The 126,530-nt window shown below is 42.6% G+C and overlaps 2 protein-coding genes across 2 annotated transcripts; both read right to left on the bottom strand.

The window, feature by feature from the left end:
* Nucleotides 1-7,051: 7,051 nt before the first annotated feature.
* LOC143765208 (protein 4.2-like) lies at nucleotides 7,052-35,098 on the bottom strand. Its single transcript, XM_077251647.1, has 17 exons — nucleotides 34,984-35,098; nucleotides 31,187-31,369; nucleotides 30,858-31,091; nucleotides 30,383-30,501; nucleotides 29,543-29,671; nucleotides 29,304-29,466; nucleotides 25,633-25,771; nucleotides 24,447-24,550; nucleotides 20,148-20,393; nucleotides 18,773-19,063; nucleotides 18,388-18,554; nucleotides 16,847-16,980; nucleotides 16,557-16,717; nucleotides 13,093-13,365; nucleotides 9,344-9,498; nucleotides 9,128-9,261; nucleotides 7,052-7,825 (listed from the first exon to the last, which is right to left on the bottom strand). Exons 1-17 carry the CDS (start codon nucleotides 34,991-34,993, stop codon nucleotides 7,651-7,653), a joined length of 2,817 nt encoding a protein of 938 aa, XP_077107762.1. The 5' UTR covers nucleotides 34,994-35,098; the 3' UTR covers nucleotides 7,052-7,650.
* Nucleotides 35,099-47,051: 11,953 nt separating this feature from the next.
* Nucleotides 47,052-117,799, bottom strand: LOC143765207 (protein-glutamine gamma-glutamyltransferase 5-like). The gene is made up of 13 exons (XM_077251646.1): nucleotides 117,631-117,799; nucleotides 92,601-92,780; nucleotides 92,180-92,422; nucleotides 91,784-91,902; nucleotides 79,490-79,618; nucleotides 77,443-77,620; nucleotides 64,196-64,334; nucleotides 60,419-60,522; nucleotides 60,108-60,347; nucleotides 53,616-53,993; nucleotides 50,078-50,238; nucleotides 49,096-49,229; nucleotides 47,052-47,599 (listed from the first exon to the last, which is right to left on the bottom strand). Exons 1-13 carry the CDS (start codon nucleotides 117,638-117,640, stop codon nucleotides 47,452-47,454), a joined length of 2,163 nt encoding a protein of 720 aa, XP_077107761.1. The 5' UTR covers nucleotides 117,641-117,799; the 3' UTR covers nucleotides 47,052-47,451.
* Nucleotides 117,800-126,530: the final 8,731 nt, after the last annotated feature.

Genomic DNA, 126,530 nt, shown 5'->3' with positions numbered 1-126,530 from the left:
ACATTAATTCTTGATGGTGCATGCAATTAAGCCTTGAAGTTCTTGGGGCATGTCCATGCACTCACTAATGAAACTAGTGGGCACAGGCTGCCTTGTAGGTGGAGAAAAAGTTTTGCTTGTCTGAGAAGAGTTTTGTATCTTGCTTCAGTCAGTCAGCTTAGCTAAAATCTGTGTCCTTGGTTTGGTCTTGTTTCAAGATTTTTCAACTTTTTCACTACCATTTTCGCACATCTGACCAGACTTTCCAAACGTTCTCAATAAAAACCAAACAAAACTGTTCCTATTACAGATGGTGGTAATTTTCTTGATAAAAATGACTGCTTTCAATTCCTATGTTATTTACAAAAAGGCCTAAGGCTATGTGCACACGTTGCGGAATTTCTGCGGATCCGCAGCATTTTTTTCCGTGCAGAAAAGCTGCAGGACAGCAAGTGATTTACAATACAATGTAAATCAATGGGAAAAAAAAATGCTGTGCTAATGGTGTGGAAAATTCTGCACGGAAAAGCTGCGGATTAAAAGAAGTAGCATGATACTACTTTTGTGCGGATCTGCAGCATTTTTGTACCCATTCCATTATAGAAATCCGCAGGGGTAACACCGCAAGAAATCTTCACAAAATCTGCAGTAAATCTGCAGCAAATCCGCACAAAATCTGCATAAAAATGCATCAAATCTTCACCTGCGTTTTCTGCCAAGAGATACAGAATCCGCACAAAAAATTCCAGAGGCTAATCCGCAACGTGGGCACATAGCCTAAGTCATCACATTTTTGGAGGTACAAGAAGTAATTGAAGAACCTCGTATTTTTTGAAGAAGAAGGGGAAATGTGACTTTGTGAGTTAGAAGATAACAAAAGACTAAAGCTGTCACTCTCTGCATCTTGTCCTTTCCACTGTAAGACAGATGGGTTTGTCTAAAACATATCTGAAGAAAAGCTACACATTATTTCTTTTTGCCTCTTCTGCTCTTCAAAACCAGGACTTTTACTGTGGCTAATTATTGAAATAACATGCACATTTGGGGAGGGCGAAAAGTCATTTAGGGAATAACTTATAACAACTTACCGTATATACTCGAGTATAAGCCGAGAATTTCAGCCCTTTTTTTAGGCTGAAATTGCCCCTCTTGGCTTATACTTGAGTCATTCCCAGGGGAGGGGGAGCTGCTGCTGTCTAATCATACTCACCTGCTCCTGGCGCGATCCCTGCAGGTCCCTGGTTCTCCAGGCGCCTGCAGCTTCTTCCTGTATTGAGCGGTCACATGGTACCACTCATTACAGTAATGAATATGGACCTGACTCCACTCCCATAGGGGTGGAGCCGCATATTCATTACTGTAATGAGCGGTATCTGTGATCGCTCAATACAGGAAGAAGCTGCAGGCGCCTGGAGAACCAGGGACGTGCAGGGACCGCGCCAGGAGCAGGTGAGTATAACGGGGCATATTTACCTGTCCCCCGTTCAACCGTCGGCGCTGCTCCGTCTTCCGCATCATCTGCAGTGACGCTCAGGTCAGAGGGCGCGATGACGCGATTAGTGTGTGCGCCGCCCTCTGCCTGAACACTCAGTGCATAGGAAGATGGAGCAGCGCCCAGCGGTGGACTATAGCAAGTGCCGGGGGCCTGAGCGACGAGAGGTGAGTATGTGATTTTTTTTTTTTTTTTTTTTTTTTTTTTCAACAGCATATGGGGTAAATGTCTCTATGGAGCATCTTATGGGGCCATAATCCGCATTTGTGCAGCATTATATGGGGCATATTTTAATATGGAGCATCTTATGGGGTCCATCATAAACTGTATGGAGCATTATATGGGCATATTTTGTATGGAGCATTATATGGGGCCCATCATGAACTGTATGGAGCATTATATGGGGCTCCTGATTCAATATGGATATTCAAAAACACTTAACCTACTGATGTCTCAATCAATTTTACTTTTATTGGTATCTATTTTTATTTTTGACATTAACCGGTAGCTGCTGCATTTTCCACCCTAGGCTTATACTCGAGTCATTAAGTTTTCCCAGTTTTTTTGTGGCAAAATTAGGGGTCTCGGCTTATACTCGGGTCGGCTTATACTTGAGTATATACGGGTATATTATTTTTGAAATTATGATTTTTAATTTAGAGAGAGGGATTCTTAATATTAAAGAGAACTTGTCAGAAGATTTGTTTTCTTAACCATACCTAATGTGAAAACCGATAGGCTCTCTTTACACTGACCTATATCTTACTTGGAATTTCTGCATATGCTTAGGGCAGCATCATTTTTTTTTTTTTTTTTTTTTTTAGGGGGTTTGCTCTTTAAAACCCCTGAGAAATCACTAGAATGGCTTTGTGTATTCATTAATTTTGTAAAACCAATTTGCTGTTCATATATTCATTATGTTGAACGTTTTTTTTTCTTTCCGCTTCAGGATTTGAAAATTTACTGGTGAGAAAAAAAAAAGTACACAGAATGTGAAGCAGTTCTTGATAGAATCAACATGATTCAGGGAAAAAAAAAACTGTTCCAAAATTTTTCAGGAAGCAAAATTAAAAAACAAAAACAAACAACTCCCTAAGGGTATGTGTCCACGTTCAGGATTGCATCAGGATTTTACGTCAGTATTTGTAGGCCAAAACCAGGAGTGGTTGATAAATGCAGAATTGGTGACGTGTTTCTATTATACTTTTCCTCTAATTCTTCCACTCCTGGTTTTGGCTTACAAATACTGATGGAAAATCCTGATCAAATCCTGATGCAATCCTGAACGTGGACACATACCCTAAGGGTATGTGTCCACGTTCAGGAAACGCTGCGTTTTTGACGCAGCGTTGAGCAGCATGCATAAAAAACGCAGCGTCCAGATGTTACAGCATAGTGGAGGGGATTTCGTGAAATCCGGTCTCCACTATGCAGTAAAAGACTCATGCGGCACACCCGAGAAAACTCGCATGCGGTGCGTCTTTTAAGAACGCAGCATGTCCTCACATAGCAGAAAAAACTCAAGGACAATGCAGGTGACCTGCCAGTGACCTCACGTGCAGATTTGGTCAGGATTTTACCTGCATAAAATCCTGACCAAATCCTGAAGCAATCCTGAACGTGGACACATACCCTAAGGCTACGTGCACACGTTCAGGAATTCTTGCAGAAAATTCCTGAGGAAACCCTGAAATTTTCTGCATGAAATCTGCAAGAAAACCGCATGTGTTTTTTTGCGCGTTTTTCCCGCGGTTTTGACGCGTTTTTGATGCGTTTTTTTCCGGACATTTCCCAATGCATTTTAAGTGGGAAATCCGCCAAAAAAACACAAAATTAATGAACATGCTGCGTTTTTTACCGCGATGCGTTTTTAACGCGGAAAAAAACGCATCATGTGTACAAAAAGTGCAGAATTCATTAAAAATGATAGGATGCATAATATAAGCAGATTATTGCGGATTTATAGCGTTTTTATAGGGAAAAACCACGAAAAAACCGCGAATAATCTGCAACGTGTGAACACAGCCTAAGAGGTTTGCACTTGAAAAACTTTGGAGGCTGTTTTTGACCACCTTGTAAAACTGCATCTGCATGTAGCCTATGGTTGCGTTTATATTAAATGATGTTGCAGTATAAGAGTATGTGTCCACGTTCAGGATTGCATCAGGATTTGGTCAGGATTTTTCATCAGTTTTTGTAAGCCAAAACCCGGAGTGGAACAATTAGAGGAAAAGTATAATAGAAACATGAGCACCACTTCTGCATTTATCACCCACTCCTGGTTTTGGCTTACAAATACTGATGAAAAATCCTGACCAAATCCTGATGCAATCCTGAACGTGGACACATACCCTTAGCCCATCGGCTATTGCTTCATTGCCTGCTTAAACAGGCGGGCTCCGCTTCAGCTTTGCACTGAACGATCAGTAGATCAGTAAGGCCGGAGTCACACTACAGCGAGATACGGCCGAGTCTCGCAGGTTAAAACCAAGCTCTGGCACCGGCACTCCGGAGCGGAGCGTGCGGCTCCATGTATTGCTGTGCGGCCGCACGCTCCGCTCTGGAGTGCTGGTGCCAGAGCTTGGTTTTAACCTGCGAGACTCGGCCGTATCTCGCTGTAGTGTGACTCCGGCCTTATAAATGGTTCAGTGTGCATAGGCTGCTGTGTGTCTTGGTAGCGTAGGTTCTGTTTACACAGGACAATTAGTTTCCGAGGTTGATGGTCTCATGAGCTAACCGAAAATTAAATTCAACCGACAAATGAGTTTGCGTTTTCGGCGGGTGATCGGCAATATGTTTACACTGTGTTATTGGGAAACAAGTGTTTTTATCAACAGTAAAACACCAAGGTTAGTCAGCTCACCTGACCGGATGTGGAGCATGGAGTTCCTGGCACTAATGAAGCCAGAGCCGCTGCAGCATGAACATTAGAAAGGAGGAATTCAGCCAGGAAACATTGAAATATTTTTAACCCCTTAGTGACCGGGCCAAATTTTTGAAATCTGACCAGTGTCACTTTATATGGTAATAACTCTGGAACGCTTCAACAAAAAATACTGATATTTTTTATAAATTAGCACAAAACATGCCAGAAAAATTGACAGAAAAGTAAAAATTAGCAGTTTTCAAACTTTGAATAATTATCCCTTTAATCCAGATAATCATATAATAGAAAAACATTAATAAATAGACAACTTGCTGTGCATATGTTCAGTCCTTCTGAACTTCTTTTAACCACTTCATGCTTCCAAAGATGCAGAGTGGTTAAAACAAAAATGACTTGACGATTGATCTTGGTGGCTTCCAAGCTTGGAAGCCGCTCAATCTTAAAATATACAATTTGAAAACTTGAGGCATCTTTTCCAGGAAAAACTTAGCGGACATTCTGGTCCTTAATGACCAAAGCAAAGTGTACAATTTTGCTATTCTTAACATGTATTTCCATGGATTTGATATTGATTTTTTCAGAAAAAACATGGCTTTGTTAGGCTACTTTCACACTAGCGTCGTGCACTGCACGTCGCTATGCGTCGTTTTGTTGAAAAAACGCATCCTGCAAAAGTGCTTGCAGGATGCGTTTTTTCTCCATAGACTTGCATTAGCAACGCAGTGCGACGCATTGCCACACGTCGCCATATTTTATTTTCCGAGAACCTGTGGTATAAAATCATAAAACGATGACTAAAATTACTGTCTAGAAAAGTATAACCTCGGGAGTTGCAGTACTGCAAATTTATAAGCCCCCTGTAAAGCGCTTTAGCTGGGTTGTCTTCACTCTAAGGGTTAAAACGTTGTCTGGATGCTTATATTATCAAAAGTGAGGTGTACGAGATTTCTGGAGGGAGATGGGTCAATATCCAGAGATTCATTCTTATTGTGATATATTATGTCGGAATGCAATTTACCCCCTAAATTAATTTTTGTCTGTCACACACCTCAAGGTACTCGTTGAGGGAACCAGTGCACAACCGCAATGCCGTTCTGCGTTTTATTATTAAGTGGCTGCTCACATGTCCAAGAGAAGAGGAGTAGCACTTAATGCACTGGATGGCTTCAACGTGGACCCCTAATACTGGAAGGATCGTGGTCTCCTTACCTTCCTACAAAAGTGAGCTGATGGGTAGAGGTGACATGCATACAGTGGGGAAAATAAGGATTTCATACACTGCCAATTTTGCAAGTTTTCCCACCTACAAAGAATGGAGAGGTCTGAAAATTTTATTTAGCTATACTGTAACAAACAGAATCTTTAAAAAAAAAATCCAGTCGAGACAATGATTAAGATACTCCGTCGAAATGCGTATGTCTTTGACCTCCTTTTTGTACTGTCTAATGGTCTACTGGTTCTTAAATGGAGCTTTTTATATGGCTTAATTAAAAGCTAAGTTTTAACCCCTTAATGACTGCCAATACATCTTTTTACTGACCTGAGATATAAGATAATTGTGCCCCCCCATACAGGTGACAATCCAGCAGCTGTTGGCTGTACACTATAGCTGACAACTTGCTGCATTATTGGCCATGATTAGTATTGGCACTGATCATAACTGTTTAACCCCTTAGATCCTGCTGTCAATAGTGACTACATCGTTTAAATGGTTAATAGAGTGTGGGGACTTCTCTATGCCTATCAGCATCCTGGGATCATGATTGTGTAGTCCTGATGTTTGCCATGGCAATTCATGACTAAATAGCGGCCTCAGAGTCTGATATAATTACCTATTTATAAGATAGAAACATTTAGGTGGTAAAAAAATTTTTTAAATTCTTGTTATGCCACTTTGCATTAATTCCTGAAAATCACCTGAAGGGTTAATAAACTACCTGACAGCAGTTTTCAATATGTCGAAGGGTGCAGTTTTTAAAATGGTATCACTTTTGGGGGTTCCAATATATAGGACCCCCAAAGTCACCTCAAACCTGGATAGGTCCCTAAAAAAAAATTAATTTTGTAAATTTCCTTGAAAAATTGCTGCTACATTTTGAAACTTCCTAAAATGCTAACAAAATAAAAGAACATTTTACAAATGGTTCTGATTAGTGATGAGCGAGTATACTCGTTGCTTGGGTTATCCAGAGCACATTCGGGTGGTCTCCGAGTATTTGTGACTGCTCGGAGATTGTTTTTGTTGACTCAGCTGCATGATTTACGGCTGCTAGCCAGCCTGAGTACATGTGGGAGTTGCCTGGTTGCTAAGGAATCCCCACATGTAATCAAGCTGTCTAGTAGCCGCAAATCATGCAGCTGCGGCAAGGAAAACGAAATCTCCAAGCACTAAAAAATACTCGGAGACCACCCGAGCGTGCTCCGGAAAACCCAAGCAACGAGTATACTCGCTCATCACTAGTGCTGATGTAAAGCCGACATGTGGGAAATGTTATTTATTAGTGATGAGTGAGTGTGCTCATTACTTGAGATTTCCGAGCATGCTCGGGTGTTCTCTTGAGTGTTTTGGGCGTGCTCGGAGATACAGTTTGTGTCGCCACAGCTGCATGATTTGCGGCTGCTAGACAGCCTGAATACACGTGGGGGTTGCCAGTTTGTTAGGAAATCCCCACATGTATTCAGGCTGTCTAACAGCCGCAAATCATGCAGCTGCGGCAACACAAACTAAATCTCCGAGCACGCCAAAGATACTCGGGAGAACACCCGAGCATGCTCGGAAATCTCAAGTAAAGGGCATACTCGCTTATCACTATTTTACTTTGTTGTGTATATGATCCTACTTTTGGCTTCTCTTTAGCACTTTATCAGGCGGGTCCCAGGCGGAATCTGCCTGGAAGAGATGTGTGTACATACCCTAAGGTTCAGATGATGTGGCTGGCCGCATTTGGCCAAAACAACAGCCATCGAGATTGCCACACAGTTTTGTTTCAAACCATGCAGCGACTTGTTGGTGCTTTGTTCATGCCATCACTGCACTGTCTGGCCGTACCCTAAAAACCATATTTTTTTTGCCGCGATTTTGTAAAATGAATAAATAATATGCAGTTTTACTGAGATTTCTACACACAAAATTAAATGCCACTAAACTATTAGTTTACCATTGAATATCTAAATATCGAGAGGTCAGGTGCTTCAGTGCCATGGATGTACATTAGAAGGTACATACAGAAGCTTAGGTCCAGGGATATATTGTAAAAACTCATATAAAATATTCCCTGTACTTGGGTCCTTTTCATCCTCTCTTGAAGGACAGAATATTCGCTCGGAGAACATCTATACCATGGCTGCTTATCACATCACGGAACTGTCTGCACCCAAATTTGACATGTAGTTTTCGGGCACCACTTTGGCTTGGTGAAAAATAGATGGTGTAGCGACCAGTGGTGTTTGGGTCAATAGTTTCACATCTAAATAAGAACAGACAAAAAAAATTGTAGGAAATGTTAAGAGGATATTGTCAGACAAAGAAAGCTGTTAGAAAATAGAACATGGTAAATGAGAATCACAATAACGATGCATGTAGGTGACACCAAGTATGAAACTGTGGTCGCAACGAAGGCTGTAGTGGTGTGGACCTGCCTACTGTTTTTTTTTTTTTTTTTAAAAGTCAGTGAAATATTTTACCTCACAAAATGAATCCACTGTGATCCCCTGCTGTAATGTCAGTATTGTCTTTTGCTTCCTCCCCTGCCCAGGAGATGTGGTATGCTCCGTACACGGTCAGACACAGTCAATTTTTAAAATGAACTTACATTTGTTGGAAAACCCCTTTAATGTGACCGACTTCCTCTGCCTGTAGACACGCACGCATCTGCCGCCGGGATCAGCCGAATGATTCACTGCTATTGTGCGGAATAAATCAGACCGCTGCCATCTTTGTGCAGACAGATAGCGGCGGTCACATTAAAACTGCGCATGCGCTCCTCTTGTACAAAGATGGAGGCAGTCAGTGACTCATTCGACTGATCCCGGAGGCGGTATGTTCACGGCGGTTTTTCACTGGTGGTATCACGCAAGAAGCTGTGAGTGAGTGTGTGATATAGCGAGTGTGTGTGTGGTGCGACGGTGTTCCGCTGGTGGTACCGCGCAATAGGTTGGTACCAGCAGCAGTTTCCATATTGAGACACTCATCACTTGTGTGTCCCAATATGGCGGTCGGTGAACTTCCTCGGCTTGGAATTCTGGTTTACGATGACATCTTGACAGAACAGGAAATGAAAACATTACAAGGCAATTATATAAATAGATTTCAGATGTACTCACCTGTTCTTTTTGATTTCCACTTTATGGGTGGCATTTAGCAATTTCAGATGTTTTCACCTGATTCACCAATTGCAACTTTTTCACCAGTCCCACCTGGTGTATTTTCAAGTATGTCAAACATTTGATGCAAAAGCAAAGACCACAAAATTGTCAATTTTTTACTTTGCTCCAAATTCATGAATTGCATGTGCTGTTTTGATTAATTTCGAGATTATACCACGAGACAAAAAAGGCCTGCAAATGATGAATCTGGGCCTTAAATATATCAAAAGAGAAACCCTGGTGTGTTAAGTTGCCCCTTTCACCCTAATGGCTGATAAGCTACAAATGAAAAATGGAAACCTGTGAATTGAGCAAAACAGGATACTAAGCTTCAGCTTTGCAAGAAATTCAGTTTTAATATATTTTCCTTGTGATCCCTTTAGAAAATGGCCAGATCCACTTACCTGTATGCTCTTTCTTTGTGTATAAGGCCCTCTCCAGATACTGTTATAAAGCAGTCCTCTAGATTCTCCTCTAGTGGGTTTGTGATACTTACAGTGACTGTGACGAGACAGTACTGTATCGCCTCCTCTGCCATCTGAAAAATTGTGGAGGATTTAATATCTGAGATGTCCACATTCTGAAGTGTTATATTGGTATTCCCAACATCTGTTTCATACCTGGACCACAACCTTTGGTTTGCTTATTATGAACATCTTGCTTATACAACGTAAGCCGATCACGTCCTTAACAAGGCCTATGAGTCTGACCACATTGGTTTCTGATGGAGAGACTGCGTAGTCCAGAGGATGAATCTGAGCGCTCATTGTGTTATCTGACGGCAGACAATTGTAGTTGTGGATAGAAAGTTAATACATAGAGAAATAGTAAATTCATTTGTTTATAATGAAAAATGGTAAATTATGTAATTTGGTAGGCTTGGGAGCTGTCCATCTACATAAGTTACTGTATTAAAACTTGTGATCATATGTATTACTTACTTATATAGATATAGCAATGGACTACATGGTGACTTTCAGACAAGCCGCATGACCAAAAATATCTGTCTGTCTTGTCAGTGTCTTACTTACAAGTCTCAGTCACATTCCGCATTACGGTTTATGACGGCAAAGTCATGTGAAACCCTTGACCAACAACCAAGGATCCAACAGGTTTGGATTTTTTGAAACTGACATGGTGGTCGTGTTCGGTAAGGCTACTTTCACACTAGCGTCGGGAACAACCCGTCGCCGTGCGTCGGGCCGACGTTCCCGACGCTAGCGTGGTCTCCGCCGCACAACGGGGGCAGCGGATGCATTTTTCCCACGCATCCGCTGCCCCATTGTGAGGTGCGGGGAGGTGGGGGCGGAGTTCCGGCCGCGCATGCGCGGTCGGAAAAAGCGGACCGTCGGGAGCAAAAAACGTTACATGTAACGTTTTTTTCTCCCGACGGTCCGCTACCACACGCCCAAGCGTCGCAAAACGGACGCGACGTTTGGCAATGCGTCGCAAATGCGTCGCTAATGTTAGTCTATGATGAAAAAACGTATCCAGCAAGAACTTTTGCTGGATGCGTAGTTTCGGCAAAACGACGCATTTGCGACGTATTGCAGTTAACGCTAGTGTGAAAGTAGCCTTAGGCGTCACAGTGACATCCCATTGGCATTCAATAGATATGAAGTCACAATGTAACACTGTGAAATGTATGTATCCCTACTCTAACTTTATGATAATATCTAGGAGGGTCAGGCCATAGGAAGCCCCAGTGGAGCAGGAGCCTGATATTAGTATCTGAAGCCAAAATGTCTGAGAAATGCTCAGACATGGCAGATAATAAATGCTTTATGCAGCAACTTAACACTTTTAAGTTCACACAAGCATCTAAAAAATTTTTGGGACAGTTACATCCAGAGAAGTTGGACAATATTTTTCATGTTTCTCATCCATATGTAATCCGTTTTTATACAGCAGCAGTTATTGAACATTTACAAGACTAAATACAGTTTCCAATGTTAAAGAATTTCATTGTATTTGTAATAATAGGATTTCATACTGTGGATGCGTATGGGATCCGATTTATTTTTTGCGCACCCATAGACTTAAATGAGTGAGTCTCATCTGACACATGGAATAAACTTGTGCATACTGAGATTTTTTTCTTGGCCAGATCTGATCTGTGGAAAAAAAAACACTCATCTGCACTGCCAGATTGAATTACATTGTTCTGAGTGCTGTCTCTTTTTTCACCAAGGACCCCTGGACCAAAAATATGGTAGTTGGCCTTAGACGGGCTGTTACCACATTTTCTTCTATCAACTCTGATGGCCTTTAACCCTATTTGATGGCAATCTGTCACTAGATCATGAATAAAATGGAAGGTTGCCTGAAAAACCCCACAACGATACATACACTCCCTGACAGAAGTTATGTCGCTTATCCATGTTATGTAAATAAAAGCTTATAACCTGATGTTAAATTCATCCATTGGTTGCATAAATTATTCTTTTGAAAGCTGAAACCCTCCGAAATGTGATTTAGGTTAAGAAAGTAAATTGCCATCAATGCAGAAATATTGATCAGTTAATGGACACCGTATGGTCAGATTTTGGCAAGACAAAAGTTTTGTTGCCTGGTCATATAATGCACCCAATCCTAGTTTACATCCTCACCTGTGCTCAGTAAATGATCGTTTAATTAGTGTGTGTGTATAAAAAGAAACCCAGCACCCCAGACCTTCACTTGAACTGCAACTTGAGCTCTGACAACATGCCAAAAATCCACCCTACATACAAAGCCTGGATTATCAAGAGGATGAAGACCAGATCCACTGCAGAGGTGGCTGGCACCTTTAATGTGTCTCAGCGTCAAGTACAAAGAATTAAAAAAAGATTTGAAGAGACTGGAGATGTGTTTGACAAGCCCAGGTCAGGCAGACCCCGCCTGACAACTGCTCAGGAGGAACGTTTGTTGGTTAGAAAATCCAAAGCAAGCCCCTCTTCCACTGCAGCAGAGCTCCAACAGGCCTGGTCATCTCAAGTCCCTGTGTCAACTAGAACAGTTTGTCGGATTCTGTCTTGAAATGGCCTCCATGCTCGAATCGGTGCCCAGAAGCCAGCACTAAAAAGGCAAATAAAAAACCGTGTGGCATTTGCAAAGTCCCACAGCCTGCTAAACAGATGGATGCTGGAACAGTGGCAGAAGGTGGATTTCTCTGATGAATCTTCAGTAGAATTACACCACAGCAGCCGCAAATACTGCAGGAGACCTACTGGACCCGTATGGATCCAAAATACACCCAGAAAACAGTTACATTTGGTGGTGGAAAGATCATGGTCTGGGGTTACATTCAGTATGGGGGTGTGCAAAACATTTGCAAGGTGGAAGGCAATATCAATAGTCTAAAATATCAAGAAGTATTAGCTACCTCTTATATTGCAAATCATAAAAGGGGTCAAATTCTGCAGCAGGATGGCTGCTCCATCTCATACATCCATCTCTACAACAAGGTTCCTCCAGGCAAAAACGATCAAGGTGCTCAAGTACTGGCCAGCCCAGTCACCAGACATGAACATCATTGAGCATTTTTGGGGTAGGATAAAAGAGGAAGCTTGGAAGACAAAACCAAAGAATCTAGATGAACTCCTGGAGGCATGTAAGACTGCATTCTTTGCTATTCCTTATGACTTCATTAATAAATTGTATGAATCATTGTTGAACCGCATAGATGCAGTGCTTGAAGCTCATGGAAGTCACACAAATTAAATTAAATATTTATTTAAATATGACTCTAATAGCACCACAACTTCATTCACCAATGTTATGCAACATATATTTGTATTTTAAGTTAATTTTTTGTTTGAATATCACATTACTTTCTGTGTGTGACAAAACTTTTGTCTTGCCAAAATCTGACCATTCTGTGTCCATTAACTGATCAATATTTCTGCATTGATGACAATTTATTTTCTTAACCTAAACCACATTTCGGGGGGTATGAGCTTTCAAAAGAATAATTTATACAACCAATGGATGAATTTAACGTCCGGTTATAAGCTTTTATTTACATAACATGGATAAGCGACATAACTTCTGTCAGGGAGTGTAGTATTAGCTTCCTTTTAATTTGAATGGTTAATGCTCAAAAATTATCATGCAGAAATCGGCACTATTTGCATTTTTCCATTGAATTTACTTGAAAGCTTATTCAAAGAGAATTTAAAGCAGTTTTAATGTGGATATTGGACCATAATCCACTCCACAATCCATGTAAAACAGCTGTGTGTGAACATACCCTTAGGGTATGATGACAGAACTAGTCCTTGAATTTTCAGGGCTCGAGAAGTAGCGTCTGCACATATGTTTGACAATGGCATGCACGTGTCACAAGGTCTTACCACAAGTACATTTCTACATCCTGTTGAGTAGTTACCTTCTTTTGCCTGTAGAGACAATTCAGACTGTTCTTTCCAGAAGTAAGGGCAGCCAATCCCATTGTCATCTAGATACTGAGCATAGAGAAACATACACACTTTCTTATTTAATTGGCTGTGGTTTGACACTCTCATTGTAATAGGTATGTCTTGCCCAAATAAGACTGTATCCGATGTTTGGATGCTGAGAGATAGACAGGTATCCTCATAAGCTTGATGTCTGGAGTTGTCTTCTGCACATTTATGGAATTCCTCCCAGTGGTGACTGGACCCTGCCAACATAGACATCTCTTTACTATTAGTCTGGAAATAGGGGTGTAGTTCTGCATTTAATGGCGGACATATACTCTGTACTGCAATGAATAACCTTTAATCACCCAGACTGATCTGAACTGATTACATTGCCAATGTCCTCCACCCTACTGTTATCCACTTCTCTGTGGCTGTGTAGATACATCTCACTATTCACCCATCAATCACCATCTCCTTTCTGTCACTTAATTTTTACTTTTTCTCAAATTAAAACATTTCTAACTTTTTATGGTAAAGACACAATCAATTATACAATACCAGTCTTGATACCTTTACCATATGGGTTATGAACTTGTTTAGTCCTTCAGTTGTAGTGGACCTAATCCATCCCACTTATATTAAATTACAGTAGAAGCTTTCTGTCCAACCTTCAGAGATTTGCAAGCTTAAACTATGGAATAAAGTTACAGGACAATCCTTCCTACATTTTGTACCAAAATTTACCTTTTAGCTTCCATAAAAATCCAAAATAAAATTTCCGTTGGAGTATAGGAGTGCTTTAGTAATGGCTTGGATGAGTTCTGGGAATTTTGTATTCATTGCACATGGACAGAAATTAGAAAATACCAATATCCAGAGTTGTTCTACTCAACCTGTACGTTAAATTTAATTGGTATTATTAATTAAACTGTTTTTGAAAATTTAATCTGCAGCTCTCTTAAGTGTGAACATATCAAATACGTGCCACTTAGCAACCATTACTGCTCGTCAATTATTTTTTTAAGAGGATTGTCTCAGCATAGACATTGGTGAAGTATTGCTAAGGAAGGCCTTCAACATACAATCAATGTGAGTCTGACTGCTATGTCTACTCTGAGACATCTCCTTTAAATATAATCTGTTAATATGTAGAATTTAATATTCTGATGAATTGTGGCACATTAGGGCCTATGCATTGGACTTTTGTTTCCTTCCCTCACCCCCAGTGTTTTACCCCATAGTGTCTCACTTAGCCATACTCTTCTCTACACTGATGAAGAGCAATCACCCTGATACATCTGTCTGTAGATTAGTTTCTAGCTTGGCATTTAGACCTTGTCCTGTTGGAAGGCTTCTTAAAGGGTCAAACATTGTCTTCTAGAGAATCTGCCTGTCCTAGATCTAGGTGGTATTATCAGATAGTTTCTTTAGCTCTGTAAAAGAGCTCATTCACATAATTTCTTCCTCTTCCATGGAGCTCTGCAAATAGGCCTCTATTCCGAGCTGGTTTCTTTAGGAAGAACTAGAACTTTCTGAAGATACCTGCGTTTCTCTACGCATCAGATTACATATTAATTTATTCACCCGCATAATCATAAGGGCATTTTGAGACAAAAGTGATACACTGGAGGATGAAAAATGAAGGGGGGGGGGAGTCTTAAAGGGGTTTCACCAGCTGGTTAAAGGGAATCTGTCCACAGGTTTTTGTTTTGTAATCTGAAGACAACTGGAGATAGAGGCTGAAACACAGAATTCGGGGATGTGTTACTTGTCAAAGTGTGTGCTATTGTTAACTAAAGGTACCTTCACACTAAACGATATCGCTAGCGATCCGTGACGTTGCAGCGTCCTGGATAGCGATATCGTTGTGTTTGACAGGCAGCAGCGATCAGGATCCTGCTGTGATATCGCTGGTCGTTGATTAAAGTTCAGAACTTTATTTGGTCGTCAGATCGCCGTGTATCGTTGTGTTTGACAGCAAAAGCAACGATACCAGCGATGTTTTACAATGGTAACCAGGGTAAATATCGGGTTACTAAGCGCAGGGCCGCTGGTTACCAGTGTAAAATGTAAAAAAACAAACAGTACATACTCACCTTCGCGTCCCCCGGCGTCCGCTTCCTGCACTGACTGAGCGCCAGCCGTAAAGTGAAAGCACAGCACAGCGGTGACGTCACCGCTCTGCTGTTAGGGCCGGCACTCAGTCAGTGCAGGGAAGCGGATGCCGGGGGACGCGAAGGTGAGTATGTACTGTTTGTTTTTTTACATTTTACACTGGTAACCAGGGTAAACATCAGGTTACTAAGCGCGGCCCTGAGCTTAGCAACCCGATGTTTACCCTGGTTACCCGGGGACTTCGGCATCGTTGGTCGCTGGAGAGCGGTCTGTGTGACAGCTCTCCAGCGTCCAAACAGCGACGCTGCAGCGATCGGCATCGTTGTCTGTATCGCTGCAGCGTCCCTTAGTGTGAAGGTACCTTAACTGTGAAGGATTTATTATTAAGAGATTAACATTGCTGGAATAGTCCGGTAACGCCCCCTCCTGTGATAAGCAGCTCACTGTCTATGGACTTTGTACATGGACAGCCTGGTTCAGTCTAAATCTAAAAAGCTCTGATTGTGTCAGAAGGGATGTACCCAGTAATCTAAGTGATACATCATTGGATTCAGCTTCTCTTTGCCTACATCATGCAGCTCTCAGATGAGGTAGCAAAAATCTGCTGACAGATTCCGTTCAAGCTTTGGTAAGTTGAAGTGGGTATTATCAGAAAGCAATTCATACAGAGAGATGAATTGATGAACTCAGTGAAAACTATTTAATAATACCCACTTAGATCTAAAACAGTTAGCTCACTAGGTGCCAAATAAATTGATTGCTAATACCTCCTCAACAGGGAGGTAAAATAAAAAAAAATAAAAAATAAAAAAACGTATACTACTCTGCAGCCATTATTACATCGTGTATCCAGTTTAACATGAAATATTTGGTGAAAGGCCCTCTTTATGATGACATGTGCACATACCCATACTCTGCTGCTTGGTGTAGATTTAATAATCATCTGCTGATAAAACAGTGATTTTTTCACTAGAGGATGACTAACCTTGCTGCCATATTGTCCTCCATATTCATGAGCTCTGTGTAGCCTGGCTCCACCACTGACTGGCAGCTTTCTGCCTATGCACAGTGTACTCAGAAAGCTGCCAATCAGTGGTGTGGGTGGGGTTATACAGAGCTTGGCATTCAAAGAACTGGTCGATCTGCAGCAAATAAAACAGGGATTAAATCCAAACTGCAGCAAGCAGCCCAGTAAGTGACACATTGCTAGAATCAAGGTCTCTGCTCCTAAATCAGGCTGCTTTCAGATGGGGTAGCAAAATCCTGTTGACAGATTCCCTTTAAATTTGTCTTGTTACTTTTTTATTATATTTCTTTGCAGAAAACTGTTACTCACATTCTTGAATATCACTGGATAAAACTTCCAGGCCTTGGAATCCATTGATGACACCAAGCTTGTCACTCTGAAGCTGCACGTAAAGCCTCCGCTCTCCGACTTGGGTTGGAATGAACGTTAATGGGTAGATAATGGTGTCTCCCGGTAACACATCTTTGCATCTATGAAATAGTTGAGGTTTACGTAGCTACCGTGTTTGCATATATCATTATCATAGGATCGGCTATATAAAATAATACATTACTTGTGTCTGGTTTGGAAAGGCTGGAGACTGAATTCTTGCTAATTACCTGTAAGTCTTCTCTCCATGCAGCAGTCCTTTACCTAATGTTCCCATTACACATTCATTCAGCGTCTCATTCAAAGGGTTGAATAAAGCCACCATTGCTGTAATTGGCTGAAACTGCACCGCTACTTTGGGCATCTGTCATGGAATAGCAAAGACTTAGGAAAAAAATCATGGGTTTTCCATGTAATTTTAAAGTTTATTTGCAGCTAATATTTTGAAAGAAATAAAGAAAGCATACTTACTGTGGGAACTCACTCTTTCCTCAATCACTCACTCTTTCATTCTTTCCTCAATCACTACAGCTAGAGCGGAAGGAATGTCACCTCGACTACTAGTCAACTGACCCCGCAGTTAATCAGTAGCCACAATGGTCAGGTCACTGGCTGCTGTGTCCATTCAAGTAGCAGTGTTGGAGCTCATTGACTACTATGAGAGCTGTGTAATGCTTCATTTCCCTGTGGTGGTGGTGGTGCTGCTGCAGGGTAATAACTTAAAAATTTCAGCTGAATGATAGGGGTATCATCACTGGGACACCCTGTCACCAATCCAACATCCATTTCAACTCTTTTCATTTTTATGCCTGCCTCCTGCTTGTTTAGGGCCACTGCAGACTTGTAAGTAAGAGTTGGCTTAATGCTTTCCTAAAATAAGGGGATTGTCTTATTAAAGAAGCACGCATCCCATCAAAGTTTATATCCTCTTAATATATTGCAATCATATTATATTGCACTGTGTACTTACAATTGCTCATTTTGCCTTTCTACCCAGCTAATTCTTCTCTTTTCTCTGCTCTATGTAGAAACAGGAAGTCTCTTGTCCCTGCATTTATCATTCCCTTCTTCAACTCTTGACCCAGCTGCTCCCTCTTCCCCCTGTCAGGGACTTTTTCAGTGATGACTCATGCAGGGGAAAACTGACCTCCTGTTTCTACATAGAGCTTAGAAGGATTCAGGTAGTCAGTTATTAATTACGCGATGTCATAGACCTAATGGAAAAGAGAAGAATTAGCTGGGTAGAAGGGGAAAATGATCAATTGTAAGTGCACAGTGCTATATAATATGGTGATTGCAATTTATTAAGAGGATACAATTATTGATGGGAGCAGTGATTCTTTACGAGTACCCTTGTCCATATGCCCAATTTGGTTATATGGACGACTTTAAAGGGCAGGGTTGTCTCTCTATAAGGGCATCTTCAGTTCTCGCAGATCAGGTTTGTCCATGCTTTCATTGACTGCCAGTGAACACAACTTTGTACATTTAGATGTACACGGCTTTCAATAATAACATAGTTGAGGTTTAGATAAGACAGACCACTAGTGGCTTCAATCCAATACAGGATTTTCTCCATTGACTGACCATTTCTTATAGTTGAATGCATCTTTTGCTCCTTGCGGTAAGGGGAGATGCAGTAACCCTTCAAACTCCTTCATAAGATATAGCGATTATAGAGAAATGTGATGTGTGATTTACTCATTGACTTCAAGTCCTATATGTTCCACAATAGTCACTGGCCCTGGTGTTTGCTAAAATGTGGACGTACCTGAATGACCATGGATGGTTTACAGATGGTCACATCTTGATCTGCCAGGGCATAGCAGCCATCGTCACGTTTTGGTTCTTTCACTAGAGCAGTAATTCTCATCAGGTTATTGTCCAGCAGTTCTTTCTTGTATGCAGAATAATTTATCCTTCCAGAGACACTTCGTTCTGCAATATTATAGAAGTAGTAACATTTTTACCTTTCCTTTTTTGTTTTATTGCACTGTTACTCGGAAGAAGTAATTGAAGTTGAGTTTTGGATTTGTAGATTACATTTTTTAAATAAAATGTTGGTTTAATTTCCTATAGGTTGCAATTCCAATTGTTACCAATTGCAACATGAGGCTATAATACCTGACATTCATATATCTACATTTCCAAGTTACCTTCTCCTGAAGACAGATGGAAGTGAAACTTCTCACTCCAGAACTGTGTCCTTGTGATGCCATAGTCGTGCACAGACTGAGCACCAAGCACAAGCTCAAGATCTTTCTCCTCTCCGCCCACATTGCAGACTGTCACACTGAGGCCAATGTCCTCTCCATACAGCTGGTCATTCTTGGATGTGATAGACACTACAACTGGACTGATGAACATGATGTTATAATCCGGGTCCTGCTGGTTTTGGAGCATTAGCTGCTTGGCTCTGGCTACAGCTTCATGTTCTTCTTTAGAGCCTGTTATGTTTAAGGTTAAATATTATTTTAGAAATTACTTAAATATCAAGAAGGAATAATTTTCTCAGAAAAAGGTGGTCTCAAATTAAGGAGGTTCTCCCACTTAAGACAATTGAAACGACTCTTACACACTTCTATGAAGAAAGGAGCAGATACTTCTTTGAATCACTCCATTCAAGTGAAAGAGATTGAGCTGTAATACAGATGTCACCCATGGACAAGACTGGAGCTGTTTTTTTTTTGCAAGAAATGTTGTGGATAGGTGATAAATGTTGATGATACTCCTTAAAAGAGGATCTGTCACTTGCCAAAAATGTGCAATGTCTGCTTGGTATAAAAGTCCTTGTTTTAAATTTGGCACTGTTTTTTTTTTTGTTCCTATGTCGCTTAGTTTCTAAAATATGGTCCCTTCTTCCCTGTATAAAATATTGCACAGGGTGGGCCATTTATATGGATACACCTGGGTGGGCCATTTATAAAGATGCAATCCAAAATGGCCGCCATGGTCACCACCCATCTTGAAAGGGTTTCCCCCTCCCATATGCTAATGTGCCACAAACAGGAAGTTGATATCACCAGCCATTCCCATTTTATTTAGGTGTATCCATATACATGGCCCACACAGGTGTATCCATATACATGGCCTACACAGGTGTATCCACATAAATATCCTACCCTGTATTTTTCTTAACCATTTGAGTGTGGTCTTCAAGAAGATGCCCACAACGATGAGCTGATGACCATATTTTAAAAATGGAGAGATGCAGGAACAAAAGAAAAACAACACACGACCTAGGAGATTACAGACATTTACATCAGGTAAATAAATATACATATTTATGGCGAATAACAGGTCCTCTTTAGCTAGATTTCATAGACATTTCAGGAGATCCTGATATTCTGTGGATAATACATGTTGACTCTAGGAAATAAAACCTTTTTACTGGACTTGTCTAGCATTTCCGAAGTTCCTGATTTCGTTTTGCACAATTACGTACCTTGCATCCCTGTTCAACAATTTGACAGTCTATAATTATTAAAGATGACAAGCTCAGACTTTTTAATAGAGAGAAATAGCACACACCTTTTGGATGCTTGTAGTTAACGGTAACGTCATCTTGGGCATCGGTTCCAACACTCTTTGTGCTGATCCCATCTCCAACATGCCTGATCTTGCTATATGCCTTTCTAAAATGTCCTTTAGAATCTCGTACCAAGACTTTAGTTTCTGTATAGATCTTAGAGAAAATAAGTTTGGAGTCATAACTCAGCTCCACATGACCATCCTTGATGGCTTTGACTGGGGCAGGACCACTACAACACAGCTCACCTGTTAATAAAGAATAGATATTTATGCAGTAGGAACTTACCATGAGATACTGATAGCAGATTCACTGTATTATTACATATGTACTGTATATTAGATTAGTATAATTGAAGGTGTCAGATGTACAGTAGTTACAGGGAATCTGTCAGCAGGTTTTTTGCTACCTCATCTGAGAGCAGTGTAATGTAGGCAATGAGAAGCTGAATCCAATGATGTATCACTTAGATTATGAAATATGAATAGCAATACTACTTCTTGATGCTAGGAAAAAATGAGACGCTTAGCATATAATTTGGCCAATTCATGCTTGCCCAGCAACCAACGACAAGGTTGTGTCAAAACTGCTGGGTCCTAACGTGTCTAGTGTGAATACCTCTCTAATAATGAAGTCTGAATTCCTGGGTAGATGTGAATACTTCTCTTCAAAGTCAGATTTTATGGGTAGGTGTAGGACTCTGTTGCAATTAAAATCCACCACATGCTGAAGGGCAGAGTGTTCGATTAGAGAGCTAGTATGCAGAAGCAGTATTACTATTCATATTTCATGTATTCCACATTGACATGCTTTAGCACTACAGAGTGCAACTTTTTTTGTTTATTGTATATGGTGGTAGCAGCTCCTAGTTTGCACCTGTTCACAGTAGCTTAGAAGTGCCAGTCAGTTTTTTTTATCATTGCATATTAGCTCTCTGACCAAGCTCTCTGTCCTCCAGCATGTGGTGGATTTTAATTGCAACAGGATCCTACCTACCCATAAAATCAGACTTGGAAGAGAGGTTTTTACATCTACCCAGGACTTCAAACTTCAGTCTAATGCCAAAGGCACACATTCAGTATTTGGTGAGTTTTTATTACCCTAGTATTTGTAAGCCAAAACCAGGAGTGGGTTATAAATGCAGAAGGGGTGCAAATGTTTCTGTTATGCTTTTCCTCTGACCGTTGCACTCCTGGTTTTGGCTTAAAAATACTGGGGTACAAAACTCACCAAATACTCAATGTGTGCACATGGCTTTAGAGAGGTATTCAAACTAGACACGTTAGGACCCAGCAGTTTAGAGATCACCTTGTCGTTGGTTGCTGGGCAGGCATGAATTGGCCAAATTATTTGGTAAGCGTCTCATTTTTTCCTAGTATTTAGAAGCAGTATTGCTATTCATATTTCATTTTTTTCCTATTGACATGCTTTAGTACTACAAAGTGCAACTTTTTTTGTTTATTGTATATGCAGTTAGCTTCTCCTAGTTTGCACCTGTTCACATTAGCTTAGAAGTGCCAGTCAGTTATTTTGCCATTGTAAATGTCCCTTGCTGCCATCTATTGGCCAATGTGTATATAAAAGTTAAGTGATTATACTCCTCACAACAAACTGCCAAAAAATGGCTGGAAGGAGCATCCCAGCTCAGGGCTCTCACACTTCCTGAGGTAACTTTCAGGTCTGGGCGTTTCAAGCTGCATGAGGAAGCAAAAACTACTGCTCCCAGCATAATTTTCCATGTGAGTCCACATCTTTCTCCACATAATCTCCTCCACAAAGGAGTGAAGCCTCTTCCAGTCAGGAGAGATAACGCTGTACAAATGCTCTCCTGCATGCTGGTTATTCTGCTTGCTTCTAGCCAGGATCAGATCCACGTGGCTGCCTCGCCACTGACTTTGTTCAACCTACCCCCTTCGAAAGGGATTGGTAGGCTTGAAACTGTGAGTACTTCTGCACTTTAGTGTGTTTCCACAGAGAGCTAATCTGTGAAGGTCCCTCCATCAGTGTAATATTTTATGGACTGTGCATAGTACTTCACCTAATACCAAGTGAACAGAACTCATAACCTCGCATGTCTCATGAGGAGAGAACCGTTACTTTCGTATGTACAGCATACTCTAAACTTTGCCTTTAAGAGATAGACTGTACCCCGTTACCTCTTTCGGTAAGATTGTTATGGCCATAACTTCACCTGCGTGTGTGGCTGCTTGAGATTGCACAAAAACCATGGGCACTCCAAAACCTGCACCCAGACACCACCGCTACAGGAGTGCCCCTGGGGGGTCCTATGCCATCCACAAGTGTCACCTCCCGCTATTGACAATTGTTGTAGACACAAGGGAAGTGTTGAGGGGTCCAGCGACCCACTTAAGCTACCGTGACATCATTATCTGCTGCCAGTGGGACTACATGCCCCAGCTGACCCTTCTGCAACATCTGGCGCCTCCCCAGTGGCCCACCGCAAGTGACATATTCCAGAATTCTGTGTTTCAGTCCCTAGCTCTTGCTGTCTTCAGCAAAAACCTGCTGACAGATTCCTTTTGCGCCCTCCGTTGGTGGGACTGAGCACTATACAGGTGCCCCAACAAGATGCCACACCAAATAGTTATTTATCCTCCAGGAGATAAAGTTTGCTCTCTAGTGTACTCCTGTCCTTGAGATGCCCTGCACAATCAATCTCATTTAGTATGACACAGGCCTGGTCAAGCCACAAAGCCAACCCTCCATTGGACTCTCCGGGCTTCCTCTGAAACTTTATTCTCAGCAATGTAGTATCATAAAGGATGCACCTCCTTGGATCTTCTTCTGAGGGTGCAATGTGAGTATCTCCCCAACTGTTCCTTTTGCTTCTCTACCTTCACTCTATATTTGTGGCACTCCACCACCCTCAGCATCTGCAGTATCTAAGTGGCCTTTCTCTCTATCTTTTGTGGCTACATCTCACTCTCCGGCCCCACATGGTTCCAGGCAAATTTACTACTGCATCCAAACTAACCTATAATTACCTCTTGTTCATTGGAGGTTGCTCTTCACAGACTGCTGGTCTTTTTAACCTGAGTCATACAAGACAAGCGCTCCCTCTGCCACCATTGTAGCCAAAGTGGCACCTTGTACCTTTAGGTGTTCCATTCCCCAGGCTATAAATGATATCCTATACAGACAACTGAATTTCTACCTGCTTTGATGCCCTCTGTGACTGGCCCTAAATGGCTGGAGAACCTGACATAATTATAACTGGCAGTCTTTCATGCCGTATACAAACATGACACATTTCTCATGCATGATTCACAGCTGTTAGACAGAAGCAACACAGGTGGGGATTGCCTAACAAACACAATGCCTTGAGGCTGTCTAACAGCCACGAATCATGCAGCGCGGGGACTCGAACATATTACCTGAGCACGCCGAAGACACCCAACCATGTTCGAATAAAACGATATCAGAGCATGCTTGCTCATCACTAGTATTTATACATATTGCAAGAACCTGTGCAATTTGCCCAACAAATTGGTGCAAAATGACATGACATTGGAAATAATCCACAGCATTAGTGAGGGCAGTCTGGCTCAACAACTTGGCAATACAACACAGCAAGGAAGGTGTTCACTTCTTCAACCCTCTTATATTATGACTGTAATGATAGAAATGAACCATAAGATAAGATTAAACAGTGTATGTGCCGTTTTATGAAAAGGAAACGTAATAGGTCTATTATTAGTGATGAGTGATTATACTCGTTACTCGAGATTTCCCGAGCATGCTCGGGGGTCCTCCGAGTATTTGTAAGTGCTCGGAGATTTAGTTTTCCTTGCAGCAGCTGATTTACAGCTACTAGCCTGCTTGATTACATGTGGGGATTCCCTAGCAACCAGGCAACCCCCACATGTACTTATTCTGGTTAACAGATGTAAATCATTCAGCTGTGGGGAAGAAAACTAAATCTCCGAGCACTAAAAAATACTCGGAGGACACCCGAGCGTGCTCGAGAAATCTCGAGTAACGAGTATATTCGCTCATCACTATCTATTATAAGTCAATGGCATCCAAACTACATAATAGACATTTAATCTGTCATGGCTCCTGTTATAAAGCTATGACTAATACTAATATAATCCATTTATCTAAACAAGCTGTCCAGCCGTTGCCAAGTGGGGCACTCACACTGTGTACCAAAACCTAGCTCCTGGAAATTTGGATGCTTTACCATGCAAACGTATGGAATTTTTTCAAGATCTGCATGGAAATAATACGTATACATATAGGAAATTATTACATTAAATTGTGCATATTTATATTGATACCATTGTATTTCAGCTGTGCAGTTGCATCAAGAACTTGCCATCCACTGTATTCTTTATGGAGGTCTCTTCTTTCCACCCAACATTCATTCCATACATGGAAATGCCTAAAAGATTACATGGCATTACATATTCACCTAATACATGCAATCTCACCATCTACCATAATTTATGGAGATATTTTATTCATTTGCAAAAAGAGTCTGGGTTTATGGGATACTTGTGACTGATGTTTGCTTCCCTTAAGCCTCACTATAGGATGGTCAAAACGAGCAATAGTTTTCCATAGACCTAGATCAATTTGTCTATCAGTCACTGCTGGAACCGGGCCAGCCTATATAGTATTAGGCCCCTGGATACTAGGCTGCATCAGGCTGAATTTAGGAATCCGTGCTGTCATCAGTTCCTGATATTAGTGCAGATTGGACTTTAATACATTTCTTCTGTTATCTTTCGTTCATGTCCAAAAAAGCTAATAAAGGATTTTGCAATTTCTTAATAAAATTTATGTTGGCAACCATTACTAGCATTTTGTTTTAGGATAACAGCTTTATAGTTTCATTATAAACTCCAGTTTTACTCAGGCAATTTGTACTAGTTGTCACATTCCTGTCTGACTATCATGTTGTCTTATTATCCACTTCTATGTTAATGAAGCATTCCTCCTCCTCCCATCAAAGTTTTTATCCTGATAATATATTGCAATTGTCATACTATAAAGCACTGTGTACTTACAATTGCTCATTTTGCCTTTCTACCCAGTAAATTCTTTTCTTTTCTGTGCGCTATGTAGAATCAGGAAGTCTCTTTCCCATGCATGAGTCATCCCCCTTTTCAACTCCTGACCCAACTGCTCCGCTCCTCCTCCTACTATAGACCTTTGCAGTGACTCATGAGTCATGCAGGGAAAGTTGACCTCCTGTTTCTACATAGAGCTTAGACGGATTCAGCTAGTCAGTTATTAATCATGGGATGTCATAGTTCTAATGGAAAATGGAAGAATTAACTGGGTAGAAAGGAAAAATGAGCAATATATAAGTACACAATGCTATATAATACGATGACTGCAAAATATTAAGAGGATAAACATTTTGATTGGAGGATGAGGAGTGCTTCTTTAACAGATGACAGAAGAGTTAACTTTTTGCTGGGCTGAAAAGAAGGAGCATGCAAATCTTAAAATCATTACCAGACACTGTCATTTCGTGATCTGTGAACACGGGCTCCATTCTTATCATAATATATATCTTTCTGCAGGGTCCGGTCAGTGTCATAGGCTGAATTGTAATTTGTGACAACTCGAGTTGGAATTCCCAGACAGCGTAACACTGGAAAAAGCCAGAATAAGCCTTTATTATGTTATGAATACAACTTGATAAGCTAAACAACTAAGTACATCATGCTTATAACATTGTTATAAGCTATGAATTAATACCTAAGATACTGTAGGTCATTCATTTATGATCAATAGGGTTAACACCTCTGGAACCACCATGATCAGTGGAGCATAGAGGAAGAGCCCTTTCCTGGAATGGAGTGACCCCATTTTTAAGTTTCTGATACACTAACCTCTATACACGTAGAGTGGCTCAAGTACTGGATTAAAGAGGCAGGGATTCCTCTCTAACTACTGTAACTCGGCCAATTTTGTAGCTAAATTAAAGGGTTGTCCAATGAAAATTAGTTATCACCTATTTACAGTATAGGTGATAACTTATTGATAGGTGAAAATATGACTTTTGAGACCCGCACCAATTGTGAGAATGGGGAGTTTTTATCAGGTTGGATGCCCAACTGCCACTCCATTCATTGTCTATGAGGCTGCTGGAAAAAGCTGAGTGGAACGCTAGTGTCACGATGTGACACGTCTTAACGATGAGCTCGGTCAGCAGACGGGGCAACACACACAACAGGATGGAAATGGGGAGAGGAAGGCCTTACTGATAGGGAAATTAGGGATGGTCACCAACTGAGCTCAAACCTCAGCCTGTCCCTGCACTCCTGTAATGCCCTAAATGGGTCTTTCCCCCCACCGCCATCAGGAACCTTGTCCCTCACTGTCACCTAGCACTGCCCTGCCTAGTGCACTGGACGGCCAGGGGTGCAAGCCTCACCACTGCAGATAGTACCACGCAGGGGACAGTGACAAGCACGAAAGGGACAAGGAATAAACGCAACACTTAGCTTCTAGACACCACTGCCAAGCTCCACATCGCTGATGACACAGAAACAGGACTCCAAACACCAGAAGTAGCTGACACCAGAGAGCTGCTACTGCATGGCTGGTCTCCATCGTGAAACTCTATCACCAACAGTCAGCTGATGCATCAGGTGACCATTTTAAAGATGGTGGGAGTGGTCACCACCCACATCAGCTGACCCAGCAACTTTGAAACTGCAGTAGATTGCCAGCGAGGGAAAAACTGACATTAATCCCCGCTGGTTCTGAAAGGAAAAAAGCTACATTTGAAACAGAGTGAAACAGGAGCTGTCATGAATCCAAAAATGAATCTTGACAGTTAGACAGCCCCATAGGGAATGAGTGGAGTGGTGATGGAGTATGCACTAACACTCCATTCTATAATGGGATCGAAAGTTCCCTGTTCCGCTTATTGGTGCAAGTCCCAGTGGTCAGACTCCCACCAATCTGAGCTGTCCGAGGAAATTAAGTTATCCCTTATTCACTAGATTAGTGTCCGACTGCTGGGATCCGCACTGATCAGCAGAACAGTAAACTTTTTATCACTATTAAACAATGGAGAAGTGGTGTGGATGATTAATCATTGCTTCATTCACTACCAATACAGCTGTTGAGTGCTGCGCTTGTTTTTTCTGTAGAGAATGAATGGCACTCCATTTTTTGATGGGATAAAAGTTCCTTGTTCTGCTAATCGGTGTGAAACCCATTGGTCGGACTCCCACTGATTAAGTACTACAGTAAAGGGGCTATGATGCCCCTTCTTATTCTGCAGATCAGTGGCAATTTGTTTGTACATTAGCTGTCTGTTTTAGATCCAAGAATATATTACAGGATGCATCATAATGGGTATATTTTCTGTGCAAATGTAATCCCATGTTAATGTTAGTAAAAAAAATATAACAATGGTAAAGGGACCTAACTTAACGAGGACCTTTCACCAGTTTTAGCATATCAACCCTTTCATCTCCTTGGGTTTTTCTGTTTTAGCGTTCTGTTTTTTGCTCCCCTTCTTCCCAAAGCCATAGCTTTTTTTTATTTTCCCATCAATGTGGCCATGTGAGGGCTTGTTTTTTGTGTGACGACGAGTTGTACGTTTGAAAGACATAATTAGTTTTGCCATATAATGTACTGGAAAACGGGGAAAAAAATTTAAAGTGCAGTGAAATTGCAAAAAAAGTGCAATTCCACAATAGTTTTTTGTTTTGCTTTTTTATCATGTTCATTAATACTAAAACTGACCTGCAATTATGATTCTCCAGGTCATTATGAGTTCACAGAAACTAAACATGTATACATTCCTTTTTATTAAAGTGGTGAAAAAAAATCTAAATTTCTTTAAAAAATAATTTAAAAAAGTCGCCATTTTCCAAGACTCATAGCGCCGCCATTTTTCGTGATCTGGGGCTAAGTGAAGACTCATTTTTTGCGCCCCAAGTTGACGTTTTTATTGATACAATTTTGGTGTAGATGCGATCTTTTGATCTCCCAATAGTGCATTTTAATACAATGTCGCGGAGACCAAAAAAATTTAAATCTGGCGGTTTGATTTTTTCTTTTGTTATGGTGAAGCATAACATCAACTAGAAGCTGCAGTCATCCGACTGCTTGTGCTACACAGAGCACGGCTTCAGCCCTGCTCTGTGTAGCAGAAATGCTCACTTTCCATGAGCTCCAACCGCTGAGCGGCGATCTTAGCAATCCGGCAATGACAACCATAGAGGTTTGCTGCTGACCCCAGGTTGTCATACCAAACCATCGATGACCCTCGGTCATGTGACACAGGCGCCGATAGGCAGAATTAGTGATGCGCTTCCAGGGCAAATGTGTTAAATGCCGCTGTCAGAGATTGACAGCGGCATTTACAATGTTAACAGCTACGGGTGTATCGTGATTCCACCCTCAGCTTTTAAGGGCACATGTCAGCTGATGAAATCAGCTGACATGTGCCAGAAAAGTTGTGGGCTCATCGCCAGAGCCCGCAGCTAACAAGGGGAGGCCACCTTAGACGTATTTATACATTTAAGGTGGTAAAGGGGTTAAGTTGGGCACATCATTGTGGGCTGCAGAGTAGAGTAAAACATTTTTTATTTTTTTTATTTCTCTTTGCTGCGATGTATTAGCATGTAAAGTTTAGGTTATATCTTGTGTTAATTACAACAACTACACGTTACCAGCACTTTGTTTCTGGGGGTGTGTACTTCTATTCCTGAATGAGGTTAGCCAATCATAAGCAGGCAGCAGCAAACAGCGGAAATAAGACATGCCCTCCTAACCTGACTGATCTCTGTGGTCACTGTGTAGATATCCAGCAGAGCCGAATTACAGTATATATCATTACAAACGCTTCAAGATCTCATCTCACATAAGCTAGTGTGGGGAGGGTGAGAGCTGAGAGCACTGTGAGATGAGATCTGAATGTGTTTGTAATGATACAGTAGTTAACTTTACAAGCTCATGTCACTGCAACAAAGGTAAGAAATAAAAAAATATGTTTAACTCAGTTCTGCAGCTATTATTCCATCATGTATCCAGTTTACCATGCTCAAACTGGTGAAAGGTCCTTTTAAAAAATAGCTTTGCTACTTTTGCCTTATATTAAATGTTCATTGGTTAAGGGGCCATAGTTTCAGACATAGTTTATGAAGGTTTTTAAACCTTACCTGTGCAGAATACAGCTGCAAAAACCCAGTGATGTCCATAAGCGGACTGAGTTTCGCCTCGGAACCAAACACGTAGAATGGGGACACTGCTCACCAATGTATAGGACAGTCTTCGGTTCTCACACATGAAATCCACCCTGTCTTTCTCATCCCACCTGCCAATCTGCACACAAAAAAAGAGCATGTGTAAAATTTAGGTTTCCTGGGCTAAAGGGAAAAATTTGACTCTTTATTCCTACCATATCACCAATCTCTCGAATTATATAAACGGGGTTATTTCTCTGCAGGTAGTGATTTTCTGGCTCCTGCTGATATCGCGGGCTCATATTAAGTAACTTCTGGCAAATTTCGGGAATTCCTTCTTCAAACTGTGGAATATAGTATTCATGCCCATGTAAGCATTCATAAAGTAATACATTTCCAAAAGCTTTAACTCAAATAATTCATAACCACACATATCCTACAGAGGGCTATAATTGTCTGCAGGAGGGTAATTGCAGATTAAAATCAGTTTCCAGCCAAAAGCTAAAAATTTTGTTTACGATGGAAATTAGACAACATAACTTCCAACTAATGTCAGAACCATCGTCAGTTTTGTTTTGCTCACGAATTTCATGAAAGGGGCATAACTGGTCATACAAGTTAATCAGTGTTCACACTATTAGTGAGGTCTAAAATATTTTTATGCAGCCTGCCAAGTAAATTGTTGGCATCCAACTGAAAAACGTAAGTTGGGATAGTTAATCTTTATGCAGTATTAGTGCTTGGAAAGAAAGATTAATGTTGGGAATAGTTGGGGGGTTGAGCTTCAATCCATTCCAAAAATGAGTTTATATTTTGTGTTCTTATATTAATATGGAGTCGTAAAGATTTTTTACAATGCTGTATTTACAGTTAGTTCGCTAGCATGCCATCTACTGACTGACCACTATTTTAGAGTTTGAGATATATTTGGGATAGAATTTTCACACACTTTGTCATTTGCTTTGTATCAGCTTATTTTACTCACAGGGATCCCCAGAATAACAATTATTAAGCAAAATGGTAAGCTTAGTGTGCAAGCTAATTGGTAAACTTACTTGCCCAAAGTGCCAGGGATGGGATTGAGCAGAATTCTCTGTGCCCAAGTAGATTATCCCGTCCTCACTGAGAACAAACTCTTGTCTTTCTGCTTCATTATAGAGGTACACCTGATCATCTGTAAAACAAGCCAAATGACCATAAACTATAAAAGATTTACATAAATCATAATTATGGACTTTACAGTGAATGTCCTCAATCCCTCCTTTCCAGGAGGGTCTACTGAAAATAAGATAATCACAGGTTGTTTTTCTGATGGGACTGTTGCAGTTCAGCTGTAATAGGTGGAGGGAGGAGTGGACACATCATTGGTAAAGCCTGTGCAGCCCCTCAGACACCCAAGTGATAAGGGGGCCTACTTTCTGGAGAAAGTCAAGCTTTGTAAGCATTTTATAGCTTGTCCTTAAGAATTATACTTTTGACCTACACATCATTCTTAACCTCACTGCTCTGTATCTCAGAAAGCAACTTTACCTTCACACCAAGGATTAAAGAGCATCATGAATTCCCCAATGCCTTCAACTATCCCATTGTTGAATTTCAGTAAAATTGAGTAATATCCAATAATGGCATCAGCCGGGGACGTGATTGATACTTTCCATGTGCCCTGGACACAGTCATCAACTCTAGCACTCCATGTTTTTCGGTCACCAAGGCTGGTTATTTTAAACTTGTTCTTAGTCCCGTTTAGTTTAGAAGGATTTGGACCTAAAAATATGTACATGCAAAGGAGTATTAGTTATTTAATTTGGTGAAAGGTTTACATATATAGAAGTGACGTTGGATTACCAGCCATATAATACCTGTTATCGTAATGAGAGTAAATTTGGCCAGGTCCTCCTGGCTTAGGGTTTGGTCTTGGAATTTCAAACTGATGGTGAATTTTTGCCCTCGTCTGAGGAAAAGGCATGTCTCCTTACTCAGGGCAATGGTCCGATGGTCACTATTGTTTCTAAACACTTGAAGATCACATCTTACATTTGGATCTAATAAAAAGAGCAGGACATCATATATATTTAACAGATCCCATCAGTAATGAAGATGCAGATAAGATGCAGGTCGCCTCCGAAAGACCTTTCTGAATCAGGGCTACCATCCAAGAACAATTGAAAACCAAATTACAAGAGCCACCAGAATATCAAGGAATCATCTCCTACATTGCAAAGCTAAAGAAGCAAATAACCAGGTGCCCCTAGTAGTCACCTACAATCCAAATCTGGAGATGCTAAGGGGAGCTGCACGGAAATTACAACCTTTACTACAAAAAGATGCTCACTTGCAATCCATTTTTCCAGACCCCCCACTACTGTGTTTTAGGCAGCCTTCAAATCTAAGAAGTATCATTCCATTTATAATGACCACGGACAAAATAAAGATCCCCAATTTACATCAGGACTACAAGATTCCAGGTACTTTCAGGTGCATTGCAACTAATGTGGTGTACTTAATTATTTGTACTAAATGTCCAACTGGGGGTCTGTATGTAGGGGAGACAGGGCAAAAGCTTAGAAAATGAATGAATTCTCACCGCCACACAATAAAAGAAAAAAGAATAGATCGACCTGTGGCAAAACATTTTTGCATCCCAGATCACAGCACCATGGATATGAAATTACTTGTATTAAAAGGTAACTTCAAATCTCAGAGAGACAGAAGAGTCTGGGAGTATAAACTGATTGCAACCTTTTACACACTCAGTACAGGAATGAATGTGCTGCATGGATTTATGTCTTTTTACATCAATTAAGGAATTTGCTTCTCGGACCTTGTGGGGGCATCACAACACAGAACCAGACCCCAATCAGAGGACAATAAAACATTCACACTCCTTATCTATGAACTGTTCCAATATTTATGGCCACAACTCTCCCATAATGATAGTTCTGCTTCACGTCACTTGTCTTATCTATTGCATTATTTCTTTCTGTACTGTGTTGTGCATAAATATGTGATTCTTCAGATTTTGTGTTATTCTATGCCTGACAAAGAGACATGAGTAGTCTCGAAACCTTGCAATTTGTTACCATCTTTTCAGTTAGCCATTAAAAGGTTTCAACCGCTGAGGACTTTCAATTCTAAATATTTTTCTATCTACTGGCTAACGTGGTACAAAGATATAAATCTTTCCTGATGCAGATAAGAAACATCAAGAAACTATTGAGTTTTGAGACGATATAGGGCCAACTCTTAGGGTACTGTCACACTCTGCAACTTTCCAACGATCACGACCAGCGATACGACCTGGCCGTGATCGTTGGAAAGTCGTTGTGTGGTCGCCGGAGAGCTGTCAGGGCCGCGCTTAGTAACCCGATGTTTACCTTGGTTACCAGCGTAAAAGTAAAAAAAAAAAAACCGTACATACTCACATTCCGGTGTCCGCCAGGTCCCTCGCAGTCTGCTTCCCGCTCTGACTGAGTGCCGCCGTAAAGTGAAAGCAGATCACAACGGCGACGTCACCGCTGTGCTCTGCTCTCACTTTCCGGACGGCAGTCAGTCAGAGCGGGAAGCAGACTGCGAGGGACCTGATGGACACCGGAATGTGAGTATGTACTGTTTTTTTTTTTTTACTTTTACGCTGGTAACCAGAGTAAACATCGGGTTACTAAGCGCGGCCCTGCGCTTAGTAACCCGATGTTTACCCTGGTTACAAGCGAACGCATCGCTGGATCGCTGTCACACACAACGATCCAGCGATGACAGCGGGAGATCCAGCGACGAAATAAAGTTCCAAACGATCTGCTACGACGTACGATTCTCAGCAGGGTCCCTGATCGCTGCTGCGTGTCAGACACAGCGATATCGTATGGATATCGCTGGAACGTCACGGATCGTACCGTCATAGCGACCAAAGTGCCACTGTGTGACAGTACCCTTAGGCTGTTCCTACCTCTGTCTAAAGGACTGTATATTTGATGTGGAAACAGAATGTCCCTCTCTAAGGTACTTTACACATGCATTTCCTGGTCAACAGTTGAAGATATTCTGATTCTTTCCTGGTCATGTTACATCCAAAATCATATGAATGAATTCCCCCAAAATATAAGAAGGATCATTAGAACATTTTCTACACGCAGTTGAAGGCCTATCTGGCTGGCAACGTCTACACTACAGTTGTGCTCAAAAGTTTACATACTCCGGCAGAATTTTTGCTTTCTTGGCCTTTTTTTCAGAGAATATGAATGATAACACAAAACTTTTTCTCCACTCATGGTCAGTGGTTGGGTGAAGCCATTTATTGTCAAACTACTGTATCTTGTGTTTGATTGTGTCCATGTAATGCAACACAAAAGGTCAGTGGTGTGTCCCCTGACTGATTTTAAAGCCAAAGGTCAGAGTGCCCATTACTGACAATATCAAAATTGGGTAGATTGAGTCTTACTCCCCTATTTTATATACTGCTGGCTTCGTGAAATAACAATTTGGGCATGACTGTAAATTTAATTGTAACATCCCCATACACCTTAGATGGCTGTCAGCCAATCAACTGTTCGTCCAATCGTTCAGCCAGCAGCAGCTATCTTGCCGGATTCTTCCCATTACCAGGAGCGGTTGCTTGGCTGAGCACTCCGGTATTCTTTGTGAAAGAACCACTCTCAGACATTTATCTCTAGAAAACAAAAGGATTGGCAGTCCAAAATTGGATTTGCTGACTCCTTTTCTTCTCGGACAGTCAACTGTTGGGGGCCATTATACACGTTAGATTGTAAGTCGAAACCATCAATGGCGCTGGATTCAGCCAACGTTAGCCTAACTTTTGGCAAATAATTTACTCTGTTTCAGCATATAATAAATCATTTCAGCATTTATTAATAGAAAATGATAATATTTTAGCTTCTTTTTTCCACCAAGTCTAGGGTAAGGAAGGAAGGTTGTGTGGATCCTCTGCACAGTATTTTTTTTAGAACCAGTTTAGAATATTGAGCTCTGGAGAACTTGAATTCTGAAAACCTCACCCACAAAAATATATTTATATGATAGGGTATATTAAAAGACTGACAATGAAATAATGAAATGTGATGCTAACAATATTTAAAAATGTTTAGAGCTTTAAGTAGGTAACTTAAGTAATCCGATACATAAATAAAGTGGATGGGATAGTCTACTTTATTCAATTCACATGAAATCAATGGCCAGTCTGCATCTTATATGGTTACTGTATACTCTGCCCTTCAGAGCAAAATACGCCCTTTGTATTGGCTTGTATTGGCTATCTTCTCTATTGGATTAGGGATCTGTATGTGGGACTAGATACAAAATTGGGTGTTTAATTTTTGCTTTTTTTTTCTAATTTAGACAACCTCTTCAACAACAAGGTGGAATATCTGACATAAAAAAGAGTAGAGTGGATGTATCTTTTGGTCTTTTTTTGCATTCAGAATTCAATGTATGTACATATTGCCTATTTGCTATATTTCATTTCTAATGTATTGTGGCTTGAAAATTGCTTGAAATTTCTGCATACAAGTGACGCTGCTTCTTTCTTTGAAAGATTATCTACTGTCAGAATTTTGATATATTTTGAAAAAATGTGTTTTATGTATGTCCTGTTCAATAGTATTTGGAGAGGTAATTATCTCCACCCCATTCATTTCCCACTTACCTTGCTTCATTTTACCTTCCGGGCCCAGGACGCAGTAGTACCTGCAGCTCAGCAGATGGCTGCTTGTGTTCTGTCAGTTTTTAGTGGTTGGAGGTATATTCTTATCTGCCGTTCACACCATGTTATCAGTTAATACAGAAACTTTTCGTCTTGTGTGATGACAGCTGTGAAGATGTCTGGGTGGAGCTGTGCTCATAGATGCATCATAGGGGATTCTCTTGAAAACATGACACATTTGAAAGTGAGAATGACATGTCTTTCATCTGCCATACATTGATATTTTGACCAGTTTTTACTGATGTGTGAACAAGCAACAAAATTCCATTGAGATAACGTGTTTTGAAAAATTGGATACGAGTAAGACTCCCAGCAATCAACTATCATATGTTGGTGAAAAATTCTGCTACTCCCCTGAATAAGGGACCCACATTTATTAACGTTACATTTTTAACAAGGTGATGTAAATGGATTTTTTATATCAAACAATCCTGATATGTATAGGAACTGTCCTATGCTGCTTGTCAAGTGACAGAGGTAAACTCTCTTAAAAGGATTGTCCAGTGCCTGGACCACCCCTTTTTAAAACAACAATAATAATAATAATTTTTTATTGAGCGCAAACATATTTCACAGCACTTTACAATTGAGCGGAAAGTCAGATAATAAAGACATTGCAAAGTTTGTTGTTTTTAAATAAATTTGTAAAACAGGGTGTATTTTTTATTATAGACGCATATCCATTACTAACTGCTGGGCTTGATGTCACCAGACAATACAAAGTGACAACTGCTGCTGTTTTTAGGCTGGAGGGCCATATACATGGCCCCTTACCAGCCTAAGACTACCAGCCCCCAACTGACTGCTTTAGCTTGGCTAGTTGTCAAAAATGGGGGGGAACCAAAGCCATTTTTTAAAATGATTTACTTAAAAGAAAAAAGGCGCGGGGATGCCTCACTTCTTGATAACCAGCCATGATAAAGCTGTCAGCTTGGGGTTGCAGCCCATAGCTGTCATCACCATGCTGGTGATGAAAAATAGAAAGACCCCACATAATTTTTTAAAATTTATTTATTTATAGCTCAGGCATCGGCTGATGGATGCTTGGTGTTATTAACGGCAGCCATCAGCCGATGCCTCTGTGACCAGTGGTAAACTTTTTACCGCTGGTCACAGCTGCTGGCACTCTGACTGGCAGTAATAATCTTACCATCTATCAGAGCCACTGGTGTTTCTCATGCTGTCATGCAGATGACAGTTTGGGAACACCAAATGTTCAGGGAGCCTGAATAGTAACGCGGACTTCCTGGATTGGTCCATGTTCTTGGTTCATGCCCAAACTGTAGGTGTTCAGTATGGACATCAAACTTTACTGTTCAGGTTCGCCCATCACTAGTTATGACGGCATGTTTAAATGAGGAGGGAAAGATACCGGAAAAAAGAGAGTAAACTGCATGCATTTCCGGCACAGTACTAATCCCTGTGCTCTGCCCTATCCTCATGTCAGGCCGCTGCCAGGATTGCCAACCATCCAAAAATTCCAGGGCAATCCGTAAAAAAGGCACTTTTTCCCTCAGTCCATTAAAAACAACTTAAAGCTTTTTTTATTTTTTTGAGGCTGAATAAACTTATACAGGTTATTTTGACTGTAATTTTCATAATTTTACATTGAATGCAGCTGATTTATTCATATCAGAATTATGGCATGCAGACATTCATCACTTATATTCATAATGATTTATTGTGGTTTTACAATGTATTCGTAAAAATTAGTGTCAATCCTTGTTTTTTTTGATAAGCCATCCAGAAAAAATAAAAAAGTCAAATTTTGCAACCCTGGTTTTGCTGACTACTCAGGCAGCACTTCCAACTCTGCTGCATATCCCTGATGTCTCCACAATTTCTTAGAGGGCGCTTTCAAATCCTACAGAAATGTAACCCTGCTGTGTCCTGCAGGGTTTAGATTCCCCAGCCAATCAATAACAAACAGGTGCTATATTAGGCAGTGCCAACCTCCACACCTTGCCTGAGCTTAGGTTCTAGAGTATTTTGTCTTCAGCTTCCTGCTAAGGTGTGTACCTCTGTTTAGTTGTTATTGACCTGGCTAGTCTACTCGTCTGTTCTGATCTCTCTGTTCTTGACCCCGGCTTTGTTTGTGAACCTGTACTGCCTGCCGCTGACCCTGGACCATGTTACTCCTCTTCAGTCTCACCTCTCTGTACCTCACATACCTGCTCTTACCTGTGAGTTACCTGCTGCAGGTCCAAACACTGCCCTGGAGTGGCACCTGGTGGCTATCCTGTTGCCAAGTCTATCCTCACCATCAGAGTCACTAGTGAAGACCAGGTAGCCATTTAGTCACGCCCCTCCAGGGTAAGCTTGGCCAATGGCTGTTACGCCGCCACCGCCACCCGCTTCCTCCTGCTATACTTACCTGTCCTCAGCGTCCCGGCGCAGCTCTGCTGCTGCGGCGTCCCTCCTCCAGCGCTCGCTCCCGGCGTCAGCTGATCGTCGGGTGCGCGCACACGCCGGCTTTCGTTCTGCACGTGCGCACCTCTAGTCTCCTTCTTACGCTGTCTGCCCTGTCCACTATATGATCTTGGAGGACCCTCTCCACCCGGAAGTAAGCTCAAGCGCTACTATTTCTTCCTGTCTGCTCCTTGCCTCTGTGCCTGATGATCACTTGTGCTTCGCAAGTGCTCCTGGTCGCACGTACTCTCTGTGCATCTTTTTGTGCTCTGATCTTGTGCTCTGTTATTTGTTTCTTCCCACAGTTCCTGCGTCAGTCCTTGGCCTCGGCTCCTGAAGTTCCAGTCTCGTCGCTGTTCTTGTGTCTCCAGCTCTCCTTGTGTCTCTAGCGGTACCGTGTTCCTTCTAGTTCCCCGTCTCCCTGTGGTCCTCCTGTGTCCTTCCCTCTACCCCCGGGTCCTGGCTCTCTTCTCCAGTCCTTCTTCTCGTTTTCCGTTTTTCTCTTCCTCCTTGGTCCTCCAGCTTCCGTGATGATAGTCCCTCACGCTCCTGCCCCTAACACTCCCTGTATAGGGGGTGGTCCACCTGGTCAGCTCGTCCGGTCTCAGAGGGTCCACCTATTTTTCCTGAGATTTCTCACAGTATCATCAGGCCATGGACCCCGCTGTTGTTTCGGCCACCCAGAAGGAATTACTTTTTCTGTGTGAAAATCAGACCAGGATCATGTCTTTGCTTAAGAACATGGAGTCTCATTTAGCAGCCTTACAGTCGTCCGATCCTGGTAACACCACACAGCTGGCCGCCCTTCAGCAGGAGCTTGGTCAACAACGGGATACTCAGTCCCATATCTTGAATTTTATGGCCTCTGTGGATGATCGGCTTCGCTCTCTCCAAAATGTCGCCTCTGCTCCTGTCCAGGCCTCTGCTCCCCAACCGTCGCCCCGTTTAGCCAGGCCTCCTCGGTATGGAGGGGAACCTAAACTATGCCACAGATTTCTTAATCAGCGTCAACTGCACTTTGAATTATCTCCGCTACTCTATCCCACCGACCGTGCTAAAATAGCTTTTATTGTTTCTCATTTGGAGGGTGAGGAGCTGGCATGGGTTAATCCCCTCTGGGAACGAGTTGATCCGTTAGTCACTCAACTCGCACCGTTCCTTGATACCTTTCGTAAAGTCTTTGACAAACCTGGTCGCCTGTTCTCTACTACTGAGTCTCTTTTCAACCTTCTTTAGGGTCCTCTTTCTGTAGCCCAGTACGCCATCCATTTTCGAACTCTGTCCTCTGACCTAGGTTGGAACAATGAGGCTTTGGTTGGTGCATTCTGGCGTGGTTTGTCCTCTCGGATTAAGGATGAGTTGGCAGGATGAGATACTCCCACCTCCCTGGATGATCTAATCTCTTTGGCTATACGCATTGATTTGTGTTTTCAGGAGCGTTCTCGCGAGCTTGTCAGAGAGAAGAAACCCCTCCGTCTGTCTACATCTTCTCGAGGGTCTTCTCTTCCTCTAGTCACTTCAGCTGCTTCCACTTCCTCTCCTGAACCCATGCAGGTAGATCGCCTCAAGCCTGCCGAGCAACATCGCAAGGAGAGACTCGCACAGGGTCTTTGTTTTTATTGCGGCAGTGCCTCTCATCTCCTACGTTCCTGTCCTCTGAAGCCGGGAAACGCCTCCGCCTAAGACAGGTAAGAGAGGTCTCCCTAGGCAGCTTTGATTCCTCTCCCCCCCGATTCTGTCCGTTATTTTACATTTGGGTTCCCGTCGTTTTTCTCTTGATTCTATGTTGATTCTGGTGCTGCAGGTAAGTTTGTTCAACTTGAGGTAGTAAATAGACTTGGGATACCTGTAAGACCTTTGGAGACTCCTAGACATATAGCTTCTGTTGATGGTCATCTTTTGCGGGAGACCGTCAATTTGGTTACGGAGGAGGTTGAACTTCAGATCGGAGCCCTACACAGTGAGAAATTGTTTTTGGGGGTTTTACCGTCTCTGTCTCATTCTTTTCTTTTAGGGCTTCCCTGGTTAAGAACTCATGAGCCCACTCTGGATTGGCGCTCGGGGGATATTTTACGTTGGGGTCAGTCTTGTCAGAATAGATGCCTACTCTCCGTCACGCCAACTGGTTCCTCTCGAGCCTCTCGGGAATCTGTGCATATCCCTTCGGCCTATCACTCTTTTTCGGATGTGTTTAACAAGAAAGAGGCGGAGATCCTACCACCGCATCGCTCTTATGACTGTCCAATTGATCTGGTTCCTGGTTCTACTCCTCCTAGAGGCCGTATTTATCCTCTATCGCCTGCTGAGACTCAAGCCATGTCTGATTACGTCCAAGAAAATCTGGCCAGAGGCTTCATTCGGAAGTCTTTTTCACCTGCTGGAGCTGGCTTTTTCTTCGTAAAGAAGAAAGATGGGTCCCTTCGGCCATGCATAGACTACCGGGGCCTCAATGCCATCACGATTAAGAACAAGTACCCACTCCCTCTTATTCCCGAACTTTTTGATCGTCTGCGAGGAGCACGCATCTTCACCAAGTTGGACCTCCGAGGGGCCTATAATTTGGTCTGTATCCGTTCAGGTGACGAGTGGAAGACTGCGTTTAACACCAGGGATGGTCATTACGAGTACCTAGTCATGCCCTTCGGGTTATGCAACGCACCCGCAGTCTTCCAGGAACTGGTAAATGACTTTTTCGGGATCTTCTTTACACCTGTGTGGTAGTGTACTTGGACGATATTCTCGTTTTTTCTCCAGATCTGCCTTCCCATAGGAGAGATGTTCGGCAAGTGCTTCAGCGTTTGAGAGAGAACCGGCTTTACGCAAAACTGGAGAAATGCGTTTTTGAACAATCATCTCTACCTTTTTTGGGTTTCATTATTTCCGATGCTGGTCTGTGCATGGATCCAGGAAAGGTTTCTGCTGTTCTCAACTGGCCACGTCCGCTTGTTGTTAAAGCAATTCAGCGATTTCTTGCATTTGCCAACTTCTATCGGCAGTTTATCCCTCACTTTTCCTCTCTGTCGGCTCCCATCTCCTCCATGATTTGTAGGGGTGCTGTTATGAGCTGGTGGTTTAGGAGCAACATGGGACGAGCTCTGGAGGAGGTGGTACCTGTACTAACCGCAGTTCCTGAGCTAAACACAACACTAGAAGTAGCCGTGGGATGTTCCTGTCACTCCCTAGACACCTCGTCACAGCCGGAGGACTAACTACCCCTAAAGATGGAAACAGGAAGAAAGCTATCTTGCCTCAGAGAAAATTCCCAAAGGATAGGCAGCCCCCCACAAATATTGACTGTGAGTGGAGAGGGAAATGACATACGCAGAATGAAACCAGGATGTAGCAAAGGAGGCCACTCTAGCTAGATAGATAGAACAGGACAGAATACTGTGCGGTCAGTATTAAAAACTAGAAAAATCTACCACAGAGTTTACAAAAATCTCCACACCTGACTAAAGGTGTGGAGGGTAAATCTGCTTCCCAGAGCTTCCAGCTTAACTGAATAAATCCATAGTGACAAGCTGGACAAGAAAAAACATAGAATGTGCTGAACGATTAAGTCCACAATATGTGGACAGCAAAAGAACAAGCAAGGACTTATCTTTGCTGAACTGGTCAGAATATCAGGGAAATCCAAGCAGAGATGTGAATCCAACCAGGAACCATTGACAATTGGCACTGGCTGAAGGATAGAGCCAGGCTATATAGCCGAGCCAGAATAGACGATCAGTGGAAGCAGCTGCTGACTGCTAAATCCAAGGAGCAGCCGTACCACTTAAAACCACCGGAGGGAGCCCAAGAGCAGAACTCACAAAAGTGCCACTTACAACCACCGGAGGGAGCCCAAGAGCGGAATTCACAACAGGGTGCCAACCATCACCAATGGACTTCTGAGGCCAAGGAGGCCTGTCATTCTCTTAAACAAGCCTTTGCATCTGCGCCAATACTTCAATGTCTTGTAGCCAGCAAACCTTTCGTCCTAGAGGTCGATGCCTCTGCTGTCGGTGCTGGAGCCGTACTCTCCCAAAGGTCTTCTTCTGGTCGTCTTCTGCCCTGTGGTTTTTTTTCCAAGACCTTCTCTTCTTCCGAGAAGAATTATTCCATCGGAGATAAAGAACTATTGGCTAACAGATTGGCACTGGAGGAATGGCGGTATCTGCTAGAGGGAGCCTTACATCGTTTTGTGATTTACACGGATCACAAGAATCTGGCTTACATCCATTCTGCACATAGACTGAATCCACGACAGGCCAGGTGGGCCTTGTTCTTCCTCAGGTTCGATTTTGAGCTTCGTTTCCTGCCTGGAAGTAAAAACTACAAAGCTGACGCTTTGTCTAGGTCATTTCAGTTGGTGGATATTGAGGAGGGGCCTGCACACATCATTGATCCTGCCAGAGTTATCACAGTTGCTCCGGTCTCTTTCTCTTCTTTGCCTCCGGGTAAAACCTTCGTCGCGGAGAACAGAAGACGTGTCTTACTTTGGGGCCATGCCTCCAAATTAGCCGGGCATGTCGGGTTCAAAAAGACCTTTCGTTTGATCTCCCACTATTACTGGTGCTCTACTCTGTCTAAAGATGTCTGAAGTTTCGTCGCCTCCTGCCCTTCCTGTGCCAGGAATAAAATTCCCAGGTGATTACCTTCTGGTCGTCTCCATCCTCTACCGGTGCCTTTTTCTCCGTGGCAACATTTGTCTATGGATTTCATTACTAACTTGCCTCGTTCCTCTGGCTGCTCCGTTATTTTTGTGGTCATGGACCGTTTTTCTAAAATGGCCCATTTTATCGCCCTTCCTGGTTTACCTTCTGCACCTGAATTGGCGAAGGTTTTTGTTCATCATGTTTTTCGTGTTCATGGACTTCCCCAAAATATTGTTTCTGATCATGGAGCCCAGTTCATCGCTCGATTCTGGAGATCCCTCTGTAAGTCTATGAACATCTCGCTTGATTTCTCTTCAGCTTACCATCTTCAAACCAACAGCCAAGTGGAACACACTAATCAGACGTTAGTAACTTATCTTCGTCATTTCACTAATGCCCATCAAAATGACTGGTTTGATTTGTTACCCTGGGCCGAATTTTCCTACAACAACCATCCCAGCGAAGCGTCCAGCAAATCTCCATTTTTGATGAAAAGACATGCCAATAAAAGACGTCTTGATTCCCCTATTTTCCATCCCGGGGATAAGGTCTGGGTATCCTCTAAGTTTATTCGTCTTAAGGTTCCTTCTCATAAGCTGGGGCCCCATTATATCGGTCCGTTCGAGGTTTTGACTCGCATTAATGATGTTGCTTATAAGCTTAAGTTACCCGCCTCTCTTCCTATTTCTAATTCTTTTCATGTTTCTCTCCTTAAGCCGGCAGTGTTTAATCACTTTCATGCCTCTTCCCTTTGTTCTCCATCGCCTGTTTCGGCTGATGATGTCTTTGAGGTTAGGGATATCCTTGCTATGAAAAAATTCAGGGGAAAGACTTTATTCTTGGTTGACTGGAAGGGTTTTGGTCCTGAGGAGAGGTCCTGGGAGCCTCGGGAGAACATTCTGGCTCCTCAAATTTTGTCTAGGTTTCTTTCTAAATTAAGAAAGAGGGGGAGTAAAGACGGGGGGAACTGTTACCACCCGCTTCCTCCTGCTATACTTACCTGTCCTCGGCGTCCCGGCGCAGCTCTGCTGCTGTGACGTCCCTCCTCCAGCGCTCGCTCCCGGTGTCAGCTGATCGTCGGGTGTGCGCACACGCCGGCTTTCGTTCTGCGCGTGCGCACCTCTAGTCTCCTTCTTACGCTGTCTGCCCTGTCCACTCTATGATCTTGGAGGACCCTCTCCACCCGGAAGTAAGCTCAAGCGCTACTATTTCTTACTGTCTGCTCCTTGCCTCTGTGCCTGATGATCACTTGTGCTTCGCAAGTGCTCCTGGTCGCACCTACTCTCTGTGCATCTTTTTGTGCTCTGATCTTGTGCTCTGTTATTTGTTTCGTCCCGCAGTTCCTGCGTCAGTCCTTGGCCTCGGCTCCTGAAGTTCCAGTCTCGTCGCTGTTCCTGTGTCTCCAGCTCTCCTTTTGTCTCTAGCGGTACCATGTTCCTTCTAGTTCTCCGTCTCCCTGCGGTCCTCCTGTGTCCTTCCCTCTACCCCCATGTCCTGGCTCTCTTCTCCAGTCCTTCTTCTCGTTTTCCGTTTTTCTCTTCCTCCTTGGTCCTCCAGCTTCCGTGACGATAGTCCCTCATGCTCCTGCCCCTAACACTCCCTGTACAGGGGGTGGTCCACCTGGTCAGCTCGTCCGTGAGGGGATCGTCGTCACGGTTTCAGAGGGTCCACCTATTTTTCCTGAGATTTATCACAATGGCCCAGTTGGTCCACACTCACCAGCATTACAGTGAGACGTTAAATATTTTAATTAGGATTAGTGATTACCAGGGAGAGAGACTGAAGAATATGTTAGGAAATAGGGTCATGTTGGAGGGAGGGAAGAAGCGAGGAGCTTGGTAGCTTCTTCTTCTGTGACAGGTACAGTGTTGGAAAGAGAACTTGAGGTATGGGATGAAAGTGAATTCAAGCTGTGAGGGGATTGCGAACATGTCCTGACAGATATGGTTGATTTTTTCTTGTAAGTAAGTGGACAGATCATAAACGCTGAGGTTGGTGATGGTGAAACGTTTCGAAGAGTTGGGTGGAAAGTTTTGAAGAGTTGTTCTGGATTGTCAGATAGTGATGTGATGAGGGTGGCGAAGTAGGCTTGTTTGGTCTAAAGAAGAAAAGACGGTTATGCTCATAGAGCGGGAGAGAGAACTTATCGATGCACTAAGCAGAGCCAGGAAAAAGCCCCCCCCCACACCTTGCAAAATGAAAATAACAGATGCTCATTTCCTTCACTGATGCTGTTCCAGCTATGTCATTGCCTCGTCTTCCAGAGCTTGGGTGACATTGTTATGACATATGAGCCATGCAGCCATTTAGCGTTCACTATTAGGCTACTTTGCAGTCACTTCCCTGAGAAAGACCTCTGACAAGTGGAAGTAATGAGAGAGCAGAGCAGCAGCCAATTAATGTCTGCTAGTTGGCTGCAAGGCTCATTTTGCATAGCAATGTCACACAAAACCCGAGAGACCGGGAGCCGATATCGCTGGAACAGCACCAGTGCAGGAGGCGAGTATTCATTATTTATATTTTACGATGAAAGTATGTTATTTAAAATGGGATGACTCAGGTAGTGAACAATTGCTTTAAGTTCGGTTTACAGTTTGTAATCTGCAGTGTTAAATGATCACCACCAGTTGGTGCATAGTTGGCAATCAACAGTTGTTTCAAGGGCTTGTTTCGTGACAACCCGAGGATAGCTTGTAAGTTCTTTTAACCAGACAACCCCTTTAATAGCGTATTTAAAGACACAGATGCATAATAATATGCACACAGAGCATATTAAATTGTTCTGTGCACACAGACTGCTATTAAACTTGGAAGCACAGGTTTTGTTTTCACAGGACGAAATGCTGCCGAAAATTATCATCTATTGGGCAAAGCACTTGATGAACAAATGTTTTGTCTCTGTGGTTTGTTATAAAAAAATATAAGTTTTTGAAAGCACTAACTGTTCATTGCTGAGACCATGGTAGAATCATGATAATAGGTCTGGACTGAATGCTACATGTGCACATAATAGATAAGATACTGAACACTTACTGTATGTTAGCCCTCACATAGCAACTCCTGCAGTTCGTCTGTAGTACTTTTTAAATTTCTAAGGAGCCACTTCATTCACAGCACTATGCAGTACGGTGCCAATATTAAAAAATTGGACAAAATCTGAGCCTGAAATTTATAGGCCGGTAAGTTTAACTTTATACATAAAATTAGAGTAATGGGACTGAGGATAAATATGTGTAACTAAGTTAACAACTGGCTCTGTGATGGGAAACAGAGGGTGGTTGTTAATGGAACACCCTCAAATTGGGTCACAGTTGACAATTGGGCACATCAGGGGTCAGTAATGGGTCCTCTTTTAATGTATTTATTAATGACCTTGTAGAGGCTATACAGAGTAGACTTTCAATATTTGCAGATAATACTAAACTCTGCAGGGTAACACAGAGCAGGACAATTTAATGTTACAGATGGACTTATGTGAGCTGGAGGCTTTGGCTGACAAATAGCAATTGAACTTTAATGTAGATAAATGTAAGGCTTGGGCAGAGGAAATAAAATGTATAAATATGTTTCAAATGGTAAAACAATAAATAAAACTATCAATGAAAAAGACTTTGGTATATGGGTCAAGAACAAACTAAACTTTAGTGATCAGTGCCAGGCAGCTGCTGTCAAGGCAAATCAAATTGTGGGATGCATTAAAAGAGGCAGAGATGCTCAAGAAAAGAAGATAGATTTGCCTCTATTCAAGTCACTAGAGCAGCCACACTAATAATATTGTGTATAATTTTGGTCTCCAGTGTATAAGAGAACATAACTGTGCTTGAGCAGGTGCAAAGCAGAGCAACTAAGGTTATTAAGAGAGGGGGGCTGCAATAGCAACACAGGTTAATCAGTTTTCAAAAACAATGATCTTATTACAATGTATATCTATATGAAGGGACGGTACAAAGATCTTTCTTATGATCTTTTTACCCTTAGACCTGCCATGGTGACAAGGGGGCATCCTCTATGTCTAGAGGACCAAAGGTTTAATCATTCATTATAGGAGCAGTGACCTCTCTGCCACATGATGTAATGATTGATTCACTGCAAAAGTACAAGGAGGGCCTGACTGCTTTTCTTGAAAAATATTATATTACAGATTATGGGTACTAGATTGTGTGATGGGACATTGATCCAGGGAACTGGTGTGATTGCTATATGTAGAGTTATAAAGGAATTTTTCCCTTAATATGGAGCTATTAGCATCTACCTCTTGGGGATTTTGCCTTTCTCTGGAACAACATGTTAGGCTACAGATTGAACGTATGTCTAGCTTCAACCTCAAAAACTATGAAGCTAACTATGAAAAAAATGACAGAAGAGACACCTAAAAAGACACTTCAGGAAGAATACCTTTGGTGTCTCCTTGAAGCATCTCTTGCTTGAAAAACTCAATGGGTACGTTGGCATCTAAAAGACATCATGTGCACACCCCCTTAGGCCATGTTCTCAAGTAGCGTAAATATTGCAGTTTTTCTGCTGCGTTTTTTGTGCAGAAAATCTGCATTTAACTGTGCAAGCAAAGTAGATGTGAAATCATGAAGATCTAAAATTCAATACCTCCCAGTAGATGGGCTTTCAGTTTGGCAGCAGGGCAGCTTTTGAACACTTAACCTGCTGATTAACCCCACATCTGCAGGTTAATAGTGTCTGGGGACATGACAGCTTCCCTTTACGTTCCCGTGGTATGAAGATTTCAGGTGTTCTTCTGGCCATCTTTCTCAAGATCCTGACATCTTATCTTCACAAATTATGGAGATTATCTTGTCATTGTTAGAGGTTCTTCTCACCAGGAAGACTTGTGATTATAGCCAGATCATAGGACAATAGCATGTCAAATTGCTCTTTGCTATATCAGATCCTATTGAGTCATGACCAGTGAATGCAAAGTGCATATGCAGACATTAAATATTTCAGTTATGCTTTTTTATTCCACATATTTTTATTTATCTAATTTAAATTTCATTATTACAATTATTACATCCGTGCAGTAAAAACATGACAACTAAGCCCTGCATAAAGTCCATTTTATATTAAGATAGAAAAATCTAAACATTTGTTCATGAATGATCTCATCTGAGTGGCTTTAGATATAAAAAGTGACAGATGACATTTCATTCGTTCATTGGTGCTTCATTAGGAAATTGGTGCAAATTTTGTCTCACGTGCCATCCAAACATCCCCATCAGTGCATTGAGGGATGATCAATAGGGCTTCTCCCACAGTCTTCATTGCCACTTTCGCTGAACAAGTGATTGCTCAAACTTCCATGTCAGTGATACCAGCTAAGTCCAATCCTCACACCAGGTTATGATGAGGGACATCAGTTGTTAACTACAATGGTCCTGTAGCCTTTGATAACTTGGAACTTGTTGCTGCTGAAGTTCACTTGAAGTTGTTTCAGGCCGATTTTGTATGGAACCAACTCAAACTCCAGGATCGATCTTTCATTCGCCTTCATGGTGCCAACACTAAAAAGATAGGAGAATTAGGCTTTGCTATTATCGAGCGATTACAATATGGAAAGTAAAATACAGGGTGGGCCATTTACATGGATACACCACATTATGGGTGTCAGGTCCGAGTATTCCTACATGATCAGTTTCCTGGAAAGTGGATTGGTTGTCATGGGCCAGTTGAATGGCCACCAAGGGCTCCCGATCTGACCCCCTTAGGATTTTATCTTTGGGGTCATCTGAAGGCAATTATCTATGCTGTGAAGATAGAGATGTGCAGCATCTCAAACAACAGATACTGGAAGCCTGTGCTAGCATTTCTTCTGTGTTGCTATCAGTGTGTCAAGAGTGGGAGAAGAGGGTTGCATTGACAATCCAACACAATGGGCAGCACTTTGAACACATTTTTTAAGTGGTCATAAACTTGTAAATAACTCATGAAATAATAAAGTTACACTAAAACCAAAGCACATGATTGTTTTTCTTGTGAAATTCTAAACACGTTTGATGTGTCACATGACCCTCTTCCCATTGGAAAAAATAAAGTTGGATCCAAAATGGCCGACTTCAAAATAGCCGCCATGGTCACCACCCATCTCAAAAAGCTTCACCCCTCCCATACACTAATGTGCCACAAAAAGGAAGTTGATATCACCAACCATTCCCATTTTATTTACGTGTATCCATATAAATGGCCCACCCTGTACAAATATGGAATAACATGGAAGGTCAACTCCAATCATTTCAGGTTGCTTGTTTTCATTGCTTATTAAGCTTCAATATTGCGCATTTTACCTTTCTCCAGATATCATGGTCGCACAGATCCATGTTGTATGACTGTATAAAGACAGTTATGGGCCAATAAAATAATTTCTTAGGTGTCTGACTATTTTTAAAAGTGTCATAGCAATGCCAAAACAGTGGCACAAGCAATCCATACAGTTCAATTATACAGTGTGGTAGAGGCACTATATGTTTGCATGCAGGCTTTTAGCACATGGCATTCCTATGTATTTGGGGTCTTAAGATTAAGACATTTGACATTAAAAAGAGTTTAAACTTAGCTTGGTCTCCCTGGATCATCACATTCTTATCTGCTTAAAGTAATACAACTCCTGTATCAGGGCCAGTTTCAGACTATGCTACACACACAGTATGGATTTTGTGACTTTTCAATACCAAAATTCACAATTCCTTTTAAAAGGTCACAAAAAAGTGCCAAATTGAAAACCCCAGAAATCTTAGTCCAGGGGAGAAAATGGAGTGAGATATGTCCCAAAAATTGGTAAAATTTGCATCCATGAATTTGTCTAAAACATTAAGACAAACAAAGTTATTAAGGAAAAAAATATAAAAAGAAATACAACTTAACAAAGTGGCACAAAATGTACAGAGAATAAGGCGCAAAGACAAAGGCCACTAAAAAGGAGCAGATTATTCCAGAAAAGTGGAGAAACAGCAATGTTGATTCGGGGCATACGTATTCATTTTTTTAGTCTTTGTTCACTTACAGTATTTTCATCTGCTTCTGTAGAAGTCCACTGCCCTCAATCACCAGCAGGCAGTTGCTTACATCTTCAGAAAGCGGATTGGAGAATGTGAGTTGTACTCTGCATGGTTGGTTTACTCTTGCAGATCCCAAAGGCTGCCGAACATGGAAGAAAGAAGGTTATAGTAATAACTTATAGTAACACCCTGCCCAACCATTATACTATATACAGCTCTGGCAAAAATTAAGAGACCACTGCAAATGTTCAGTTTGTCTGATTTTTCTCTTTATAGGTATAATTTTGAGTAAAATGAAATTGTTCTTTTATTCTATAAACTTCTGACAACATGTCTCCGAATTTCCAAGCAATACATTTTCTATTTTTTTCTGAAAAGGAGAAGTGGTCAAAATTAAAAAACAACACATAGTGCTTTCAGACCTCAAATAATGCAAAGGAAACAAGTTCATAATCATTTAGAAACAACAATACTAATGTTTTAACTCAGGAAGAGTTCAGAAATCAGTATTTTGTGGAATAACCATGATTTATAATCTCAGCTTTCATGCGTCTTGGCATCCTTTCCACCAGTCTTTCACACTGCTTCTGGGGCAAAAGTTTAAGCAGTTCTTCATTGTTTGATGGCTTGTGACTATCCATCATCCTCTTGATTACATTCCAGAGGTTTTCAATGGGGTTCAGGTCTGGAGATTAGGCTGCCCATGGCAGGGTTTTGATGTGGTGGTCTCTTAATTTTTACCAGAGTTGTATTTGATAAATGAACTGTATACACACACTTTCTTATATTACTGTTATATCGTTAGCAGCCTGTAATAGAAAAATGATGCAGTGCTGAAAATGAATTGCATTTGAAATGTTTGTTGATTCTTCAAGATCTTTTCCACCGAATGGATCATATGGACGTTACTACACATACTGTTGTATACACCGGACACATGCACGGTTTACAGACTACAGATCGTAACTTCTAATGTAGATTTCTTACTTTCATGATGATCTGTGGCATTGCTAGGTTGATGTCTTTTGCCACTAGAACTTTCTCCCAGGTAATATTCTGTTCTCCTACTGCAGCCACTCTTATCAAGTTGTCATCTTCTAGGTGCTTTCCATACTGTGAATATGGAATTTGTATCAGGAGCCATTTTTCTGGGGAAGGTATAGACCGAGCCATTAATATTAGTTCAGACATATTACAAATTATTAGAATTTATTTTTTAGCATGATTTTGTGCACATTCTTGCGCCTTGTTCTTAGAGGGTAGGCTTGGTGGGATGGGACACACACCAATTGTTATCTGTTCTCTTGAAATCAGGGTTAGGTTGGAATGGGCAAGGAGAAAATGGGGAATATTAAACATTAGGAGTTCTGAACTATCATGACATTGATTACCCTTTTTTGGATTGGTCATCAATATCAAATTGGTGGGAGGGAGGGCAAAATCACTTAATCAAGTCCAGCAGCATATGGATGGGGACCCTGCGATGGAGTAGAACTCTATCACGTGGCTTTGTGGCCGCTCCTGAGCACTACAGAACAGCTTCATTCATTTGAATAAGGACTATGCCTGCAGTACCAGAGAGCAGCTACTTAAAGGGACACTGTCACCTGAATTTGGAGGGAACAATTTTCAGCCATAGGGGCGGGGTTTTTGGGTGTTTGATTCACCCTTTCCTTACCCGCTGGCTGCATGCTGGCTGCAATAGTGGATTGAAGTTAATTCTCTGTCCTCCATAGTACACGCCTGAGTAAGGCAAGATTGCCTTGTGCAGGCATGTACTATGGAGGACAGAGAATGAACTTCAATCCAATATTGCAGCCAGCATGAAGCCAGCGGGTAAGGAAAGGGTGAATCAAACAGCCGAAAACCCCGCCCCTATGGCTGAAAATTGTTCCCTCCAAATTCAGGTGACAGTGTCCCTTTAACAGTGTGATGGAACGGCTGTGTTTCATTCTGTCACACTTTTCACATTCGCCTGCTGATAGGTGCTGATGATTGTTTGGGGTGCTTGATATTGGACTCCCACTGATCTCATATTGATAAATATCCTAGTGATATCCTATGGATAGATCATCAATATCAGTGTTGTAGAAAACTCTTTTAATAAGGATTTCAAAAATTGGAGCCAGGCCAGAATATAGATGAAACATTGTCACCGTGACAGCTATCATTCAGAACTTCGGGACCCTTGGTCTGTCACCAGATTTCACAATCTAAACTGCATACATAATTAATTAGATCATTAGACCTGATGAGGCTACCTTTTCTTGACAAGCCGTGGCATAATGACTATGTAATCCTTTATGAAAATGTATCTCAAGCTTCATTAACCCAGTCTGATTGACAACTCCTCAGTGTACCTCCTGCTGTCAAAATCTCACACTGCTCAGTACAAGTCGCAACTGTTAATCAGACTGTGTGGGCGCAGACTGAATGCACTTTCACTCATCTGTTCTCTATTCATTACCTGGATTCATAAATTGCTTGTTTTAATACCAGGATTATACAGCCATCCTGACATGGATTCTAAAAGTAAGTCCACCAGCCTTATCCGGTCTAAAAAATGTATCTAACAATGTATGTGATTTTCTATTGTGAATTCTGGCAACAGATCCGCTTCAACTGTTTGCTTATATAGTCTCATCATTTCACATCTTGTGGTTTGCACTCTACTGTACATTTACTGTGTCCTGTTAGATTATGTATGCCTTATGACAATCATATGATTTAGTGCTAGTCTAATCTTTGCTATATTCAGCATGTCTTTTGGATGAGAATAACTATTTTAAAGCACATCTCAATCATAATAAAAACCATACATGTGTTAATAAATATTATTTTACTACAACCTTGTTTTTTTTTTAAATATATAGTCCCAGATTTTTATCATGAATTTTTAAAATTTGAATTCCAAGTTAAGGAAGATTTGCTCCACCCCTCTGTTTTTGAAAACTCCCCAAACTTCATAGAAATGCAGTTGAAAGTAGATGAAATTAGAAGACTTTTCTCAAACATTTCAGATGATTTTCTTCAGTATTACAGGTATGATTTATTTGGGAGATACCCATGGTGAGTGGGGAGCTGATTCTATACAGTATCTGAATTTTAGAGCTTTATGCCCAGATCTGTAAAGATTTAATTATTGTACATTCTTTTGTCTCTATAATTGGAGAGCTTGTTCGTCTATTTTACTCAAAAAATCGGCAAAGGTGAAGTACAAATATGATGATTTCCTCAGTGTATTACAATAAGCAGTGAATCAATGAAATGCAAATCACACAAAATGTTTTCAATTATCTCTATGAGCTTGAATTTTTCTCAGCCATTTAATAGGATGTCCCTGTCTATTATACAGACCAGATAAGGAAGTCTTACACATTTGTCAAACTAGTGAGACAGTGGAGAGACCCACTTCTGCTTACTTTTAGAGGATCGGAACTTTAATTACTAAATTAAAGGGAACCTGCCACCCCCCCAGGCGTTTGTAACTAAAAGAGCCACCTTGTGCAGCACTAATGCTGCATTCTGACAAGGTGGCTCTTTTAGTTATGATGCCTGCACACGCTGAAATAAACGTTTATAAAATGTGCCCCCTCATACCCTGAAACCGTCCTGGAGGCGGGTGTTTCCTTCCTAATCAGACGCAGCACAGCCGTCACTCCGGGCCTGTGCGCGCCGGGCGCCGCCTCCTCTTGCTTCATTATTGTCCCCGACGCCTGCGCATTAAGCTTTTTTTTCGGGCATGTGCAGTTGCGCTGCCCTTCGTACTTACAGCGCAGGCGCCGGGGACAATAACGCAGCAAGAGGAGGCGGTGCCCGGCGCGCACAGGCCCGGAGTGACGGCTGTGCTGCGTCTGATTAGGAAGGAAACACCCGCCTCCAGGACGGTTTCAGGGTATGAGGGGGCACATTTTATAAACGTTTATTTCAGCATGTGCAGGCATCATAACTAAGAGAGCCACCTTGTCAGAATGCAGCATTAGTGCTGCACAAGATGGCTCTTTTTAGTTACAAACGCCTGAGGGGGGTGACAGGTTCCCTTTAAGCAGGAAATACCTTACTTTTAGTAATCAGATATGTTTGAGAATAGTTTTCCAGTTTGGTCTCTGTTAATATTTATGAAGTTTTCAAGGAGATGATAAGTCCTCTTTAATAATAGAATAGGCACAATCTGCATTCTGTCCTCCCTGTATTCCATTTCCTCTGTCCAATTATTCAGTTATATGTATGTCTCTTATAGTCATGGCTTTAGTTTAACACGGGGGGTAATGTACTCCTGTATTGTGGTTAAAACATCCATATGATAGCTCACAGTGAGATAAAAATGCAACTATGATACTGTATGTGACATACTGTTGTATACATCTGTCATTTGAAAAATGGTTTATACACAAGTCTAACAAACTTCTTAAGCACAACCTTACAATGACTTTGGCTTAACTGTGCTTAACGTATAAAAGACCCTAGAGATTTTTATACCATCCATGATTGTTTTATTTGAATATGTAGTATAAATTTTCTTTACCTTCTTTTGGCCCAAGGTCAATGTACTTGGAATCCTTCCAGAATTGGACACCTGGTTTACCTCGATGCTTCAAGGATTGTGCACTAAAGCTAAGCTTTAATGTCTTGGCAACAGAGAGAAAATTAACAGCCAATAAAGCTAAATTGATGGTTTGTCCAAGTTGTGGGGACTCCGTCAGCTTAAATTTGAGCAATAATTTAGCATCTGTTAGTGGACGATTTGGTTGTTCATTATCAGGGACTTGTCCATGTTCCGGAGATACACCATTAGCAGAAAATCCATTGGCGATGTTACGGTGTGGTACACTATTTGAAGGCATGTTCAGTCTACTCAATCTTTGCAGAGCTTTCTCAAAAGACTTCCTTTCTTCAATAGTTCCTTATTAACATTGTAAAAGAAAAATGCTTAGGCAATAAAACTGCATTTTCTTACACACCTAAACTTTTCTGGGGTTGTAAGGAACTACTTGTATTCTGAACATCATGAAATTCAAGTTGTGTAGATTGTTGGATCATCTAAAATTAGTATTAGCTTTAATTCTATGAATTGATACCTTCAGTTCATCATTAAGAAGGAGCGGTGTAGGACACAGCCGCGTCACTGGTGATGTTGCCATTTCACAATATAATTATGGTCATGTAGTGGTCATGATGATGATGTAATCATAAGCTATACATATGAGGTGTATCAAAGCTAGTCATGCAATCGTCCCACATCCTGCTGATGCCACAAAAGCAGTGAAACATGTTTAAGGGATATCTGGAACCTGTGTTTGTGTTTTAATAAACCCACAGTATTGCTACACAGCAGTGGAAATGACAGCATGCCAAACTGCTGTCAATGCTGCTCATTGAATTTAGATCCACATTATGATAATGTATAAAGGTGATCAACAACTTAACTACTGTGGGGGAAAGTACAAAATACAAATTGAAGATGATAACTTTTCAACATGTAACCAATAAAGTTTAAAGGGGTATTCTCAAGTTTGGTAGTTATCCCCTATCCATAACTTCAAGATCATTGGGGATCCGACCACTGGGACCTCCACCGTTTCTCTGAAGAACCTCGTGTGAATGGAGCAGTGGTTGATCATGTGCACTTCCACCCCATTCTTAATTGGTATGTTGGAGACAGCTGAGTGCTCCATTTGTCTGGTCTTTGGCACTCCCATTAAGATTGAAAGGAACAGCAGCGGGCATGAATGACCACCGCTCAAATCACATGGGACTCTTTATAGCCTCAGTTCTCGGAATCGGTGGGAGTCCCAGCAGTTGGACCTCAACGATTGGGAAGGTATCTCCCATCTCAGAAATAGGAGATAAGGTCCAAACTTGAAAATACTCCTTTACGTTAAACTGAATTGTCTGTGTAAGGCTGTCCAGTTAGTGGGACTAGGTGTACCCTTTTAGTATTTGTTTTGTTATTTTGAATCAATTCCTTTCCCAAGCCTTAATAGGCTTTCAGTATACACTGAAGAGCAAAACGTTAAAAATGTTTTGAACTTTTGACTTTCAGGCTCCATATCTCACCATCCATGCCTGCTTCAATTGTGAGACTACCATAATTTTATAGACAATCATCTTGGCTATCTCATACATAAATCTTACATGCAACTATTTTGCATATGATTAGTTATATAGATTCTTATCATGTCGCTGCATTGTTAATGTTTTCCTCCTAAAAATCGATATTAAAATTTGTATTATTTTGTTAGTATTTTTTAAACCCACTTCACAACACTGCCTGAATCCTTCTGGCCATGCTCATCATCAGATTCAAACATGTCTCTACCAAAATATGATCCCAGGTCTCTTCTATGCGTTCCCAAAAGTTGGTGCATACTGGTTGACTCACTTGGGTATGTATCCATTTTTTTCTTCAACTCTACCCACAAGTGTTCAATTGGTTTGAGGTCTGGGGACTTTGGAGACTAATCCGGCACTTCTTCTTCATTGTCATTGAACCATTTCTTTGCCAATGTCGATGTAGGCTTTAGGTCATTGTTCTGCTGGAACACTATATTGTCCTTTTCATACTCATAGTACTTGAGTGTTTGAAGTAACTCACCTTGTAGGATGCTCACATATACAGTGGGGCAAAAAAGTATTTAGTCATTCAGCAATAGTGCAAGTTCCACCACTTAAAAAGATGAGAGGCGTCTGTAATTTACATCATAGGTAGACCTCAACTATGGGAGACAAACTGAGAAAAAAAAATCCAGAAAATCACATTGTCTGTTTTTTTATCATTTTATTTGCATATTATGGTGGAAAATAAGTATTTGGTCAGAAACAAACAATCAAGATTTCTGGCTCTCACAGACCTGTAACTTCTTCTTTAAGAGTCTCCTCTTTCCTCCACTCATTACCAGTAGTAATGGCACCTGTTTAAACTTGTTATCAGTATAAAAAGACACCTGTGCACACCCTCAAACAGTCTGACTCCAAACTCCACTATGGTGAAGACCAAAGAGCTGTCAAAGGACACCAGAAACAAAATTGTAGCCCTGCACCAGGCTGGGAAGACTGAATCTGCAATAGCCAACCTGCTTGGAGTGAAGAAATCAACAGTGGGAGCAATAATTAGAAAATGGAAGACATTCAAGACCACTGATAATCTCCCTCGATCTGGGGCTCCACGCAAAATCCCACCCCGTGGGGTCAGAATGATCACAAGAACGGTGAGCAAAAATCCCAGAACCACGCGGGGGGACCTAGTGAATGAACTGCAGAGAGCTGGGACCAATGTAACAAGGCCTACCATAAGTAACACACTACGCCACCATGGACTCAGATCCTGCAGTGCCAGACGTGTCCCACTGCTAAGCCAGTACATGTCCGGGCCCATCTGAAGTTTGCTAGAGAGCATTTGGATGATCCAGAGGAGTTTTGGGAGAATGTCCTATGGTCTTATGAAACCAAACTGGAACTGTTTGGTAGAAACACAACTTGTCGTGTTTGGAGGAAAAAGAATACCGAGTTGCATCCATCAAACACCATACCTACTGTAAAGCATGGTGGTGGAAACATCATGCTTTGGGGCTGTTTCTCTGCAAAGGGGCCAGGACGACTGATCCGGGTACATGAAAGAATGAATGGGGCCATGTATCGTGAGATTTTGAGTGCAAACCTCCTTCCATCAGCAAGGGCATTGAAGATGAAACGTGGCTGGGTCTTTCAACATGACAATGATCCAAAGCACACTGCCAGGGCAACGAAGGAGTGGCTTCGTAAGAAGCATTTCAAGGTCCTGGAGTGGCCTAGCCAGTCTCCAGATCTCAACCCTATAGAAAACCTTTGGAGGGAGTTGAAAGTCCGTGTTGCCAAGCGAAAAGCCAAAAACATCACTGCTCTAGAGGAGATCTGCATGGAGGAATGGGCCAACATACCAACAACAGTGTGTGGCAACCTTGTGAAGACTTACAGAAAACGTTTGACCTCTGTCATTGCCAACAAAGGATATATTACAAAGTATTGAGATGAAATTTTGTTTCTGACCAAATACTTATTTTCCACCATAATATGCAAATAAAATGATAAAAAAAACAGACAATGTGATTTTCTGGATTTTTTTTTCTCAGTTTGTCTCCCATAGTTGAGGTCTACCTATGATGTAAATTACAGACGCCTCTCATCTTTTTAAGTGGTGGAACTTGCACTATTGCTGAATGACTAAATACTTTTTTGCCCCACTGTAGCTCAGCATTCAGACCACCATCAATCCCGATGAAGTAACCAATACCTTTAGCTATGAAACAACCCCATATCATCAGGCTTCTTCCTCTAAACTTGACAATTCTTTCAATTTCTAGATCCATTAGCTCCTTTTTCCCTTCTTTCTTCCAGACCCATTTGCACCCATCAGAGCCTAGTCTATTGACTTTCATCTCATCACTCCAAATCACCTGTTTACAATCTTCTATTGTCCACTATCATAATTTTTTGCAAACCAGAGCTGACGCTTCTTATGATGATATTGAAGTCAAGGCTTGTTCATCTTTTTTTCGGGCCACCATTCCAGATGTGTGTAATGCATGGACGTCTGTGATCTCACTATTATGAAGCATACGTATGAGCCACCTTCACTGCCTTGTTTGTTGTGCCAGAACTGATATACAGTTGTGCTCAAAAGTTTACATACCCTGGCAGAATTTTTGTTTTCTTGGCATTTTTTTCAGAGACTATGAATGATAACACCAAAACATTATCTTCATTCATAGTTGCTGGTTGGGTGAATCCATTTATTGTCAAACTACTGTGTTTTATCTTTTAACATCATAATGACAATCCAAAACATCCAAATGACCCTGATCAAAAGTTCACATTCCCTTGTGATTTTGGCCTGATAACATGCACAGACGTTGACACAAATGGGTTTGAATGGCTGCTAAAGGTAACATCCCCCCATGAACTGTTTGCTTGTAATCAGTGTGTATGCATAAAAGTTGGGTGAGTTTCTGGGATCCAGACAGACTTTTATATCTTTCATCCAGTCACTGAGGTTTCTGGATTGTGACTCATGGGGAAAGCAAAAGAATTGTCAGCGGATCTACAGGAAAAGGTAGTTGAACTGTATAAAACAGGAAAGGGATACAAAAAGATATCCAAGGAATTGATAATGCCAGTCAGCAGCATTCAAGCTGTGATTAACAAATAGAAAATCAGGGGCTCTGTAAAAACAAAACCACGGTCAGGTAAACAAGCAAAAATTTTGTCCACAACTGGCAGGAAAATTGTCCGGGATGCAAAGAAAAACCGACAAATAACATCAGCTGAAATACAGCATTCTCTGAAAACTAGTGGTGTGGCTGTTTCAAGATGCACAATAAGGAGGCACTTGAAGAAATATGGGCTGCATGGTCGAGTCGCCAGAAGAAAACCATTACTGCGCAAATGCCACAAAGTATCTTGCCTACAAAACGCAAAACAGCACAGAGACAAGCCTCAAAAATTCTGGAACAAGGTAATTTGGAGTGAAGAGACCAAAGTTGAACTTTTTGGCCACAACCATAAACGTTACATTTGGAGAGAGGTCAACAAGGCCTATAATGAAAGGAACACCATTCCTACTGTAAAGCACGGAGGTGGATCGCTGATGTTTTGGGGATGTGTGAGCTATAAATTCTCAGGAAACTTGGTCAAAGTTGAAGGAAAGACGAATGCAGTACGTTATCAGCAAATACTGGAGGCAAATTTGCAATCATCAGCCCAGAAGGTGCACATGGGACGTACTTGGACATTCCAACATGACAATGATCCAAAACACAAGGCTAAGTCAACTGTCATTGGCTACAGCAGAACAAAGTGAAGGTTCTGGAGTGGCCATCTAAGTCTCCTGACCTCAATATCATTGAGACACTATGGGAAGATCTCAAACGCGCAGTTCATGCTAGACAGCCCAGAAATTGACAGGAACTGGAGGCTTTTTTGCCAAGAAGACTGGGCAGCTTTACCATCTGAGAAAATAAAGAACCTCATCCACAACTACCACAAAAGACTTCAAGCTGTCATTGGTGTTCGAGGGGGCAGTACAAGGTATTAAGAAATGGGACATGTGAACTTTTGATCAGGGTCATTTGGATGTTTTGGATTGGCATTATGATTTAAAAATAGAAAACACAGTAGTTTGACAATAAATTGCTTCACCCAACCACTAGCTACGAGTGGAGATAAAGTTTTGGTGTTATCATTCATATTCTCTGAAAAAAGGCCAAGAAAGCAAAAATTCTGCTGGGGTATGTAAACTCTTGAGCAAAACTGTACCTTGTGATTAGCCAACTTGTTGACTCCAATATTTTGCTTGGATGTCCACTTCTTAGCTTTTGAATGGAGAGACGGACTGTCATTTCATATTCTTTCAACTGTGAAGGCACTGACATGATGCAGTTTGGCAATTTTCTTGGCCGAGAGACCGCTATCGATGAGTTGGATAATGCCGTTTCTCTTTTCTTGTGAAATTTTCTTCATTGCTGCCCCTCAATTCCAACCAATGAGCTCTCACTTGAGAATCAACCTAATAATACACTGAGCTATTAGGAAATGTGAGAACTGGTTGTATTTTGTAGAATGCAGGAAGAAAAAAGATTTTTCCACCACCTGGAGCAAAACAGTAACAATGCAGCGACATGACAATAATCTGCATAACTAATCATATGCTTAATAGTTGCAATTCAAATTTATGTATGAGACAGCCAAGATGATTATCTATAAAATGATGGAAGGCTCTCATTCAAAGCAGTAGTGATGGAGAGATATGGACCTTGAAAGTCAAAAGTTCAAAACAATGTACCGTAATCCTTTTGCCTGTCAATATAGTTGTGTTTTTTCCTCATTGAATGGTTCAAAGGCAAATAATTATTTAGAATTATAATTCATAAGGATAGCTTATAATACATGTGATTAATGTCCTACCATAAATATTAAGTTGAAGGTACAGTATATGTGGTAATATGTTAATGTATTTTAATAGGTTTCTTAATGTGCCACATACCTTCATCATACTTATAGGTGTGTGTGATATCGTCACGTTCATCTGTCCCCACACATTTTGTACTGATGCGATAGCCAACCAAATGTGGGTCACAGAAATGTTTTTCTTTCTTTGTGCCATATACCGTCCATTTCACACAGTCTGCATTGACCATGGAAAAAACAAAAGGCCCATCGTAGGTAAGCTGCACTTCGCCTTCTTTTATGGCATTTACAGAGGTAGGGCCGCAGCAAAATATTCCTATTCAGAGACAAACAAGTTAGCACAGATGTCTTCCTTTAGTAAAGATTTATAGGTTGTCAAGCTCCTACCATTGCTTGTTTCCTGGGGTGTTGGATCTAGGACTTGCCACCCTCCATACCCAGGTGGTAAGTCTCTTCTTGCCATCCAGCATTCACACCATACATGAAAATTCCTAGTGGAATAACGCATAATTTTAGCAGAACTGATGTTTCCACATGACGCAGCAGTAATATAAAGCGAACACATTTACTAAAAAACTGTATATAAGTCATGTACAGGCACTCCTCACAAAAATTATCATCAACATTAACAGAAATAAAGACGTGAAATAGATGACTCTGTTTTTAATGAGTCTATACAATATATGAGTTTCACTACTTGCATTAAAGAACTGCAATAAATTAACTTTTTGATGATATTCTAATTTTGTGAGAAGCACCTGTATATTAAGGGTTCAGTGTGCATGGGATTGGGCCCTTCTCCTTGATTAAACATTTGTTCCCATGGAGCAAAACTGTTCGGTTCTAATAGCTTTTTCATCAGAAGATTTGGCACTCTAATGTTACTGTTTTATGTTACTACTAGCTGTTTCCAGCCAGCTAACGCTCGGCACGCTCATTGCTATCTAACTAACGCTGCTGGTGATTAAACCCTTGTGTGGTAATGTGTGTGGATGGAGCCTCGTGTGGTAATGTGTGGGGACGGAGCCTCGTGTGTTAATGTGGGGGGACGGAGCCTCCTGTGGTAATGTGTGGGGACGAAGCCTTGTGTGGTAATGTGTGGAGACAGAGCCTCATGTGGTAATGTGTGGGGACGGAGCCTCTTGTGGTAACATGTGGGGACAGAGCCTTGTGTGGTAATATGGGGGGCGGGATTATGTGGTAATGTGGTGGGGGGCGGGATTATGTGTCGTAATGTGGTGAGGGGGCGGGATTATCTTTGGCAATGTGGTGGGGGGGCGGGATTATGTGTGGTGATGTGGTGGGGGGGATTATGTGTGGTAATGTGGTGGGGGGCGGGATTATGTGTGGTAATGTGGTGGAGGCCGGGATTATGTGTGGTAATGTGGTGGGGGGGCAGGATTATCTGTGGTAATGTGGTGGGGGGCAGGATTATGTGTGGTAATGTGGTGGGGGGCAGGATTATCTGTGGTAATGTGGTGGGGGTGGGCTTATCTGTGGTAATGTGGTGGGGGGCGGGATTATGTGTGGCAATGTGGGGGGGATTATGTGTGGTAATGTGGTGGGGGCGGGATTATGTGTGGTAATGTGGTGGGGGGCGGGATTATGTGTGGTGATGTGGTGGGGCAGGATTTTGTGTGGTGATGTGGTGGGGGCGGAGGTTATGTGTGGTGATGTGGTGGGGGCGGGATTATGTGTGGTGGGGGGCAGTATTATGTGTGGTAATAGCGTGGGGGAGCAGGATTATGTGTGGTGATGTGTTGGGGTGGCGGGATTATGTGTGGTGGTGGGGGGATTATGTGTGGTAATGTGGTGGGGGTGGGATTATGTTTGGTGATGTGGGGGGTGGGATTATGTGTGGTGATGTGGTGGGGGTGGGATTATGTGTGGTGGAGGGCGGGATTATGTGTGGTGATGTGGTGGGGGCGGAGCTACTGAGCAGGGGGCGGGATTAGCGAGTAATCATGATGCCTCTTATTTATATTGATATTGCCTCTCTCTGTCTTTCTGTATATTGCAGTTTGAGTAACACATCTGTGTGATGTTCTTACAGTTTCAGAAGTGATATTAAAGCACCACTTCAGCATTTTTTTTCTTTCAGCACTAGAGTGGTGCTAGAAATCTAAGTTTCCTGACCCTAGTATTATACTCACCAGCTGCCGTCTTCATCTGTCATCAGCACTGCTCCTGTCCTGATCTACCATCTTGTGACCGCAACTTACGACTGACCAGAAGTCAGAGGTAATGGTCACAAGCTCTCATTGTAAGTCTCTTTAAGCCTCGTTTTGGTCTTGTTCTGGCTATCATAGACTTACATTGAGTTATGACTTCTGGGTCACTCAGCTAACACTGGAAAGATATGGCAGGTGACAACCTGCAGAAGACTGAATGGAGTGGATCTGATAAAAGATGAAGACGGTGGCCTGTAAGTATAAGACTGGGGGCAGAGTGCTTAGATTACTAGCACCAATCCAGCGCTGCAATAATAAAAAAAAAAACTGGAGCAGTGCTTTAAAGGGAACCTGTCACCCCCAAAATGGAAGATGAGCTAAGCCCACCGGCATCAGGGGCTTATCTACAGCATTCTGTAAGGCTGTAGATAAGCCCCCGATGTATCCTGAAAGATGAGAAAAAGAGGTTAGATTCTACTTACCCAGGGGCAGTCCTGGTTCTGTTCTGGTCCGATGGGCATGGCGGTCCGGTCCGGGGCCTCCCATCTTCTTACGATGACGTCCTCTTCTTGTCTTCACGCTGTGGTTCCGGCACAGGGCAGACAAAGTACGCCTGTACGGCGCAGGCGTACTTTGTCTGCCCTGTGCCGGAACCACAGCGTGAATACAAGAAGAGGACGTCATCGTAAGAAGATATGAGGCCCCGGACCGAACCGCGACGCCCATCGGACCTGACCGCATCGGGACCACCCCTGGGTGAGTATAATCTAACCTCTTTTTCTCATCTTTCAGGATACATCGGGGGCTTACAGTATTTACAGCATTCCAGAATGCTGTAGATATGCCCCTGATGCCGGTGGGCTTAGTTCATCTTCCATTTTGGGGGTGACAGGTTCCCTTTAAAGTCAGTAGTCATCTATGAAGGGCTTTGGTCAAACTGAGTTGCAATCTCTACTTGTTCAGTGTCTGTGCACAGATTCTTGTGAAAATCTATATTATGAGTAAGTACAATCTTTAGTAACCATTGTCTATTGATGTTTATTAATCATGAGATCATTAGTACTAGCCAAGATATGGGAAGAAATTAGCTTTATTCCCCTTTCAGTCATAGGGTGCGGTCGGAGCTGCTCAGTGCGTGGTCGGCTGCAACCATATGTCTGAAAGGCGGAAACTGTTGGGAGGGATAAAGATCATTTCCTTTTGGCAATGGAGCTCTCAGTGCGAGCTCTGGGGAGCTTTAGAACGCCATTAACCTGCAGATTAATCCCTTTAAATAGGGAACAAAAAAATCTAAAGGGACTGAACAATTGTTAGTATGATTATCGGATCAGCCCGTGTAAATTGGTTTTTACTCTTCCTGAATGTAGTATGTGTATTTGTAATCTTACAGCAGATTATGGTAGTTCCATGGATTCCCATAATTACTTTGAAGGGAAATGCATTTGTGTGGAGTCCTTTTCAAAATGAGCAATAGGCATACACACACACACACACACACACACACACACACATATACGGTATATATATATATATATATATATATATATATATATATATATATATATATATATATATATATATATATATATATATATATATATATATATATATATATATGCCCAAATACTAGTACAAGTACAATATTTGTAATGTTGAATTAACTCTTTGCTAGTGATGAGCGAATATTCTCGTTACTCGAGATTTCATGAGCATGTTCGGGGGTCCTCCGAGTATTTTTTAGTGCTCGGAGATTTAGTTTTTCTTGCCGCAGCAGAGTGATTTACATCTGTTAGCCAGCATACGTACATGTAGGGATTCCCTAGCAACCAGGCAACCCCCACATGTACTTATGCTGGTTAACAGATGTAAATCATTCAGCTGCGGCAAGAAAAACTAAATCTCCGAGCACTAAAAAATACTCGGAGGACCCCCGAACATGCTCATGAAATCTCAAGTAACGAGTATATTCGCTCATCACTACTCTTTGCCTTACCAGATGCTGTCGTTGCTTTCTTTAGCAAGTTTCTTTCCAGTTGTGTCATAATACTCATCAACGATCAGATTGCTACTAGTATCGTGCGCAGAATTAAAGTTTGTGACGACACGTGTTGGGATACCTAAGTTTCTCATCACTGGAGAAAAGGAGTCAAAAAGAACCATTCAATCTACTTATATACAGTATGTCTGTTTTCATCAACAGAAAATACAATTAAAAACACTTTTTTTTAACATTAATTGACACAGAATCAAATTTGCCCTGACTGCCATATTAACCCATTACTGTTGCCTATTACTAAGTGGGAAGCAACAGTTAATCAACTCAATTCCCACCCTACTTTTTCAAGCTCTGCAGCTCTTGACTGTAGGTGCAAAGCAAAGCAAAGGTGTCTCAGTTGCCCGCTCATTCTGATGCCTGCCTGGTCTGGATAATGCCATAGAGCTCTGTGCAATCTCTGTAATAGTATACATTAGGTTATTGCTTTAGTGATTACTTATTAATTTAATTAGTAATTTAGTTATTAATTTGTGTTAGTTAGACAGTAAGAAAATAAGCAGGTTCGCAACTGACTTGCTTTTTCTATATTATCATTCTCAAGACTTTATTCTTCATAGTGTACAGCTGGTTTCCATGGAGCTTGTCCACTAGTTCCTGTCCAGACCCTTGCAGAGTGTGCACTGTAGTAATATTTCAGGAGAGGGATTAGCACCTAAAATACCAGTCACCTCTCTCCTGCCAACTGATTTCTATATAACAGTGTGCTGCTCATCTTCCTCCCCTCCTTCTTAGCTCCTACCAAGCTGCTGTTAGAAATTTTGGCAAAATCACCAGTCCCCAGTGTTAGCTACATTCAGACCAGTTCTCTTAAAGGGAACCTATCAGCTGATACATGCTGCTTAAACTGTGGGCAGCATGTATCACCCACTGGCTGTACAATCACATCCATGTATGTTTGTCTCTGAAATGCTGTGGGCAAACCAAGGGCAGCATGTATCAGCTGACAGGTTCCCGTTAGTCATGGCTCTCACTGTCTGAAGCTGTGTGTTTGTTCAAATGCACTGTTATATATAGGTTACTATTAATCAACACTCTCACTGTTCGAAGCTGTGTGCTTGTTAAAATGCCCTGTTACAACTATATGTGAAGATATAATGATAGCAGTGTATATTTAGAAGAAACCACTCATAGTTGACTGTCCTACCAGAAACCAGGAAGTGAAAGAGACTGGAAAGATGTTTACTGCTCAACAGACAACTTGAAAATAACCATTTAATGGGCAATTCATGGCAAATTTGTATTTCTTAAATAACACTTTGAATAAAAGACCCAGCCATGACCGATTATAGCCACCTAAAGGGAACCTATCACTAGGTTTTTCCCATAAAAAGTATGGCCATCACCATTAGGCCTTTTTATAGCATACTGGAATACTGTAAAAAAGTCCCCCAATCCTCTCTGAAAATAAGAAAAAGAGCTTTCATTATGCCCACATACTGTGCAGTCTGGTCTGATGGGTGTCTCTGGTCTTGATCTGGTGCTTCCTCTCTTCTTACAATCGTCCTCCTTCCATGCTTCATGTGCATGACGCATGCTATGTCATCCATACAGTGTACCATTGTGCCCCTGCGCAATCGCACCTCTCTCTCCTGCCAAGGACAAAGCTAAGGACTATAGTGCGAATGCACTGGGAAAGGCCAAAGAGCATCGATGATCTGAAAGTAAAGCCAGAGCATGCGCACCACAGTACTTTTCTCTGCCATCAGCAAGGCAGAAATGAGGGCACCTGTACAGGAGCGCAATTGGGAACATCATGTGGATGACGTAGGACACATCATCAACATGAAACCGGGAAGGAGGATGACGATTTTAAGAAGAGAGGAGGCGACAGTTCAATACCAGAGGGATTATTTCTACAGCATTCCAGTATCCTGTAAAAAGTCCCTAATGGTGGTGGCCGTCCTTTATTTCGGGAAAATCTGGTGACACGCTCCTTTAAACTATTGAGTGCTAATTATGAAGGATTTCCATCTTTATAGGAATTGCTACATTTGCAAAACTGGTTTTGGAGAATGGACACATGGCGCAAGAGAGAGAGGGAACATTAGCTATAGCCCCTTCTATACTAATTGAAAGAACCCAGTATCAATTTTCTGATGAATGCCTACAAAATGATCTAACATGTTCCATTGTGTACATTGTAAGAGTCATGTCGGCCTGGTAGTCGGGGGCAGGTATATCTCGCCCAGGTATTTGTCCTATGTGAATTAGGCCGCTCAGTATCTTCAGGATACCGAGGGGTTAATAACTGCAGGAATAAAGGCTGACCAGCTGGAGGTTTCAGGTGTCAGCCTGGGGCACACAGAATGCCTGTCTGTGTGAGACAATGTGAGTAAGAGCTGTGCTCATGACCTGTGTTATGTTTGCTGGGTGGGAGTAGCCCCCCCAGTTGTTAGATAGGAACGTGTTTGTTTAGTAAGTGCCGGACAGGCAAGGGTTTATTTTTATGATTTGTTTTCTGTATTTGCTTTCACTTTAATAAACCTGACCTGAGGTCAGTTTACCTGGAAACCTGCTGTCGCCTCAGAGTTTAATGCACAAACCACGTGACCTTTGACCCCAGCAAAGGCGATCCCGGAGTGTTTTGTTACATTGTGGTGGAGAACGCGGGCACTCCGTGGCACAGGCGACAGTATGGAAGACGTGGTGAAAGCACTAGTGCAGGCCACTGCCGCACAGCAGGAAGCTAACCGCTTGATGGCCGCACAGCTGAAGGAGTTACTGGACATGACGGCTGCAGACCGCCAGCTTCTCCAACAGGTGGCGCAGCGCTTGGTGAGCATGCCTGAGGCTAACCCGGAAGCAGAGTCCAGGAGAATCCATGTGAGTCGGTACTGGCAAAAGCTGACTGCAGAAGATGACGTCGAGGCGTACCTGACAACGTTTGAGCGGACAGCGTTGAGAGAGAAGTGGCCGAAGGAACGATGGGCCGATCTAATTGCTCCGTTTCTCTCCGGTGAGGCCCAAAAAGCTTACCATGACTTGGACCCGGAAGTCGCTCAGGACTTTGAGAGGCTGAAAGCTGAGGTCCTGGCCCGGCTGGGTGTGATGACGGCTGTCCGTGCACAGAGGGTACATCAGTGGACCTATCAGCCAGATAAACCGCCGCGGTCGCAGATGTTCGACCTGATCTACTTGATAAAGAAATGGCTGCAACCCGAGGTACTGACAACTCCGGAGATAATCCAGCGGATCGTTCTGGACAAGTACCTGAGAGGACTACCACCGGCGCTGAAAAAGTGGGTGAGCCAAGGAAATCCCGCGACAGCGGATCAATTGGTGGACTTGGTGGAGCGTTATTCCGTGGCGGAAGGACTACCTGATGACACCGCTACTACCCGAACTGTGCCTCCTCCTCGTGGAACCGGTAAGACTGTTCCAGGGACTGCGGGGGAAGGAAAATTGCCCAAAACTGTGGGGGAGGAACACTGGACTGCTCGCACCCCGAGATCAAGGGTGTCGGACTCTGGTCTCAGTAGGGGGCCTGTTAGGTGTTTCCGTTGCCATGAGAAGGGCCATGTTTCTGCGAACTGTCCTGTTACCACTGAACCCATGCAGTGCGACGTTACGGACTCTAAGAAACGCATGTCTTTGGTTACACGGCTAGTAAGTGTGAATGCGGGTCAAAATGATACAGCGAAACACCTGCGTGAATTGTCTGTAGATGGGAAAAATGTTGTGGCATTGCTAGACTCTGGAAGTGTGGTGACTCTGGTGAAAGCCAGTCTGGTGGCACTTCCATCTGGTCCGTCTGATAAATTCTCTGTAACGTGTGTGCATGGTGACACCTGCTCATATCCTACAGCGGTCATATGTATCTCCACTCCCTATGGGTCTGTGCAACACAAAGTGGGACTCGTTCCCGCATTGTTACATGATATAATCCTGGGCAGGGATTTTCCTAATTTCTGGCAGTTGTGGGAGAATCAGTTGCTCCTTCACGGTAGCTGTAACCGTGAATCTTCCCCCATGCCATCTGGAGGTCCCGAGTTCCTAGACGAGACCCCACAGGAAGATGTTGCTGGGGAGGTTATTGAATCTAACCTTCAGTTCCCCTTCTCAGTTATGGCGGGGGAAACTGAGGAAACTGAGGAAACTCAGCGAGAGGCGGAGGCAGACAGTCATCCAGCACCCTGCCTACCCGATTTGGGAGTTCAGTTGGATGACTTCCACAGCGAACAAATGAAAGATCCTACCCTGACTCAGGCTAGGAAAAATGTAAAAGTGATAGATAGCGTACCCGTGGAACCTGACACTAGGCTAGCGTACCCGTACATGGTTCTTGAGAATGATTTACTCTACCAGGTAGAGAAAAAAGGGGAAGACACTGTGCAACAGTTAGTGGTACCCAAACCTTATCGGCGGAAGGTACTGGACCTGGCCCACGGACATATAATGGGGGGACACCTGGGGGTACAAAAAACCATAGAAAGGATATTGCATTGTTTTGTGTGGCCCGGAATACACAATGATGTGCGTAACTATTGTGAGTCCTGTCCAGAGTGCCAAATCTCGGCACCTAAACCTCGGTTCCGTAGCCCTTTGGTACCCCTCCCTGTTATTGGGGTCCCGTTTGAGAGAATTGGGATGGATTTGGTTGGGCCCCTTCCCCGGTCCGCACGTGGGCATCAACATATCCTCGTCATCATGGACTATGCCACTCGTTATCCCGAAGCCATCCCTTTGCGTAACACTGCTACCAAAACGATCGCCAAAGAGTTGGTACACGTGTTTAGTCGGGTGGGAATTCCAAAACAGATACTCACCGACCAGGGGACTCCCTTTATGTCAAGGGTGATGAAGGAGCTCTGCAGGCTCTTACAAATAGACCAGTTGCGTACGTCTGTCTATCACCCTCAAACAGATGGCCTGGTTGAGCGGTTCAATAAAACCTTAAAACAGATGCTCCGGAAGGCGATAGACAAAGATGGGGAGAACTGGGATTACTTGTTACCCTATTTGCTGTTTGCCATTAGGGAAGTTCCCCAGTCTTCCACAGGATTCTCGCCTTTCGAGCTATTATATGCCCGTCGTCCCCGTGGACTGTTGGACGTCGCAAAAGAAACCTGGGAAGGTCAAGTCACTCCCTTTAAAACGATAATAGACCATGTAACGCAAATGCAGGACCGGATTGCTGCTCTCATGCCCCTTGTTAGGGAACATATGTTACAGGCCCAGGGAGCCCAGAGGCAAAGTTATGATAGAGACGCCAAGGTCCGTACGTTTGCACCCGGGGATAGGGTGTTGGTCCTAATCCCTACGGTGGATAGTAAATTTCTGGCAAAATGGCAGGGCCCCTTTGAGGTCATGGAACGAGTTGGGGAAGTGAACTATAAAGTGCACCAGCCTGGTAAGAGAAAACCAGAGCAGATTTATCATGTGAATCTGATAAAACCCTGGAAAGACCGCGCTGCCCTAACAGCGGATCTGCCCCGTCCGGTTTGCTCACCTACCATACCGGAGGTGCAGATTGCCGAGTGTTATGGTTCTCAATGGCAAGAGAACATAGCCCAGCAAACATACGAACTAGCTCTTGGAAGGATGGAAACTAAACTGACCATGAACTAAACCTGCCGCACAACTAACAGTAGCCGGGTAGCGTAGCCTGCGTTTTATCCCTAGACGCCCAGCGCCGGCCGGAGGACTAACTAATCCTGGCAGAGGAAAATATAGTCCTGGCTCACCTCTAGAGAAATTTCCCCGAAAGGCAGACAGAGGCCCCCACAAATATTGGCGGTGATTTTAGATGAAATGACAAACGTAGTATGAAAATAGGTTTAGCAAAATTGAGGTCTGCTTACTAGATAGCAGGAAGACAGAAAGGGCACTTTCATGGTCAGCTGAAAACCCTATCAAAATACCATCCTGAAATTACTTTAAGACTCTAGTATTAACTCATAACATCAGAGTGGCAATTTCAGATCACAAGAGCTTTCCAGACACAGAAACGAAACTACAGCTGTGAACTGGAACAAAATGCAAAAACAAACAAGGACTAAGTCCAACTTAGCTGGGAGTTGTCTAGCAGCAGGAACATGCACAGAAAGGCTTCTGATTACAATGTTGACCGGCATGGAAGTGACAGAGGAGCAAGGCTAAATAGCGACTCCCACATCCTGATGGAAACAGGTGAACAGAGAGGATGATGCACACCAGTTCAATTCCACCAGTGGCCACCGGGGGAGCCCAAAATCCAATTTCACAACAGTACCCCCCCCTCAAGGAGGGGGCACCGAACCCTCACCAGAACCACCAGGGCGATCAGGATGAGCCCTATGAAAGGCACGGACCAAATCGGAGGCATGAACATCAGAGGCAGTCACCCAAGAATTATCCTCCTGACCGTATCCCTTCCATTTGACCAGATACTGGAGTTTCCGTCTGGAAACACGGGAGTCCAAGATTTTTTCCACAACGTACTCCAACTCGCCCTCAACCAACACCGGAGCAGGAGGCTCAACGGAAGGCACAACCGGTACCTCATACCTGCACAATAATGACCGATGAAAAACATTATGAATAGAAAAAGATGCAGGGAGGTCCAAACGGAAGGACACAGGGTTAAGAATCTCCAATATCTTGTACGGGCCGATGAACCGAGGCTTAAACTTGGGAGAAGAAACCCTCATAGGGACAAAACGAGAAGACAACCACACCAAGTCCCCAACACAAAGCCGAGGACCAACCCGACGCCGGCGGTTGGCAAAAAGCTGAGTCTTCTCCTGGGACAACTTCAAATTGTCCACTACCTGCCCCCAAATCTGATGCAACCTCTCCACCACAGCATCCACTCCAGGACAATCCGAAGATTCCACCTGACCAGAAGAAAATCGAGGATGAAACCCCGAATTACAGAAAAAGGGAGACACCAAGGTGGCAGAACTGGCCCGATTATTGAGGGCAAACTCCGCTAAAGGCAAAAAAGCAACCCAATCATCCTGATCTGCAGACACAAAACACCTCAAATATGTCTCCAAGGTCTGATTCGTCCGCTCGGTCTGGCCATTAGTCTGAGGATGGAAAGCAGACGAGAAAGACAAATCTATGCCCATCCTAGCACAGAATGCTCGCCAAAATCTAGACACGAATTGGGTACCTCTGTCAGAAACGATATTCTCCGGAATACCATGCAAACGGACCACATTTTGAAAAAACAGAGGAACCAACTCGGAAGAAGAAGGCAACTTAGGCAGGGGAACCAAATGGACCATCTTAGAGAAACGATCACACACCACCCAGATGACAGACATCTTCTGAGAAACAGGAAGATCCGAAATAAAATCCATCGAGATGTGCGTCCAGGGCCTCTTCGGGATAGGCAAGGGCAACAACAATCCACTAGCCCGAGAACAACAAGGCTTGGCCCGAGCACAAACGTCACAAGACTGCACGAAGCCTCGCACATCTCGAGACAGGGAAGGCCACCAGAAGGACCTTGCCACCAAATCCCTGGTACCAAAGATTCCAGAATGACCTGCCAACGCAGAAGAATGAACCTCAGAAATGACTTTACTGGTCCAATCATCAGGAACAAACAGTCTACCAGGTGGGCAACGATCAGGTCTATCCGCCTGAAACTCCTGCAAGGCCCGCCGCAGGTCTGGAGAAACGGCAGACAATATCACTCCATCCTTAAGGATACCTGTAGGTTCAGAATTACCAGGGGAGTCAGGCTCAAAACTCCTAGAAAGGGCATCCGCCTTAACATTCTTAGAACCCGGCAGGTAGGACACCACAAAATTAAACCGAGAGAAAAACAACGACCAGCGCGCCTGTCTAGGATTCAGGCGTCTGGCGGACTCAAGATAAATTAGATTTTTGTGGTCAGTCAATACCACCACCTGATGTCTAGCCCCCTCAAGCCAATGACGCCACTCCTCAAAAGCCCACTTCATGGCCAAAAGCTCCCGATTCCCAACATCATAATTCCGCTCGGCGGGCGAAAATTTACGCGAGAAAAAAGCACAAGGTCTCATCACGGAGCAATCGGAACTTCTCTGCGACAAAACCGCCCCAGCTCCGATTTCAGAAGCGTCGACCTCAACCTGAAAAGGAAAAGCAACATCAGGCTGACGCAACACAGGGGCGGAAGAAAAGCGGCGCTTAAGCTCCCGAAAGGCCTCCACAGCAGCAGGGGACCAATCAGCAACATCAGCACCCTTCTTAGTCAAATCAGTCAATGGTTTAACAACATCAGAAAAACCAGCAATAAATCGACGATAAAAGTTAGCAAAGCCCAAAAATTTCTGAAGACTCTTAAGAGAAGAGGGTTGCGTCCAATCACAAATAGCCTGAACCTTGACAGGATCCATCTCGATGGAAGAGGGGGAAAAAATATATCCCAAAAAGGAAATCTTTTGAACCCCAAAAACACACTTAGAACCCTTCACACACAAGGAATTAGACCGCAAAACCTGAAAAACCCTCCTGACCTGCTGGACATGAGAGTCCCAGTCATCCGAAAAAATCAAAATATCATCCAGATACACAATCATAAATTTATCCAAAAAATCACGGAAAATGTCATGCATAAAGGACTGAAAGACTGAAGGGGCATTTGAAAGACCAAAAGGCATCACCAAATACTCAAAGTGGCCCTCGGGCGTATTAAATGCGGTTTTCCACTCATCCCCCTGCTTAATTCGCACCAAATTATACGCCCCACGAAGATCTATCTTAGAGAACCACTTGGCCCCCTTTATGCGAGCAAACAAATCAGTCAGCAGTGGCAACGGATATTGATATTTAACCGTGATTTTATTCAAAAGCCGATAATCAATGCACGGCCTCAAAGAGCCATCTTTCTTAGCCACAAAGAAAAAACCGGCTCCTAAGGGAGATGACGAAGGATGAATATGTCCCTTTTCCAAGGACTCCTTTATATATTCTCGCATAGCAGCATGTTCAGGCACAGACAGATTAAATAAACGACCCTTAGGGTATTTACTACCCGGAATCAAATCTATGGCACAATCGCACTCCCGGTGCGGAGGTAATGAACCAAGCTTAGGTTCTTCAAAAACGTCACGATATTCAGTCAAGAATTCAGGAATCTCAGAGGGAATAGATGATGAAATGGAAACCACAGGTACGTCCCCATGCGTCCCCTTACATCCCCAGCTTAACACAGACATAGCTTTCCAGTCAAGGACTGGGTTATGAGATTGCAGCCATGGCAATCCAAGCACCAACACATCATGTAGGTTATACAGCACAAGAAAGCGAATAATCTCCTGGTGATCCGGATTAATCCGCATAGTTACTTGTGTCCAGTATTGTGGTTTATTGCTAGCCAATGGGGTGGAGTCAATCCCCTTCAGGGGTATAGGAGTTTCAAGAGGCTCTAAATCATACCCACAGCGTTTGGCAAAGGACCAATCCATAAGACTCAAAGCGGCGCCAGAGTCGACATAGGCATCCGCGGTAATAGATGATAAAGAACAAATCAGGGTCACAGATAGAATAAACTTAGACTGTAAAGTGCCAATTGAAACAGACTTATCAAGCTTCTTAGTACGCTTAGAGCATGCTGATATAACATGAGTTGAATCACCGCAATAGAAGCACAACCCATTTTTTCGTCTAAAATTCTGCCGTTCACTTCTGGACAGAATTCTATCACATTGCATATTCTCTGGCGTCTTCTCAGTAGACACCGCCAAATGGTGCACAGGTTTGCGCTCCCGCAGACGCCTATCGATCTGGATAGCCATTGTCATGGACTCATTCAGACCCGCAGGCACAGGGAACCCCACCATAACATCCTTAATGGCATCAGAGAGACCCTCTCTGAAATTCGCCGCCAGGGCGCACTCATTCCACTGAGTAAGCACAGCCCATTTACGGAATTTCTGGCAGTATATTTCAGCTTCGTCTTGCCCCTGAGATAGGGACATCAAGGCCTTTTCCGCCTGAAGTTCTAACTGAGGTTCCTCATAAAGCAACCCCAAGGCCAGAAAAAACGCATCCACATTGAGCAACGCAGGATCCCCTGGAGCCAATGCAAAAGCCCAATCCTGAGGGTCGCCCCGGAGCAAAGAAATCACAATCCTGACCTGCTGAGCAGGATCTCCAGCAGAGCGAGATTTCAGGGACAAAAACAACTTGCAATTATTTTTGAAATTTTGAAAGCAAGATCTATTCCCCGAGAAAAATTCAGGCAAAGGAATTCTAGGTTCAGATATAGGAACATGAACAACAAAATCTTGTAAGTTTTGAACTTTCGTGGTGAGATTATTCAAACCTGCAGCTAAACTCTGAATATCCATTTTAAACAGGTGAACACAGAGCCATTCCAGGATTAGAAGGAGAGAGAGAGAGAGAGAAAGGCTGCAATATAGGCAGACTTGCAAGAGATTCAATTACAAGCACACTCAGAACTGAGAAAAAAAAAAAAAATCTTCAGCAGACTTCTCTTTTCTCTCCTTTCTCTGTCAATTAATTTAACCCTTTAGGCCGGTCAAACTGTTATGGTTCTCAATGGCAAGAGAACATAGCCCAGCAAACATACGAACTAGCTCTTGGAAGGATGGAAACTAAACTGACCATGAACTAAACCTGCCGCACAACTAACAGTAGCCGGGTAGCGTAGCCTGCGTTTTATCCCTAGACGCCCAGCGCCGGCCGGAGGACTAACTAATCCTGGCAGAGGAAAATATAGTCCTGGCTCACCTCTAGAGAAATTTCCCCGAAAGGCAGACAGAGGCCCCCACAAATATTGGCGGTGATTTTAGATGAAATGACAAACGTAGTATGAAAATAGGTTTAGCAAAATTGAGGTCCGCTTACTAGATAGCAGGAAGACAGAAAGGGCACTTTCATGGTCAGCTGAAAACCCTATCAAAATACCATCCTGAAATTACTTTAAGACTCTAGTATTAACTCATAACATCAGAGTGGCAATTTCAGATCACAAGAGCTTTCCAGACACAGAAACGAAACTACAGCTGTGAACTGGAACAAAATGCAAAAACAAACAAGGACTAAGTCCAACTTAGCTGGGAGTTGTCTAGCAGCAGGAACATGCACAGAAAGGCTTCTGATTACAATGTTGACCGGCATGGAAGTGACAGAGGAGCAAGGCTAAATAGCGACTCCCACATCCTGATGGAAACAGGTGAACAGAGAGGATGATGCACACCAGTTCAATTCCACCAGTGGCCACCGGGGGAGCCCAAAATCCAATTTCACAACAGCCGAGACTCTGTCTGAATGACAAAAATCTGAGGTTAAGCAGTTTTTGTTACAGAACCAACAGTTTTTCTCGGAAAAACCTGGCCAGACTAGGCTAGTGAAACATGAGATTGTCACAGAGCCTGGTGTCACAGTTCATGTGAAGCCATACCGGATTCCGGAAGCACGCCGTGAAGCCGTCTCCCGGGAGGTGAAGGCCATGTTGGACTTAGGAGTCATTGAAGAGTCGCACAGCGCCTGGTCCAGTCCAATCGTGTTGATACCTAAGCCGGATGGCTCTATACGGTTTTGCAATGACTTTCGGAAACTGAATGCGGTTTCTAAATTTGATGCCTACCCTATGCCCCGGGTCGATGAGTTGATCGATCGGCTGGGTAAAGCCCGATATATTACGACCCTGGATCTAACAAAGGGGTACTGGCAGATCCCTCTGGCCGAGGCGGCCAGAGAGAAGACGGCATTTGCTACACCGGAAGGGCTGTTCCAGTATATCTACATGCCGTTTGGACTTCACGGAGCCCCAGCAACGTTCCAGAGATTGATGGATCGAGTCTTGAGGCCCCACAGGCAGTACGCCTCTGCCTACCTAGACGACATCATAATTTACAGCGTGGACTGGGAAACTCACCTCCGGAAGGTACAGGTGGTGATTGATGACCTGAGAGATGCAGGCTTAACGGCGAATCCCAAGAAATGTCACATCGGCCTTGAAGAAGCCCGATACTTGGGCTATGTGATTGGCAGAGGAGTGGTTAAACCCCAGATCGACAAAATACAGGCAATTCAGGGCTGGCCGCAACCAGTGAACAAGAAACAAGTTCAAGCTTTCCTGGGCATTGCCGGCTATTATCGCCGGTTCATACCCAACTTTGCGGCCATGGCTACCCCCTTGACGGATCTTACGAAAGGGAGGGATTCCGTCATGGTAAAATGGACCTCAGCGGCTGAAGAGGCCTTCCGCAGCCTGAAACGGGCTTTGTGCTCTCAGCCCGTACTAGTGACTCCTGATTTCAGCAGCGAGTTTGTGGTGCAAACGGATGCTTCTGATACTGGTATTGGAGCTGTACTTTCCCAGGTCAGGGACGGAGTCGAACACCCGGTCCTCTACCTCAGTCGGAAACTGAATGTGCATGAGCAGAGGTATGCCATGGTTGAAAAAGAGTGCCTAGCCATCAAATGGGCTCTCGACTCCCTCAAATATTACCTGGCAGGTAGGAAGTTTAGGCTGGTCACGGACCATGCCCCTCTCAAATGGATGCACCTCCACAAGGACCATAATAGTCGGGTAACCCGGTGGTTCCTTGCCCTGCAGGCTTACTCTTCACGGTGGAGCACCGCCCCGGGGTACAGATGGGGAATGCTGATGCCCTGTCCCGAGTGCACTGTTTCAGGAGTGTCTTTGCTCGACCGGAGTGGTATGAGCAGGGGGGGAGGATATGTAAGAGTCATGTCGGCCTGGTAGTCGGGGGCAGGTATATCTCGCCCAGGTATTTGTCCTATGTGAATTAGGCCGCTCAGTATCTTCAGGATACCGAGGGGTTAATAACTGCAGGAATAAAGGCTGACCAGCTGGAGGTTTCAGGTGTCAGCCTGGGGCACACAGAATGCCTGTCTGTGTGAGACAATGTGAGTAAGAGCTGTGCTCATGACCTGTGTTATGTTTGCTGGGTGGGAGTAGCCCCCCCAGTTGTTAGATAGGAACGTGTTTGTTTAGTAAGTGCCGGACAGGCAAGGGTTTATTTTTATGATTTGTTTTCTGTATTTGCTTTCACTTTAATAAACCTGACCTGAGGTCAGTTTACCTGGAAACCTGCTGTCGCCTCAGAGTTTAATGCACAAACCACGTGACCTTTGACCCCAGCAAAGGCGATCCCGGAGTGTTTTGTTACAACATGCAAACTTAATTGGCATCTATAACTATGATCAATGCAAGTTTTCATATACTCTAACACCAAGAATTATTTTATGTCTCATGAACATGATCTGTTTACCTGTGCACATCACAGCAGCAAAGACCCAACACTGGCCATATTTAACAGGTTCACAATCCTTTTTATACCATTGTCGTAGAATAGCAGTACTCCCATTCCATTCAGATGGAGACACTCCATTTGTATAATCTTCACTCCAGTTTCCTTGTAGGACACCACTATCGTCATTAGAGTTGATCTATAATCCAGATATTGGACAATTTCAGCAATGTACATTATATTGGGGAAAGTGGTGATATATTTTATTACCTGACATTTATTAACTAGTAAGGTTACACATAGAATTTTGCATACGGTTTTGGCATCTGGAACTGGAGCAACAGAAGCGGACAATAAAATGAGTGGAATGGAGTACTAGATAATTTGTAAAAAAGATGGTTTGGGGGTGACTTTTCAGGATCAGACTTGCCTACAAGAGTACCAGAGGATTACTTGGTGGGTCCGAGCGTTGTCACTTTAATTAAATACTAATACAATAAGTTTCCAGAGGTTCAGAAGAATACAACTCCATATGGAGGTAAGGCTGGTTTCACATTTGTGGTCGGGAGGGCTGCGGATGGCTGCCTACTTCCTCCTTTCTTCCTCCCTGAAGCTCAGCCTACGGTCCGCCTACTTTTGTTTCCCTGCGTACCTATCTTTAATATTGGGTACGCAGGGACATACGTTGTATGAGGATGCGGTCGCATGCGGTGATTTCACGTCTGCGGCGACCCCACGGAAACGCAAAATCAGGCAAGGGAATCACAGAGTTCAGAAGAGTTGCGTACTTTATTCAGGGCTATAAAACTAGGCATTTGGTGGACGTCCTGTCCACTTCCTCATGTACATAGCCAATACTAACCACATGCTATTACTCATCTATCTAGGGTGGGCTGGACATAGAAAAAATGGGCGTCAAACACACCTGGCGCCCTGAACGCTGCAGTTATATTTAAAATTCAAACATAAATTTGTTGCATATCTATACAACAGTGATTAAAAATGAAATTTGTTAGCATAAAAATTATATATGACATTAAAATGCAAGACTTTTCTGCAAATAAAAGTGAAAAGAAAGAAAATAAAAAGTCTGCTAAGATTAAAAAATCTTCTTTCATAATATTCTTTTGTCTTAATTGCAGACCAGGATTAGAACCTACCATCCTTGGAAACATTGTGGAAGTGAAAAGACCTCAGGGCACAGACTTCTGAGCTATTCTGTTGATTGACTCTTGTAGCTTAAAAAAACTTGAATACCTAAAAAAAACATCGATATTGGAAGTATAAAAATCAATTAAAATGTATACTGAATAAAATTCATTTATAAAAAATGTGTGCGAAAAATAAAAATAAAAATTGTGGTTTGTGCCCCGAGGTCTTTTCACTTCCGCTATGTTTCCAAGGATGGTAGGTTCTAATCCTGGTCTGCAATTAAGACAAGAAAATATTATGAAAAAAGGTTTTTTAATCTTACCAGACTTTTTATTTCCTTTCAATTCAATTTTATTGGTGGCAGAAAAATATATAATTTTTATGCAAACAAATTGCATTTTTAATCACTGTTGTATAGATATGCAACAAATTTATGTTTGTATTTTACGTATAACTGCAGCGTTCAGGGCGCCAGGTGTGCTTGACGCCCATTTTTTCTATGTCCAGCCCACCCTATATATGTGAGTAATACCATGTGGTTAGTATTGGCTATGTACTTGAGGAAGTGGACAGGACATCCACGAAACGCATAGTTTTATAGACCTGAATAAGGTATGCAACCCTTCTGAACTCTGTGATTCCCTTGCCTGATTTTGGAGGAGCGCGGAATTGTCGCCATCTTGAATATCCTATCCAGAATTTCTTGAACAAGGTGAGAATTTTACCTTGCAGTAAATTAATTGTTATTTTGACAACTGCGTTATTGCGCCCCTTTCTTTACCCTTTCCTTTCAGAATGTGATATCTAAGTTTTCTAGAATGATTTGGCTACAACCCACAATAAGAAATATTCATAATATATTTTATGAAAAAAATAAATATGAAGTAAACTGTACAGAGGTTCTGTATGCACTCACCATGGCACTCACTACTCTGCTTACGTACACAGGGTCGTTTCTGCGAGATAAATCCTTAAATGCGTCTTGTAGGTAATTCAGATTCTTGTCGAGAAGCCTTAGGCTGATATCCATGATGTCATCTTCAAACTGCAATCAATAGTCAGTGCGTGGTTAATCTATAATTCCTCTACTCATGAATGTTCTCTACATGATGTGACATGCAATGACATAATGTGTTAGACAATTCTGCTCAGCGTTGCTGACCAGGGGCTCCATGATGCAAAAGGATAAGGAAGGCAAACATTAAAATGGACGTAGAATAAGAAAATAACATGGCATGCGCCACTAAAATCCTTTAACTTAAAAAAACCAATGGTACATAGCACAGGTCCAACTTATGTATGCGCACTCTTCCTCTAGGCTACCCATGTCATGACATAAGCAGGCAATATGCACATCACGAACATCAGTACTATGACAGCCATATCCAATTAACATCCTGTCATTGAGATCTAATGTTCACATGACGTTTACTTTCTATCTGTAATAAGATTTCATGATGATCTCGGCTTCTCTTTAATTTCGACACTCGCTCAATGCTGGCAAAGTGGATGTAACTTCTGTGCCAGTTCCTGTCCCTCTTGTAATTGATTCAGCCTCTAGGTGGCGCCACGCCTTTGTTGAGGGTGATATGTGACGCACAGAGGCGTAGCTAGGGTTTCAACTTAGGGGGGGCGAAATATCTGAGTGGGCCCCTAACCAGCTAACCCTGATTACAGCTACGGTTGCGCACTCTAATTGTGAATACAGGGGAACCTCAGAATATGACTCTACTGTTATTGAAAATAAATCTATATACAAAAACGAACATTGATTTTACCGCCATATTGTGACCATATGCAACTTTGATGTTCGCAATACTCTGAGTGCCCCTATAACAATAATGCTGAAGTGCCCACTTAACATTTAGTAATGTCCCCTAAGTTCCCCCATGTACTGCTCCATTATACACAGTATGGTGAGCTTAAAGCTTCCATATACACAGTCTAAGGCCCCCACAGATCCCCTATACACAGTATGATGTTCTCACTGCTCCCCTTTACACAGTATGATCCCACTGTTCCCCCAGAGCTCCTCTATATACAGTGTAATGGGCCAACAGCTCCCATATGCACAATATGCCTTCACAGTTCCCTATACACAGTATGATGGGCCTGCGGCGCCTGTCAAACAGTATGATGTCCCCCACAGTTCCCCTGTACACAGTATGATGGACCCACAGCTTCCTTATACACAGTATGATGGGCCCGCAGCTCCCTTATACACAGTATGATGGGCCCGCAGCTCCCTTATACACAGTATGATGGGCCCGCAGCTCCCTTATACACAGTATGATGGGCCCGCAGCTCCCTTATATACACTATGATGGACTCACAGCTCCCTTATACACAGTATGATGGGCCTGCAGCTCCCTTATACACAGTATGATGGGCTCGCAGCTTCCTTATACACAGTATGATGGGCCCGCAGCTCCCTTATACACAGTATGATGGGCCTGCAGCTCCCTTATACACAGTATGATGGACTCACAGCTCCCTTATACACAGTGTGATGGGCCCGCAGCTCCCTTATACACAGTATGATGGGCCTGCAGCTCCCATATACACAGTATGATGGACCCGCAGCTCCCTTATACACAGTATGATGGGCCCACAGCTCCCTTATACACAGTATGATGGACCCGCAGCTCCCTTATACACAGTATGATGGACTCACAGCTCCCTGACATGGTTTGGATGCCCCGGTCATTTACTCATCCTCCGGCGTATTCAGTATTTTGTGGCACTGCTGCAGTGCCGCTGCTCAAACTTGTGAGTGCAGCTTCTGACAGGCCAGAAGTGAGAAGCTATGTCACAGGCGCTCAATGTGAGACTATGAGGCTATGTGCACTTGTTGCGGATTCGTGTGCGGATTCACCGCAGATTTCCTGTGTTTTTTGTGCAGATTTCACCTGCGTTTTACCACCTGCGGAATCCTATACAGGAGCAGGTGTAAAACGCTGCGGAATCCGCAAAAAGAATTCACATGCTACGGAAAATAAAACGCAGTGTTTCCGCGCGGTATTTTCCGCTCCATGTGCACTGCGGATTTGGTTTTCCATAGGTTTACATGGTACTGTAAACCAGATGGAAAACTGCTGTGAATCTGCAGCGGCCAATCCGCAACGTGTGCACATAGCCTGAGAGTGAGAAAGAGGCCAGAACGAGGCTCCCACAGACTCACATTGATTAGTGACCTCTGCGCTGCTCCATGAAACACTGGAGCCTTGGACAGGCCACAAACTGCAGGAGACGGAGCCGAGCGGAGACTAAAACAGATGAAGACGCCAGAAGGTGAGTATCAGACAGGGGGCAGGGATTGTCAGCACCGCTCCAGTAATGAAATAAATAATAATGCCGGAGTGGTGCTGTAAATGTGATGCAGCTCTTGGTTACTGTATGCGGCTCCTTATACTAATACTCATAAAAGACCCAGGTGGTACGCATCAAAAGCCCCCTACCACCCCCCCATCTCCAGCCTCCCCAGACAGCAAATATTACATGATGGATCACATATAATATCAGAACAAAACATTATAATATTCAGCCCCCAGTGACCTGCCCCCTCCCCCACTTCAGCCCCAATACCCCATCATCTCACATCCACCCCTCAGTGCCCTGTCCCACCTCACCCACCTTCTGCCCTCACAGCACCCAAATGGTCTCACATTCACCCCCCAGTGTCCTGTCTCCCCTCCCCCACAATACCCCCATGGTCTTACATTCACCCCCCAGTACCCTGTCCCCCCTCCCCCACAATACCCCCATGGTCTTACATTCACCCCCCAGTACCCTGTTCCCCCCTCACCCACTTTCAGCCCCCACAATACCCCAGCGGTCTCACAGTGACATACCTGAATTTAATAAACCTAATAAGTTCCATCCCCGCTTACTGATAAGGTTTGCACTGCAGGCAGGACCAGGAAGTGTCAGTGAAATGCAGAGTGTGGGCACTAGGACCCAGCGTGCCTGAGCCAATCCCAGCGTGCACAGAGTGAGGAAAACTGCAGCCCGGAAAAGCTTCATGATCAGGTCAGACGGGCGAAACCATTCACTGCAGGGGGGAGACTGCAGCCGCCACTGTGCGAGCAGTGTGCAGAGTCTCCGTCAGAGGGGAGCAGACATTATACTGCTCTGCTCCTATGCGCTGTTCTGCCTCGTCACAGTAGTGGCCCTGGCTCCCAGTGGGCCCCTTCATGTGTCAGGGCCCGGGGCGATGGCCCCCTCTGCCCCCCCAGTAGCTACGCTACTGGTGACGCATCAGTCCTGTTCAATTCCTGGGACTTTTGGTGTCGTTCTTCAGTGTAGGTAGGATTAAGTGTCAGGTTTTTATTACTCCTTCTGAAAACCCTGGGCAGGGCTGCCTGCTATTTAAACCCATGGGACTCTGACTTTCACTGCCAGTCAGTTTGTTTTTGCTGCCTGCCTTGTGCTATTGTCCTTATTTGCAGTGTTTCTCCTATTTTCTGACCTGGGCATGAATTTTGACCATCCTCTTATCTTAAGATACTGTTCCTGACCTGACCTCTTAGCTTTGAACCAGCTGGTGACCCTTCCAGACTCTGGTTCACTTCTACAGACAGTGCCCTTCTGTGGAAGCAATACCGTGGACCTGATTCCTTGAATAGGTGTTAAGGGGTGAAGGTCAGGGTTTCTCTGGAATTTGGCTTGAGCCAAGTCTGTACGAGGCGGCCTTTTTGAGCCTGTGACCTCTGACAGTCATGACACATGACTTGGAATCAAGGTATTCTCTAAAGCATTTACGCATACATCTTATCGTTTTACTTAAAGGTGTTTTCCTAATAAATAATAATTTCCACAACTGGTTGTATATAAATAAAATGTTCCTGTGCTGAGATAATCTTATAAATGTGCCCCTGCTGTGTACTGTGTAATGGCTGTGTCTGACCGTGCAGGAACATGGTCTGATCGTACCACATCTCCTGGGCAGGGGAAGAACTAAAAGGGTATACAGACATTATATCATGGGATCGCTGCTGATTCTTTTTGTGAGATAAAACATTTCCCTGCCTGTTTTTAAACAATATGTTACCTCAAAGAAAGAATCAGCTATACTGTCTGTCTCTTTTGCTTCCTCTCCTGCCCAGGAGCTGTGGTATGATCAGACCATGTTCCTGCACGGTCAGACACGGCCATTACACAGTACACAGCAGGGGCTCATTTATCAGATTATCTCAGCACAGGAACATTTAAACACATCCAGTTGTAGAGTTGATTTATATTCCAAGATCTGTTGACTAAAATATATTTGTGTTCGTTGCACAACCCCTTTAACCCTAGAATGCATACCTGGGGCCTCGCAGGCCTGCCAGGTTACTTGTTTTCTATTTTCTGTAAAAGTACTTTAGTTAGAATTTTGAAAATCTAGGTAATCCTCAGGTATATAGTTGTTAGTAATTTCCAGTTATTCATATATTTGTATGTTACAGACATTTCGGTATAACAACCTTTTTTTGGGACTACCCCATATTCACGCACCTGGGGCCTTTTAGGCCTCTACTAGGTTTACATGTGATACTCAGTCTTTTTGTCTGTATTGTTGCTGGGGAAGAACTTTTATGACTCTGCTATTGCTGCTATTGCTGGGAAGAGTGTGGATTCTGCATTCCCTTTTTTCCAATATCCTTGATGTGTCAGCTCTCAATAGCTACGGTACATTGTTTATTGTCAAACTAATCTAGAATTCCATGCCAACAGGAAAGACAAGAGACGTCTATTTTTGACAGAACTTTGTTATGAACTTTTGATGCCTACTATGATGGAGAGAAGCAGCATGATATGCTTATCAAGGCAAATTACGGAGGCAATGATCCGATGTGGAATACGCTTTCTGGAACATCCAGAGCAAAGAGAAAAAAAAAGAAAGCGCTGCTATATTTGTCCAGCAAAGAAGGAAATAAAATCGGAGCGTTTCTGTTCTGCTTGCGGACAAAATGTATGCAAGGAACATTCAGCCGTAAAAATAATATGTGAGAATTGTCGGGGGAATATGTAAAGTTACAAATAAATATTCCTGCACCAAGTTTGCTACAACCAAAAATGTTTTCATAAAAAAATTGCATATAGAATGCCTATATTTGGCGTGCCCGTTTACTTACTTTTTTGTTGTTTTATGCACATAATTATGTTTTGAAATATACACATCTTAGACTGTGTTCCCAGTAGCACTGGGGATCGCCAGAAGGGGATCCATAATGGATCTGACCTCCTGGTAACTACAGCTAAGGCTGCCGGAATGGCGGGATTCCACCAGCCTTAGCTGGGGTCACCAGGAGGTCAGATCCATTACGGATCCCCTCCTGGCGGACCCCAGCACTAGTTGGAATGCATGCTTACCTTGCAATTGTAAAATACATTTTGAAAAGTATTTTTATTTGAGTTATTCCGTGTTATTTGCACACAGGCCTAAAAGGCCCCAGGTGCGTGAATGTGTAGATTTCTATGGGTATGCGTTCTAGGGTTAAGTAAAACTGACCTCAACTATATATCTAATAATTTGTATAGTGCGTTCTATGTAGGTTTGTAACCAAATACTGCCACCATCACACTTTAAGGCATTTATATATGTGGGAAAATAGAGGGGGACTTGACACATATTTGCTTATAGTGTAGGAGACACTGTGGATTGCACTCACCAGTCGATGTGCTTGGGATTGGGGTAAAACGATGCTGCCCCACCTACTCACTAGTGTAGTGGACAGAAACTCCACCTACACTCACAGTCAGTGCCCACATCGAAGCGCTGTGTGGGGATGTTGGTCCTGGGAATTTAGCGCATTCAAAATATCTGATGCCTTTGCATTACAACTATTATTCCTAATTTCACTAAATAATTTTCATGAGCATGAAAATAAACAGATTGCAGTCATTGTCCTGGGACAAAAACTCTGCTCTTATGGTTCATTCACACATCCATGTGAATATTGATGTGCTGGCCAGTAGCGTAGCTACCAGGGGGGAAGAGGGTGCGGGCGCCCCGGGCCCAGTGCTCTGAGGGGGCGCACCCGGAGCTACACTACAGTTACATTCTGCAGCAGAGCAGGGAGAATCGATCTGCTGCACTCCTTCTCCCATCATTTCCCTGTCAGTGTCGGCGTCTGACATCGCCGACATTGACAACGGGTGCGATGATGTCACTGCCTGGCGCCCGCTGTCAGGAGATCAGCGGGAGCAGCGCAGGAACCAGGAAGAAGAGAGGTGAGTATTTTTTTTTTTATGGGTGCTGCTGCCTTATTTCAGGGTCTGACTATGGGGGCTGCCTTATTACAGGGTCTGACTATGGGGGCTGCCTTATTACAGGGTCTGACTATGGAGGCTGCCTTATTACAGGATCTGACTATAGGGGTGCTGCCTTATTACAGGGTCTGACTATGGGGCTGCCTTATTACAGGGTCTGACTATGGGGGTGCTGCCTTATTACAGGGTCTGCCTATAGGGGTGCTAGTGCAGCGCCCCAGAGTCCTGGTCGTTGCAGTAATGTCGCTCTGCCACTAAGGGGAGTGATGTTACGTCTGATTATACTAAAGGAGTTCACCTGACCAGGTATCACAGTCACACACTACACTTCACACTCCGGCCACCAGGGGGAGCAAAGGGTTCTATGTATTAGGCCACTCCTCACACTCTGGTAAAACTGGGAGTCGGATAGGAAGTAGGGGGAGAAGCTGACTGGGTTCTGCCCAGGTAACACGGAGACAGATCGTTACGGAGACGCGCCTGCACCTCATTGCGGTGGCATCCTAAGAAAGGACAAGAAGCGAAGTATATTGTGGAGAAGTGAGAAACGAGATCACAGCACAAGGAAATAATACCAGGAGGAGTCCTGCCTTAAGATCGTGGCAACATCCTTCTGAGGCGCATAGCCGGTGGCCGGAACACCGAGGGAGTAATAGACTCTACGCATTAGTCCAGATAACGGCAGGGCAGTTAACTTTAGGTTGGCTGTCCACACTTTACACCTATGAAGACAACGGAGGCAATTGTGGGAGAGGGGCGTCTCTAGGGTCCCTATAAATTAACTCCAGGCCTACCCCGTCATACGGGTGCGTCCTATCCATACCATCTGAGGGATGGAGAGAGAGAACATCAGAACAGACACAAGATTTGTGAGGACCATCCCGGGTGGCTCAGCAGGGAGGTACTACAACACACAGGCGCTAGTAGGAAGGATACTGATTTCCACCTGCAAAGGGAACTCTGGATGTGCCTTCGGACCGGCCGGATTCAGCCAGCCCTGTTAGCAGTACTCTGGACTGTAGACGCTGAAGTCTTCAGTAAAAGGTAAAGAGACTGCACCCTTTGTGTCCTCGTTATTCCTCGCGCCTTACAACACCCACCATCATCACCTTTCCATCAAGGGAAGCTCTGGGGACATACTTCACCTGTGGGAAGGTATACCATCTAGCTGCCATTCCCTCACCCCAGCAGACCCCTAGCAGCGTCAGTCACCCTGACTGAATACCACAGGTGGCGTCACGAACACTTGACAAACTCTTCACCTTTAATTTGGCGCCCCTTAGCAGGGTCACGGACCGGGTCTACCCACCGTGACATCCCCAGAACCAAGACCGAGGGACCCGGTACCGAGTACCCCGTTACCCTGCATCTGGGGGCGATCCACTGCCTTATTACAGGCTCTGACTATGGGGGCTGCCTTATTACAGGATCTGACTATGGGGGCTGCCTTATTACAGGGTCTGACTATGGGGGTGCTGCCTTATTACAGGGTCTGACTGTGGGGGCTGCCTTATTACAGGGTCTGACTGTGGGGGCTGCCTTATTACAGTGTCTACCTATGGGGGCTGCCTTATGCTATAGAGTCTGTGTATGGGGAGTGCAGTATACTATATTGTGGACTATTTGGTGCATTATGCTACTGTATATGGGGGCTATCTAGGGGGCCATCATAGTATGGAGATTACAGTGTGGGGGTCATTATACATTGCTGGAGCCATCAAACAGTTTGGGGGCTACTAAGGAGTCAGTATACTGTGTGGGTGGTACTGTACAGTGAGGGGGCATTATACCGTGTATAAGAGAGCATCATGCTGTGTATAGGGGAGCTGTACAGGGGGGAGACTCAGGACATTATTAAATGTAAAGTGGGCACTTATTGTTATAGGGGAACTCAGGTTACTGTGGCTATCAAAGGGGCACACAGGGAAATATTACTTTCTAGGGGGCAAAATATGGGCACTGTTTTCTAGGGCACTTGCACCCAGTATTACTATATTATAGAGGGGTGCTTTAGAATTTAGAAGGCACAGAGAACCACACAGCAGGTGCAGTAATAGGGACACATACGGCAGCAGCGGCTCAGTATTGGGGTATCAGGTGCAGTAATAGGGACACATATGGCAGCAGCGGTTCAGTATTGGGGTATCAGGTGCAGTAATAGGGACACATACGGCAGCAGCGGCTCAGTATTGGGGTATCAGGTGCAGTAATAGGGACACATATGGCAGCAGCGGTTCAGTATTGGGGTATCAGGTGCAGTAATAGGGACACATACGGCAGCAGTGGCTCAGTATTGGGGTATCAGGTGCAGTAATAGGGACATACGGCAGCGGCGGCTCAGTATTGGGGTATCAGGTGCAGTAATAGGGACACATACGGCAGCAGCGGCTCAGTATTGGGGTATCAGGTGCAGTAATAGGGACACATATGGCAGCAGCGGTTCAGTATTGGGGTATCAGGGGCAGTAATAGGGACACATACGGCAGCAGTGGCTCAGTATTGGGGTATCAGGTGCAGTAATAGGGTCACATACGGCAGCAGTGTCTCAGTATTGGGGTTATCAGGGGCAGTAATAGGGACACATACGGCAGAGGCTCAGTACTGGGGTATCAGGTGCAGTAATAAGGTCAAATACAGCAGCAGCGGCTCAGTATTGGGGTATCAGGAGCAGTAATAGGGACACATACGGCAGAGACTCAGTATTAGGGTATCAGGTGCAGTAATAGGCTCACATACGGCAGCAGCGGCTCAGTATTGGGGTATCAGGGGCAGTAATAAGGACACATACAGCAGCAGCGGCTCAGTATTGGGGTATCAGGTGCAATAATAGGCTCACATACGGCAGCAGCGGCTCAGTATTGGGGTATCAGGGGCAGTAATAGGGACACATACGGCAAAGGCTCAGTACTGGGGTATCAGGTGCAGTAATAGGGACATACGGCAGCAGCGGCTCAGTATTGGGGTATCAGGGGCAGTAATAGGGACACATACGGCAGCAGCGGCTCAGTATTGGGGTATCAGGTGCAGTAATAGGGACATACGGCAGCAGCGGCTCAGTATTGGGGTATCAGGTGCAGTAATAGAGACACATACGGCAGCAGCGGCTCAGTATTGGGGTATCAGGTGCAGTAATAGGGACACATAGTGCAGCAGTGGCTCAGTATTGGGATATCAGGGGCAGTAATAGGGACACATACGGCAGCAGCGGCTCAGTATTGGGGTATCAGGGGCAGTAATAGGGACACATACGGCAGCAGCAGCTCAGTATTGAGGTATCAGCAGGATGAGGAGTTTGTGCAGGTTGGAGATAGATGGTGATGGGGCTGGAATGTGAGAAATTAAATGTGTCTTTGTTGTATTCTCTGCAGACGAGTTGTAGCTGGAAGAAGTTGTCATGTCGGTCTGGGCCAGATGGAAAAGACGGGAAAAGTGAACGATTCCGTCAGAAAGAACGCCAGCGGTAAGACATTATCTGTAACTGTGCAGTGATCTGTTATATGTTTTGTAGGACTGGTATCTACCGCTAACCATATGGCGGTAATCGAAGGGAGAAATGGGGATTTCCAGCACATCCATCCAGTTTGAGTAAAATAATCAAAATTTATTTAGAACATTTTAAAAAACAACATTAATGTTGTTTTTTAAAATGTTCTAAATAAATTTTGATTATTTTACTCAAACTGGATGGATGTGCTGGAAATCCCCATTTCTCCCTTCGTCTACAGCAGCTGTTAATCACCGGCAGGTACGGCACCCATCAGTTACATTTATTTGCAACGGTTCCTAGATGCATGTCTCGGCGTGTCAAGCTTCAACTCTTCCTCTTCCCCCCTCCTCCTTTTTCTGAATTGCATATGGCGGTAATATCCATATTGGTCTTTATATAGAGATTATCTTCAGTAATAGCGCAGTCATCTGCCGAGGTTCTCCTCCACTATTATGGCACGTCACCGAGTTGTATGTTGTTTTCAAGGTTACCTGGCTAGGGGCCCACTCAGAAGTTTCGCCCCCCCGAACCAAAACCCTAGCTACGCCTCTGGTGCTGGCCGATTTCTATTGGACCACAGACGCACTTATTATGTCCTTATTTTCATCTTCAGTGCTGGATTAGACTAGGAGATGCTCTCGTTCACGGATCTGTCATTATTATGGATGTTTGAATGGATTGTGAGACTCTATTGGTCCAGGTGTTGTCCGATAATAAATTGTATCACCCGCAACTCCCAACAGCAAATTGGGAGTTATAAACACCCAGATCCGAGTGTGACCATTAGAGCCTTGGGAGGTGGCCACTTGGTCCTAGCCTCAGAAGGACCAGGCAGAAGTCTGCAAAGCAAACTGCTGAGACCTTCTGCAGACAGATGCAGTCTGCAGTCTCTGACATATTCATGACAGATTCATTGTACATTATTGACTGCAGAATGAGTTGTCTGAGAATCCATCTATGGGCTGGAGAGAACTGACTAGGAAATTAAGAGGTAACCCCTCTCCTAGAATGTAACTACTGTGGACCAGGGGCATACATGGAAATCATGGGGCCCCATGGCATATGTTTTAAATGGGCCCCACCCTCATAAAAAAAAATTCTATGGGGTAACAGAAAAGCATATCTCACAACTTTGCAACATTTCTTCCTACTGAAGACCTAGATTCCCCATTCATTGTACTCATAAAGTATGATGCCAACAAACGTATCCCACAAGCACTATATGATACCACCACAGTGAATTCCTCCACAATACCTTCCACATGCACAGTATGATGGCCCTACTGTTCTCCACCTTAACTTTCCCAGCAAAGCATGGTAACCCCCAACAAAGTATGATCCCCCAACTGTGACACCCACACAGCCCTCCATGCAGTATAATGGGCCTACATACAGTATAATGTCCTCACACCTCTCCACACTGTATAATGGCCTGCACTAGCCCTCCAAATAGTATAATCGCATCCACTCAAACCTGAACACAATATTTTGGACCCCACATAAACCTTCACACTCTATAACTGCTTGCATACAGTATAATTGCCCCCACATAGCCCTTCATAAAGTATAAAGTCTTCTGCATTGCCCTCCAAATATTATAATGGCCCCCAATAGCCCTTCAAATAGTATACTGGCACTCCCCATAGTCCTCTATACAGTATACTGCACTCCCTATAGTCATCCATACTGTATGCGGCAAGGACAATAATCCTCAATACTGTATACTGAACTCCCCATACTCCTCCATACAGAATGTCTTTGCAATGGAGCAGCAAAAAAATAGAAAAGAGCAGCAAAATCAGGGTAGCACAGGGATTTTTACAAGGTATCTAACACAATTTTTTGCGCAAGTGACAGGTTCTCTTTAACCCAAACCAGATGTTTTTGTTTTCCTCGCTGTAAATTGTGCATCACCATTTGCATCTCAAGTTAAGGTCTTTTGTGTTTTCTCTACACCTTCCTCCATCTTTCAACAATATAGCCACTGCTGCTACTGCTTACAAATTTCCCAAATTCAGTGATTGTCTACATGCTTTAAAGGGGTTGACCTCTACTCGGACAACACCTTCTCAATCCCTATATTTCCCCCTCATATAATAACACCTATATTCAGCTACAGTGCGGGCGCTGTTACAATGGGGTGAATGCCGTCTCTACCGATTATCACGTGACTTTATTATGGACACTTGATCTCTTCAACCAATCAGCCAACGCTTTGCTCTCCCCTCCTTTGGGCAAATCAGACATCCAGAAGAAGTGAGATGTCTTGATTTGTCTGCAGACATTGTTATGCCACTTGAGTCCTGGGTGAGCCGGTGCAGACACCGCTTTATTGGCACCCGCAGCGGAGGTGATTATTAGTGTGAATATGTTCTAAAGGCAAAATATTACGATTAAGAAGGGGTTCTCTGAGTAGTGGACAACCTCTTTAAGTAAACCACTTGAAGAAATAGCAAATATATTAATTACCTGTCCATAGTTCCATGGGCAGGGAGAAATCCAGTTTTGGTTTCCCTGGTACACAAATCCATAGTCATTCATAACATATTCTTGCCGCTTGGACTCATTATCCAGAAACACATCATCATCTGTCAAATTGAGGCATAGTATTACCAGACAGATATGTAATGCATATCACCACTATTAGTCAAGAAGCCCAGAAACGCTAATCACAAGCATTGGAGCCTTTATGGTATTTGCTTATAAAAAACATACTATCTAACTATGGAGTCATGTCTATAGGCTGTGTCAAGTATTGCCCTTTTATTAAATAAAGTCCATGTAATATAAGGGCCATAGACAAGAAGGACTCTTTTTCTGATTTTTTTTGTATAATTTTTCTTATATCCCCTTCATTTACCATACCTGCACACCATGGATTAAATAGTACCGCAAATGTTCCTAGCTTATAGCTAGTGGCTTTGCTTCCTTTGGCAATATGGACCTTTAGAGTATATTGCCCTATTATGGCATTTGATGAGGGCATGATGACCACCAACATGGAATCGGGTCCATTGCTTTCCACTGCTGCACTCCATGCCTTTCTTATTAAAGCTTTTCTTAATGGGAATACTGCTTTAGTTCCAGATGCTGCATCAGGCCACGGTCCTGTTAATACAAAGCGGGTGCATAATATTTGTTAGGGAAGAACAAAGGAACGTTCCTCATTAAAGTTCAAAGTTGCTGTAATAAGCCTTTATTAGTCATGCGGTAGCTTTGTTTTCATAGTAGTATTTATTTTGTGGAGCAATGATTGCTTCCTACAGATAAAGTTTCAGTCACTTGCCAGTTTCCACTGAGAAGACAATATTATCTGTTCCCTCCTGAAATTCTCTTGCTTTGAATTGTAAGGCGATTAAAAATGGCTGCCCTCTCCGAATGATGAGGCGATTGTCACTGATTTCTTCTGTATGATGCAGTGAGTTGTTTCTTTGGCTCTGCAAATCGCAGTAGGCAATTTCAAGTGCTAGGTAAAAAGAAAACAACGCATTAGACATTAATGTTATGTACATGTAGGCTAGCAGATTACTTTGGTAAGGAACCAGGTTCTCTCATTTTAGCCATTGCCTTCTGACTAACCACTTAGATGTTACAGTCGCTGTAGTTGGTCATACAGTTACAGAACCCGCCATATCAGCATGACATATACATTAGTCATGGTCAGCTTTCTCAAAGGCAATAGATGTACTCCTACAGAGAACTCGTCGTCATCTCTCCTGAAGTATCTGGTTCAGTAAAAACTTGCATTCTCTATGAAATAACGGTTCTGGAGCATCTATTCCCATAAAACTGGGTTGTGCAATACCTCTGTTGTTCCTCTTGAATTAACAACTAGGCATTATCATTATTCTCTCGTCAAAAAGATGTGCTACACAGACTGCCACTGGCACCACTGATTTGATAGTGTCTAACTTTGTAAGGACACATACCCAACAGGGTTGCAAACCTACTGTTGTATTTTTTTTGGACAACTGTACCAAAGTTCACAGACCGTCCCAAATTTTTAAGGCTTTGTCATGCCCCATAATAAAGAACACACATGCCGATAAAGATCATGCCCCCAAACATGTCCAGAATAAGAGTAAATATTGAGAAATACACCCAGTGCACCGTACTGTGCAAAAGTTTTAGGCAGGTGTGGAAAAATGCTGCAAAGTAAGAATAATAATTGTAAAAATAGAAGTGTGATAGTTAAGTTTTTTCTTAATTTGCAAAATACAATGTGAGTGATCAAAAGTGAAATCTAAATCAACTCAATATTTAGTATGAGAAACCTTTGCTTTCAAAACATCATCAATTCTTCCAGAATTGGCATGGAGATTGTTCCAAACATCTTGGAGAACTAACCACAGATCTTCATGGATGTAGGCTTGTGCAGATCCTCATTTCTCTTCATCTAATCTCAGATTAACTTGATGATGTTAACCCCTTCATGACCCAGCCTATTTTGACCTTAATGACCTGGCCGTTTTTTACAATTCTGACCAGTGTCCCTTTATGAGGTAATAACTCAGGAACGCTTCAACGGATCCTTGCGGTTCTGAGATTGTTTTTTCGTGACATATTGGGCTTCATGCTAGTGGTAAATTTAGGTCAATAATTTTTTCGTTTATTTGTGAAAAAAATGGAAATTTGGCTAAAATTTTGAAAATTTCGCAATTTTCAAATTTTGAATTTTTATTCTGGTAAACGAGAGAGTTATGTGACACAAAATAGTTAATAAATAACATTACCCACATGTCTACTTTACATCAGCACAATTTTGGAAACAAAATTTTTTTTTTGCTAGGAAGTTATAAGGGTTAAAATTTGACCAGCGATTTCTAATTTTTACAACGAAATTTACAAAACCATTTTTTTTAGGGACCACCTCACATTTGAAGTCAGTTTAAGGGGTCTATATGGCTGAAAATACCCAAAAGTGACACCATTCTAAAAACTGCACCCCTCAAGGTACTCAAAACCACATTCAAGAAGTTTATTAACCCTTCAGGTGCTTCACAGCAGCAGAAGCAACATGGAAGGAAAAAATTAACATTTAACTTTTTAGTCACAAAAATGATCTTTTAGCAACCATTTTTTTATTTTCCCAAAGGTAAAAAGAGAAACTGGACCCCAAAAGTTATTTTACAATTTGTCCTGAGTACGCCGATACCCCATATGTGAGGGGGAACCATTGTTTGGGCGCACAACAGGGCTCGGAAGGGAAGGAGCGCCATTTGACTATTTCAATGAAAAACTGGTTCCAATCTTTAGCGGACACCATGTCGCGTTTGGAGAGCCCCTGTGTACCTAAAGATTGGAGTTCCATTTTGGAAACTAGACCCCCCAATGAACTTATCTAGATGCATAGTGAGCACTTTGAACCCCCAGGTGCTTCACAAATTGATCCGTAAAAATGAAAAAGTACTTTTTTTTCACAAAAAAATTCTTTTAGCCTCAATTTTTTCATTTTCACATGGACAACAGGATAAAATGGATCCTAAAATGTGTTGGGCAATTTCTCCTTCGTACACCGATACCTCATATGTGGTCACAAACCACTGTTTGTGCATACGGCAAGGCTCGGAAGGGAAGGAGCGCCATTTGACTTTTTAAATGAAAAATTAGCTCCAATCGTTAGCGGACACCATGTCGCATTTGGAGAGCCCCTGTGTGCCTAAACATTGGAGCTCCCCCACATATGACCCCATTTTGGAAACTAGACCTCCCATGGAACTAATCTAGATGTGCGGTGACCACTTTAAACCCCCAAGTGCTTCACAGAAGTTTATAACGCAGAGCTGTGAAAATAAAAACTCATTTTTCTTTCCTCAAAAATTATTTTTTAGCCCGCAATTTTTTATTTTCACAAGAGTAACAAGAGAAATTGGACCCGAAAAGTTGTTGTCCAGTTTGCCCAGAGTACGCTGATACCCCATATGTGGGGGGAACCACTGTTTGGGCACACGTTGGGGCTCGGAAGGGAAGTAGTGACGTTTTGGAATGTAGACTTTGATGGAATGGTCTGCGGGCATCATGTTACGTTTGCAGAGCCCCTGATGTGCCTAAACAGTAGAAACCCCCACAAGTGACCCAATTTTGAAAACTAGACCCCCCAAGGAACTTTCCTAGAAATGTGGTGAGCATTTTGAACCCCCAAGTGCTTCACAGAAGTTTACAACGCAGAGCCGTGAAAATAAAAAATCATTTTTCTTTTCTCAAAAATGATGTTTTAGCAAGCAATTTTTTTATTTTCACAAGGGTAACAGGAGAAATTGGACCCCAATAGTTGTTTCCCAGTTTGTCCTGAGTACACTGATACCCTATATGTGGGGGTAAACCACTGTTTGGGCGCACGGGAAAGCTCGGAAGGGAAGTAGTGACGTTTTGAAATGCAGACTTTGAGGTGTCACGTTGCATTTGCAGAGCTCCTGATGTGCCTAAACAGTAGAAACCCACCACAAGTGACCCCATGTTGGAAACTAGACCCCTCAAGGAACTTATCTAGATGTGTGGTGAACACTTTGAACCACCAAGTGCTTCACAGAAGTTTATAACGCAGAGCCGTGAAAATAAAAAATAATTTTTCATTCCTCAAAAATTATGTTTTAGCAAGCAATTTTTTATTTTAGCAAGGGTAACAGGAGAAATTGGACCCCAATAATTGTTGCCCAGTTTGTCCTGAGTATGCTGGTACCCCATATGTGGGGGTAAACCACTGTTTAGGCACACGTCGGGGCTCGGAAGGGAGGGAGCACCATTTGACTTTTTGAACGCAAGATTGGCTGGAATCAATGGTGGCGCCATGTTGCGTTTGGAGACCCCTGATGTGCCTAAACAGTGCAAACCCCTCAATTCTAACTCCAACACTAACCCCAACACACCCCGAACCCTAATCCCAACTCTAGCCATAACCGTAATCACAACCCTAACCCTAATCCCAACCCTAACCACAACCCTAATCCCAACACACCCCTAACCCTAATCCTAATCCCAACCCTAACCACAACCCTAACCCCAACACACCCTTAACCCTAACCACAGTCTAATCTTAACCCTATTTCCAACCCTAGCCCTAATTCCAACCCTAACTCTAATTCCAACCCTAACCCTAAGGCTATGTGCCCACGTTGCGGATTCGTGTGAGATTTTTCCGCACCATTTTTGAAAAATCCGCAGGTAAAAGGCACTGCGTTTTATCTGCGGATTTACAGCGTATTTCCAGTGTTTTTTGTGCGGATTTCACCTGCGGATTCCTATTGAGGAACAGGTGTAAAACGGAATATGCACAAAGAATTGACATGCTGCGGAAAATTCAACACAGCGTATCCGCGTGGTATTTTCCGCACCATGGGCACAGCGGATTTGGTTTTCCATATGTTTACATGGTACTGTAAACCTGATGGAAAACTGCTACGAATCTGCAGGGGCCAATCCGCTGCGGATCCACAGCCAAATCCGCACAGTGTGCACATAGCCTAATTCTAACCCTAACTCTAGTTCTAACCCTAATTCTAACCCTAGCCCTAACCCTAGCCCTAACCCTAACCCTAGCCCTAACCCTAACCCTAACCCTAGTGGGGGAAGAAAAAAAAAATATTTTCTTTATTTTATTATTGTCCCTACCTATGGGTGTGATAAAGGGGGGTTCATTTTGGAAGATGGCGGCGCCCATGAAGAAGACGGATGGACACCGGGAGGCTCGGTAAGTATAAGGGGGGAGATCGGAGCACGGGGGGTGGATCGGAGCATGGGGGGAGTGGACAGGAGGACAGGGGAGCGGACAGGAGGACGGAGGGGAGCGGACCACAGTACGGGGCAGAACAGAGGACTGATATTGCAGCATCGGCCATGGCTGGATTGTAATATTTCACCACTTTTCATAGGTGAAATATTACAAATTGCTCTGATTGGCTGTTTCACTTTCAACAGCCAATCAGAGCGATCGTAGCCACGGGGGGGTGAAGCCACCCCCCCCTGGGCTGAAGAACCACTCGCCCTGTCCCTGCAGATCGGGTGAAATTGGAATTAACCCTTTCACCAGATCTGCAGGGACGTGATCACTCCATGACGCCACATAGGCGTCACAGGTCGGATTGGCACCGACTTTCATGACGCCTACGTGGCGTCACAGGTCGGGAAGGGGTTAAGGTTGGGGTTATGTGGGAGCCAAATCATCACTTCCAAGATCCCTTGTTCTTCTTTATTCTGCTGCTCTTTTTCTGCACCATAGCCTCTTTGTTTTTGAATCATTTAGCCCTGTTTCCATGTCGATTTTATGTTTTTTTGGTTGCAATGCTTCCATGAAGACCACTTCTGGCCAGAATTTTCTAAACAGTAGATGAGTGTAGCTGGGTCCCACTTGAAGTTGCTGCCAGTTCTCGCCTATTGGCACTTTTGGACATCTTCCAATTTTGAAGGAACACAAGCATGTGTCTTTTATCTGCTACAGTTTCTTTGGCTGATCACTCTATCTATAATTGCTATTTCTTGGTGTTCTCAATGCTGAGAAATAAATCCAGGTACTTATCTATCATGCCATGCCATCAGGGAGGAGAAATTATGGGCTCCAAATTTATTCTGCAGCAGGACAATGACTCTAAACATACAGCCAATGTCAATAATAACTATTTTTAGCGTAAAGAAGAATAATAATATGGGGTCTATGGAATATGGAGTCCTAGAGGTGATGATATGTTCCACACCAAGCCCTGATTTCAGCATATGCAAGAAGATCTATGGTTAGTTCTCCATGATGTTTGGAACAACCTTCCTGCTGGGTTCCTTCAAAAACAGTGGTCAAGTGTACCTAGAAAATGTGAAGTTTTAATGCTGTTTTAAAGGAAATACAGTCACAACAAACATTGATTTGAGCTAGATTTCTCTTTTTGTCATTTATGTTTCATTCAATTAATTTATAAAAATAAACCATTAGTATTTCGTATTTCTTTTTTTTTTAAGCACTCATACTTGGCAGCAATTTTCCACATCTGCTTAAGACTTTTGCACAATGTCGCATATAAATATATATATATATATACAGTACAGACCAAAAGTTTGGACACACCTTCTCATTTTAAAGATTTTTCTGTATTTTCATGACTATGAAAATTGGAAATTCACACTGAAGGCATCAAAACTATGAATTAACACATGTGGAATTATATACTTAACAAAAAAGTGTGAAACAACTGAAATTATGTCTTATATTCTAGGTTCTTCAAAGTAGCCACCTTTTGCTTTGATGCATGCTTTGCCCACTCTTGGCATTCTCTTGATGAGCTTCAAGAGGTAGTCACCGGGAATGGTTTTCACTTCACAGGTGTGCCCTGTCAGGTTTAATAAGTGTGATTCCTTGCCTTATAAATGGGGTTGGGACCATCAGTTGTGTTGTGCAGAAGTCTGGTGGATATACAGCTGATAGTCCTACTGAATAGACTGTTAAAATTTGTATTATGGCAAGAAAAAAGCAGCTAAGTAAAGACAAACGAGTGGCCATCATTACTTTAAGAAATGAAGGTCAGTCATTCCGGAAAATTGGGAAAACTTTGAAAGTGTCCCCAAGTGCAGTTGCAAAAATCATCAAGCACTACAAAGAAACTGGCTCACATGAGGACTGCCTCAGGAAAGGAAGACCAAGAGTCACCTCTGCTTCTGAGGATAAGTTTATCCGAGTCACCAGCCTCAGAAATCAAAGGTTAAAAGCAGCTCAGATTAGAGACCAGGTCAATGCCGCTCAGAGTTCTAGCAGCAGACACATCTCTACAACAACTGTTAAGAGGAGACTTTGTGCAGCAGGCCTTCATGGTAAAATAGCTGCTAGAAAACCACTTTGCTGCAGGAGTCCAAATTTGAGATCTTTGGTTCCAACCACCGTGTCTTTGTGCGACGCAGAAAAGGTGAACGGATGGCTGTACATGCCTGGTTCCCACCGTGAGGCATGGAGGAGGAGGAATGATGGTGTGGGGGTGCTGGTGACACTGTTGGGGATTTATTCAAAATTGAAGGCATACTGAACCAGCATGGCTACCACAGCATCTTGCAGCGGCATGCTATTCCATCCGGTTTGCGTTTAGTTGGATCATCATTTATTTTTCACCAGGACAATGACCCCAAACACACCTCCAGGCTGTGTAAGGGCTATTTGTTCAAGGAGAGTGATGGGGTGCTATGCCAGATGACTTGGCCTCCACAGTCACCAGACCTGAACCCAATCGAGATGGTTTGGGGTGAGCTGGACAGCAGAGTGAATTAAAAATGGCCAACAAGTGCTAAGCATCTCTGGGAACTCCTTCAAGATTGTTGAAGCCGTCATCAAAGCAAAAGGTGGCTACTTTGAAGAACCTAGAATATAAGACATATTTTCAGTTGTTTCACACTTTTTTTGTTAAGTATATAATTCCACATGTGTTAATTCATAGTTTTGATGCCTTCAGTGTGAATTTACAATTTTCATAGTCATGAAAATACAGAAAAGTCTTTAAATGAGAAGGTGTGTCCAAACTTTTGGTCTGTACTGTATATATATATATATATATATATATATATGTGCTGTATATGTATATAGTCGTACGTAAAAGCTTGGGCAACCCTGGTCAAAATTACTGTCATTGTGAACAATTAAATTGGAGATGAAATGATCTCTAAAAGGCCTAAAGTTAAAGATGGCACATTTCCATTGTATTTTAGCCCCCCCCCCCCAAAAAAAAAAAAAGTAGTGAAAACAGTAGTGTTCAAAATAATAGCAGTCCAATATGACTAACCAGATTAATGACTGTTTTTGGTATAAATTACATTACCAAAAAAACAACAGACTCAGAATTCATGATCTGCATGTTTTTGAGTCTGTGTATTAGAATAATTAATTTAAAGAAGGTGTGTTCAATATAATAGCTGTGTGGAGTTCAATTAGTGAGGTCAATTATTCTGTGAAGAAACAGGTGTGAATCAGGTGTCCCTTATTTAACGGTGAAGCCAGGACATGTCGTACATGCATTTCTCCTCAAAGGCCTATGGATCAGTCGAGACATTGTTCAGAAGAACAGTGTAATTTGATTAAATAGTTGATTGGAGAGGGTAAATCGTATAAAGAAGTGCAGGCAATGATAGGCTGTTCAGCTAAAATGATCCCCAATGCTTTAAAATGGAAAGCCAAACCAGAGAGACATGGAAGAAAACGGAAGATGACCATTCGAATGGATGAAAGAATAGCCAGAATGGCAAAGGCTCAGCCAATTATCAGCTCCAGGATGATCAAAGACAGTCTCACGTTACCTGTGACTACTGTGACATTTAGGGTATGTGCACACGTTGCGGATTTCTTGCAGAAATTTCCTGAAGAAAACCGGAAATTTTCTGCAAGAAATCCGCATTTTTTTTTTTGCGTTTTTTTTGCGTTTTTTTAGCATTCTGCAAGCGTAATTAGCTTGCAGAATGCTAAAGTTTTCCAAGCGATCTGTAGCATCGCTTGGAAAACTGACTGACAGGTTGGTCACACTTGTCAAACATAGCGTTTGACAAGTGTGACCAACTTGTTACTATAGATGCTGCTTTTGCAGCATCTATAGTAAAAGATAGAACGTTTAAAAATAATAAAAAAAATAAAAAAAATGCTTATACTCACCCGCAGACATCAGATCTCCTCACCGGCGTCCGTTCCGTATAGCTGATGTGTGCGCGCAGGGCCTTCCATGACGTCACGGTCACGTGAGCGGTCTCGGCCAATCACAGGACAGTGACGTCATTCGGCAAGGTCCTTCACCGCACACCAGCTACAGGAACCGAAGCCAGCGTGCAGCACAGAGGCGGGAACACTTCGGGGGCCATCAGAGGGTGAGTATAGGACTATTTTTTATTTTAATTCTTATTTTTTTACCAATTATATGGTGCCCAGTGCGTGGAGGAGAGTCTCCTCTCCTCCACCCTGGGTACCAACCGCACATAATCTGCTTACTTCCCGCATCGTGGGCACAGCCCCGTGCGGGAAGTAAGCAGATCAATGGACCCCTAGGTGTGCGGAATCCCCTGCAATTCCGCATTTTAATGAACATGTTGCTTTTTTTTCCGCGATGCGATTTTTTCGCGGAAAAAAAGGCTACATTTGCACATAAAATGCGGAATACACTGAAAATAATGGGAGGCATATGTTAGCGTTTTTTTCGCGTTTTTATCACGTTTTTATAGTGAAAAAACGCGAAAAAAACGCGAAAAATACTGAACGTGTGCACATGGCCTTAGAAGACGCCTGTGTGAACCTAATCTCTTAGCAAGAAGTTCCCGCAAAGTCCCACTGTTAAAAAAAGACATGTACTGAAGCAGATACAATTTGCCAAAGAACACATCAACTGGCCTGAAGAGAAATGGAAACATTTTGTGGACTGATGAAAGTAATATTGTTCTTTTTGGGTTCAACAGCCACAGAAAGTTTGTCAGACGACCCCCAAACTCTGCATTCAAGCCACAGTACACTCTGAAGACAGTGAAGCATGGTGGTGCAAGCATCATGATATGGTCATGTTTCTCTTACTATGGTGCCGGACCTATTTACCGCAGACCAGGGATCATGGACCAGTTTGCATTTATTAAAATACTTGAAGAGGTCATGTTGCCTTATGCTGAAGAGGATATGCTCGTGAAATGGGAGTTTCAACAAGACAATGACCCTAAACACACCAATGAATGAACAAAATCTTGGTTACAGTCCAACAAAATTGAGGTTATGGAGTGGCCAGCCCAAACCCCGGACCTTAATCTTATAGAACACTTGTGTGGGGTGACATCAAAAATTCCGTTTCCGAAGCAAAGCCAACAAATGGCAAAAAATTGTGGGATGTAGTCAAAGCATCCTGGGCTGGAATAACAGGTGACAGGGGCCAGAGGTTGGTTGTCTCTATGCAACCTAGATGTGAAACAGTTCTAAAAAACTGTGGGTATACAACTAAATATTAGGTTAGCGATTCACAGCAATGCTAAATCCTCCAACAAATAGTACAAATTGTGATGTTGTAAAGACAAATGCAAACACTGGTATTTTTTTAAAAATTACAAAAAAAGAAAATGTGCCTATGCAAAAGTTTGGGCCCCCTACATGGTTAGTACCTAATACTACCCCCTTTTGAAAGTATTACATCTTGTGAATGCTTTCTGTAGCCAGAGAAGAGTCTTTCAATTCTTGTTTGAGGGATTTTCATCCATTCTTCCTTGGAAAATTCTTCTGTGAAATTTCTGGGTCGTCTCGCATGCACTGCTCTTTTTAGGTCTAGCCACAGATTTTCAATGAAGTTGAGATTAAGGGACTGTGAGGGCCATTGTAAAACTTTCAGCTTGTGCCTTTTGAGGTAGTCTATTGTAGATTTTAAAGTGTGTTTAGGACCATTATCCATTTGTAGAAGCCATCATCTTTTCTACTGCAGCTTTTTTTTTACAGATGGTGTTATTATATTTGCATCAAGAATTTGTTGAAATTTCATTGAATCCTTTCTTTCCTCTACCCATGAAATGTTCCCTGTGCCATTGGCTGCAGCACAACCCCAAAGTATGATTGATCCACCCCATGCTTAAGGGTTGGAGAGATATTCTTTTCCTGACATGCTGTGCCTTTTTTTCTCCACACATGGCTCTGATCATTGTGGCCAAAGAGTTCTATTTTAACCTCATCAGTCCACAGGACTTGTTTCCAAAATGCATCAGACTTGTTTAGACATAGCAGAGGTTTTCTCCTAATGACTCTTCCATGAAGGCCATATTTGTGCAGGGGTCTCTGAACTGTAGAACAGTGTACTATAGCTCCAGGGTCTGCTAAATCTCTCTGAAGGTTTTTGCAGTCAAATCGGGGTTCTGATTTGCCCCTCTAGCAATACTTCGAGAGTCTCTCACTGAAATTTTGCTTGGTCTTCCAGACGTTATGTTGACTTCCACTGTTTCTTCTAACTGTCATTTTTTAAATGTATTTCGAACTGAGAAAAGGGCAACTTGAAAACGCTGTGCTACCTTCTTATAGCCTTCTGCAGCTTTGTGAGCTTTCACCATTTTAGCTTTCAAAGTGCTAGGCAGCTGCTTAGAAGAACCCATTGCTGCTATTTTTTGGCCCAAGGTTAGAGGAGGCCGGGTTTTTATGAATCTGGGAAATTTGCACCACCTGGCAATGATGATAGTGAACAATCCATAGCTCTAATAGGCTAATTAAGGTCTGACACATTTGCCAAAGTTATCTGAGCACACAAATTTCCAAGGGTGCCCAAACATTTCCACTGGCCCATTTTCCTTTTAGTAATTTTTAAAATGTAAAAGATGAATATACACTCACCGGCCACTTTATTAGGTACACCATGCTAGTAACGGGTTGGACCCCCTTTTGCCTTCAGAACTGCCTCAATTCTTCGTGGCATAGATTCAACAAGGTGCTGGAAGCATTCCTCAGAGATTTTGGTCCATATTGACATGATGGCATCACACAGTTGCCGCAGATTTGTCGGCTGCACATCCCAAAGATGCTCCATACAAGGCAGGATGGATCCATGCTTTCATGTTGTTTACGCCAAATTCTGACCCTACCATCCGAATGTCGCAGCAGAAATCGAGACTCATCAGACTAAGCAACGTTTTTCCAATCTTCTACTGTCCAATTTCGATGAGCTTGTACAAATTGTAGCCTCAGTTTCCTGTTCTTAGCTGAAAGGAGTGGTTCCCGGTGTGGTCTTCTGCTGCTGTAGCCCATCTGCCTCAAAGTTTGACGCACTGTGCGTTCAGAGATGCTCTTAGGCCTACCTTGGTTGTAACGGGTGGCGATTTGAGTCACTGTTGCCTTTCTATCAGCTCGAACCAGTCTGCCCATTCTCCTCTGACCTCTGGCATCAACAAGGCATTTCCGCCCACAGAACTGCCGCTCACTGGATTTTTTTTCTTTTTCGGACCATTCTCTGTAAACCCTAGAGATGGTTGTGCGTGAAAATCCCAGTAGATCAGCAGTTTCTGAAATACTCAGACCAGCCCTTCTGGCACCAACAACCATGCCACGTTCAAAGGCGCTCAAATCACCTTTCTTCCCCATACTGATGCTCGGTTTGAACTGCAGGAGATTGTCTTGACCATGTCTACATGCCTAAATGCACTGAGTTGCCGCCATGTGATTGGCTGATTAGAAATTAAGTGTTAACAAGAAGTTGGACAGGTGTACCTAATAAAGTGGCCGGTGAGTGTATATATATTTTGCCTAAAATACTAAGGAAATGTGTCATCTTTAACTTTAGGTCTTTTAGAATTAATTTAATCTTCAACATGCTATGTTTATATAATATGTGCTTATACAGAATAAGATTAGGTTTTAGTCAGATTTATAATTTACAATTTTTTTTAAAAAAGCACCAAACTCCTTCCTGTAAGGAGGAGGAAGAGGGGTGGGGTATAAGCAATAAAGAAACATTTCTTGAGAGACGTGTAATATCTTAACATGTACAAAATTTGTCAAACATCGTGCAATACTTTGATAAATTTAGTGTAAATAACGGCAACCTAGCTGCAAGGAAAATTACTTTAAAAAGACCTCTCATAATGACTTTCCCTTATAGATGGAATAGAAATTATTACAGGGAGGCTACAGGCTATGAAATAGCACAAATTCTTTACACAGTTACGAAACATGATGAAAAGTTGAAATATTGCTAATTACATGGCGCAGAACAATGGTTTAATTTATTAAACATTTCTGAACTGAGGCCACAAGAAATCCCAGCTGCTTGTAAACTTTTATACAATACATATAATTATAAAGTAATTGCTGCACTTAGAACATGTTCAGTCTATGACTGTCCTGTATTCATAAGCAGTTACTGTATATGGGTGGAAATTTTTACAGGAGGCTCCTGCATTCTGCGGGACTTAAGAAATTTAGCTTGTATAGACATTAACATTTAGGAGGCCAAAGTATATCTAAAAGAATACCATTGATCATGATACTTCTAGATCCACTTTATACATTATTATACGTTATCCTTATCTAGAATTTTTATGACACATGTACAGCAAATGCCAAAAATGTCTACTACTGTATATGTAGGCCCAATAATGTCACAGCGTGTATTTTGAGAAAGGGGCACATCTTTCTTTATTAATTTGTATGGAAGCTCAAAAAATTGCAGGGCACTTGACTTTAAAGGTTTTGGCTCAAAAGGGTTTTGTGATATATCCCTAGGGTATGCCATAAATGTCTGATAGATTCAAGTGCTACCAAGATAAAGTTGGTGTTTCAAGAAAAGTGTATGGGATATTCCATAATCTTCTGATAGAAAGGGACCCACATCTATCTTCAGAATGGACATCCCCCAATGCTCCATTGGAGCTTCCGTCTCACCACTGGTGAGTGGAGAGGTGGTGGCCAGGGTTGTCAACTTGACTTTTTACTTTTTCTGGACAGCTTATGAAAAATATCACAGACAGACAACATTTTTACAGACACATTGTAAAACCAGAATAAATCAGTATGATTATAAGTGACTAGATGGTGGCCCGATTCTAGCGCATCGGGTATTCTAGATTATGCATGTCCACGTAGTATATTGCACAGCCCACATAGTACATTGGTCAGACACGTAGTATATTGCCCAGTGACGTAGTATATTGCCCAGCTACGTAGTATATTGCCCAGCCACGTAGTATATTGCCCAGCCACATAGTATATTGCCCAGTGACGTAGTATATTGCCCAGTGACGTAGTATACAGCACAGAGCCACGTAGTATATTGCCCAGTGACGTAGTATATTGCCCAATGACGTAATATATTGCCCATTTACGTAGTATACTGCCCAGCCACGTAGTATATTGCCCAGTGACGTAGTATATTGCCCAGTGACGTAGTATACAGCACAGAGCCACGTAGTATATTGCCCAGCCACATAGTATATTGCCTAGCCACGTATGTCACAGGTTAAAAAATAAACATACTCACCTTCCGATCCGAGGGCCCCTTGTAGTTTTAACATACTCACCATACTTGTAGTTCTGTCGCCTGTGCGAGGTACAGGCGGCAGCTTCCAGTCCCAGCCTGCTCGCGCAGGCGCGCAGGGCCTGTGATGACATCGCGGTCACATGACCGTGACGTCATGGCAGGTCCTGCTCTCCCAGGCGTGCAGGGCCTGTGATGACGTCGCGGTCACATGATCGTGACGTCATGGCAGGTCCTTCTGCCATACGATAATTGGTACCGGAACCTGCCGCTTGCACAGAGCGGTTACCGGAGGGTGGCGAGGAGCGGGAAAGGCAGCGGAAGGTGAGTATACAATGATTTATTTTTTTAAATTACTTTTAACATTAGATCCTTTTACTATTGACGCTGTGTAGGCAGCGTCAATAGTAAAAACTTGGTCACACAGGGTTAATAGCGACGGTAACGGAGTGAGTTACCTGTGGCATTACGCGGTCCGCTACCGCTGGCATTAACCCTGTGTGAGCCGTGACTGCGGGGAGTATGGAGCGGAGGCCGGCACTGACTGCAGGGGAGTAGGGAGGGACTAATTGGACTGTGCCTGTCGCTGATTGGTCGCGGCAGCCATGACAGGCAGCTGGCGAGACCAATCAGCGAATGAATAACCGTTACAGAAGTTGCGGACAGACAGACGGAAGTACCCCTTAGACAATTATATAGTAGATAAATCTCTTCAGACCATAATTCTGATATGAAGACATTAGTTTTATTCATTCTAAACTGTAAATGTATGATAATTATAGTCCAAAATAAATTTTAGAAGTTTTTTCAGCTTAAAAAAAAATCATGGACATTTAAAAAAAAGTACCCTGTTTTTATGGACTGTTCTTGAATTTCTGGACGGTTTGCAACCATGATGGTGGCGCATATGCCAATGTGCACTATTCATTGCTTTGGATGTTGTGAATACATCCAAAAGTATTGGATAAAGCCAGCGCATACACGCCATGGATTACTTATCTTGCATTGATTTTAACCCCTTTCTGCCATTGGACGTACTATTCCGTCCATGTGGGGTGGGCCCTAATTCCCAAGGACGGAATAGTACGTCCAGCGCGATCGGCCGCGCTCACGGGGGGAGCGCGCCTGATCGCGGCTGGGTGTCAGCTGCCTATCGCAGCTGACATCCGGCACTATGTGCCAGGAGCGGTAACGGACCGCCCCCGGCACATTAACCCCCGGCACACCGCGATCAATCATGAGCGCAGTGTGCCGGCGGTACAGGGAAGCATCGCGCAGGGAGGGGGCTCCCTGCGGGCTTCCCTGAGCGATCGGTACAAGGAAATGTACTCACCTTGTACCGAGCGTCTTCTCCCTGCAGTCCCCAGATCCAAAATGGCCGTGGGGCTGCATCCGGGTCCTGCAGGGAGTACTTCCGGGTCAGGAGCAGGCTGCAGCTGCAGCTCTGTAAGCCTGCAGCGATGAGTGAGATCGCCGATCTCACAGAGTGCTATGCAAACTGTAAGATCGGCGATCTGTGATGTCCGCCCGGGACAAAGTAAAAAAGTAAAAAAAAAAAAATTCCACATGTGTAAAAAAAAAAAAAAAAATTCCTAAATAAAGAAAAAAAAAATTATTCCCATAAATACATTTCTTTATCTAAAAAAAGAAAAAAAAAACAATAAAAGTACACATATTTAGTATCGCCGCATCCGTAACGACCCAACCTGTAAAACTGTCCCACTAGTTTACCCCTTCAGTAAACACCGTAAGAAAAAAAAAAAACGAGCCAAAAAACAACGCTTTATTATCATACCGCCAAACAAAAAGTGGAATAACACACGATCAAGAAGACGGATATAAATAAACATGGTACCGCTGAAAACGTCATCTTGTCCCGCAAAAAACGAGCTGCCAAACTGCATCATAAGCAAAAAATAAAAAAGTTATAGTCCTCAGAATAAAGCGATGCCAAAATAATTATTTATTCTATAAAATAGCTTTTATCGTATAAAAGCGCCAAAACATAAAAAAATGATATAAATGAGATATCGCTGTAATTGTACTGACCCGACGAATAAAACTGCTTTATCAATTCTACCAAACGCGGAACGGTATAAACGCCTCCCCCAAAAGAAATTCATGAATAGCTGTTTTTTGGTCATTCTGCCTCACAAAAATCGGAATAAAAAGTGATCAAAAACTGTCACGTATCCGAAAATGTTACCAATAAAAACGTCAACTCGTCCCGCAAAAAACAAGACCTCACATGACTCTGTGGACCAAAATATGGAAAAATTATAGGTCTCAAAATGTGGAGACGCAAAAACTTTTTTGCTATAAAAAAGCGTCTTTTAGTGTGTGACAGCTGCCAATCATAAAAATCCGATATAAAAAACGCTATAAAAGTAAATCAAACCCCCCTTCATCACCCCCTTAGTTAGGGAAAAATAATAAAATTAAAAAAATGTATTTATTTCCATTTTCCCATTAGGGCTAGGGTTAGGGTTAGGGCTAGGGTTAGGGCTAGGGCTAGGGCTAGGGTTAGGGTTGGGGCTAGGGTTAGGGCTAGGGTTAGGGCTAGGGTTAGGGCTAGGGTTAGGGCTAAGGTTAGGGTTAGGGCTAGGGTTAGGATTGGGGCTAGGGTTAGGGTTAGGGCTAGGGTTAGCGTTGGGGCTAGGGTTGGAGCTAAAGTTAGGGTTAGGGTTGGGGCTAAAGTTAGGGTTAGGGTTGGGGCTAAAGTTAGGGTTAGGGTTTGGATTACATTTACGGATGGGATTAGGGTTGGGATTAGAATTAGGGGTGTGTCAGGGTTAGGGGTGTGGTTAGGGTTACCGTTGGGATTAGGGTTAGGGGTGTTGTTGGATTAGGGTTCCATGTAGAATTGGGGAGTTTCCACTGTTCAGGCACATCAGGGGCTCTCCAAACGCGACATGGCGTCCGATCTCAATTCCAGGCAATTCTGCGTTGAAAAAGTAAAACAGTGCTCCTTCCCTTCCGAGCTCTCCCGTGCGCCCAAACAGGGGTTTACCCCAATATATGGGGTATCAGCGTACTCGGGACAAATTGGACAACAACTTTTGGGGTCCAAGTTCTCTTTTTATCCTTGGGAAAATAAAAATTTGGGGGGCTAAAAATCATTTTTGTGGGAAAAATAAGATTTTTTTTATTTTTACGGTTCTGCATTGTAAACTGTAGTGAAACACTTGGGGGTTCAAAGTTCTCAAAACACATCTAGATAAGTTCCTTGGGAGGTCTAGTTTCCAATATGGGGTCACTTGTGGGGGTTTCTACTGTTTGGGTACATCAGGGGCTCTGCAAATGCAATGTGACGCCTGCAGACCAATCCATCTAATTCTGCTTTCCAAATGGCGCTCCTTCCCTTCCGAGCTCTGCCATGCGCCCAAACAATGGTTCCCCCCCACATATGGGGTATCAGCGTACTCAGGACAAATTGGACAACAACATTTGGGGTCCAATTTATCCTGTTACCCTTGTGAAAATACAAAACTGTCGGCTAAAAAATCATTTTTGTGAAAAAAAAAAGAATTTTTATTTTCACGGCTCTGCGTTATAAACTGTAGTGAAACACTTGGGGGTTCAAAGTTCTCACAACACATCTAGATAAGTTCCTTGGGAGGTCTAGTTTCCAATATGGGGTCACTTGTGGGGGGTTTCTACTGTTTGGGTACATCAGGGGCTCTGCAAATGCAACGTGACGCCTGCAGACCAATCCATCTAAGTCTGCATTCCAAATGGCGCTCCTTCCCTTCCGAGCTCTGCCATGCGCCCAAACAGTGGTTCCCCCCCACATATGGGGCATCAGCGTACTCAGGACAAATTGGACAACAACTTTTGTGGTCCAATTTATCCTGTTACCCTTGTGAAATTACAAAACTGGGGGCTAAAAAATCATTTTTGTGAAAAAAAAAAGAATTTTTATTTTCACGGTTCTGCGTTATAAACTGTAGTGAAACACTTTGGGGTTCAAAGCTCTCAAAACACATCTAGATAAGTTCCTTAGGGGGTCTACTTTCCAAAATGGTGTCACTTGTGGGGGGTTTTAATGTTTAGGCACATCAGGGGCTCTCCAAACGCAACATGACGTCCCATCTTAATTCCAGTCAATTTTGCATTGAAAAGTAAAATGGTGCTCCTTCACTTCCGAGCTCTGCTATGCGCCCAAACAATGGTTTACCCCCACATATGTGGTATCGTCGTACTCAGGACAAATTGCACAACAACTTTTGTGGTCTAATTTCTTCTCTTACCCCTAGGAAAATAAAAAATTGGGGGCAAAAAGATAATTTTTGTGAAAAAATATGATTTTTTATTTTTACGGCTCTGCACTATAAACTTCTGTGAAGCACTTGTTGGGTCAAAGTGCTCACCACACATCTAGATAAGTTCCTTAAGGGGTTTACTTTCCAAAATGGTGTCACTTGTGGGGGGTTTCAATGTTTAGACACATCAGGGGCTCTCCAAACGCAACATGGCGTCCCATCTCAATTCCAGTCAATTTTGCATTGAAAAGTCAAATGGCGATCCTTCCCTTCCGAGCTCTGCCATGCACCCAAACAATGGTTTACACCCACATATGGGGTATCAGCGTACTCAGGACAAATTGCACAACAACTTTTGTGGTCTAATTTCTTCTCTTACCCTTGGGAAAATAAAAAATTGGGGGGCGAAAAGATCATTTTTGTGAAAAAATATGATTTTTTATTTTTACGGCTCTGCACTATAAACTTCTGTGAAGCACTTGTTGGGTCAAAGTGCTCACCACACATCTAGATAAGTTCCTTAAGGGGTTTACTTTCCAAAATGGTGTCACTTGTGGTGGGTTTCAATGTTTAGGCACATCAGGGGCTCTCCAAACGCAACATGGCGTCCCATCTCAATTCCAGTCAATTTTGCATTGAAAAGTCAAATGGCGCTCCTTCCCTTCCGAGCTCTGCCATGTGCCCAAACAATGGTTTACACCCACATATGGGGTATCAGCGTACTCAGGACAAATTGCACAACAACTTTTGTGGTCTAATTTCTTCTCTTACCCTTGGGAAAATAAAAAGTTGGGGGCGAAAAGATCATTTTTGTGAAAAAATATGATTTTTTATTTTTACGGCTCTGCATTATAAACTTCTGTGAAGCACTTGGTGGGTCAAAGTGCTCACCACACATCTAGATAAGTTCCTTAAGGGGTTTACTTTCCAAAATGGTGTCACTTGTGGTGGGTTTCAATGTTTAGGCACATCAGGGGCTCTCCAAACGCAACATGGCGTCCCATCTCAATTCCAGTCAATTTTGCATTGAAAAGTCAAATGGCGCTCCTTCCCTTCCGAGCTCTGCCATGTGCCCAAACAATGGTTTACACCCACATATGGGGTATCAGCGTACTCAGGACAAATTGCACAACAACTTTTGTGGTCTAATTTCTTCTCTTACCCTTGGGAAAATAAAAAGTTGGGGGCGAAAAGATCATTTTTGTGAAAAAATATGATTTTTTATTTTTACGGCTCTGCATTATAAACTTCTGTGAAGCACTTGGTGGGTCAAAGTGCTCACCACACATCTAGATAAGTTCCTTAGGGGGTCTACTTTCCAAAATGGTGTCACTTGTGGGGGGTTTCAATGTTTAGGCACATCAGGGGCTCTCCAAACGCAACATGGCGTCCCATCTCAATTCCAGTCAATTTTGCATTGAAAAGTCAAATGGTGCTCCTTTCCTTCCGAGCTCTGCCATGCGCCCAAACAGTGGTTTACCCCCACATATGCGGTATCGGCGTACTCAGGACAAATTGTACAACATCTTTTGGGGTCCATTTTCTCCTGTTACCCTTGGTAAAATAAAACAAATTGGAGCTGAAATAACTTTTGTGTGAAAAAAAGTTAAATGTTCATTTTTATTTAAACATTCCAAAAATTCCTGTGAAACACCTGAAGGGTTAATAAACTTCTTGAATGTGGTTTTGAGCACCTTGAGGGGTGCAGTTTTTAGAATGGTGTCACACTTGGGTATTTTCTATCATATAGACCCCTCAAAATGACTTCAAATGAGATGTGGTCCCTTAAAAAAAATGGTGTTGTAAAAATGAGAAATTGCTGGTCAATTTTTAACCCTTATAACTTCCTAACAAAAAAAAATTTGGGTTCCAAAATTGTGCTGATGTAAAGTAGACATATGGGAAATGTTACTTATTAAGTATTTTGCGTGACATATTTCTGTGATTTAAGGGCATAAAAATTCAAAGTTGGAAAATTGCGAAATTTTCAAAATTTTCGTGAAATTTCAATTTTTTCTCAAATAAACGCAAGTTATATCGAATAAATTTTACCACTACGATGAAGTACAATATGTCACGAGAAAACATTGTCAGAATCGCCAAGATCTGTTGAAGCGTTCCAGAGTTATAACCTCATAAAGGGACAGTGGTCAGAATTGTAAAAATTGGCCCGGTCATTAACGTGCAAACCACCCTTGGGGGTGAAGGGTTAAAAAAGACATTGAAAAACTGGAGCAAGTTCAGAGAAGAGCTATCAGGATGGTGAGCGGACTGCAAAGTATGTCCTACGAGGAACTGTTAAAGGATCTGGGAATGTTTAGCTTGCAAAAAAAGAAGGCTAAGAGGAGACTTAATAGCTGTCTACAAACATCTGAAGGGCTGTCACAGTGTAGAGGGATCATCCTTATTCTCATTTGTACATGGAAACACAAGAAGCAATGGAATGAAACTGAATAAATAAAGATTAGACATTAGAAAAAACTTTTTGACTGTGAGGGTGATCAATGAGTGGAACAGGCTGCCATGAGAGGTGGTGAGTTTTCCTTCAATGGAAGTCTTCAAACAGAGGCTGGACAGACATCTGTCAGAGATGGTTTAGTGAATCCTGCATTGAGCAGCGGGTTACACATGATGACCCAGGAGGTCCCTTCTAACGCTAACCTTCTATGATTTCTACTTGCAGCCTATACTTTAGTCCAGTACTGCATTCACAACAATTCAGAGCTCAAATCATCAGTCATTACTTGCTGGTTCATCATCCATGTACAGCTTGTTCTAATGATGAGGTGTATTATTTACACCAAGCCGTTTACAGTAATCTCATGCATGAGAACCTAGCTATCACAAGATGTTATGGGAGCTCTGCTAAACTTGCAGGATTGTGTTTGTCGACAAGGCTGTAGGCTATTTGTTATGTCAACCTGGACTATAAAATGTACAGTAAGTCAGTATCAATGCAACTTGGTAATGCAATGTATTTAAAAAGTGATTACTTTTTCTATAAGTTAAGGCTTGATTCATCAGGACTAGTGTTTTGCACTCCAAATTTATTAAAAGGTGTGCGCCTCTTAAGGAATTTGGCACACCTTTCAGCTGCTGTGCACCACCATAAGAAAAGTAGTCCAGTCCAGAACTGTCATAAATTTATATTGTAATTTATGAAACTTATATGGCATAAATGATGAATTTGTTAGAATCTGTTTTTTTTTTACCATCCGCCATCATGTTGTGGTTTTCTCGCTGCTGTTCTTCTTCCCCTGGTGCTGGGTTGTCTTAGGTCAGGTGATTGTATCACCCTTTATTACCCAGCACCTGCCTCCCATTCCTTGCTGGACAACAGTGTTAATCCGCTAGAGTTCTGGCTAGGTGCTTTGATAGCTTTCTGTGTTTGATATTGTGCAGTTCTGGGATCTTTGGTTCTTCTATCCTTAGTTTCTATTCTCAGTTGGTTTCTGCAGCCATCTGTGTTTTCTATTAGGAGGTGACCTGTTTTTTTGTACCCAGTCCTTAGATCTTTCAGGGACCTCCTTCCCCCTATCTATAGGTCTTCGCTGAGATTAACCTAGGATTGTCGGTGGGTCTATTCGCAAGGAACGGGTCGCCCACTCCATCATAGGGTATCAGTCTAGTCTCAGTGCAGGGTCAGTTTTCCCCATTCTATCCTAGTCCTGTGTTGCAGTTGCATAACAGAATTACCTTGAGTTGGGTAAAGACACCAAAAGATGCAAAAATTTAGCAAAACTACAAGTGGCGCAAATAAAAAAAACTGTCACTTTAAATTATTTTATACCAAAATTAGGGTCATAAACTATTAAATGGTTTTCAAAGGTGAACAACATAAAAATGTGTTTGGGGGAATGGCTGCTATGATTTCCCACAGTTGGTTAGATCACCATAAGTTGCCAGTTATAGGACACATGAGCCATGAGCAGGTAGGGAAAGAGTCATTAGTGTAGTCCAGGGGTCTCAAACTCAGCTAAGTATATGGACTGCATATACAAAAAAATGTGAATTTGGGGGGGCCGCATTCTTTGCAGGACAAAGGGACATTTTTAGTGATTCCATTTTTTTCTATACACCTTTTGATCATGTTTTGAACATTTTTACAATGTTTATTTTATTTATTTTGCATTCATCATATGGGTTATGGTACAGTTTTATAGCTTGGGTCCTTATGGATGTAGCGATATTAAACATGCACTTTTTTTGCTTACTTTAGTTTCTATATAAAGCAGCATTTTTAGTGGTAAAATATTTTTTTCATTCTTTATTTTGAATTTTATTTTTACAATTTTGTTTCCCCAATTGACTACATATAGTAATATTGTCTTGCAATTAGGACCATGTAATTCTGCAAACATCTTGTGGTAGTGTGCCCCAGCCTGGTCTCCATTTTGTAATAATGCCCCATCTTGGTCCCCTTCTTGTAGTAATGCCCCATCCTGGTCCCCTTCTTGTACTAATGTCCGCCTCCAGGTCCCCATATTGTAGTAATGTCTCCATCTGCCAGAGACATACTGATAGGGAAATTTGATTGTGAGTCCCAATAGGGACAGTGCCAACAATGTCTGTAAAGTGCTGTAGAATGAATGGCGCTATGTGAGTAAAATTAATAAATAAATAAAACCTGTAGTAATGCCTCATTCAGGTCTACGCATTGTAGTAATGTCCCCAATTTGTAGCAATGCCCCATCCTGGTTCTCATCTTGTAGTAATGTCCTCATTCTGGTCATCATCCTATAGTAGTGTCTCCCATCCTGATTCTCATCTTGAAGTAATGCCCCATCCTGATCGCCTTCTTGTACTAAGGCCCCATCCTGGTTATCATCTTGTTTTAAAGTGCCCATCCTAGTCCTCATCCAAGGACACACATTCAACTGAAATAAAGCACTGCCGTCAGCGGACTCCTGGACCGCGCCACAATCGTCAAGGGGTCTACGGTGCCTGCGGGCCACATGCTGTAGGGAGCTATATTATTTCTTCAGATTGCAATGGTCCCCACACAGCTTTATGTGGTGCACATGTTATATTAAAAAATATGAATGATGACTGAGGTTCTTTTCAAAGAGCACAGATAGTCTGTTTACCGAGGATGATGTATTGCGACACTGTAGTGTATACAGCGAAACCATTTCTAAAGCTTAGAAATAATTGCTGGATGAGATCATCACTGAAACAGATCATCACCGTCTCCTGTCTGCAAGAAGGGAGACGTAAAACCCATGCATAATTCAAAACATGAATTACGCTTTAAGTTTTAGTAGATATTTATATTCCAAGTGAGGACCCGCTGGCACAGAAGACAGGACTGGCCACCGGACAAGTACAACGTAAATTGAACTGCTCATCTCGAATATGCATATACTTTTCTGCTTTATCTATCTTGTTGGCCAGAAAAAGTCTTTAAAGTCTTATATAATATTTGACCAGAAAAACATCTGCTTTACATCCAGTAACAATGTCATACTTGTTGATTTTTCTTTTTTGAGCTTTGACTTGTATGGCAGTGTTTAATTGAATTGAAGATCTTAACCTAACATTAGAACATTTTCAAAATGTCCATCAAGTTCAACTGATGGATGGGAGACGATAAAGGGAATGGGGTATCAGTACATTTATAATGTATCAACCAATCTGCCATAAAAGATAAGATTTTGCCTTCCGGATCCCACAAGTTGATAGACTGGAACAACATTCAGAACAAGAATTGCATTCAATTACTTAAGTATTTAGGTTGTTTGCTTCTAAAAAAGCATATAGGCCTTTTCTCAAATCATCAATGGTTCCCGCTGTGACTAATGAATGTAGACTGTTCCACAGATTACTAATTGTCATGTTCAAGAAGGATTGTCTCTTCTGGAGATGGAACTTTTTTCTCCAGATGGAGAGAATGCCCTATTATCTTTTGAGGGGATTTTACATAAAACAGCTTTTGACTGTACTATTTGTATAAGCCATTTCGGCACTTGAACAAGTTAATCATTAGACGTCTCTTCCCAAGACTAAATAATTGTAATTCTTTTAATCCTCCTATGAGTTTTGTGCCTCTTCTCTGTAAATTTTCTAACTCGAGACCATCCTCTCTGTATTAGTTACATTATATTTATTAGTAGATATATCATTTTTCTTACTAAAAGCTGCTCTGGGAAATGAAACTATGTTCACGATAACTGTACAGCAGAGCCAGTTTGATACCCATATTTGCCAAACCTGTGCCTGCTTAGATAGCATGAATCTCACCTCACCCCATGGACAGGGCATGCCACCTAGCTCTGTACAATAAATGTCATGATGCAAGTAACCCCAATCTAGGAATAAACTCAATTATAAGTCTATTTTTTCATGATATTTTTACATGACTGTTTTTTATAAACATCTGAATCCGTAAGATACGGGAGAAAAGTGACTTGGGATGGATATGACACTTAAAGCTGCCATGTGGCAAAAGTCTGGCCCCAGCTTAAGCTTATCAGTAAAATAAAACCAAGTGACTAAAATATGAGACCAAAACATAGCACTTTCTTAGTATGAATGCACAGCAATCATCTGAAGTTTCTTATCTCAGTACAACATTTCAAACCATGGGCCATTTGTAATACTGGGGTGGTTTTTTTTGTAGCAGTATGCAAGTAATCTCTTCAGAAAGGACAAGGACCGGAACTCTAGTGCAACCTATTGAGAGTAGCAATTCTAAAAGTCAATATCGACCGTTTAAATGGGCTTGCGATAAGAAGCCAAGCAAAAAAACTCCAGTTACAGACAGGTGTTTCGGGGTGTTTGCCCCTCATCAGTACAACACTGGATAACTGACATGGCATTTCATAGCCTGTATGTCTCCCTACGGAAACTTGGTGTTTTTCACAAGGAGAAACTTTAAACCTTAAATTTTAAACCCTGTAGGCATCTGGATCACTTTGTAACTGGTAACCAACTCTGCCCTGATTATTGGTGGAGTAATGTAAACCTTCATAGACAACACTCACTTGACTTTACCTTGGTAGATTACAGGTACAAGTGACACTCCACCAATCTTATAGTGTTTCTAATTTACTTTCCCCGTCATTCATACGTCATTAGAATTCCTAAATATATTCCTCATCATAAAGACCTTTATGTTCTCTATGTGACCTACCTTGTGTCATTCTCTTGTCTTTTTTTCCCTGCCCTCAGCTGGAAGCACATCCGCCAGGTGAACTAGGAGGTGACACTGATGGCTTTGTTCTCTGCTGGATGTAATATAAATGAGAGAAGGCGAGGTTGGGCGGCAGGAATCATTGCTGCTTTTCTGACTTGGTAAATCCCAACTGGTTTGCTCACTTGAAACTTTTTTTTCTTGCCAACTTTGCTTGAAAGTAGGTGTGGTAACAGACTGCCGGGTCTTGTCATGATTTCATCACTTTCACAGAAGAGCACTTTCTTTTGTATTTGTCTGAATGTTATGCTTTAAAAAAAAAGTTAATACTGAGTTATGCTGTTGCTGGCTTTTTGCTTTAAATATATTACACTTTACACATTTTATTTTTCATTTTAACTGTTGGCTCTTCCTATTGTAAACCGTAAGAGCCTTTGGTGCCCTGACTAGTAACATGGAGGACCGTGATTGCAGAGAAAACTATGAAGAAAAAAAAGGTCCTCCAGACAGCAAAATGTAGCATAAATACTCAATTTTATTGATGCAAAAAATGATAAAAACAATTCAAATTGCAGCGATGCTTACAAATAGACTTGAGTGAATTTTTCAAAATTTGATTCTGATTATAATCGGCGGCGAATATTGTTTTCGCAATATTTGCCGAACGTTATTGGAGTCAATGGGAGTAGAAATTACCGAACATGTTCGGAACCGATCATCAAACATACCGTAAATTCTGCACGAATAGGGTACCAATATGGTAGGAATATGGAAAATTCATATTCTCCAAATCATACAAGAAAAGAAAAAGACTAACACTGAGCGAGCATAAAAAAAAACTTCTGTATGTTCTGTGTCTAAAATAACACACTGAAAAGGGAATAAGCTATAAATATGCAGATGAAATATATAAACAAATCAATATATAATCAGAGTTATGTTGATATAATAAAGTGCAGACAACCAGCTAGTCAGCTGTATAGACAGACACAGTGAAGAATAATGCTACAAGTTGCTGGGGTTTATATCTGGTATCTCCTGCAGAGATAGGTAGTTATTAGCAAATAATTTAAGATGCCATGATCAAAGGTAATTGCGCGCCAGTGAGATCCAGAGATAACATCACAATATATGCTGTTAAACAGATGGTCTTAGGCCATGTGCACACGTTCAGTATTTTTCGAGTTTTTTTCGGGTTTTTTCGCTATAAAAACGTGATAAAAACGCAAAAAAATGCGAAAAAAAGCTTACATATGCCTCCCATTATTTTAAGTGTATTCCGCATTTCTTGTGCAAATGTAGCATTTTTTTCTGCGAAAAAATCGCATAGTGGAAAAAAAAGCAACATGTTCATTAAATTTGCGGGATTCTGCACACCTAGGAATGCTTTAGCAAAATGCTAAAAAAAAACGCGAAAAAAGGGGAAAAAAACGAAAAAAAAAAATGCGGATTTCTTGCAGAAAATTTCCGGTTTTCTTCAGGAAATTTCTGCAAGAAATCCTGACGTGTGCACATACCCTTAAATTGCAACATGAAAAATCTAATGCCAAATCTTGGCTATATAGTACATGCTGTATGACAGATGTTTAGTCATAGCTACTCAGGTTCCAAAAACTATAGTGTGTCCCCATTTTTGTAACAATAAAGTTGAGTATTTATATTACATTTTGCTTTCTGGAGAAGCTTTTCTTCTTCATAGGTTTCTCTTCCTATTGTAAAGGCCGTAGTTGATCGGTAGCCACTAGTCTTAAGATGCCCCCTACTGAATGTCGAAGCCTGTCTTGGTGGTAAGTATAGTTTTTTTTATTATTCCTTAGAATTTTGTGGATCCATTAAATTTAATTTTTAAAAAGTAGGGGACAACACCTTTAACTTCCAGGGCACAATACACAAACATATCTAACACTGAAATTACAACACCAAGAAGGAAAAGTCAGGAAATTCTGGAAATCACCGGATAGATAGACATATTAATGATATGTAAATGATGAAAAAAGGAATTACATTTTCAAAACATCTTGATTTATTCAGTATCGAGTATAAGTACAACATGCAGAAATCCCAGCACTTACACGTGTTGGCTGCTATCAGTGAAGTTATAAATGGTTGTCTGAGGAATATTCTGTCACGCTAAATGCACCTGGGCACACAAATCATCAAGATCCACAGCTGGCAGCTTCCTTTGCTATTTCCAACCAATAACGTCCCAAATATCAGTAATATTTATTAAATAGAATGTAAAAATACCTTAAAACAAGATATTTCATGGGTATTATAAAATGAAAAAGGTTGAATATGATAGATAAGATACATAGCTTGTTCAACATAGTATACACATCAAACCAAATGTTATGCTAAAGTAATGCAAATATTATTACCATACGGTAACTGAAGAAAGTTTACCAAGACCTATTTGACCACTATAGAAAGAAAAATTAATATCGTCACACTATTACCACTACATACTATAGTGACTGAATATTACCACCATACATTTTCTAGGTAAAAACCACTACTCTAAGACCAAAATTGGTACCATAGGGTGAGCACATATCACTTCTATCTAGACACTCTGCAGGCTCTATAAGTGAATATGGAGCAGTAAAATCCAGTGACTCACTCACTCCTTTCCTTACACTTGGTCTGGACTTGTATCTGCAGAATTTACTGCATAGACATTTTTTGCTTTTTGCTTTTTCAGCACTCTTCTCATGGTTCTTAAAATATAAAGTGGGAACGGAAAGTATTCAGACCCCTTTGAATTTTTCACTCTTTGTTTCATTGCAGCCATTTGGTAAATTCAAAAAAGTTAATTTTTTTCTCATTAATGTACACTCTGCACCCCATCTGGACTGAAAAAAAACCAGAAATATAATTTTTGCTAATTTATAAAAAAATAAAAACTGAAATATCACATAGTTATAAGTATTCAGTCCCTTTGCTCAGTATTGAGTAGAAGAACCCTTTTGAGCTAGTACAGCCATGAATCTTCTTGGGAAGGATGTGACAAGTTTTTCACACCTGGATTTGGGGATCCTCCGCCATTCTTCCTTGCAGATACTCTCCAGTTCCATCAGGTTGGATGGTGAACGTTGGTGGACAGCCATTTTCAGGTCTCTCCAAAAATGCTCAATTTGGTTTAGGTCAAAGCTCTGGCTGGGCCAGTCAAGAATGGTCACAGAGTTGTTCTGAAGCTACTCCTTTGTTATTTTAGCTGTGTGCTTAGGGTCATTGTCTTGTTGGAAGGTGAACCTTCGGCCAAGTCTGAAGTCCAGAGCAGTCTGGAAGAGGTTTTCATCCATGATATCTTTGTACTTGTCCGCATTCATGTTTCCTTCAGTGGCAACCAGTCATCCTTTCCCTGCAACTGAAAAACACCCCCATAACATGATGCTTTCACCACCATGTTTCACTGTTGGGATTGTATTGGGTAGGTGATGAGCAGTGCCTGGTTTTCTCCCCACATACTGCTTAGAATTATCACCAAAAAGGTCTATCTTTGTCTCATCAGGCCAAAGAATCTTATTTCTCATAGTCTGGGAGTCCTTCATGTGCTTTTTTAGCAAACTCTATGCGGCTTTCATATGTCTTGCACTAAGGAGAGGCTTCAGTCAAGCCACTCTGCCATAAAGGCCCAACTGCTGGAGGGCTGCATCTCCGTACTGCATCTCTGGAGCTCAGCCACAGTGATCTTGGGGTTCTTCTTTACCTCTCTCGCCAAAGCTCTTCTCCCACGATTGCTCAGTTTGGCTGGATGGCCAGGTCTAGGAAGACTTCTGGTGGTCCAAAACTTCTTCCATTTAAAGATTATGGAGGACACTATACTTTAGGAACCTTGAGTACTGTAAAAATTCTTTTGTAACCTTGGCCAGATCTGTGCCTTGCCACAGTTATGTCTCTGAGCTCTTTGGCCAGTTGTCAAAGGAACCTGGACCTGGCCATCCAGCCAAACTGAGCAATCGCGGGAGAAGACCCTTGGTGAGATCATATACACCTGAACATATACAATTCAAATACTTATAATTAAAATAATGTTATTGACAATGTTAATCTTCCTGTGAGGGTTACTGCTGACCCTGAGCATCTGGGATACATGCCTTGCATTTTTGGCCCAGTGCGCCCTATTATCTCGGTCCTCAGGACATAGATTCTGTTGAATTACGATGGAGCAGAGAGCCATTGGCTCCTTACCCAGCCACTTCACTTGCATAGGCAGGAGGCTGCCTTTTCTCCTGCAGATTTAGGGATTATTCTAAGAACATCAGCAGTGGCCTGCCAATGGCATCACTGGAACTAGCCATCTATGCCAGGCAACAGGCAACAGAGACAGGAGGAGGCTGCAGACGCTCTTTGTGGAGATAGGTACAGTGGGTATAGCAAGTATTCAGACCCTTTAAATTTTTCACTCTTTGTTTCATTGTAGTCATTTGGTAAATTCAAAAAAGTTCATTTATTTTCTCATTAATGTACACTCTGCACCCGATCTTGACTGAAAAAAAACAAATGTAGAATTTTTCGCAAATTTATTAAAAAAGAAAAACTGAAATGTCACATGGTTATAAGTATTGAACATATAGACCTATGTTGTCTGTCCTTGAGTCTATATCTTCAATACAGGGGAAGTTCCCTGAAGTTAATTGGGTGGTACACGTGAGCAGCCTTAGGGCTCATGCACACTGACACTGCACCTGTATGACAATGCACTGTTGGATTCTGTATGTATAAAGATATACATAGTCTGTGTTTTTATCAAATATGGAATACTAAACAAATTGTATCGTATGAAATTGATGATATGGGAAGGGCACTTGCACCTCTTAGGAATCCGTAACATGGCTCTATACACACAAATAAAAATTCTGTGGGAAATTGATGCCAATAGGTTCCTCTTAAAATTGGGGTCATCTACTAAATGAGGAAGGATCATTTTACTGAGGAGGATGATGAGTTGGAAGGATCATTCTTCTGAAGAGGAGATGGAGGGATCATTCTATGTGAATCTGTAGAGGTTTGGGCTTATGCAACCAGCAGCCATGTGATACCTGCCTCTAGGTGAGTCTTAGTGGTAATGCATTGGGCAGTCTGCCTATTTAATACTCTAAGTCTGTTGGCAGCCTTTTTTGCACAGTGTGCAATAAGTAGTTGGTGTGACATACAATATGAAAATCACATACCGAATACTGTACCTGGGAACTACCTGTTGCAATATTAAACCAGCTACCTACTCATGTTGTGGTTATGTTGGAAATTGTGTTAAACTTATATGCTTGTCATTTCATATATTCTAAATGGAAACCTAGAAGACGTTGAGCACTTTGATTTATATAACAAATTTTTTAAATAGAATTTGTCACCAGTGCAGATTAATATTACCTCGTTCCAAAATTTAGTAATTCATTAAAGGGAACCTGTCACGTTTAAAATTTCTAATACTGTTCTGAACCTGCCTGGCACCCACACTTAGACCCCCGTTGCAGAGAGGACATGAAATTTGCTCATCTGTTAGTGTTTGGGCTTCAGTCACTGATGTGGTGCCAGTAGGGTCTGTGTATAGAGAGGGGCGGTTGTAACTGACAGCTGACTGTCACTGACATAACTGACTGACAGCTGACCATAATGGTGAGCCTGCTGTCAGTCAGGGCCGGGGGCGCGGTTACAGCTGCCCCTCTCTATACACAGAACTGAGACTGAACCTGCAGCGGTGCCACCCCTGTCACCAACACCCGAATGCTACCTGGAGGAATAAAGTTCATTCTCCCTCTGTAGCAGGGCTCTAAATGCAGGTGATGGGCAGGTTCTGAGCGCTATTAGCCTGCAGATTATCCATATATGCAAGTTAATGTAATTTTTTTTATGTGGCAGGTTTTGTTTAAAAAAGAAAGGCAGCTCTAAGTGCCAAGCACAATGTCCCTTTATGAGTACATGCTTTGGCACTCTCCTATTAAAAAGTATTTAGTCATTATTCACATTGTCAGTCTGGAATTACACCGACCTGGTTATCTTACTGGTAGAGATTGCCAGACTAGTATACTCTCAGTATGTTGCTGTTTTGTGGATTTTAAAGTCATCGATGTCCATCTGTGACAGCAACTAAAAACCTTGCCTGACCTCAGTTATGGAAATTGCCATGCGAAGTTTTCTGCAGGTTTCCAGTATGCCAGGCAAACATGACCCATGTGCTGACTGTGGCACAAGTGGCAAAGGTTGTTTTATAAATAGTTGGGTTTGGGAATAGCTCCGGTTTCAGTGCGGTGGCTTCAATTACCAGCAAGTACGCTGATGATTCTCAGATCTACCTCTCTGGCCTAGATGTCACCTCTCCTGATGGCAGATATGCAACAGATATGGACTTTTTTGTGTGCAGGAGGAGTTCACACTTTTCTGACAGTAGATGGCTATGTTGTTACTGTTATATGCTTAGTTGAATGTAATGCATATACTTGTTAACTTTGGTTTCCCTTTCTCTCTGGTAAAAGGTCCTTCAGACTTCCTGTTATGCTGTATTAAGAAGCTGATGCATGTACCTCATGTTCTGTGAAGTTAAAAGTTGAATTACCCCATATAATCTACTCTCACAAGTTTCTTCTGCGACCAAACTATGCAACAGGTTATGGGCCCAGCAAGAAGACAAAAATGACTTGGTGAATGCAAAAGAATACTTCAGAGCAATTCTCTCCAAACAAGTAAGACAAATAAGTTAAAGATGAGGAGCAGTTCAGAGCTGAGACTCACAGTAGCTAAGCTGAACAATGAGAACTATCAGTTATGGAAGTTCAAAGTGGAGATGTTATTGTCTAAAGATGATATATGGGAGGTAATCACTACAGACAGACCCAATGATAATAATCAGACATGGGATAAGAAAAACAGACAAGCAAGAGCTACTATCAGCTTATTAGTGGAGGATGATCAGTTAATCCACATAAGGAATGAGAATACAGCAAAGTGAATGTGGGAAGCATTGAGAAAGCTATATGAAAGATCCAGCTTAAATCACAAACTATTCCTACTAAGAAAACTTTACAAGATGAGATTAAGTGCAAGGAATGACATGCAGGAGCATATAAACTCCATGATGGAGGTGGTAACACAGCTGAGATCAATCGGTAAAGACATTAAGGAAAGCCATATTGCAGCAATATTATTGTACAGTTTACCAGATTATTACACTGCTCTGATAAATGAACGGCGAGTATTCCGGCAGCTGCGTTCTGCTTGTGAGCAGTGCATGATGTCCCTGCCATGCGCTGCTTACAAGCTTAACGCAGCTGCTGGCACCGGAACAAGAAGCTGCAAGGGAGCGCAGGAAGGTAAGTGTAATGGTTTATTTTTTATGTTTTTTGATGGGGACCAAGCAAGCCAGGATAAAAATGGGGTCATGCATACAGTACATGGATAGGGATGGAGCCATGCATACCAGGGTAGGGATGGGACAATGCATACAAGGATAGGGATGGAGCCATGCATACATGGATAGGGATGGAGCCATGCTTATAAGGATAGGGATGGAGCCATGCATACAAGGATAGGGATGGGGCCATGTATGCAAGGATAAGGATGGGGCCATGCACACACGGATAGGGATGGGGCCATGCATACAAGGATAGGGATGGGGCCATGCATACAAGGATAGGGATGGAACCATGCATACATGGATAGGGATGGAGTCATGCATACAAGGATAGGAATGGGGGACAATCATACCAGGATAGGGATGAGGAGCCTTGCATACAATGATATGGATGAGGAAGTATGCAGACAAGGATAGGAATGGAGAGCCATGCAGACAACGATAGGGATGAGGAGCCATGCTGACAAAGAATGGAATGGGGGGGCCGTGCATACCAAGATATGGATGAGGGGACAATGCACACCAGGATAGGGATAAGGAGCCATGCATACCAGGATACGGATGAGGAGCCCGTGCATACCAGGATGGGGATGAGGGGACAATGGATACCAGGCTTATACTTGAGTTAATAAGGTTTCCCAGTTTTTTTTAGGAAAAATTAGATGCCTCGGCTTATACTCGTGTCGGCTTATACTCAAGTATATACGATATGTTTCTTGTACTGCAGTCCCACCACCACCACTAATTTGGTTCAAGGCCATGCCCTCCTGAATCTGATGGTAGCTAGGGCTGACTTATGGTTGATGTATGGAAATGTTGACTTATCTTATCTTATCTTATCTTATCTAGTACTGCCAGTGGGATGGGAGGGTGCATGTGTGATTGTTAAATTCCTGATGCCACTCCAGATTGTGACTCCAATACAGACAAGCTCCACGAATATGCAATGGAAAACCAGAGACACCAGTATTCCTACACTTTTTGTCCCTCACATGTACATTGATGCTATTGGAGCCCCAAGAGGAGTACCAGACAACAGGGCCGGACTGGGACTAAAATTCAGCCCTGGCATTTGAAGGTACACAGGCCCACTTGTCACATGGTGACTGTATAATATCTCTGTGCACCTGTAGGTTACAAGACATGTGGTGAGTGTAACACGACTATATAACATACAGTCACAGAAGGCCCAGTATTACAGCTCAGAATTATTTATTGCTCTAAGGCTACTTTCACACTAGCGTCGTGCACTGCACATCGCTATGCGTCGTTTTGTAGAAAAAACGCATCCTGCAAAAGTGCTTGCAGGATATGTTTTTTCTCCATAGACTTGCATTAGCGATGGAGTGCGACGCATTGCCACACGTCGCAACCATCGTGCGATGGTTGCGTCGTGTTGCGTCGGTCCGTCGCCACCAAAAAACGTTGCATGTAACGTTTTTTGGTGCGTCGAGACTGTCTTTTCCGACCGCGCATGCGCAGCCAGAACTCCGCCCCCGCCTCCCCGCACATCACAATGGGGCAGCAAGTGCGTTGAAAAACAGCATCC

Source organism: Ranitomeya variabilis, chromosome 4 (genome assembly GCF_051348905.1).
Source record: "Ranitomeya variabilis isolate aRanVar5 chromosome 4, aRanVar5.hap1, whole genome shotgun sequence".
Lineage (NCBI taxonomy): Eukaryota > Metazoa > Chordata > Amphibia > Anura > Dendrobatidae > Ranitomeya > Ranitomeya variabilis.
Note: the sequence above shows the minus strand (reverse complement) of the source record. Positions and strands in the feature narration are given on the sequence as shown.

Excerpts from the sequence above, each read along its gene's own strand:
- LOC143765208 (XM_077251647.1), bottom strand. Across the intron at positions 19,064-20,147 it reads TAACTACAAGCATCCAAAAG|GCTCTAAAGAAGAACATGAA; the intron begins GTGTGTGCTATT and ends TAAACATAACAG. Across the intron at positions 9,262-9,343 it reads AACCAAAGGTTGTGGTCCAG|ATGGCAGAGGAGGCGATACA; the intron begins GTATGAAACAGA and ends ACAATTTTTCAG.
- LOC143765207 (XM_077251646.1), bottom strand. Across the intron at positions 79,619-91,783 it reads GCCCATGGAACTATGGACAG|TTTGAAGATGACATCATGGA; the intron begins GTAATTAATATA and ends TATTGATTGCAG. Across the intron at positions 64,335-77,442 it reads TGCTGCTGTGATGTGCACAG|TGATGAGAAACTTAGGTATC; the intron begins GTAAACAGATCA and ends CCTTTTCTCCAG.